This window comes from Lemur catta, chromosome 6 (assembly GCF_020740605.2).
Source record: "Lemur catta isolate mLemCat1 chromosome 6, mLemCat1.pri, whole genome shotgun sequence".
Classification (NCBI taxonomy): Eukaryota; Metazoa; Chordata; class Mammalia; order Primates; family Lemuridae; genus Lemur; species Lemur catta.
Window position 1 is genome coordinate 86,033,539 of NC_059133.1, and position 132,103 is coordinate 86,165,641.

General features: G+C 39.1%; 8 protein-coding genes and 2 pseudogenes across 10 annotated transcripts; 6 read left to right on the forward strand and 4 right to left on the reverse strand.

Annotated features, from left to right (window-relative positions):
- Nucleotides 1–3,698: 3,698 nt before the first annotated feature.
- Nucleotides 3,699–7,076, forward strand: LOC123639966 (matrix Gla protein). The gene is made up of 4 exons (XM_045554271.1): nt 3,699–3,891; nt 5,301–5,333; nt 6,183–6,258; nt 6,694–7,076. The coding sequence occupies exons 1-4, from the start codon at nt 3,831–3,833 to the stop codon at nt 6,833–6,835; spliced, it is 312 nt and encodes a 103-aa protein (XP_045410227.1). The 5' UTR covers nt 3,699–3,830; the 3' UTR covers nt 6,836–7,076.
- Nucleotides 7,077–34,135: 27,059 nt separating this feature from the next.
- On the forward strand, nt 34,136–48,256 carry ART4 (ADP-ribosyltransferase 4 (inactive) (Dombrock blood group)). The gene is made up of 3 exons (XM_045555261.1): nt 34,136–34,400; nt 37,299–38,001; nt 47,533–48,256. The coding sequence occupies exons 1-3, from the start codon at nt 34,218–34,220 to the stop codon at nt 47,622–47,624; spliced, it is 978 nt and encodes a 325-aa protein (XP_045411217.1). The 5' UTR covers nt 34,136–34,217; the 3' UTR covers nt 47,625–48,256.
- Nucleotides 48,257–53,670: 5,414 nt separating this feature from the next.
- On the reverse strand, nt 53,671–97,181 carry C6H12orf60 (chromosome 6 C12orf60 homolog). Its single transcript, XM_045554276.1, has 2 exons — nt 97,104–97,181; nt 53,671–54,610 (listed from the first exon to the last, which is right to left on the reverse strand). The coding sequence occupies exon 2, from the start codon at nt 54,584–54,586 to the stop codon at nt 53,852–53,854; it is 735 nt and encodes a 244-aa protein (XP_045410232.1). The 5' UTR covers nt 54,587–54,610; nt 97,104–97,181; the 3' UTR covers nt 53,671–53,851.
- Nucleotides 58,401–66,208, forward strand: SMCO3 (single-pass membrane protein with coiled-coil domains 3). Its single transcript, XM_045554277.1, has 2 exons — nt 58,401–58,522; nt 65,428–66,208. The coding sequence occupies exon 2, from the start codon at nt 65,444–65,446 to the stop codon at nt 66,119–66,121; it is 678 nt and encodes a 225-aa protein (XP_045410233.1). The 5' UTR covers nt 58,401–58,522; nt 65,428–65,443; the 3' UTR covers nt 66,122–66,208.
- Nucleotides 68,579–82,540, forward strand: WBP11 (WW domain binding protein 11). The gene is made up of 12 exons (XM_045554275.1): nt 68,579–68,726; nt 70,613–70,725; nt 71,226–71,257; nt 72,140–72,233; nt 74,850–75,046; nt 76,559–76,692; nt 76,909–77,108; nt 77,633–77,824; nt 78,252–78,353; nt 78,770–79,060; nt 80,178–80,360; nt 81,527–82,540. Exons 2-12 carry the CDS (start codon nt 70,662–70,664, stop codon nt 81,958–81,960), a joined length of 1,923 nt encoding a protein of 640 aa, XP_045410231.1. The 5' UTR covers nt 68,579–68,726; nt 70,613–70,661; the 3' UTR covers nt 81,961–82,540.
- LOC123639972 (histone H2A.J) lies at nt 91,671–92,392 on the reverse strand. The gene has a single exon (XM_045554278.1). It carries the CDS (start codon nt 92,230–92,232, stop codon nt 91,843–91,845), a length of 390 nt encoding a protein of 129 aa, XP_045410234.1. The 5' UTR covers nt 92,233–92,392; the 3' UTR covers nt 91,671–91,842.
- On the reverse strand, nt 93,848–97,193 carry LOC123639967 (U3 small nucleolar RNA-associated protein 14 homolog A-like). 3 transcript variants are annotated; one of them, XM_045554272.1, is made up of 3 exons: nt 97,104–97,193; nt 96,589–96,621; nt 93,848–96,381 (listed from the first exon to the last, which is right to left on the reverse strand). In XM_045554272.1, exon 3 carries the CDS (start codon nt 96,333–96,335, stop codon nt 94,023–94,025), a length of 2,313 nt encoding a protein of 770 aa, XP_045410228.1. In that variant the 5' UTR covers nt 96,336–96,381; nt 96,589–96,621; nt 97,104–97,193; the 3' UTR covers nt 93,848–94,022. The 3 variants fall into 3 exon arrangements, with proteins under 3 accessions (XP_045410228.1, XP_045410229.1, XP_045410230.1); XM_045554273.1 differs by lacking the exon at nt 96,589–96,621 and having other exon boundaries at nt 97,104–97,176; XM_045554274.1 differs by lacking the exons at nt 96,589–96,621; nt 97,104–97,193 and having other exon boundaries at nt 93,848–96,097; nt 96,163–96,238.
- On the forward strand, nt 97,149–97,672 carry LOC123639973 (histone H4). The gene has a single exon (XM_045554279.1). The coding sequence runs from the start codon at nt 97,279–97,281 to the stop codon at nt 97,588–97,590; it is 312 nt and encodes a 103-aa protein (XP_045410235.1). The 5' UTR covers nt 97,149–97,278; the 3' UTR covers nt 97,591–97,672.
- Nucleotides 97,673–118,427: 20,755 nt separating this feature from the next.
- On the forward strand, nt 118,428–120,029 carry LOC123639974 (annotated as a pseudogene).
- Nucleotides 119,339–119,810, reverse strand: LOC123639975 (annotated as a pseudogene).
- Nucleotides 120,030–132,103: the final 12,074 nt, after the last annotated feature.

Here is a 132,103-nt window from a genome sequence, read left to right on the forward strand (position 1 = left end):
GCCTTCTTCCTTTACTGGCAAGGGTAAGGGTTTTAGTGCTGCCAGTAAAAAAAAAAAAAAAAATGAAATCATAAAACCAACATTCTGTAAATAAAGCTGAATCTCATGGAACAGCAAAAAAAAGAAAGAGGAGAAAAAATCTGACTGGAGCCAGGAAAATTCCTCAAAGAGACAAAATGCCTGGCCATCTGCAAAAGAGTTAGTTAGAGAAAGGATAAACAAGGACAGAAGAGAAGGGGTGGAATTGGTAGGGAAATAGGTTAACCTTATTATTCCTGTGCCATTATTTTAGTCATAGAAATACTATAGAAAGTATATTTCTGTGGAAATACTATACCCTTTTGGTATGTCCTCCAGCAAATATAGTTTTCTGATAAGCTTCTCCCCACGGTAATTCCTGGCAGCTCGGCAATGTTCCTCTCCTCCATTCTTTCCATGAATTCAGAATCACCTGAGCTTGTCATCAGTGTTCTCAATGCCCTGGAAACAGAGATGCTCCTGAATGCCCATAAGAAAAGGTCATCCCAGTGAGAAAGCTTATCACTTGGTCTTCTCTAAGGCCAGTTGGCTGCCTAAACAGATTTTTAAATAAGAGGAGCCACTAATTAAATTTGTGTTCTAAGAGCACACTTGATGCATGAAAGTAGGGCTAATATCAGTATTTTTCTCCACTATATTTTCAGCCTAGAGTTGGCACTTAGTAGATCCTCAATACATTTGTCGGATAGATGGATGGATGGATGGATGGATGATGAAGCCAAGAGGCTCCTTCTGGCCCTAGCAAGCATGGTCATTCTTCTCTTCTTCCCCTGAGAGCAAGTAGAATAGGAGATCTTGTTTTTCTCTGTGGCTTCTGTTGCCTGGGTTACCATATTGTGAGGAGATTCCTATACAATTTGAAAAACTGGCAATCATATCACTGTCTCATATTTTTGTTGTCACTTTTGAGAGTGCTCTCAAATATTCTCTCCACTAAACAAGTCTTCTCTTTTGTTAAGAGAGTTATCTATATAAGTGTTTTTCATGATTATTTAAAATCCACATATTAGTTGGAGCTTCCAGCTTCATGTGGTCTAGTCTTGACAAGATATCCCAATTAAGAAAATGCAAACTAGCAGCCAGAATTAACTTTTAAAACTTCAATATTTTCTTGCAATTCTCAAACAGTGTTTTACAATCTCAATCCTATTCCTAACCAAAGCAACTCTTACTTGTCTTTTACCATGTCACACTTTTAGTATGTCTCACCTGCCACAGCTGCCTCAAAGTTTTTCTCTCTGTAACTCAATCTCTACCTAAAAGTCACCTGGCAAACCAAATCTGCAAGGCTCTCCTCATTTCTCCCCATCCATTTTTTTTTGTTCTACCTCCATTCTTTCCTTCGCTCTTCTCTCAGATGAGCCAGTCTTGGTCCTTTCCAATGCAAAGCCCCTATCCCTGCTTTATGAGTTAGTACAAGTTCTCATCACAAAAACGTATGACTGGCATCTACAAAATTGTCTTTGAGATTGGGAGTGATGTGAGAGAAGAGAAAAAGAAAGGCTCTGGATTCTCATACATGTTAATAATTTTTATGTGTCACATATAAATGGTGTTTAGTGTGGAAGAACCCAAGAATAGATGGAGAGCAGTAGACAGGAAAGACAGACGAGCAGCTGGTGAAAGACAGCTCCCACAATAAAGTGTTAGCCTGGCAAAAACCACGATAAAGAGAAACACTTAAAAATTTAAGGCATCCAGTGAAAGCAATAATAAAAACTACTTGTGATAAAAGGTGAAGCTTAAGCTAGAAGAAGAGTAAGATTTCCAAATTGGGTTGCAGAGAACGTAAAATGAAACAAGCAATCATGATGTCCTAAGGCTTAAAGATCACAGTTGCCATTTGAATTTGGGGGTGGAGGAGACATCTGGAACCTGCCCGGAAAAGACAGTGCTAATATGCACTACAAAGCACATATTTGTAGCAGGAAAAAGCAGGGAATTCTCTTTAATTCGGGAGATGGGGTGGGGATATGAATAGCCTACTCATTTTAAGGGTGAAACATTGGAACTAAACTTGTTTGATGTTATGTTAATTGGAGGTTAATGACTAAGCTGAGTACACATAAAATGTTTATCCATAGCTAGCTTGTTCCCCTAAAACCATGCAATATAGTAAACTGGTTTTTGCTCTTTAAATTATTTATTGCTAATGTAATGATTCGGGTGACTCATCTTGAGAAAAGGACACTGTAGGCAACACTGGGAACAATTTTGTGATTTAAAGGGGGGAGCAACCACCAATCTCATTAGTGGAAACTGTGATGGTTGAATTTATCGGAGATGAAGATATATTGTCTTCTTTTTGAGGTCCTTGCTAAGATTTGGTCACAAAGAATCTATCACTTAACGTGAAAAAATTTGGAGGGTAAACCTGAATTTTATTGATCCCTCAGAACTCTCTAACCTTTCAGATTACAACAGAGCTATTTCCTTTAACAGGGAATCCTTTAATATTTATAAATGTTCTTCCCAGGTGGGAGTGAGAGGGAAACTGTATCCCAATAAGACAGAAAGAATGAAGCACGAGGCTCCACGCAGTTGTTCATTACCGTTCCTTGCAATACGTCAGTATTGAAAAGTACACCCACCCACACCCATCCCAGCCCTGTCGCTGTTCCCAGCCCAAAGGTCAGCAGTCTTGAAGCTGTAGCTCTTCTATAGTCTGCTGCTCTGAGACTCAAGTCCATTGTCTGCAAAGAAGACTCTTAGATACCCAAGCACCCAAGACATACCTGATAAGAAAGGTTTTGTTCTCTAAGAAAAGAACAGGCACTTGTGTGCTTGAGGGTAGAGTCTTGAGGGTAGAGTCAAAGTGCACGCTTGTGAAAACCTGTTTTAGGATACCTTACAGCTAAAGAGCAAAGTGAGTAATTAGTAGCTATTATTCACCTCCTTAGGGACATGTCTTGTTTGTAGATCCTCACAGCACCTAGCGTAGTACGTTGCATCTGTCTCATCTGCCACTCACTAAAAGCTTGTTGAATTAGTTAATTATCAAGACAAAGCCTTCAGAAAATGAGAGAGGAGTGCCCTCTTATCCTTGCTGCACTATTGGTCAATGATATCCTGCCTAAGAGAGCATTAGGGCGCAGGTTGGGACTAACTGGATGGGCAAGTTACAATGGAACCAGTTAAGGAAACAGAACTCATGTCGCCACCGGACATCTCTACCCCACTGAAGCCTTGGAAAAATGCCAAAGGTGCACCAGGCAAATGCCTGATTGGTCTAGGACTGATAGTTCAGCCCTACTGGGCAGATGTCTAAATTATAGCCAGCATAGAAAGTGAACTCCTTTCTCCCCCAAAAACTCTTGTCAATTCATCAGGGCAGTGAGCAGAATACTGCAGCTCTGTCTGTGGACCAAAAGGCCCTCAGTCGAGGCCGGGAGGGTAGGTCAGAGAGGGAATTAGAAAGGCAGACACATGTTCGTGGCAACTCCCTTCTCTGCGGACATTTGCCCAGGTCTGGCCCCAAACATAGGGTGGCCACAATGTCTGTACCAGGGCAGCATCCTGCCGTGGCACTGTCCGGTCCAGGAGTGAGGGAAAAGTGCCCACCCAAAGTAGATAATATCTGGAAGGAATGCCTGTTTGGGAAAAGTCCCAGTGCTAGCTCAGTGCCAACCCTTCCCCACCTTCTCTGGCCCCCTGCCACTGGTTCCTCCCCTCTCAGCTGCTCTGGTTCTTATAAAAACCTCACAGCCTTCCACCAACAGCGTGTAGGAGCCTCTCTCCCGACTGCTGCTACTCGGGACCCTGAGACTGACCCGCAGGACAGCCGAGAGACCATGAAGACCCTGCTCCTCCTCACCACCCTGGCTGCCTTAGCGGTGGCGGCTTTGTGTTATGGTGAGAAACTTTTCCCTGCCATCTCTCTGAGTTTTCTTTTCTGCCCCTAACTTCAGTTTACTTTGATTTTTCCTCTCCCTCCTCCTCTTCTTTCCCCTTTCTCTGCTGTAATCTTAAAATGCCATTAATTTCACATTTCCCAGTCTCCACAGACCCTGATCTGCCCTATCAAGTATTTTTTAGATCCTAAATATACAGATTTTTGCAGCAACTTAACAGGCAAATGCTTTCAGTGGTAAGTCTCTGTAAACCTAGAAACTTAGTTATTTCAGAAAAAAGATGTCAAATCCCCAGCCCCTGCATTCTCATTTTCAAGGATGTTTATTTAGATTTTGGCATCAATGAGTGCAGGGTTGAATCACTTTAAGAAAATCAGTTTTCTTGTGAAGAATAAAGTGTACCTCTTTCTAGGTACAGGACAATATCATGAACTGACTACATTTGTTCAGTGAACTAATTTTAAAATAGTTTTATATTTTAAAAATTTCAGGAAAAAAATCAGTTTCATAACTTCTATTGTCAGAAAATAAATTTTGCCTGGTTTCTACATGTTGTTAAAGACGTGTTTGTTCAAAGCTTATAAAAGGGAATTTGAAGCAAAATTATTTACTCAATTCAGTCTTATGCTTCAATTACCTGGATATTTTAGCTGTTTTGAAGCATAAATTACATTTACAAACCTAAAGATTGTGCTTCTTACTCTAGAAATGATTCACAAATTGTATCAGAGGATACGATTTCTTCACTTCCTTTTTAACTTTTCAAACAAATTCACTTGCTTGCAAATATAAGCCTCTTATTCCCAAATCTACCTGTTGTGCTCAGGAGAGTGGTAGAAACAGGGAAGCTTTTGCCTTGACATCCTTTCAGTTCTCCCTCTGAACTGGCATTGCGCCCAGCGTGAGTTGTCAGCCGGAGCCAGTGGTTTCTGTTGCTGCCAATTTGACAGGGGCTCTTAAGAGGATTTCGGAACCTCCCAGAAGCCTGTCCTGCTAAAGCCCCGCTGAGCAACCTGGCTGTTTCTGGACCTTCCTGCACCTTCTTTGACCCTGTCCTCAAATAGGCCCTGAGTAAGTCAGACAGGAAGGCTCCCTGGAAACTTCTGTGCACTACTTAAAATGTCTTATTTTGCTTGTCTGAAGACTTCATAGCCCTTGGGAAATTTTAGTCAAGCCTGATCACTACCTCCTTCAACAACAGGGAAACAAAAATGCAGAGAGATCGCCACAGCAAGGACAGAGCTAGGGAAACGCCCCGTGCATCCTAAGTTCCTGAAATTTGTAATGACCACATTGCTAAATATATTCTGCACATCCTTTTGACTCTTCCCTCTCCCTCTGTCTCTGTACTTAGACTACAGCAGTGTGTGATAACTGATGATATAATGAATCTTTTCTGTTTAATTCCAGAATCTCATGAAAGCATGGAATCCTATGAAATTAGTAAGTGAATATTTGACTTCCTTATTGAAATCTCTTACATGAAAGAATCTCTCCCTATTTTTAAATAAACAAAATGGTTAAGACATATAACAGAGAGGGAAAAAGAGGGCCTCTTTTGGAAAAACTAAAGTAAATTTAAAAATCCAATGCCTACAAAAATTACTAAATGAGTGATTTTTAAAGCTTGAAGTAGTGTGATATGACATTTAAACTACATTCAACATACTTAGAAGCCATAAAATCTCACTTGGGAACTTTGAGTTGGCACCGCACCAACCACACAGATGGAAAACAAGCAGTTCTGACAAATGGCAAAGCGCGGAATTGGAGGCCGAGTCGGCTGGGAGACCGCAGGCGTCAGCACTGAGTTGAACGCTGCAGAGTGTGTGGACTTAGAAAGACTGAGTATGGGAGGAAACGGTATATCACTCTTGTTTTTAATTTATTCATTATTTTTATAGTGTTCAAACTGCTCATTTACTGGCAATCTAAAATTACGCTCCACAAGTCCTCACTCAGGACAGAGAGAATTTCTTCTCAAAAGGAATTAAGAACACACCGAATAGGGATACTGAGATTAACAAATGCAAAGTGATTGCTCTAAGGCAAAACAAACAAAAATTGCTGTGACCTATGTGACAAGTCTCCAAGACACATAGATGGGTTACCGGGCTTCTCGGGATCAGGCACATTGTGAAATCGATTTTATATTCCCCTTTGATTGCTGCCAATCTCTGGTTACAGGAAATGCATGAATTAAGGAACTTTCGCACATATTTGGGAATATTCATGGAAATATTTTCAGCTACTGTTTCCCTAAAACTGCATTTATTTATCTTCTGTTTTAAGATCCCTTCCTTAACAGGAGAAATGCTCATGCCTTTATATCCCCGCAGCAGAGATGGAGAGCTAAAGCCCAAGAGAGGTGGGTAACACACCTTCATTTTCCCCAGAGTAGACCACAGACCTGCATAGAGTGAGAAACAGGTTTTCATCACATACCTCATTTCTAATTGTATCTTAAAAGCAAAGAATTTAACAATTACAGTAAACTGAATTTTTAGACTATTTTGTGAAAGACCCAGACAGGAGAGGGAAGGAGGAGGGAAAGAGGACAAAAAGAAAACTTCTATTCTCATTAAAAAAGTAAACACCTTCCCTGTTTTGGTTTCTCTCCCTGTTCTTCAAATATCTCTTAATATTGGGAGGAGTGGGGGGGGACCTCTCTCCAATATTTTCTAATGCTTTCTTTTTTGTTTTGTTTTTGTTTGGGCTTTTTTTTTTTTTTTTTTTGTCCTTTTTTCTTATTTCTCCACTTTCTTGATGCTTCTCAATTTTGGCCTCTTTTCCCGCTTTCTAGGGTCCGAGAACGCACCAAGCCTGTCTATGAGATCAATCGGGAAGCCTGCGATGACTACAAACTTTGCGAACGCTACGCCATGGTTTATGGATACAACGCTGCCTACAATCGCTACTTCAGGAAGCGCCGAGGGGCCGAATAAGACTGGAAAAAAATCTCTTTCTTTCTGGAGGCTGGTGCCTGGTTTTGTAGCCCCCCCGCAGTAGCATTACTGAAACATATAGACTCATATACAATGCTTGTTTCCTGTATATTCCCTTGCCTGGCTGCACCCCTCTTTTCTGCCCCAGATTGATAAGTAATGAAAGTGCAGTGCAGTGAAGGTCAAAGGGGAGGTCAGATGTGCGATTATTACATAATAAATTTCTGGTTGGATACTTTCATTTTGTGAATCTGATTTCTTATGGGAAAATGCTGAGATATTTAAATCATGGCCCACCGAACCCAGAATAGGAGATTCTGTTCATCTCGTGTCTAGTGTTGACTAGAAGCATAACTACATAGAAAGAATGAAGCTTAGAAGGCACTCACCCAATCGTAATGTGTCTAGACCCCTTCTACCTTGGTATCAGTGAATGATTGCTTCCTATTATGTGTTTTCACCCAGTTGTAATATGTCTAGACCCATTCTACCTTGGTATCAGTGAATGATTGCTTCCTATTATGTGTTTTCCAGGATTTTCCAATTGTGAGTTGTGGCAATTATAGGGCTCACCTCATTTGTTTCTCATCTCATTCATCAAGGTAAAAACATCTCTGAATCAAGGTAATCCAGAAAAAGGCAAAACAGGAGGAAAGAGAAGAAAAAACAAGGGACAAATGGAAAACAAGTGGCAAGACATTAAACTATCAATAATGGTTTATAGACTTAACCATATTAGTCAATAATCACAGTATATGTAAATAGTCTAAACAATCCAATTATTTTTTACTTCTGCATGTGTTATAGATTCCACAGCACATTTTTTATTATTCTTGCTTTAAACAGTCAATTCTTTTTAAAGTTTGGATAATGAGAAAATATCTCATATATTTACTCATGTAGTTTTCGGTTCCAGTATTCTTCATTCTTCATTCTTTCCATCTGGTGTCATTCCCCTTCTGCCTGAGGACTTCCTTTAACATTTCTTGTAGTGCAGGTCTGCTGGATTCTTTAAGTTTTGTATATCTGTATTCTTTTTTGAGAGATATTGTCACAGTATATTGAATTTTAAGTTGCCAGATTTTTCTTTCAGTTCTTTTAAGATGTTCCATTATCTTCTAGTTTGCAGTGTTTTGATATAAAATCTGTTGTAATTCTTATCTTTACCCCTCTGTTATATACTGTGTCTTCTATCTCCGGCTGCTTCTAAAATTTTTCTTTCTAGCATTGGTTTTGACGAAGTTGATTATAATGTAAGTTGGTTTGGGTTTTCTCATTTTTCTTGTTCTTGAGATTCATTGTCCTTCTTGGATTGCACTAAACTTAGAAAATTTTCAGCCATTATTTCTTCAAATATTTTTCCTCCCTCATTCCTCCTCTCCTTTGGAGGCTCCAATGGCATTTACATTTGGCCACTTAAAGTAATCCCACAACTCCCTGATGTTGTTTTCATTTTTATAAATTGTTTTTCTCTGTGTGTTTCATTTTTGACACCTTCTATTAATGTCATCAGTTTCATTAACTTTTTCTTCAGCAATATTTAATCTACTATTAATCTCATCTAGTATATTTTTTATCTCAGACATTGTGGTTTTAATCACTAGAAGTTTGATTTGGGTGCTTTCATATCTTTCATGTCTCTACTTATCTTTTTTAATGTCTTTGATAGTCATAATAACTATTGTAATGTCCTCATATGCTAATTCTAATATCTGTGTCAGTTATAGGGTGGTTTTGATTGATCAACTGCTTGTATGGGTCATAATTTTCAACTTTTATGCATATTTGATTATCTTTTATTTGTTGTTAGACATTATAAATTTTACCCTTTTGTGTGTTGGATATTCTTGTATTTTGGTATGTATTACTGAGCTTTGCTCTGGGATGCAGTTAAATCAGTCACATAAGCCTGATCCTTTTAAGTCTTGCTTTTAAAATGAGACTAGAGAAGTATTTTACCCAGGGGTAATTATTTCCCCAAACTAGCAAGGCCTTCCTGAGTACTTCACCCAACATCCCATGACTGGGTGGTAGGAATAGGCAATAATCCCAGCCAGCCACCGTTACCTCTGTTCCTCTTGGATGGTTATTTCCCCACATGCATGTGCCAATCAGTCCTCTATGTGTCCATGAAAGTGCCCTCCACTGATATTCGGCTCTCTACTCTACAGTATTTTGCCATGTGAAATATAATCACTATGTTTTTCAAGGACTCTCTTTTCCATCTCAATTCAAAACATCCACTGAACTCCATCTTGGTTTCCTCTCCCTGAGCCATGGCCTGTAAACTCTCTTATGGCAATAGTCTGGGGCAATCATAGGACTCACTTTGCTTGTTTCCCACATCATAAGGATCACCATCTTTAATTGCTTTACATCCAGTGTCTTGAACAATTTTTTCGTATGTATTGTTTGTTTCTTCAGTTGTTTCTGAAGGAAGGATAAATCTCATTCCTGAAATTTTATCTTGGCTTAAATCCCATTAAATCAGGCAGGACTACTTTAAATGGTTATCTCAGCCTCAGAGTTGCCTCATAAAATTGATTGAAACATTTATTGCAATGACATCACAGTTCAAATGCTCACCCTGCCTAGCCCTACTTCCATCACTCTCTCATACGTTGTTCCTCAATAAACCGTCTGCACACAAATCTCTGATTCTTAGAGTCTGCCTCCCGGGGAACCAAATCTATGACAGTCATTCAGTTTGTAAATAGTAAATAGAGGGACCAGGGTCTTCTAGCTCCAGACCTCTTGTTTTATCCAATATACGATTCATAGTTTCTGAGTTGGCAAAGAGTTCAGCAATAATCTAATTCAACACCCTTTATTTTACAGTTGAGGAATTTAGAGCTTAGAGGTGAAGTGACTGTCCTGAGGTCAAGTAACTCTACTCTCTTGAGAAATTTACTTGTATTGGCCTCATAAAATCTAATTTCTGAAGCCAATTTTTTAAAGGGATGTATACAAACAGCCCATATATTTTTACCAACCTCTTATTGTATAGAATCACACTTTCCAATCTAAGGAAGCTATTTTTAATGCAGTTTCCACCTCAATCAGAATTGTATCTATCTGCCTTCTCAGCTCTATGATTTGTATTTATATATATATATATATATTCCCTTGTTTTTCAGAACTAAGATACATGAAGTAATATATCACAGGTCTTATTTTCTTCCCTTTTCCTCATCTTGGTAAGGCTACTCATGGAGTGGTTCATCATGAAAACCAAAGAGTTTTTAAACATAGGCAGAGTGCTCTGCCATCACCCCATAAAAGCAACTTAGCATCTTAGAAGAGTGTTTGGGAATAAGGACTTTGGAGCTAGGCCTCCTAGTTTTTAATCCCAGCTCTAGCACTTAGACCTGTGTCAACCTTGGGCAAGTTCAGGAGCTAAATTTATATTCACTGGGCCTCAGTTTACTTATCTGTATTCTAGTACTTGCCTCAGAGTTGTATGCAAAGTGCAGAAAACATTACCTGGCACACAATAAGTGCTCAATAAACATTAGCTATTTCTATTGTTATTTTCTCTATTGTGATGTATTATTGCTATTACCATACTCTGGATATTGAAAAGGGCAAGATGATGCCTCTTTGGGGATTCCCACTTGTACCCTGAGCATCTGTCATTCCCTATGAAAAGCAGCCAACAGAGCTTACAGCCAAACACTATCAGTAGGTCTCGCCAGCTTGTACCCACTTTCCTCTTCTCTCCCCCACCAGACCATGTCCAAAGACCAGAAAGTTTAGAATCTTAGTTTTGGTGTTCAACTGAGTTTGGAATTTATCCAATTCAAGTAATTCATACTAGAATGGAGCTGAATCTATATTCTTATGTAGTAGGAGTAGCATATTCAAACACTCTTTTCATCCTTACCCTTTCGAGGGAGGGAATCTGTCAGTGTTCTGTTACTCTATGTCTGAGTTCTTCAGTACCTTAATTATCCATCATTAGTAGCCTTTCCTTCAATTCCTCAATCTTAATGCTTCTGGCCCAGTTCCTTGACATAGTACAGAACTCTAATGACAGTAAATTCTATTCTGAACTCATTTTGAGTTGTAACCCTAAAACTTTGCTTATGCCTCTGTTTATCTATTCATGAACTAGAGTTCTGTTTCATCCTAGATGGCCCTTCTCTGGACCCCAGCCATTACTACCTATCTGATTATTCCTAGATACACCTCCTTCCATGCCTCCTTCATCAGTAAAAATCCTTGACCATTGATGTCAGTTTGGAACAAACAGATTAATCCACTCCACTTTCCCTGAAAGAATAGGGTTCCTTTGCCCAGGATGTGTTACATGCCCTAAATTACCAAGTATTGTATAGTGATATGTCTCCAACAGCTAGACTATATGGGTCTGATGAATAAGGCATGGAAGCAAGAGTGGCTCTACTTGTCATCATTTGTAACCCACATAAGGAATTCATATTTTAAATGCCTATAATTCTAATTTCTGGGCCTGGAGTTCCTGGTAATACAGAGACGGTACTTTCACCATGAGACATAAGAAGCTCTAGAAGCTTCCCAGTAACTTCAGGCTCTTCATGCTGGAGACCAGCTAGCAAAAACAAAGGAGCCATCTTTCTAAAAGGGGTAATTGATGTTCATCAGGAGAAGGTAGGGCTTCCATGACACAATCTCAGCAGGGAAAATGCTTTTGATACCCAGGTAATCCACTGGAGCATGGCTTGTTAATTCTCTGCCCAATCATGACAGTAAATGGACAAGTATATCAATCATATTCTGAGAAGGGGATAGTGCAGGAGCTCACAACTCTCTCCCGTGCCAAATTAGACACTAAGACCATCAGGTGTGCTAACTATGAGTGAGGGAAACCTAGAATGAATAGTTTTTAAGACAGAGACAATGAATATTATTAGTGGCCTTGTAACCATCTCCAGAAATAGGCACTGTACTTTGTCCCACCATAAGTGGGACACCCAGCCATAAGTGTCTGGCTTGCCCCTGGGAGTGAACTATAATATATTCTCAAGCAGGAGAATATATTACACCAAAGGAGAAATTATAGAGCTGGGAAAGAGGACACAGTTGTTACACTAACACTGGGAAATACATTTCCATAAAACAAACCATAGCATCCAGGAAAGCATGACCAGAACTTCTCTGTTATAATGTTTTCCTGGAAAAGAGACCAATCTGTAGAAGCTGTTCCTGGCACATTTTGTATGGAGCAAGTGCAAGTATGGACTATAATGGATGATGTGGTGTGTTGCCCAGATCCTTCCTTCAAGACCAGGGCACTCATTTCCTCAGGTGCTGGCAGCTGATGGCTCTCAGTTGCCTGAGTCCCTTTCCTAAAATTTCCCTTAGCTGAAGAGAGTCACCTTGTCCCAACTTGCAATCCTTTCCAGAAGCTGGCCATATCCAAAAACTGGTTAATGCAGAGGTATAAAGACTAGCCCCCTTGCCCTGACACTGGCATTTTTCAGTCTTGTGATTGCCTCTTTCCTATCTCCCCTTCCCCTGCCAGCCCCATGTTAAAAATCTAGAACCTATCATGGCTTAATTGCTCAATTTATAACTTTATATATTCTGAGTAACGGATAAACAGAAGTAGGATATAGGAACCTCTCTTGGTGGTCTCTAAATTCATCCTAGGATTGAAATTAACTCCAATATTTCTGAATTGAAAATGGAACACCCTGCCCATCCTCAAGTAAGTTGACACCAAGTATGTTGACCCCATATTATGAGATTCATCAGTTAATTCCTTTAGAAAATGAACTGAGTGACCTGTTGGGAATTTTTTCCATCTCTAATTTTTCTGAATTCAGGCATTGAAAGCTAACCAATAAATAAGAAAGCCACAAACATAAGTCATCTGAGGTTTTTAAAACATGAGGTTAAGCTTTGAAAAATACTGTTCAAGAAAAGTGCTCATTTAGTCAATACAGGAGATTTTTATGGTGTTTGCCTAGAAACCCTCTGCCTCCTTTACTTTGGGTAGAGCAGGACAAAGTTTATCCCTCTCCATTTCATCTAAGAGTGATGACCTCCTTTTGACCATAAACCTATAATAAATGAAGTAGGAAAATAATCTTCATGCATTTATATACGTGTTTTTAAGCATTCTAAAATAGAATTTTCCTCCTTACAGGGAGTCTTGGAAAAGTTCCTAAAGGATAATGGTTTTATACTATAAAGAAAATCGTTAAGTGCTGTGACTTAAACCTAGGAGTAGACCTTAAACATGATAGCATACCAAAGAAGAAATTATTAGACCTATAAGAGGAGATAATTTTTTCACTATACTAGTAAATACACTTCTATAGAACATCCACAGTATTCAGGGAAATGGAACTAAAACTGTAAAGTTTAGGAGCATATGAGCAATCTGTACCTGTTGCTTTGAAGACATAAAACAGAATTAAGAATTGGAGGAAATATAGAGCAAATTTAGATCAATGTTTCCCAAATGAGTACTCTAAGGAATAATGTTCCAGTCAGTGTGCTGACGAGTTCTATTGTATGTATACATCTCCTCTTGGAGATTACACACACACACACACACACACACACACATTTTAATATATTAACTGTAATGTGTAGGCGGTTGCAAGATAATCTGATAATATAATGTTCTTTTCAAAGAGCATTGATAAACCTCTGTCAGAACATTGAGAACTCCTAAGCAAGCTCAACCTCTCTTTCTTTCTATAGCATTCCTAGCGTGTATATAACATTTAATAAATATTTATCATATGCCTACTCTATGCCACACAGTGTGGCCAGTGTACCAGATGGTCATTCAAGTTGTAGCACAAATTCCAGTGTTCTCTAGGTCAGGTGATGCCCTAGTCTTCTTATACTGAATTAATTTAAATATTTAGCCTAATTCTCTCTCTCAAACAATGTAGAATGAGTCTATTCTACTGACTCATTTTTCTTTTCTTCTTTTCAATCTTCTACATTTCATAGGTTACTCAGTCACCTTCACACTACCATGCATCTTTTTCTGAATATGTTTTAGTTTATCAATGTCGGGACTCTAGGACCCAATGTGAAGAACAACACATTTTCTGATGATCTGAGAGTGCAACTAATTGTGAGTTCATGACCCAAACCTTGTTGCATCCATGGGGAATCTAAGATTGCATTTGCTTCTCTTATGGTTGCTTCTTACTAGTGGCTTTGTTAAAACCTTCAGGTATTTTTAACAGAAACTGCTAACAAGTAACATCTTTCCCCATGCTGTTCTTGTGGGCACATTTTATCATCTAAATGTAAAGTGTATTTTATCCCTTTCTAAATGTCATCTTATTGAATTTAACAGCTGAGACAATTTTGATGTTAATCTTATTAGCTATTTCTGGGAGATATGAATCGCCTGAAAATTTGGTGAGAATGACTTCGTCTATGCCTTTGAATAAAATACGTTGAGATTAAAATATGCTGACCAATAGGGATTAGCAACAGATACATCCGGAGGAAAGGGGTAAAGGGGGCAGAGTGAGGGAAGGCCTGGGCAGGCAGTGCCAGGGAGAGGTGCTTGGCATTAAAATTCACTTCAAAGTTAATTGTATTCGCTGCTGTTGCACATGCATTCTCGTTAATCTAGTCTGCTATATCCGAAATCTCAATGCAGATTCAGGAAGCCAATAAATTCATCACATGATATCTATGATCAGTCAGTTGGCCCTGCTAACTTTGTTGCCTTAGCATTCAAAATGCCTAATTAAGCTGCCAGGTGCTACATAGTGCTTAGCTAATAAGCATTATATAATCCAGAGTAAAGCCAGCAACCTGGACCAAGAGGACAGAAGGCAGAGGAAAGTTCATTAAAAGGTTACAGTGAATCAGATGCAATCTCCTGTATGCAATGCTGTTTAGAGGATTTCCCAAGCCAGGCCTTATTCACTCCTGCCCACCCCAGAGCTTTGAGTCCACTTTAGGCAGGTACTAACATATGCTTTGGCATACAGAGATCTGAGTCCAAGTGAGTCTGATATAGAACTATGACAACTAATGAAAATTTTGTCTTAACCATTCACATTTTTCCTTTCTAATGTTAAAAAAAAAGAAAAAAAAAACTTTAGACAAATTAAATTTAGCTGAGCAAAGAAGCAACTCATGAATTAGGCAGCACCCTGAACCAGTAAAGGTTCAGAGAGCTCTAACCAGCGACCTAACAGGCAGCATTTATAGACAGAAAAAGGAAGTGGTGCACAGAAACAGCCTGATGGGTTAGAGCTCCATATTTGCCTTATTTGGCCATGTCTGGGCAGTTTGCAGCCTGTGATTGGCTGGAAGCTCAGCTGCTATGATTGGCCAAGATGTGGTTACTTGTTACAAGAATATGCTTTTAAGTTAGGTTACAGTTTGCTACATATGGCAGCAGCTTTGGGCCAAATTTAATCTAATTTAACACTAGTTTCTCTTCTTCTATCTGCTCCCTTCCCACCTACTGGCCAAAACAAGTTGCCCTCATGCTCTGGAAGAAAAAAAAAAAAAAAGCCTGCATTTTTAAAGTGGAATCTGGAGAATACCATGTTAACACAAAGCAATTAGTCTAAAATAGTTATGTTAAAGGCAGCAAGACAAGCTCCTGAACGAGGTATTTTGAGGCATGGTTCCCCCAGCACCTCTCCAACCTACTGTAAAGTAGCAGCCTAGTATATCTCCTTGGAAAGAGGCTCTTCTTTGCCAGCTGAACAGCTAGCCGGATTTCTCAAGTTGCAAACCAAGTATAAATGAAAAATAGGCCAGCACCAACCTGGTTTCTAAGGGATTCTCTAGATGAACATAAATCTGAAGTTTATGTTGGACCCCTCAAAATAACTAGTTTCGGGAGCACCTGCATTTTCCCAGTATCTATAAGAAGAGAGAACGGGATTGAAGGGGAAGCATGCTAGGCCTAACCTCTAGAATGTCAGCTGTGGGTGTGAAACTAGAACAAAGATAGTGCGTGTGCGCATGCACACGTGTGTATGTGCAGGTACAATGAGAAAAAGAGAAGACACAATCTCAGTGAAGTACAACCCTCCTCTGACCCAGCTCAGTCAAGCCCAATTCCCCACACAAGCCGTGCCCTTTCTTCTGCCTTAGCATCCCTGGGTGTATGGTATTAATTTTCCATTTTTATAAATGTATTATATTTATTTTAAGTGCTATCACATACATACATTATTCCCACTGGTTCTAATGACATCTACAAGGAGTAGGCAAAGAAGGTATCATTGTCTATAGTCAAGAGGTGAGGAAACTGAAAGTCAGGTAGATTAGAGTCACTAACAGCAACACCAGCACTAGAACTCAATTTTCAATTCCTGAATATCCCGTTGGTCACTACCAGTAGGAAGCTTGAAGAATCTTTTTGCAAAGAGCAGACTAGGGATGGACAGGGCTGTGTGCACACTGACGAGACTTTAATACAGAAAAGACCCAACCCTAATGCCAGGAAAAGTGTTGAGAATGTCAACCCCCTTTGCTGTCATTTTGCACTTTCTGATAAGACTTCCTTGGGAATCACAAAGTCACATGTTTGAAATCAGGCTAAAAAGCATCTTTGAGTGAGAAGGAGTCAGTCTCTTGTCTAGCACAAACTAGATCCCTTGGATAAGATCAAATAGTGCAAATTTAATTTTGCATAAGGGAAAAATAAACCTGTGCTTCAAAAATATTTACAGTTGTTTTTTTTCCCCCTTTGCACTCAGTGACCTGAGATGAAAAGAAGGCCCTAAGCCAAAGGAAAATATGTCCATGGTTTTCCACAAGCTGAACTGGGTTTGTAAATGTTGCAGTTAGAAAGCTTCAAAGTCATAATTCATGTCTGTGCCTGCCTGGTGCACATATACCTTACAATTTTAAACAATGACATGATTTATTTCCTTCATGTTGAAAACAGATATTACTTGTAGAAGCTGAATAAGATCTTGACAAGATAAACTAAGTTTTTAAATATTCGTGCTGTAGAATTGGCCCCACATATTCTACAAAGTTTTTCCAGTGTCCATATTCATAAGACTCTAGGTTTCCAAGATCTTTCATGAGAGGCCACCCCACAGCCTAGTTAGTTTATCTACCAAAGAAGCTTCCCTGGCTCCACTAACACTGCTATACATAAATCTGGGCTTTCCAGGATAATTGACAAAATGCCTTATTTGTGGCCTCAACTGCAAAATGAACTACAAAATAAGTTGGATATGGGTTGATGCTCTAAAATGAAAGCTTCTGCATGTCCCCCATTTGGTGGTGACATTCTTTACTTTGTTTCCACAACCCGTCATTGGCTGATGTTTCACTGGATGTGCACTCTTGGGAAGATGGGTTGGGATAGTTACTCCTTCACCTCCACCTTATTTTCAGTATCCCCTTTCATGTCTTCTCCTTGTGCTCCAGTAACTAGAACCAAAGAGGCCAACATTCAAAGGCTAGACCCCTTCATTTGGTTGCCCTCTCTTCAAGCTTAGAATCCCATGTAATCCACTTAGAAAGCTCAGGTGCTTGTGTCTCTTAAAGCAGAATGGTCATCTGTATCCAGCTCACTTCATGGCTCCATTTTATAGCCCTGAGATGGGCTCCAGAGACCAGAGGCACTACATCCAGAGGAGAATAAACACAAAAAGGAAAGAGATTTAAAATTAAGCTCCATGACCAATGGTGGAAGAAATGGTTACTCTGATTTGGAGCGGAGAAGGCACATATGACCTCTAGGTACAACCCTGCAAAGATCTAACGTGGAAAGGAAAAAGATTTATATTATGCTAAGGGTAGAACTGCAACCAAAGGGTAAAAAGGGTTAAATATTTTTGGTTCAATGAATACAAAATCTAAAACAGAAGTTGAATTTGAAAAGATCTGCTGGAATAAGTGTCTCATCATGGGACACATTTAAACATGGGGACAGAACCACTTGACAGGGAGAAAGAAAAAGGAATTTCTGGCAAGGACTGTCAGACCAGAGGAACCTTCAAACCTTAAAATCCTGTGATTCTTATCTATACTTAAAGAGAAGAAATACATAGAGCCAACACTTCTGACTCAGCCCCTTCCACTGAGAAGAGGCAGAGGGTTATATAGTATGTTAAGACACAGAAACAGGCTGAAGGAAGTTACGCACTCCAGCACAGAGAAAATGAGCATGTGAGGGCAGGCAAATAAGGGAATGATTATAACTGTGTTGGTAAATGGGTGAGTAGTCACAGAAATAAAATTATGTAAGGAGTACTACATATCTAGCACTTTAGGCCTACATATTGGCTCTTCCTTAATATACACAGATGATATATATTTGAGGTAATATTTAGGGCTTGGAATTTATTTTTTGGATGATTCATTTAATTCTTTACATCTTATTGTAACCATAGCTCTGGGTTGTGAAAGAAATGTGGTCAAAACATATAGATAACTAAGAGTTTGGCGAGAAAGGAAAGAATGAAATACCTCTGTCTCATAAGCTTAGGTGTACACTAACACAAGCAGGTATTACACATTTTATTTCGCTATGTTTCATGGGATGTACTAGAAATGAAACTGGGCTTAAAGACACCAGACAGAGTAGATGTGAGTCTCATGTCTAGTTCTAACTCATACTAGTTATGTGTTACTTAACAAAGTCACTTAGCCTACTGACCTCAGTTTCCTTACCTGGAAAACAGGGCTAATAATGTCTTTTCTAACTACTCTGTAGGTTATTATGAGGATTAAATTGGATAATGAGAATTTTTAAACTGTAAGTGCATATTTAGTATATGAGGGAGGAAAACATGTATAAAAAGAGTTCTTGAGCTAGGTTAGGTATTTTTATCTACATCATTACATACTTCTTGATATAGAGCTTATAAAAAATATGCATCAACCACTTGTTAGATCATAAATCATTTCCTTTTTTGTTTGCTTAACTTCAATCACCGATCTTTTTTTTTTTTTTTTTTTTTTGAGACAGAGTCTCGCTCTGTGGCCCAGGCTAGAGTGAGTGCCGTGGCATCAGCCTAGCTCACAGCAACCTCAGACTCCTGGGCTTAAGCGATCCTCCTGCCTCAGCCTCCCGAGTAGCTGGGACTACAGGCATGCGCCACCATGCCCGGCTAATTTTTTCTATATGTATTTTTAGTTGGCCAGATAATTTCTTTCTATTTTTAGTAGAGACGGAATCTCACTCTTGCTCAGGCTGGTCTCGAACTCCTGACCTCGAGCGATCCACCTGCCTCGGCCTCCCAGAGGGCTAGGATTACAGGCATGAGCCACCACGCCCGGCCAATCACCAATCTTTAAAATAGAAGTTTCCTATATGTTATACACAGAAATGTGAAAATATGCTAATTTATGTATCTCTGTGCTTTCTAAAAATCCAGTACTTTTAAACTAAATCTGAGAATTGGAGACTCTTCATCATACAAAGAACTAATTCAAGGTAAAATACTAAAATTGGTTTGTTTTTCTTCAGTGTCACTCATTTCCCTTCCTTTACCCCACCTTTCACCACCACCCTTTTCTTCTAGGTAAAAGGGAACCCTGTGTCAGCCCCTTCAGCTTATGCCCCAGTCAAAAATCTCCCCTTGCAAAAGAATCTGCTGTGAGTTGTGTCTACCCTGATCCATGAAAGTCAATGCATGCTCTTTTCCACAGGTAATTGACTTTTAAGATTCATCCCTAGCTGTGGTCTGGAAGCCCTGCCCCTGATTAGCTCAGGGAAGGCTGGGCACACATGAGCAAGTGGAGAGGATCACATGCTTAGCTGCCCACCTCTTCTGCCCCTGCTGGCTCTGGAAACTCGCAATGCAGATTATTGAGAGAATTATAGCAAGCTGTTCTGCTAGGCCAATAAGCAAACAATGCTAACGGTGAACTTTCAGTGTGAGTAGCTGTTTTCCTGGCCAATAGTCACAAAATTTCAATGTTTATATAACTACAGTCAAGATCCAGAGGTACCAGCTTGACCAAAACTTTCCTCCTCAATATTACGGTACATTTCTGCTTTTGTACACAACTTACATGAATGCAGAACTGTGTGGTTATACTAAGTTGGCTGGAAAATTATGTTTTCCTTGAGAGCAATTAAAGTTTTTCCCAAAGGTCTTCCAGCCTGAAACAACATTTAAAGTCATATTTTTAAAATTAAGGCAAAAAATTATTAATGAAGAAATGAAACCCTTACAAGGTCCAGAAAACCTATGCTACATTTCAGCTAAAATACCATTCTTTCTATTCTCTACATTTGGAAAATAACATGTTGTCTTTCAGTTAACATTGTTAATATATTAAACATACATTGAATTCACAAAGCATCTATTTGCAAAATGTACAAAGTATCTTACATATATTTTCTTCTATAAAAAAGGAAGAGTCCTTACAACATCCATGATTGCTTAAACACAAATGGAAAATGAGCAATAAAAAATGTTAAGCAGTTGCAATCTAAAGGAATTATATGATTTATAATTGCAAAATAAAACTCTAACAGCCTCTCACCTGATATTTAAATCTCTTTTCCCTGTATCCTACTTATCCAAAGGCTAAGCAACCGCTCAACTGATTGAATAGAGCTGAAAACATGGAAATATGCAAAGTGAAGTACATTTGTTAGGAAACTATTGTGCAGATAGATGGTTGTGACTGGTCTGATTTAATAATTAGCCTGTAGGGCTAAGAACACTAAAGATATCAATTTTGGTATATCCAAACTCCTTCTAAACAATAATAATCATAGCAATAAAAACAACAGTAATAATTGCCATTTATGGAGCACTCACTACATAATAGACACTTCCCTAAAGACTTTACCAGCTTTGTTCATTCAGTCCTAGTCATGGCCATTTGAGGTGGATAATGTTAGCTCCATTTTCCAAAGTGTAAGCTGAGACTGAGAAAGGTTAGGCAATATGCTCAAAGTCACTGGACTAGAAAAAGCAGAATTAAGATGGAAGCCCAGATCTTCCTGTCTCTTAAACAACTGTGTTCTTTGGTCATGTAGAGACCAAAGATAATGAAAAAGATAATGCTACTGAGAATTAAGCATCAAGACTATAGGGCTGGCCAAGAGATGCTAAAACTGCATCTAGAATCCATCTAGACTGGAGCAGAGAATCGTAAATTCTGCACATGAGGGTTTGTGAATTTGATAAATCCCACCAAATTCCAAGAAGTAAACTGAGTCAGAAAGGAGCTTCTAGGTCCTACAGTTTTATATGGACAAGGATCAGAGAAAAGTCTGCCAGATAAAAAAAAAAAACAGACCTGTAGCACCACTTCAGGAAAATAAAATTCAGAGCACAAGCAGTTGTCAACGCAAGTCAGGGGAGTGAGGACAAAAGGGCCAAACACCTCCCCACTCGCCCCACCCCAACAAAGGATATGGAGAACAAGAGATGACAGAAACTAGGTAAGAGGGCTGAAAGTTATTGTAGTTACTGCAATCCTCAGTTCACCAGTAACTTGGAGTAATGATTACACTATTTTCAAAAAGGGTTATTGGGGGAATTAAGTGAGATAAAACGTGTACAGTATTCAGCACAATAGCTGACATATCAAAAGTATTCAGTAAAAGTTAGCTGAATTGCTGTTTTGGAGAATCACCTCCAGCTTTCTAATGTAGTGTAGTTTAGTGCAAATAATCATTGACTGGAGTCAGAAAATTCGGTTTGAATCTTTTGTTTGCTTTGTGTCACCTGAGCAACGGTTGGGCAAGATACCTTAACTATCTGAGTCTCAATGTGTTCATAAATGTGTTCATAAAAATGGGACCATAATACCTGCTCAAAAAGTCAGTGGGAGGATCGATTAAGAATACACTAGAAGGCTGGGCGCAGTGGCTCACACCTGTAATCCTAGCTCTCTGGGAGGCCGAGGCGGGTGGATTGCTCAAGGTCAGGAGTTCAAGAACGAGACCCCGTCTCTACTAAAAATGGAAATAAAAATTATCTGGACAACTAAAAATATATATATAGAAAAGATTAGCCTGGCATGGTGGCGCGTGCCTGTGGTCCCAGCTGCTCGGGAGGCTGAGGCGGGAGGATTGCTTGAGCCCAGGAGTTTGAGGTTGCTGTGAGCTAAGCTGATGCCATGGCACTCACTTTAGCCCGAGCAACAAAGTGAGACTCTGTCTCAAAAAAAAAAAAAAAAAAAGAATACAATAGAAAATGATTAGCATATCATCTGGCAGGCATAGATGCATTCACACACATGAAGAAAATGTATTCAACAAAAATATATTGAGGGCCTCGTCTCGTGACAGGCACTCTAACAAACATAGATGATAGAGCAGAAGATGCAAGCTATGGTTTCATCTATAGAAACTCTCGTAGAGTTTACACTGTAAAACTGCTGCTTAAGTTTTTCTTTGATCTGAACTGCATATTCAATGGGGCTCATAATGTAATTTTCTCAGGATCATAACTCACAGGCCTTCACTTATTAGTAAAAACAAATGGGTAGATATGACTAAAAATGGAAGTAAAGGGGGTGAGGTGACAAGATCGTTCATCACTGTATCACTTGTTCAGGACAGAAAACAGCACAGCAATCATTTTCACCAGCCCCCAGAAATGCAAAATACATAGCTTATCCATAGGTGGTGGGTCAGTAGAATTATATTTGCAAGGGGAGAAAAGAAAAACTTTAAGCACAACAATAATAAGCTGAATAGAAGTCCATTCAACTAACAGGACCAAGACAGCAAACCCTTAAAAGACTATTCATTTCCTCCAAAGCTTATGTACTTACAGTTAACTCCCAACACAATTAGCTGCTGAATACACAAGGGACTTAGGGATCTCTTGAGCTCATTTGGGAAGTTCAAACAGCTCATCTAAAACAAAAGGTTCTTCTCTCTACTCGGCCTCATGGAACCTAAATTTTAACAATAAAATGATGTCAAATTCCAGAACAAGTTAAGTATATTAAAATGATGAAACTGTGATTTTTACATTGATGGGATCCATAGTAATAGCTCCAAAATGCATAAGCAAAAGCAACACTGTCTAATAGCTCCCGTGTCTGGATCATCTCTGAGTACGGTCCTGTGGATTGTTTTATCTCTTGACAATGGAATATTTTTCTTGTTCTTATGTGTGCCATAGTTTTTGACTGAATGCTGGATGTGTAGAAAAATAGTAAAGATTAAGTGGTATCTATGGCCTGAAATAGACATACATCTTCTGTCAGGCAATTAGTGTTGAGAATTGAGTCAATCCAGTCAGTAGCTGAGCTGCGTTTGGGTTTTGGTTTGTTCTAGTTGCCGTCCGTGCACCACAACTTCAAACTCCTCCAGCTGTGGGCTGCTGTTACCTTGTGTCTGCTGTAGGGTCTGGGGTACCTGAGGGCTTTTCTTGGCATTTCTGTTCTACTCTCAGCTCTCAGCAGGCCCTGCATGCCGACACTACAGGAGTTGGGGGTGGGGGGCAGGATGTCTCTCCACAAGCTTGCACCTCTGTCTACACCCATAGTCAGGTGTTGCTTGCTTGGTACTTGCTGTGAGGCTTGTTTTGGGCAGAGAAAGGGGTTCTTGGTTCTCCTAGTATGGCCTCAAACCAAAGAGGGACTTTTGTGCCTGGGCTTTGGGATAGGGTTTCCTCAGCACTCGTCCTCCCTTCTCTTCCCCTCTACCAAACTCTGCCTTGTACCTAAGAGGGGTCTTTCGTGGAGAGTTTTCTGCCTCTTCCCCAGGGGTGGCAGACCTCTGCTTTGTAACATCGCAGGCTCCGGAACCAGACTGATGTCCCTGCCTCTCCCCCAGGGCACAAGAGCAAAGTCAGGGACAACGGGGTGGGGTTTGGACCTGCTTTCGTCTCTGAGAGGGAATCTCTCAGGTCTCCTGTCCTTTCTCCAGTCTTTCTTGTGAACACTGAGTGGAGGCTCATGGAAAAGGGTTTGAGAAGGAATATCCTTCTCAAAGGAGTATCCTCCTTGAGTCTGGGTCTCCAGAAGATTTTAAACTGTCTCACAAGTCTACACTTGACCTTTAAGAAGAATTTGTTAAAATTCTTTACTTTTTACCCACTTTTATGGCAGCCGCCTCTTCCCCCTCTACTTCAAAATAGATGAAGCAATTCATGGGCCCCATCTCTCCTCAGAGGGCCTGTCACCTTTTGAAATTCAGTTCCCCTGGTTATCTTGTGGCCTTGGCTCATTCATGGACTCAAGAAAATGTATGATTTTCTAAATTAGATGGCTTTTTCCTCATTTTTAGGATAGATGTGACATGCTCTTAAGGTTTCTACATCCTAAGTGGAATGATTCAGATAGAGCTGGCAAGTTCAAATGCCTACAGAGTCCAGATAGGGAACATACATACATTACTAAACTAATCTAAGAATAAGAGTTATGAATTATGGGTTAATGAAGAATGCATGACCTACTTGAGGACATACAAATATTTTTTTTAAATATTATGCATGCTAGACCAAAAATATCTTCTGAATTCAACTAACAAGTTGAATTCCCTCATTGAGGTGTTAGCAGAATTACACGTGCTCAAACTTGGTTGAGCAACTGGTTGATACATAACTAAAGAGAACTTTAAAATGCATCATTTTCAACCTAAAAGGAAATTCCCAGTGTCATGCGCAGCAATCTCTACTTAGTCTTGTGCTATTTTAAATATTTTGATGTTTAGAATGAAGATATAAAAAAGTAGCATTCCAGTTTTTTGCATGAAACAAAACCAAGAGTTTTTGCTAATATACTTCATATCAGGATTCATGAAGTATTTGACAGGTTAAAATAAAGATGCTTACTATGCATAAATGTAAGGTTCTAAAACTGGGCTTCATAAATCTACTTCAAATTTACAGGTGCATAGAATTGGTGAGATCTGACTTACTAACACAAATTCATAGGGAAATGACCTATGATTTCTAATAGGTGCAAAATCAGTGAGTAAAAGAATGACATAATTGCCCAAAAAAGCTGCTTCAGGTTGCATGAATGGAAGGAGACTGTTGAGAACAAAGGAAGCCTTCAGTCCCACAAATTAGACACACATGTAGGGTCCTGTTGCCACATTTTAAAAGGGTCATTGCCTTACTGGAATTGAGAAGAGGAAGATGGCCAGGCTGATAGAGTTCAGGGGCCAGGCCCTCTGAGGAGCAGTTGAGTCAGATGTTGAGTCTGGAAAGGGAACACTTGAAAGAACAGAACAGCGTCTTCGAATATTAGAGACGAGCAGTGGGGGAGATTTGGCTCCCACAGACCAGTGACTATTCTAAATAATGGTGAATAAGTTGAAATTAGATGAAGCTGATGTAGTAAGTGTTATTTGACATGTTATTACTTTTTGGGTAAAGTTAACCGAACATCTTCCCCTCTGGTCAGTGGGGAAAAAAAGTAGTGATTTAGAGAAATGTGACTTATATTTGTGCCATTCGTTGTTAATCAATGTAAGAAGATTTATAACAGTCTCAGAAAAAAGGGAGAGCAAATCCTCTATTAGCATAAGACTAGGGCTATGTGTTTTATAAGAATATGGCCAGTATTATGTTTCTGAGTATAATATTAATTTCTCAAGTAGATGAGAGTTTTTGAAAGAAAATTAATCTTTAAATTAGTGGAATGGATTTGCCTTCAGATACTCATAGAGCCTAAGAGGGAAACAGCTGTAGCATAAATTTAGAACCCTTAATTATTCTCTGTCCCCACTCCACCAATGAAAAGTTGGCTCACTCTTCCCACCTCCCCGGGAACAGCAACAGTGAAATCAGACTTCACAAGAGGCAATACCTGAGTGGAGAAGAAAGGCGATCAATTTTTAGTGGTGGACGGAAGCTACAAATTGTTCAAGGCACAGTCAGGACTGAGGATGCTAGAACTTAATTCTATTTCTAGGGAGTGGTTTGTGATTCCAGGGAAGTAGGGAATGGGGTAAGAGCTATTATCTTTGGTAGAGTAGTAGCTTAAAAGAAAGCTTCAAGTGGCAGACTTCTGAGCCACACAAAGTATTTACTCACTGTAATCCATCAGGAGGAAAGTAAGATCCACCCTCCCTGAATCGCACCCCTCTGCCCAGTGTAGAGACACGCAGCCGCCTGGAAATAAAAGGAAAGGGTTGACTCCGCAGGGTACAAACCTGGTAAAGAGGCTTCCAGTTCCTTGTATCTTAATGAACAAAATGGAAATGTCCAAAGAAATGACTATTGAATATAGACCATTATAGCATAAGAGAGGTATCTGAATTTCAAATTAAGTGTAGGAGCTGACACAATTGCAGAACTGAATTTACAATACATGGAAGGCAGAGAATCGCTGTTGGTGGGAAATCTCAGTCTATCCAGCAAACTCATCGTACCTGGGAAACAACCAGGGATTCAAGCAAAAATGCCAAAGCGGGGGAAAATTCTGAAAATACAGGAACACAGCACAATAGAAAACTCCAGATTGTGAAGCAATACTTGCCCCCAACATACTATTTTGTCACACACGTGTGCATGCACAAACACACAGTTTTTAAATCCAAAAAACAGAAATGGAAGAAACCTCACTAGAATGAGGCTGCAGAGATGCTCCTGTGATGCTGCTGCTCTTCCTTTGCTTCCTCTCCCGTTTCTGTCATCCTGTTTCCCACGGATGAGCCCACTCATTTCCCCTCTTAAATGCTCAGTCCCACCCTGTGTCCAGACTGCCTCGTGTGCAGCCTCACGTGACCTCAGGCTGGGAGGGACCCAGGCCTGGGGCCCTGGCCTTGGATATGGGGTCTCTCTGTTGCTGCTCTCTCCATCCAGGAACCTAGACTGAGACTTATCTGGGACCCCAGCCCCTCCCTAGCAATGTAAGTCACTTCCAGTTCCCTCAGTCCTTACTGTCTTGAAAACTTCAGAGCTTCTGTTCTCCACTAAAAATTGATAGTCTTGGGATTATGTCTCAGCTCTAGTCCCCATTCTCTAGCTAGCTAATTCAACTAGTATTCTCTTTTCGTATATCCCCTTTGGGAAATGGAGCTTTTGCCGGAATCTCCTCCTAACTGTTAGGGCCCTGTTACCTAGGGGCTGACCTTCAAAACTGCATAGCTCTAAGTTTGTCGAGAGCTGGGACCATATCTGCTGATTCACCAGGGCCCCGCATAGAGCTTATGCTCAGCAAATATGTTATTTTCAAAATGCATGAATAGATGGCTACTCTCTTACCTGGTCTTTTCGATCACCTTGCTCTACCCCAATGTTGAGATGGTCCCAGAGTGATGGTGAATCTTCTGCTGCCCATTGTGTCTCCAGAACTCTGGACAGACCCAGCCACCAGTCCTTGGTCATATACCTTGCCTGCCAGCCTGGGCCTCAAAACCTGTTATGGGCTCCTAGGAATTCTGTCCTAGCTGTCCCAGAGTGAATGGACTTTTTTTTTAAAATTTCAGCTTATTATGGGGGTACAAAAGTTCAGGTTATATATATTGCCCATGTCCCGCTCATCCCCCTGAGTCAGAGCTTCAAGCGTGTCCATTCCCCAGACAGTGTGCCTGGCACTCACCATGCAGTTATACCTCCATCTGCTCCCCCCACCCCCCACCTCCCTGAGTCAGCACCTTCAAGCATGACCATTCCCCAGATGGTGCGCAACTCACTCATCATGTAGGCATACACCCATCCCCTCCCCCCACCGCCCGTCTCAGTCTGATATCCAATTTGTATCATTCCCAAATGCGCATTTAGGTGATGATCAGGGAAACCAATGTTCTGGTGAGTACATATGATGCTTGTTTTTCCATTCTTGGGATACTTCACTTAATATAATGGGTTCCAACTCTCTCCAGGAGAACCAAAGAGATGTATCATCGTTATTTCTTATAGCTGAGTAATACTCCATGGTATACATATACCACAATTTACTAATCCATTCGTGAATTGATGGGCATTTGGGTTGTTTCCACATCTTTGCAATTGTGAATTGTGCTGCTATAAACATTCGGGTACAGGTGTCTTTGTCATAGAATGACTTTTGTTCCTTTGGGTAGATGCCCAGTAATGGGATTGCTGGATCAAATGGTAGGTCTACTTGAATCTGTTTAAGGTATCTCCATATTGCTTTCCACAGGGGTTGCACTAGTTTGCAGTCCCACCAGCAGTGTATGAGTGTTCTTGTCTCTCCGCATCCACGCCAACATGTGTTGTTTTGGGACTTTTTGATAAAGGTCATTCTCATTGGAGTTAAGTGATATCTCATTGTGGTTTTGATTTACATTTCCCTGATGATTAGGGATGTTAAGCATTTTTTCATATGTTTTTTAGCCATTCTTATATCTTCTTTTGAAAAATTTCTATTCATGTCGTTTGTCCACTTTTTGATAGGGTTGTTTGATTTTTTCTTGCTGATTTTCCTGAATTCTAAATAGATTCTTGTTATCAGTCCTTTATCTGATGTGTAGCATGCGAAAATTATTTCCCATTCTGTAGGTTGTCTGTTTATTCTCTTGACTGTTTCTTTGGCTGTGCAGAAGCTTTTTAATTTAATCAGGTCCCATTCATTTATTTTTATTGTTGCTGTGATTGCCTTAGGGGTCTTCTTCATAAATTCTTTGCCTAGGCCAATGTCTGTAAGAGTCTTTCCTACATTTTCTTCTAGAATTCTAATCATTTCCCACCTAAGGTTTAAGTCTGTTATCCACCGTGATTTGATTTTTATGAGAGGTGAAATCTGTGGGTCCTGTTTCAGTCTCCTACATGTGGCTATCCAGTTTTCCCAGCACCATTTATTGAATAGGGATTCTTGTCCCCAGAGTATGTTTTTGTCTGCTTTGTCAAAGATTAGATGGCTATATGAGGATGGTTTTATATTTGGATTTTCTGTTCTATTCCACTGGTCTGTGTCCCTGCACTTGTGCCAATACCAGGCAGTTTTAAGAACCACAGCCTTGTAGCATAGTTTGAAGTCTGGCAAATTAATACCTCCCATTTTGTTTTTATTGCTTAAAATTGCTTTTGCTATATGGGGTCTTCTCTGATTCCATACAAAGTGTATAATTATTTTTTCTATATCTGTGAAAAATGATGTTGGTAATTTAATAGGGATTGCATTGAATCTGTAGATCACTTTGGGTAGTATAGACATTTTAACTATGTTGATTCTTCCAATCCACGAGCATGGTATGGTTTTCCACCTATTTACATGTTCTGCAATTTCCTTCCTCAGTGTTTCATAGTTCTCCTATGGAATATATTCCTAGATATTTTATTTTCTTTGTTGCTATTTTGAAGGGTATTGAGTCTTTAATTTGGTTCTCTGATTGACTGTTATTGGCATATATGAATGCCTCTGATTTGTGTGTATTGATTTTGTAACCTGAGACTTTACTAAATTCATTAATCATTTCCAGGAGTCTCTTGGTTGAATCTTTGGGGTTTTCCAGGTATAACATCATATCATCAGCAAAGAGTGAGAGTTTGATCTCTTCTTTCCCTATTTGGACTCCCTTGATTCTGCTCTCTTGCCTGATAGCTCTCTCAAAGACTTCCAATACTATGTTGAAAAGTAATGGGGACAGTGGGCAGCCTTGTCTGGTTCCAGTTCAAAGTGGGAATGCTTTTAATTTTTCCCCATTCAGTATGATTTTGGCTGTGGGTTTGTCATATATGGCTTGTATCATTTTTAGGTAGGTCCTGTCTATGCCTATGTTGTTAAGCGTTCTTATCATAAAAGGGTGTTGAATTTTGTCAAATACTTTTTCTACATCTATGGAGAGGATCATATGGTCTTTATTTTTGCTTCTATTTATGTGGTGAATTACATTTATACATTTACGTATGTTGAACCACCCCTGCATCTCTGGAATGAAGCCCACTTGGTCATGATGGATTATTTTTTTGATAAGCACTTGGATACCATTTGCTAGGATTTTATTGAGAATTTTTGCATCTATATTCATAAGAGAAATTGGTCTGTAGTTTTCTTTTTTTGTTGCATCCTTTCCTGGTTTTGGTATCATGAATGGACTTTCTGAAGTGGTAGCGATGCCAAGTTACTGAAACTTGGAAACATTCAGTCATTCAACAAACATTTACTGAATGCCAATTGTTGTGTGGACACATGCAGCAGAAATTACTCCATCAACACTGTTGAGAAGATTCACAGCAGGTGGGAGATGAGGAAAACAAAGCTCTTTCCCAACACTAAAACCCTATGCTTTAAAAAAATAATGAGAATGAGAAAGGTTAAATAACATGATATGATGATCAGTGTATAAACAAGCAACTGGATGCCATAACAAACAAATTGATCTCACAGCTGTTGTTACATATGGATACAAATGTCTCCTAAGAATGTTACAATATCTCTTCTGTGATTTCCCTGACAAAACTGCATAATCTGAATTTAATCATCAGAAAATAATAAACAAGCCCCAACTAAAAGACATTCCACAAAATAACTGACTGATAACTTTTCAAACATGTCAAGGTCAAAAGGCAAAATAAACACTGAGGAAACTGAAGTTTAAAGAAACTAAAGAGACTTCATGACTACATGCAAATTGTGACCCTGGAAAAGAGATATGTTAATAAAAGGCCATTATAGGAACAGCTGATGAATTTGAATATGGACCATGGATTAGATAACAGTATTACAATAAGTGATATTAAGAGAGAATGTTTTTTATGAAATAAATGCTGAGGTATTTAAAGGTAAAGAGCCATGATTTTTGCAACTTACTCTCAAGTGGTTTAGAAAAAAGAGAGAGAAAATAATAGAACAATTGGGGCAAAATATAAACAATTGATGAATTTGGGTAGGACATATGGGAACTCCTACTATTCTTGCAACTTTTCTGTAAGTGTAAAATTTCATTTAAATAAAATATAAAAATATGAAATAACGGAGGAAGCTTTGCTTACTTCTATAAGAGTGTTGAGAGTAAAGGAGAATTGACAAGTTTAAATGTAGATAACTCAAACTTGTTCTAACTGCCAAATTATGGGGTCACTATCAAGTGGCTTTCTGTGGATAACAAGGACTTCTGGCAGTAAAATATCCCCATTAAATTGACACAGATCTGAAGTTCAACAAGAGCCAAACAGGAACTACTAGGGTCCATTGCCAAACCTTGAAGCTAGTAGCAAAAGATACATGGTCTCCCTAGGCAAGGCCCTAGTGACTACTTCAACCCATGCTCTGAAAGTAGCTTTAGAAAACTAGTCTAGTATTTATTCTAGAAAATAAGTCCAGAAAATTAGTAAAACCTTCTTAAACAGCTGCTTATAAAAGATTTTCAAAATTTAACTTTCACTGTGCTGGACACCCTATGAGTTGCTGTTCTTCAAATACCTGAGTAGAGTGTAAAGAGAGCAGGCACGCGTTGAGCAACTGCTAAGTGTCAGCGACATTAGGAAACTGAAGAACAGAGAGGTTCAGTGCCTTGCCCAAGGTCAAACATTAAGGAAGTGGCAGCGCCTGGAATTAAACTCAAGAGTTCATGTCTGTTCACTAATCAGTCTGCTTCTGACGCAGCACAGTCCATGGATCCACCCCATGATACTTTAGAGAGTATCTCAATCTCATTGTCAGTACAGCCCTGCAAGATTGGTGGTGTCATCTCCGCTTTTACATACGAAGAAAATGAGACTGAGAACTAATGTGACTTGTTCAAATTCACAAAAGCTAGGGCTGGCTCAGTGGAGGTAAAATTCCAACACAGATCTGTGCTACTTTGAAACTTATGTCTCTTTTACTCATCAAGACAGCACTAATAGATCACATTTTGCAGAATTGGGTATCGCCAAACAAATCATAACTGAATGCACCCCAAACTCTAAACTAACTAATGCTAAATTATTACATGATAACCTTAATAAGATAGCACTCAAGGCAAAATATGATTTGTAATGACTTTAAACGTCAGAATTTTTTTTTTCATTTTAATTCAAAAATGTCCACAAATAGACCAGACCTCAGGCCTTTCCCTACCCCACTTGTTATTGTTAGTGATTCTCTCTCTCTCTCTCTCCCTCCATCTTCCTCCCCCTCTCCTCCTCTACCTCCCCCTCTCCCTCTCCCCTTCCCCCTCCCTCTTCCTTTCTCTCTCTTAGACTGAGCAGTATAGAAAGGTCACAAAGGATCCTGCTGCCCTCTAGTGGTCTTATTCTGGAAGTGGCAGTCACAATAGGAAAATCAGCAAAATCTTCACATAATAATAAAATGTCACTTATACTCCTCCAGTTTTTCAAGACAGTGGGCTGCAGAAGAGAGAAAAGTGCCTGTGATCACTGTCAAGCTACTTAACTCCACAAGGCCTCAACAAACACATCTCTAAAGGGAAGGTTAAAATATCTCCTTCTCACGGTTTTTCTGTGAGTTGAGAAATGTAGTCTTAAAACACGGCACCCTCTCAATAAGAGGAAATTATTGTTCCCTTATTTAATTCTGACAACTCTATAAGGTCAAGGAAACTGAGACGAAGCACAGATTACTCATTTTTTCAAGTTAACTCAGCAATCATTATGGGTAGAACTAGACCCAGAATCCAAATTTTCAGGTTCTAATTTTAGTTTTCTTCATGACACCTCAAATATTTTGAAGTAACAGTTACTAATGAGGACTCTTAAAAATATTTTTAATCTTTTTTTTTTTTTGACAGCATCTCACTCTATTGCCTGGGCTAGAGTGCAGTGGTATGATCATATCCCACTGCAACTTCAAACTCCTGGGACTCCTGGGCTCAAGCAATCCTCCTGCCTCAGCCTCCCAGAGTGCTGAGATTATAGGCATGAGGGACTGCACCTGGCCAATTTTTTTTGTTAATTTTAAAGGGATATTTTTTATGTTGCTGGTGATTGCCATTAAATCTGTGACCATTGATCAGTGGTCACATCTCTAGAACTGTGTCTTAAAAATTGTGAGAAACATACAAAGATTTATAGAGTTGAAAACAAGCTAAATAAGGTATTTATTAAATTAATTTTGGTACAAATAATAACTGTTTTCATTTATTGAACAAATTTAGGTGCCACAAGCTGTTCTAAAGGTTATGAACGTATCAACACTTCAATGAGGTGGGGACAATTATCATCTCCATCCAATACATGAGGAAACAGAGGAACAGAGATGTTAAGTAGCTTGGCCAAGGTCAAATATTAAGTGGCAGAGACAACAATTAAACTGAGGTATCTTTCTCGAGAGTCCATGTTCTACACACTAATCAATCTGCTTCTAGAAAAAACAGTCCAGGGATCCACCCATGTTATTTCATTGCATAGTAACATCTATATAATAGAATATTGTGCAATAATAAAAACTTATGTTTCATAGGTATTAAATTATATGGGGACATGCTTACATTAAAATGTTACCAAAACACAGCATGCAAAACTACATACTATATTATTTCAGTTCTGAAATATGAGTATATATGTGTGTGTCTGTGTGCATAAAACCAAAACCTATATTTAAATTATTTAAATAATGCCTTTCTTCAAGTGATGACTTATGAGTAATTTTGTTTACTCCTTTACACTTTCTAGATATCCTGAACTTTTGTTAATGTGATAGAACAACTGTGATCATCAGAAAATTTGGATTAAAAAAATAGTTAGAGTGCCAAAAAAAATAACAGAATTTTCAAGAACAGGATTTAGTTTCTCTTAACAGTTAAATAATGAATCCGGAAGTATAAATGGGAAATATTTGCAAGAAAAACAATGATACCAAGGGTTGAGACTAGAGGAAGGATGTTCAGACCAGAAAGAGAAGTACCTAAAAGAGTGTTTAATAGAACTCCTGTGCTGGATGCACTGTGCACACTGGCCCCACTTTTGATTTATTGGCAGCTCTCCATAGGCAGTGTCCTGACAGATACCATTAGGATTCACTGTAGACTGGAATAGGGTGGACAGAGGACCTGAAGTCCTCAGAAGAGAAAATAGGGAAGAGCTCTGAACCCAGAGACACATCTCTGGATTGGAGAGTTGCAAACGTTCCGTGGGAAAGCAGCAAAAAGTGTCTTCCCTTTGACAATAACCCTAAAACGCTGCTGCTCCCTGACCTGGGCGGGGCATATCAGCAACACCAGATGAGCCTGCAGAGGACCCACCTTGTGGTGGTGTGTTTCCAGACGCCCTGCTTGTGCCAATCTTGTCACTCCCAATGGAAGCCTGGAGATGAAGATAATGCCACTTGGCCTTATACAGACCATGCTCTTTTTGCTGTCAGGCTGGGAAAGTGAAGGCTGAACTGCTGAGTCTGACACTTAGCAGGACTTTGGCACTCCCCCGAATACCGACTAGATAGGCATTTTGTTTTAATTGGAAAGTAACGGGTTCACTTTAGAAACCCTTATTTGGTGTGCATATCTGGCTATTTCACAGAAGTTTCAGTTTTGCAAAGAAGTTGGAATTGATTTCTTCCCTGAGGAAAGTTGGGAGTTGTTAGGGGTCCACAGAAGTTTCAGCACACACATGGGCGAAGACTCACTCAAACAAAACCCCTGAGAACTCATTCCAGGATGAAGCTGCAAGAGCAAAGAAGTATTCTTAATACAAGCAAATGCTGTCCACTGATCGACAGATACAAGAGGATTCTCCTGCCAACGACTGCAGCTCCTGTGATGAGAATCTGGCTCCTTGGAGGGCCGCTGCCGCTCCTGCTGCTCCTCTCTGCCCTGCAGAGACCCTCGGAGAGCTCTGAGGTAAGGGCAACCGAGGAAATTGCCTCATGATCAATCCTCCACCACAGCATCCACCCGGGGCAGCCTGTAGATGACCCAAACCGCAGGTGCTTGGTATCTAATTTCATTCGGACATTTTAACTTGGCATTAGGGATGCTAGTGGCATAGTCGTTTTCTTGATCTCCATAAAAATTAAGTAAACTACTGCTTCCATGGGGCAAATAATGCAAATGAACCAAGTTTATTTGGCTTTAAACTGTATCATACAGATTTTGACTCAAGTTATAAGTATTCTAATTTAAAGTTCTAGTTCGTGAAAAATAACCTAATGTTAAGAGGTGACAGAGTACGTCTTTGAGATCTAGTACTATATTAACAAGGTTTTGGAGTTCATCATGAGATTTGACAGAACATGATATTTTTGGTTTGGTTTATCTTAACTTAAATAGAGTCTGTAGACTTTTTTAAAAACCTGCTGTAAAGAGTTATTGGTTAGAATTATTTAATTAGTCTTAAAATTTTGTTCTAGTTTATACACAACTAGATGATGTCTCATCATAAATAACAGTAAAAATATCAAATGGCATTTTTAGTAAAATTTTTATTTCAAAATATTAGGAGGTACAAGTGTTCTTGTTACATGGATGAATTGTATTAATATAATGCTGAAGTCAGAGCTTTTAGTGGGCCTGTCACCAGAATAGTGTACATTGTACGTGGTAGGTAAGTTTTTAATCCCTCATCTCCCTCCCAACCTTCCCCCTTCTTGGTTTCCAATGTCCTTTACATCATTTCATGACTGTGTGTACCCATTGTTTAGCACCCACTTATTAGTGAGAACATGTGGTGTTTGTTTTTCCATTCCTAAGATACTGAACTCCAATTCCATCCAAGTTGCTGCAAATGACATTGTTTTATTCCTTTTTATGGCTGAGTAGTACTCCATGGGGTGTGTGTGTGTGTGTGTGTGTGTGTGTGTGTGTGTGTGTGTGTATCACATTTTCTTTATCCACTCATCAATTGATGGGCACTTGGGTTAATTCCACATCTTTGCAATTGTGATGCAATAAACATTCAAGTACAGGTGTCTTTTTGATGTAATGACTTCTTTTCCTTTGGGTAGATACCTAGTAGTGGGATCACTGGATTAAATGGTCGGTGTACTTTTAATTCTATGAGGAATCTCCCTACTGCTTTCCATAGAGGTTGCACTTGTTCACAGTCCTACCAACAATGTATAAGTGTTCTTTTTTTCACTACATGCACACCAACATCTATTGTTTTTTTGATTTTTTAATAATGGCCATTCTGATAGTGGTAAGGTGGCTTCTCGTTGTGTTTTTAATTTGCACTTCCTTGATGATTACTGATATTGAGCAGTTTTTCATATGTCTATTAGTCATTTGTATATCTTCTTTTGAAAACTCTGTCCATGTCTTTTGTCCACTTTTTAATGGGGTTGTTTGATGTTTTCTTGCTGATTTGCTTGAGTCCTTTGTAGATCCTGGTTATTAGCCCTTTTTCAGAGGTATAGCATGCAAATATCTTCTCCCATTCTGTAGGCTGTCTATTCACTCTACTGATTGTTTCCTTGGCTGTGCAGAAGCTTTTTAATTTAATCAGGTTCAATTTATTTATTTCTGTTGCTGCTGTGATTATCTTTGGGGTCTTCTTCCTAAATTCTTTGCCTAGGCTGATGTCTAGAAGAGTTTTTGCTGTAGTTTCTTCTAGAATTCTTATGGTTCCAGGTCTTACATTTAGGTCTTGTTTTTGATTTCCAGTTCCAACATCCTTAACATTGACTGGATGGAATCTTATCCTTTAACATGTTCCTTAATGAGTACTTTTTACCAGAAAAGCATCATTTCTTTGCCAAGAAATGAATGTTTTGGAATTTAGATCATTCTAATATGACTTTAAATGATGGATGGATGATACTTAGTGAACTTTCATTCAAATCTCTAACTTCAGTTTAGCATGCACTAGATGTCAGTAAATAATATTCGGTGGGCTACTCGTTAGAAAAGAATGTCTTTTTCCAAGAGGCAGGAATTTTCTGGGCACATTCCTGACTACTGTCCAGCCCTCACTCCACTCCCTCAGAGGTGGACAAATTTCCTTGATTGGGAATGTCGGAAAGAATAACTGAGTGTGCTGCGTTTGGCTCTGATCTTCTTCCTGGGAGTTAGCCTGATGGCAAAGAGCTTTGGTTCTCTGTTCCTCCACGACAAGAATCTTACCTGGATAGACCCCAGGCCAGTACTGCCTGCAGCTGAGGGGGCAAACCTGCCTCATTCTGGAATTTACTCTTAACAAGCCACTTTCTGTCAGACCTCAAGCTGTGTGCTCCAACATGTCCTCATTCAGTAAGAAAAATAACATTTTTCTCTTTTTCTTCTCAATTTTTTTAGAGCCTGGGTAAACCAGAGGGCTGCTATTTGTTGGAGGCCCCCTTGGGAAACCCAACACTACTCATCACTTAAGCCTTTTCTTAAAAACAGTTCAAAGATTTAATGTAGGTTTTAGGCATTCATCCTTATAACACCTATGAGAAGATACAAAGCGGGAGTAAAGTGGAGGAAACAGAAAGTATAATTAAATTATAAGATTATTAATTTTTTTCTTCAAAGTACTCAATATGCAAAAATGTTGTGATTTTAGTGATACAAAAAGAGTTACTTTCTCACTGGGAAGATGAGTTTTTCGGCTTTCAGTAATATTTATCGAACCAAATTCAATCTCTAACACAGGTCACTGATGTAGGAAGGATCGGAGCAATGTAATGGTTTTGAGTGAAACTTATTTCAGCAAATATTGGTTTTGAGGAGAAGATGTGGCCTTATAGGGCACAGCAAATCTGCAGCCACACTCACCACCTGATGTGAAAAATTAAAATCAAGATTGTTCTTTTCTTATAGGTTGCAATTAAAATCAACTTTGACTTGGCACCAGGTTCCTTTGATGATCAGTACCAAGGTTGTAGCAAACAGGTCATGGAGAAACTAAATCAAGAAGATTATTTCACAAAAGAAGCCCATAAGAACTACTTCGGGGTGTGGCAGAAAGCTTACTTAACCTGGATGAACCAACAACATGCTTTCCCCACGAACTTGACTGCTCCACATGCTGTGGCTCTCTTGGTTTATACATTGAACGGCAATGTTCGCTCTAACTTTTCTAAAGCCATGGCCAGTGACGCCAAGACTCCACAGCAGTATGAACATTCATTCCATTTCAAATATTTACACTACTATCTGACCACAGCAATCCAGCTGCTGAGGAAGGAGATCACCATGGAGAATGACACTCTGTGTTATGAAGTCCACCATGAGATGAAAGATGTCCATTTCGAAGCCTACATAGGTGCCACCATTCGATTTGGCCAATTCTTCTCCACCTCCCTCCTAAAAGAAGAGGGACAGAAGTTTGGGAACCAGACACTATTTACCATATTTACCTGCCTGGGTGCACCTGTACAAGACTTCTCCCTCCAGAAGGAAGTCCTGATCCCTCCCTATGAGTTGTTTAAAGTTGTAAATATGAGCTACCACCCAAGAGGAAATTGGTTGCAATTGCGGTCAACTGGGAACCTGAGCACATATAACTGTCAGCTGCTAAAAGGTACTCTTGGTCTAAATTAAATCTGCTCTTAGGGTCACAGACCACTACTCTTTTATAAAAGTTCTTTTTTCTGAGTGTGCTTATAAGAAAAAGGCCAAAAACATGGAAATTGGCCTTCAGTAATGATAGAACTGACTGATTAGAGAAATCAAGACCACTTGATTTTTTGGGTTTCCCTCTCTCCTTTCTCCTCCGCTACCTCTAGGAAGACGAGTTTCTGCAAGGGCATTATTACGTAGGGAATTCTAGACAGGGAGAGTAAATCTTGACTGGAAAAGAAAGAGCATAAAATATAGCACCTTTTCCTTCTCCCTCAAACTCATTCTTTTTTCACTGTTATTATATAGATAAGGAGTTCTAAAAGTAAAGCAGGAGGCAAGATTTGTTCATTAATTTCCAATTTCTTAACCATCTTCTATTGTGATAGGAGGTCCTGACAATACAGGATGAACAAAGCAAAATCATTGACCTGGGAGGATTTTTAGACTAACAAGAAAGGAAAACATGAACAAATGTATACAGTCAAGGGTAATAAGTGATACACCAGAGGTTTTTCTTTTTTTTTTTTTTTCTTTGAGATAGAGTCTCGCTCCATTGCCTGGGCTAGAGTGCCATGGCATCAGCCTAGCTCACAGCAACCTCAAACTCCTGGGCTTAAGCAATCCCTCTGCCTCAGCCTCCTGAGTAGCTGGGACTATAGGCATGCACCACCATGCCCGGCTAATTTTTCTATATATATATTTTTAGCTGTTCATATAATTTATTTCTATTTTTAGTAGAGACGGGGTCTCACTCTTGCTCAGGCTGGTCTCGAACTCCTGACCTTGAGTGATCCTCCCGCCTCGGCCTCCCAGAGTGCTAGGATTACAGGCATGAGCCACCGTGCCCGGCCACACCAGAGGTTTAAGCAATGTGTGTCTGGCTGCTCAATGCAGGGAGATGCTCATTCTCTCTGGGGAAAGCAAGGAAAGCTTCCAAATAGGGCCACATGGGACTTCAAGTGGGAGTAGGAGTTTTCAGTGAAAGAAGAGAGGAAAAGTCATTTTAAGTGCAGAATAGTGTGCTACAGTTTCAGTGTATCCCCCATAAGTTCATGTGTTGGAAACTTAATCCTCAGTGCAACAGTGTTGAGAGGTGGGGCCTAATTAGAGATGATCGGGTCCCTCCTAATAAGAGATGATTGAATGAATAGATTAATGATGTATCACAGGAGGAGGTTATTTTTATCATGAGGGTGGGTTATTATAAAGCAAGTCTGGCCTCTGGTGCCTCTCTCAGTCTTCGCACTTGCTTGCCTTTCACCATGTTATGGTACAGCATGAAGGCCCTTGCCAGGTGCTGGAGCCATGCTTTTGGACTTTCCAGCCTCCAGAATTGTGAGAAATAAATTTATTTTCTTTGGAAATTGCCCAGTCTGTGATATTCTGTTATTGTAACAGAAAATGGACTAAGACACAGCATGTGCTAAATCATAAGGATTTCAAACAGCCTGGTGTCTTCAAGGAATCTCTGGAATTCTGGGTGGCTGGAGAGCAGAAAATGTAGGATGAAGGAAGAATACAGGTGTAGAAAGGGACGCGGCAAGTTATCCAGGCGGGAGAGTTCTGACAGGGCCTGATTGTAAAAGGTCTTGTATTCCATGCTAAGGACTTTGGAACTTCATGCTGTTTGTAATAAGAAGTCATTAGAAGTTTTTAAGGAATGGAATATCAATTCAATCAGTATTTTACAAAGAGCTCTGATGATATTGTGAGCAGGAGAAATTAGAATTATCACAATACCAAACAAAATTGTTGTTACGCTCTTTTTTTAAACAAAACACCACTGATTCCATTTTACGCCTTTATGTTGCCACCTGGTCATTTCACAGAGGGGTAGTTCCATAGCAAATACTGCGCCCTGTTTGATTTAGCAGGGAGAAGACTGTCCTTACCCACGTATGAATTCTTTCACACTCACAGCTAGCTGGAACTCAGCTGCAGGATCTACCTTTGAAATATCCCCAAATCTGTCTCCACTCCATCATTATTGCCACTGTTTACAATTCAGGCTCTCAGCATTTCCCAACATTTCAGGGATGTAGTGTTGCAGCGGTCTTCAAACTGGCATCCACACTAAGGTCTAGAGCCTGCTCACTCTGTTCTATCTGTAAATACAGACCAGGAAAAGGTGACTATAAATACTATTATCTCCTCCCACCTCTCCTTGGCATCATGGTGGCAATACAAGAGAAATGAGTATCTGCCCCCTAGACCCAAGAGTCTAGTGTTTGCAGAGGATAAAATACTATAGTAGAATGTGGAGAAAACAGTGAGATTTTGATAATAAATGAGAATATTCATGGCCAGTTTCCAGAATAGTTTGGAACAATACCTAACTAGGACATTATTACTATTTCATTCTCCTTAGGAATTTGGGACATATAATTCTTCTACCAGGATAACGAACACAGTAAAATATATTCAATAAAAAAAAAATCATAGGACATTTACATCAAGAAGTGAGTGGGAAATGGAGGGAAAGGAGTATATAATAGAAACTATGATTATGCTCTGACACTATAAACCTCAAAAAAATATTTCAGAACACCCCGCCCAACACACACACACACACACACACACACACACACACACACACACACACAAATTAATGATCTTTTCTTTCCTGGGTGAAACCACCCAAACATAACTTTAACTCAGTTTTGAGTTAAGGCTTAGCTAGGTTAGCCATGTGTATTATCAGATTCTAGAAGTTTGGTTGGTCTTGATTAGATATTTGAAATCACAAATCACACTTAAGGGAATCAATAATCTTGTATTGCTCTGTAAGTTCTTTGTGGACAGGAAATTTACTACATAGAATTTAAGAGCTAAGTATGGAATTCAGGCTGTTTGACCCTAGATCCACCCTGTCTGAATTTGTGTCCAACCTGTACTACTTAATAAGCTATGTGTTCTCAGTCAAGGTGTTTAAACTCTTTTAAGTTTCTTTATCTACATAACGGGGATCATAATAAAACTCTGTAGGACCTTTGTGAAGGTAAAATAAAATACTAATTATTTATACATTCCCAGGTATTTAATAAGTGGTAAACTTGTGCCAGATATTATTAACTTTAATCCCCTGGCACAGAGAGGTACTCAACCTATTTTTATTGAATGAGTGAATGAAAAATGGTGAATGGATCAAGCATCCTCTTTCACACCTCTGAGTGACCCTGGGCCTTCAATCAGATGAACATATAACTCAACTGACTAAAAACAGTTCCATTATTTGAAGACCTAGAGAAGGAAAACATTCTAGAAGGTTCAATTCCTACTCAAAAGTAAGTAGCTGCAGTTACAATGTAAATGATCTGGAATGTGATCACTAGCAAAGTGAGTTACAGTAACTAAATTTTTCCTAGACATTCATAAATTAGAAGCTTGTGTAGCTTTGGGAAAAGAGTTTGTAAATGGCAGAACAAAAATACCACTGGTCATAGAGGGTGATATTTTCCTTACAAGTTGAAGTAAAAAGGGAAGAAACAGGTCAGAGGTCATATGATCAGCCAAGAGCTGGAACTGGAGCGTCTTGTCAGCCACCACAGCTATGAAACTACCTGGGAGAGCGAAGGAGGGAGAGGAACGAGGTCAAACAGCAGGGTTGCCTTTCTTCCCCAGCCCAGGGGATTCACGGGTAGTGCCCTGGAGCACTGATACCACATTTCCCATGAAACTACGGTCTTCTCAGTAGACTGTTTCTCATTCTTTCAGTTTTGTTTTGTTTTGTTTTGATCATGAGCAGAAACCACAAGCTATTCTATGTCCTTAAAAGTCGCTATAAACCAGGTGAATTATGTTGCCTCTTCTGTTCCCTCTTTATCTGGTAGATATCATATTTCAAAGGCAACATAAGACCTTTAAAATGACCCAGCCGGGATACTGTAAGTCCCCCAATGAAGAGAGGTTATATTAAAAAGCATAGCTTCCCCAGTCCTTCAATTTATGCTAAAATTGATCCTGTTGACTTGTAACCCCCGTTCAAAGAGTTTCCAGGTAATCTGTTGCCTTCAGAGAGATAAAAGGTCAAATTGGTAGAATAATAAATTTAAGGGAGTAAAATTTGCAAAAGAAAAATTAATTTACTCTAAACTAACATCTTCCGCCTCTAATTCTTGTATCATCTCTCACATGTCCTGTACTGGTTACCATAGAAACAGATGTTTTCATGCCCATTGAAAGACTCAAATTATGTTAACAGAATGTTAATTAGTTATTTGCCCTTCAATTCTGCTTCTTTCAGCAAAATAATCTAGGCCAGAATCTGCAGACACACAAATACATGCTCTGTTCTATATCATTAAATTCACAAAGAAGAGGGATTTATTTGTTAGAATGTTTTACATAATCAAAATTCTTGACATGTTTCTAGGAAAATATAGCCAATTGTTTGTAGTAAGCCCATTTGATGTGTAAACTTTGCCAGTTACTAGCAGTGATAACATGGGCAATGGCTTAGTCTTTCTGTGCTTCAGTTTCTTTACATGTAAAAGAGGAAATTTTTTAAAACCTACCTTATAAGATTCTGGTGAGGAGAAAATGAATTAATACGTGTAAAAGCTCTTAGAACAGTATCTGACTCATGTAGCCACTCAAAACTTTTTAGAGACTATTATTATTACCATTGTTATTATTTATTTTATTAACTTCCTATATCTTTCCTATTTTCTTTTACTCTGGGCTTCAATTATCTAAAATTGGTTTGCCCTATTTGTGGAATCACAATGAATGAGTAATTGAATGAATCTGGGAGACCATGGTGGAAAGTGAATAGACTTTGGAACCAGAAAGATGTGACCATATGTTAGTAGCTAGGTGACCTTGTGCAAATGACTTAACCTGTGACCCTGTTTCTTCGTGTATAAAACAGGAGTGATAATTGCCTTGTGGGAATGTTGTGATAGCACTTGCCGTCCATCCACCCTCTTCCAACACTGCTGAGAAACTCTGGGACAGTACTTTGTACGTGGAAGCAAGATAATGATTTAAAGCCACAAATGTGTGCTTCAGTGAGAGTGACAGTAAGAATAGAAACCAAAGAAGAGACACAGGGAATAATGCTTTCTATTTTTCAAGTCCTAACTTTTTGCCAAGTAATATTCTCAAATATTAACACAGAGATTACTCTCTGCATTTTGACAGAAACAGGCTATAGACAACATTGACCATAAATACTAAATTAGCTGATATACTGCATGTCAGTTTTACCTTTTTCTGCTTTTTTCAAGAGATTTAATATTTACTTCTAAGCAGTCTGATAAAATTCGGATTCAGACTTTATGAAATAAAAGTTAGAATAAGTATATATTTCTTCCAGACTTTATAGCCTAAGGCAGAGATGACCAAAATTAGGTTACAATAATACACCAATAAAATGATGTTTGTGTAGCAATTTAGTTTACAAAGTGCTTCCACGCCCATCGTCTGTTTAATTCTTACCACCACCCGGTAAATTGACCCCATTGTACTGATGTTAATACTGAGGTTCAGAGAAGTTAAGTGATTTGTGTAAAATTATTCACACAGTATACAAATGGCAAAAGTAGGACCCTTTCTATGTTTTCTGACAAGAATTCCAGGACAATTATCTGTACAGAGTGGTTTCAGGGGATTCATTTGTCCTTTAGCAAATCTTACTGAGAAACTACCATAAGTTTCAAGCTTCTTGACTTGTGACTGTTTACATTATAACTCAGTTCACGCACACATAAATACACAAATACACACACAGATTCATATATATGACAATAGTTATCATAGAGAAAACACTAGTGTTTTCTCTTCTAACCTTTTTATTACATTTTAAACCAGTGATAGTTTTGATCTACTAACCTGATGTCATAGCCCATTAATGGATCACAACTTCCAGGTTGAAAAATACTGTAATAGGTAAAGAGGGAATAAAAACTTTTGAAGAGATAGTCCAGTGGAAAACTAAAGAAAAAACAAAAGTAAAAATAATATGAGGTATCCTCGAATAAAAGATTTTTTTTAGATTATAATTCATTTAATTCACAGATGTTTTCCTTTTATTCTCCTAAATATATTGTCAGGTAAAAATAATAATAATGGAAGGTAAAATGAGAATGGCCATGAGTAGAGAAAAAGTATCAAGAGAGTTAGGAAGGAAACATTACTCTAACCTGAGAGAATAAAATAAAAAATAAGCTATTTTTTAACATCCTAATTATTGTGAAGAAGGCTTAAGTGCTGGTTTTTGAAGGACAAGTATGATTACAACATAGTGATCTCTGTGTGTTTGTCTCTTATTTAAGGATCATTATTATAGCAACCATAATTCAGTCATTCAATAAAGAATTATTTATTGAGCACTTACTGCATGCTAGGTACTATCTTAGGTGTAGGAAACATGGAATTTACATTCCAGTGATAAGAGGCAGAAATGAACAAAATAAATGCATAAATTATGTAGTTTGTTGGTAGGTAGTAGGTACTAAGGAGAAAAGGAAAGCAGAGCAAGGGGATGGAGAATACCATAGGAGGGAGTTGCAAGATTAAATTGGGTGATCAGGGAAAACTTCACTGAGAGGATGACATTTGAGCAAAGGCTGAACAGAGATGAGTGAAAGAGCTAATACTATGGCTATCTGAGGAGAGAGCATTCCGAGAAGAGGGCACAGCAAGTGCAAAGGCCCTGAGACAGGAGCAACAGCAAGAAGACCAGCATGTGGGAATGAACGAAAGGGAAAGTAATAGAAAGTGAAGACAGAGGATAACGTAGATTGGCTCAAATCTACATTGTGGCCTTGAAGGCAGTTGTGAGGACTTTGGCTTTTCCTCTTAGGTGGAAAACCACTGAGAGGTTTTGGGCAGAGAACATAGAACATAGTTTACTTATGTTTTATTAGAATTGGCTGAATAGATCAGTTGAGAATAAACTGTAATGAGGTAAGGCTAAAGCAGAGAAACCAGCTAGAAGGCTATTTCAGTCCCTCAGATGAGAGATGAAGGTGGTAGCAGTGGAGGCAGTAAGACGTGACCGGATTCAGGACACATTGTGAAGACGAGAGCTAAAGAGGTTTCCTGACGTACTAAATGTGACGAGTGAGGGGGAAAGAGGAGTGAAAGACGACTCCAAGTTTTGGCTTGAGTACCTGAAAGGATGGAGTTGGCATTGACTGAGATGAAGAAGCCTGTGGATGGAGTAGATTTGGGCACAAACAGCAGGAGTTTGGTGTTAATCTGAGATGTGACATAGTCACCCAAGGAGAGATGCTGAGTGGACAGTTGGATGTATGAGTCTGGAATTCAGAGGAGTGACCCAGGCTAGAGATAAAAATTTGTAGTCAGTGGGATGTGGGTGATATTTAAAGCCATAAGACTGGGTAAACCCTGAGCAGGAGTGTGTAAATAACAGAGAAATGATGTCCTAGGACCAAACCTCAGGACAATCCAATTTTAAAAGGTTAGGAGCAAAGAAGACTGAGAAGGAAGGGCCAGTGAGAGAGGAGAAAACCAAGAGAGTTAGTGACCCAGGAGCAAAGAGTACATATCGAGGAGGAAGCAGTGATTCACTATGATAAAATCATGGTTGATAGGTCAAGTACAATGAGGACTGACGATTGACATTACATTCTAGGAAGTTCAACATATATGGTTTCTTGAGTTAGACTCTCTAAGTTATATACTAGCTCTGCCACTTCCTGTGTGACCTAACAGAGAACCTTAAGCTCTCCTTGCCTCATTTGTCTTCATCTGCAAAATAGAGATAAGAGCATCAATCTCATAATGTTGTTATGAGGATTACATTGGTTAGTGTGTATATTACTGTATGTGATACATAGTAAACTCTGTGTAACAGTTAGAGGTCGTGGTGGTGGTAGTAATAGTAACTGTAATAGTGGTAGTGATAATAGTATTTTTGAAAATCTTGAGATGCTCTCATTTTACAGATGAGAAAACTGAGGCTCAATGAAAGGAATTAACATTGTCAAGGTCAGACAGCCAGGATTAGAGCTTCAACATCAAAGCTAATCACCTCTGAAAACCATCCTTCTGTTATATTGCCGCACTGTCAATCAATATTTTCTGATAACACTCTTTAGTGGAATCTTAGCTCATTATATTGGGAAAAGGATGGGGCTGGAGGTCCTTATGATCTCTAGCCTCAATGAAGGAAAAACCAAAACGAAAAATGTTTGAGAACCATTCTAATGATTGACCTTCTAAAGACCTAGACTAAAATGACCTAGGTTCTTGTGGGGATTCAGATAATATAATCTTAGCACAAACTTTGACAAAAGTTTAGAAATATGTATGTTCTATTAATTTTCTTTGCCTACTCTTATTGGTAAAAATTGGAGTTTTGAAAATTTCTGTTGATATATATGTAGATATAGATCTATACATACACATACACACACACATATATATATAAATATATATATATGTAAAATTCCACATAGAAATTCCAGGAAACTCAAAGGATTTTATATGTGAAAATCATGGAGATATATTTCTCTCTCAGCTGTTCATTCTATCAAATATGGGTAAATATCGAGGTTTAGTTAATTCTCTTCCTACCCTAAACCAACAGCCAGTGCAGACTGGTTGAAAAAGAGATTCCAATCTTTATGTAGGCAATTTTTAGAAGGTTTCCATCTCCCATCTCACCTTATCCCCCATGTCATTGTATTCCCTATTAACAGTTATATCTGACAAGAATATTTGTTTTCCAGTTTTGGTTCCGTCAGCCACACCTCACCGGCTGCTAACATTTTCCAAACTTCCTGAGAAAAATCTGTATATGCAGGCAGTACACACACACACACACACACACACACATACACACGTGCGTGCCCATACACACACACCCCAAGCAGGACTATGTGAATACTTTTTGCCTACCTTTTAATAAAAAAAATTCTATGAACAGACATGCCAATATGGACAGACTCAACCAAAGGGTTGAGTCGAACTGCCTGAGTTTGAAAGCTGCCTACACCACTTACTAGATGTGTGACATTTGACCAGTTTCTTCACATCTCTGTGTCACAGTTTAATCAACCAAAAAACAAGTATAATGAGAATAAATACTTCATAGATTTGTTATGAGGATTAAATAAGGTAATATATAGCAAGGACATAAAACAGATCCTAGCACAGAGTAAGTACTTCATGATGTTAGCTTTCATCAAGGTGATGAAGATGATGATAGTTAAGATGGGGTCATGGTGATGGTGATGCTGAAGGTGGAGAATCAGGAGATGTCTGCCACCAACCGGGTGGGTCACCTGCGGTAAATCTCTTAACCTCCTGGTGCCTGTTTCATCGCTGCAAAATGAGCAAGTTGAGCTCTGTTAGAAAGATCTAAGACAATATTTTTTAAAAAGTAGCTAACTTGCAGTGTTTTTATTAGGAATTTTCTAAGTTAAATAAGTTAATCAAAGGAGAAATGAAGTAGTTTTTAAAAATCTCTGCTACCTAAAACGTTTCTAACTTTCGTTTCATTTTGTTTTGTGTTTTACAGCTTCCAACAAGAAGTGCACGCCTGCTGCCATGGCCATTGCTGCTCTCTCCCTTTTGACCAGTATCATTGTCTCTTTCATAAGTGGAGTTTAAAGGACTCTTGTGGCTCTTTTTTCTAATATTCAAATGAAAACTTTTTATTGGCCTTTTGACAAGAAATGAGAATTTATTTGCCAGGAAGGATGATCCCATCATACTTCTGCTGAAACCAGTGCATGGTCTCCTCTTTGTTAATTCTGTTTGGCCTTCCCTATGCCCCTTAGCCATATTCCAATCAAGGCACCCTGAACACCTTTGCAGAAATCACTCTGCCCAGCTATCAGTGAACGCAGAGCTGGCTCAGCCCACTGCCTATGACTTGGCCTGTAACTCAGGCCTTAGCCAATCAATATATTTCTTCTCCATGGACACGGAGATTTGTGCTGGAATAGAAAACAACCAGTCAGAGCCCGTGAGATATGATCAGGATACTTTTTTAAAACTGGGATTGGAAGTAAAATGAGAGCCTCTCTTTTGAGTGGATATTAATGAAAACAGGGTATGAGCTTAGAGCTGCTGGCAGCTATCCTGCCACCAGGAGGGGCGATCTCACCTCCCTGAGAAAAGTGCTAATGCAATGAAGAAACAGCTGAGAAATGAAAAGGAACTGAGTCCCAGTGAGAGTGTATGAGCTTCTAGATCCAACTGTGCCTGAGCTGAATACTCCAAGCTTTTCCATTACATAAATCGATAAATTATGGCTTTGCTTACATAATTTGAATTGGATTTTCTATCTTAAGCAATTAAAGGAGTTCTGATGAATACAAGGACTCTCCCTTACTTTTTTATTTAGTCATTCTAAATAGGAACAAATCAAAGAAGATCAAGTTACAAAGCAAAGGACAAATTCTTCACAGAATGGAATAGCTTTGAGCCCCAGAGATTTAACCAAAGTGTGAATTTTCTTCTGACATCTTTATCAGCATTTAAGATCAAACGAGTTGGTCTCAGATGGGAAGAAACATGGAAATCTGAGAAATAAAAGGGAAAGTTAATGAAAAGATGTTAGTGAAATCTCATTTATTGCCAATAATGGGTGTTGCACATATGTTCCTAAGATATTACAAAAGTTAACATTTAAAATCATGTGTTAATTTTTAAAGGACTTGTTGGCAAACTTCATAGCAAATTTAAGTATATGTATTAGGAAAACACGTGGAGGTGTGTGGAGATAAAGGAGAATATATGGGAGAAAAAAATAACCAATTACCAAGCAAATATCAAAGATATTTGGGGCGGGGGGCAAGGGCAATATACGTAACCTAAACTTTTATACCCTCATAATATGCTGAAATAAAAAAAAATTGTTAAAAAAATATATATTGAGTTCCTATCATGTGAAAAGTATGAGATGCAAAAAAGTAAAAAGTATTGAATTTCACAGCTGGAAATGTTCTCCAAGTCTTCCCTTAGATAGTATATAATTTAGGAGGGGACATGGAGAATTATTTAACCCGATTGCCAAACACCCTAGAATTGGGCTAAATAGGGTGAAGGTGAGGTCTTAGCTCCATATCTTTGGATTCTGAAAGTCAATGCTTCTTAGCCCTTTTGATACTTGGAATAAGCAGAAAAAGTGGAAATCCGTTCATCTACTCCTCATAGGACTTCCCCATAGGAAATATCTGCGTCATAATTAAAAAAAACTAAATGGGGAATTCACTACATAAAATCACCGGGCAGAAAGTTCAGGCATCTATATATGATATCATTCTTTAAATTGGGATTTTAAAACTAACAGGGCCAAGTGCACCTCTGTCACCTAGCTGCACTGGCCTCTACATCCAATAAAGCAAACGAAGAATTTTGACAGACATACAATTTCAATGACTTGCACAATGTCTTTGGCAGGCTGATTGCTGCCTAGTAGAGTCCTGGGGGCACGGCTCCGGTAGCAAGCTTTGCAGTGAGCCTTGGTAAAGCAGTAGTGACATGCCCTGTTAGGAAAAGCCACCCAACATCTTGCACGTGTGTATTTTCTGTGTCATGTATTATAAATGCATTTACTGGACCATACTATGTACAAAGCACTTTTGGAAATTAAAAGTTGAATACACTAGGCCAGATCTCTCATGAGTTTACAATCTATTAGAAGAAATTAAGAACACAAGTCACAAAAGAAATACCAAAAGAAAGGGGAAAATCTGTTTTCTGTTTATGAGAGTTCAAAAGAGACATTTCTTCTGAGGCAAGAGGAGAATCTAGGAATACTTAGGAGGCAGTATTTGAGCCAGGCCTTGGGGCAATGGGGCGGAAGCAAGGGATGACAGGAAGGATAAAAAACAGTAAGAAAGGGTATGTGCCAAAGGCTTAGTCCCCAAAAGAAGTACAAATAATAAATACATGGAGTTGAAAGAAAAATGAGATTCCTCTGGCGTGTAGTTAGGTAAAACTTTCTATCAGACATGAGGCTTTTTTTAGGTGAGGGTAGAAATGAGAGGCAGGAGACAGGAATTATGCATATACCGCATAGGCTCAGGAAGTAAACATGCCTGGCAGAGAGTGAAGGAGTAATGAGGGCTGGAGAGGAAAGTTGAAGCCACTTAGTGAAGCTAAAAAAGCCGCCTAAATCATTTGATCTCCAGGAGAAATCATAGCTTTCTGAGTACACAATTCTTCTAAATTGGTGACTCTGAAAGTCTGCCCCAGGCACAGGCAGCATGGGCATCTCTTAAGAACTTGTTAGAAATGTGAATTCCAGGGCCTGATCCCAAATCTACCGAATCAGAAACCTGGCGATCTGTTTTAATAAGCTCTTTAGATGATTCGGCTGCACACCAGCATTTGAGAATATTGTAACTTACGTGATTATGGTCCTTAAGGGAATAACCAAGTTTTTTAAAAGATAACTTAGTTTTTCCTCCTCTCGCTGCTGTTTTACAGAACAAATCTCTGGAGACACAAACTATTGAAATATTATATATAGATAGGTGACTTTGGTTGAAGATAAATGCACACAGTTTACATTCCCTCAATCTCTCCCTATAGTACAAAGTTTTTGAGCAAGAAATCCGTAAAGTGGGCCATTGACTTAAGGTGATTCAAAATCTAAGTTACATGTTCATGAAACTATAGGAAACCAGTTTTAGAAATTTTACTGCAATTACTGCTCCTTTGTTAGAGCAGGATATCTTCTGAAGATGTAATGGATGCTTGATTATGTGTAAATTCACACAATTGTTAAAAGAGACTATACTGTTTATGAGGTTGTATAGTATTTATCTCCTACAGTAATTTTATCAAAGAAATACATGCATCTTTCCTTTTTGTGTGTACAAAAATACTCTGGAGCCATTTACTATTTTATTTTTACCTTATAATACAGTGTTCTCTCTAATATGCCTATCTGATTGCCCTGAAGTTCTCTATTTACTCTTACTTTAAAAAAAAAAAATCCGGACCGGGCACAGTGGCTCACGCCTATAATCTTAGCACTCTGGGAGGCCGAGGTGGGGGGATCGTTTAAACTCAGGAGTTCTAGACCAGCCTGAGCAAGAGCGAGACCCCGTCTCTACTAAAAATAGAAAGAAATTATCTGGACAACTAAAATATATATAGAAAAAATTAGCCGGGCATGGTGGCACATGCCTGTAGTCCCAGCTACTTGGGAGGCTGAGGCAGGAGGATCACTTGAGCCCAGGAGTCTGAGGTTGCTGTGAGCTAGGCTGACGCCAGGGCACTCTAGCCCAGGCAACAGAACCAGACTCTGTCTCAAAAAAAATAAAAAATAAAAAAATAAAAATCCAGCCAGGTACGGTGGCTGAGGCCTGTAATCCCAGCACTTTGGGAGGATTGCTTGAGCCCACGAGTTCGAGACCAGCCTGGGCAACATAGACCTCTTCTCTAAAACAAACAAACAACAAAAATCCAGTGAAAGAAAATTTCACTAGAATTTTGTTTGGGAAATCAGGTTGTCTAATGATCTGAATCAAACTGATTTACACTAAATAAACTAGTTCTTTCCTGATTTGGTAAAATTCAACAAAACATTTATTGAACTAGGTGCTTTCAGAGATACCAAGATGCGGCAAACATTGGTAACTGATAAAAAGTAGGAAAAAAGATATACAAATATTATAGGACTTTATTCTTTCTTTCTTTTTTTTTTTTTTTGATAGTAAACAATCATGTGTTGTGTTTTGTTGTTTTCTTTTGTGGTAGTTCACTTTTTCCTCCCCACCCGTGCATCATTCAAACATCTCGGGCATCCTGTGTTCATGGCCTCAGGGGAGAAATGAGACAAAGCATAACATAAAAACATGTGAGTCTATTGCACTTTGTTTTTCAACACCTGAAGGACTTTAGAGAAATGAGAGAACCCCAAACCAAAGCATTTGAAAGAAAGATTCAATGAGAGTAATAGGGTTAAGAAGAATGGAGCTTTCCCACGATACATCCACAAGCTAAGCAGCAGCAGCAGGCAAGACGTCATCAGAGCGAGCAGACTGGTGGTGTTCAGTGGTGGGAAAATGTGGGAGAGACTGTGAGTGATGGCCAACCTCACCAGAGCCACCAGAACCTGAAGACCACCCATCTGTATTGAAGTGGGCACCACCTGCCTCTAACATCAAAGGACTACCCCACCTGCCATTCCCACTGGCATCGGGTGAGGACTTCCTTGAACAACTACCAGTCATTCTTCCAGTCATTTCGCAGAAAGACTCTGCCCCAAGACTCTTCTAGGTCCTCATCTCATTCATTTCCATGTATATCTTCCTAGCTGTTGCAACACCCTGGGGCACAACCCTAAGACTAAGGAGAGTGAAATCCTGGACACATATAGGTTTAGAAAAAGCAGCAAAGTTAGAGTGTGTATATAAGGGGAGAGTAGCAAACGAATCAGTTCAAGATCCTCCTCAAAATAAGACGGTTATTAACAGAAACCTACTACAAATGAGCAAGCTTTCAGCTTTGGTGCTGAGAGAAAATGCAGAGTTAACATATTGAAATTCATTTTTTTCCAGGACTTCCAAGCTCTGGAAATGGTCAAAATCCACTTGACCATCCCCACAGGACATTCTGAAAGTCTTACTATTTGTCTGGAGGTGGAAGGGGGATTCTTTATTTAAAAGAACAATGGTAATTACAATCAACGATAGCCTTGGCTTGGAGTTATCATCGCTTTTCTTATTCTCAACAAAGTTCCTATCACGTGAAATAGTAACTTCAAGGGCCATATTGAGAGTACACACTCATTTACGATGCATGAGAGCCAAAGACTTATAGTAGGCAAATGGACTTTCCTAATTCTTCTTCCCAAAGGCAAGCACATCTCCATAATCCTACTTCTGCAAGTATTATGGTCTTTTCTCTATGAAAGGTTAGAATACCTCCATTTTTCAACCTCTAATATCTTCTAATCATAAGACCCCAATAGGAGACAAATGAGAATAAACTATCTACTCTGGTCTTATTCACATAAGGAAGAAAATTTTATTATTGCTCATTCATTGTTCTTATTTACTTCTGGATAAATCATATCAAAAATATTTAGCAATGGCTTATGATAGTCAAGGCAGTGAAGTATATAAAAATTGGTATATGAGCAATAAAAATGGAGTTTATGTTCCCAGGCCTAAACAGATATCTAACTGATTGTCTAATGATAACATTTATATTTACCTAGTATCACAAGACTGGAAGAACAAGCACCACATGTACTCACTATCAAATTGGTACTAACTGATCAACACTTATGTGTACATATAGTAATAACATTCATCGGGTGTTGAGCAGGTGGCGGGGGGGAAAGGGATGGGTATATTCACACTTAATGAGTGCAGTGCGCACTGTCTAGGGGATGGACACACTCGAAACTCTGACTCAGGTGGAGCAAAGGCAATATATGTAACCTAAACATTTGTACCCCCATAATATGCTGAAATAAAAATAAATAAATAAATAAAATATACATTTCCATTTACCTGGACTCCTTCACACTATAGTAACTGAAAATAGAATGGCTAAGAGTGGAAATTAGTTTAGGGTTTAATTATGCTTTAAGATGGAATATAATATTTAGAAACATCCTCAAATATAATAACACCTTGATTTTTTTAACCATATATTCTTAGTAATTGCCATTTCAAGCAGACTTTCTTTGATCATTCCTTTTTTATTTTAATAAAGCAAAACTATAGGTAAATGGTTTGCCAGATGACTATTATGCACTTATGTTCTAACATACCACATATCTGACATCAAAAGATCTTAGAAAGCACTACGAAAAATCATGAGATTTGAATTTATTTTCGGACAAAAATGAACACTCTATTCCACCTCTACTTGTCATTGACCTTCTTAAACATGGAAATATCAGTTTCTATACTCTTGATGGCTTTTTGGAGGATCTCTACGATTGGTCCCATATCCTTCACAATTTGTTCCAATAAATCTGCTGCTGACTCTGTGGGATTGTTGGCATTCTTGGTTTTTAGTGCATCCTGCAACTTTTTCAAGATGTCTATCACAGTGGTTTTGGAAGGACCTGGACTTGTGGTTTTCTCGGATGTGGTAGCATCTGATTGTTCTTTGGTGTCTTCCCTATAGAAGTCACTTAACTGAAGATTCATGATGGGGAATTTCATCAAGAGTGAAAGAGAAGATTCCAAACTCCCAAGGATGTTACCATTATGCAGCACAGAGACAATGACTGGTGTATGGACGTTTTTGAATAATTCTTTAGCTGAGTCTTGCAACTCCTTTACATTGGTACTCTTCTCAACCATAGAGCACATAGCCGTTGCAAACTTGGAACATAAAGACTCCGTTTGCATTTGGTTGAACTTTTCATTCACTACGGATTGCATCTCCTTAAAAATTCTGAGCATTTGTTCAAAGAAATCCTTAATGTTACTATTTTCTTTCACAGCCATCGAGAGGATCTGAGTATTCATGTTGTGGTTAAACAATGTGGTCAGTGTGTTTGTGAAAGAAGTAAGATCTTTTATGTGAAAGAAGAACATTTTGGCAGCTTGAACCAGCCTCTCTTTATCCTTTTCTGACTCTGAAGACATTTCTCCAGCAAAGCAATTTCAGCACTGCAAAGCAAAACAGTAGTCCAAATGAGCTATAAGTAAATTTATCAGATACAAGATCAATATACAAATATCCATTATATTTTCATTCACTAGGAATGGACAATAGGAAACCAATAATTTTTATAAGTATCATTTATAACATCCTCTCAATGAAATACTTAGGTACAAGTCTAAAAAATATGTGCATAATCGGTACACTAAGATTCAAAAACATATGAAATTCTGAACTAAGAAAAAAAAATCAAAGAAAACCTAAATAAATGGAGAAAAAACCCTGCCCATGGATTGAGACTTTATATAGTAAAGATGTCAATTCAAACCCTGTCTATAAATTGGAAGACTCTATGTAATTAAGATGTCAATTGTTCCCAAATCAATCCATAGAGTTAATGCAATCACAATCAAAATGCCATCAAGTTTCTTTATAGATACAGAAAAGTGAATTCTAAAATATACATGAAAATGTAAAGGAACAAGAATAGACAAAAGTTTTAAAACGAACAAAGTTGAAGGACTCACACTAATATTAAGATATACTATAAAAGTATAGTAGTCAAGACAGTGTATGTATTGGTGATGTGTAGACCAACATAACAGAATGGAAAGTCTAGAAATAGACCCACAAATGTGGTCAATTCATTTTTAACAAAGATATAAAGGCAATTTAATAGAGAAAGTTTAGGTTTTTTTCTACAAATGGTGCTGGAACACCATATGCAAAAATATGAATCTTGATTTATGTTATATTATATATAAAAATTAACTCAAAATGGAACATAGACATAAATATAAAAATATAAAACCATAGAACTCTTAGAAGAAAATGCGAGAGAAAAGTTTATAACTTTTGTTAGCCAATTATTTATTTGATATGACACCAAATGCACATCCATTTAAAAAAATGATAAGTTGGACTCCACCAAAATTAAAAATATTTTCTCTGCAAAGATGCCCTACACAGAACAATAAGCCAACCCATAACCTGGGAGAAAACACTGCAAAACACACTTCTGACAAAAGACTTGTGTCCAGGGATCCTTGAATGTTATAATGTTCAGTAACTTGACTATGGGGGTGGAAACATAAACTTACACAAGTGACAAAATTGTGTAGAATTTAATATAAACATAAATGAGTATAAGGAAATTTGAAGAAATCTGAATAGATTAGTGGATTGTGTCAAAGTCAATATTCTGGGTGTGGTATTTGCAAGATATTACCATCAGGAGAATCTGGGAAAAGTATACAGGAAATCTTAGTCATATTGAAGAAATGTTTGAAAAGACAGGGACCCAATAGAATCATACATCTCTAAGAAAAGATAGTTTAAAGTAAGAACTGGCCAAAAATTGCAAATGCTGCAAGTAAGATGAACGCTGTTCATTAGTCATTAAGTGTAGTCATTCATTACAATGCCATTGGTGATGCTACGGAGCAATTTTGCAAGAGGTGGGAATATGTACAGAAGCTAGGTAACAAATACTGAAAAATTAATGGAGAAACTGAAGTCAAGACGGTGCATGCACACTACCCAATTGGGAAGTGTGACTGTGAAGAGGAGAGAGAAGAGAGCCTATAGGGTCAAAAAGTTGATTGTTTTTAGGTTTGTTTGATTTTTTTTTAAATGCAATATGCATAAGTGCTCGTGAGTTGTTGAAACAATTATAACTGAAACAGGCAAATTATTCTTGGAAAGAGTCATGCACTATATGGTTTTTAAGTAGAGCTTCACAGGAAAAGAAGCAGTGAGCTTTAGATTAAAGAGGGAAGGAAAGCATTCTACACGAAAGAAACCATCAAGAGAAGTCAAACACAGATAAATTTGGAGACATCATTGACCTTTCACTCATTCACCACCACCCTCAACCCAGCAAACTTGTCAAATCAGCTTTCCTGATGCCCTGTCACCACCCCGACTCCAAGACCTATGCTAGGAAAATTTGCCTCCTATTTAAGGTTCACTCCCAACTATTGATTTGACGCCAATACTGATTTTAGTCAAGGAGAATTTAAGAAGTTCAAGTTGGTTATTTTTATAATGAAGAGGCTTATTATAAAGTCTATACTATTTCTAGTTTTTCTCCGATAATTCTGAAAAGGAGACTAGCACAATGTGCCCAGCTTGTTTGCATTGTTTCTGTTCATATCTCAATTAAGGCAAGCCCAGCTAGGCTGCTATGTGGTGGGAGAGAAAGGAGTGGCTGAGTAGGCAGTAAATGTTAAGAAGGGTAGTAACACAAGAGAAACAAACACCACCTTAGGAACAGGTGGGTTAAATAGTAGTCTTTATCAGTATTCTCTTCAGAAATAAAATACAACTGTTTTAAGATAGGGTGACTGACATCTCTTACCCAGCTACTGTGGACATTGCATTGGTGATCCATGCTTTATTCTCCATACCCACTAATCTAGTTTATATAAAGTGACCTTCATGAAATCCAAACCTATGAATATTACTGGATGATAAAAAAAACTGTCAATGGTTCAATATTACCTACAGAAAAAGATACAATTACTTATCATGGCATTTAAGGCCATCTACAAACTGCTCTCAATTTTCCGCTACTTACCTTCCCTTAACTGCTGTCGTATATACCCTGTATCAGCAGCACAGTGGATTAACTTGTTCCCTGAAAGTGCTCTACAACTTCCTGTTCAGCTGCTTCGCTCTCAGTGTTCCTTCCATCTGTGTTATCTCCTCCAATACCCCACCCCCACACACATCTGTTGAAATCCTATGTTTCATCCATACCTAGTGCAGATACACTGGCACAAAAGTGAAAAATTACTCCACTTAGCACTTCTTTGAAACCATAGGGCAGCACCTTTAGATTTTACAAGTCACCTGTCTGGCATCTTGGTCCTGTACCCTCTACCCACCCACGGCCTCTCACCCCCACTAGGAGATACTGCTGTTAGTGTAAGAAGAATAGCTACCATTTCGTAAGATGTTGCCACACATCAGCCAGAAAGCCAAGTGTTTTATGTGCATTATCTCATTTAACCCTGACGACAACCCACAAGTTATGAAGTGACACTCACATTACACTCCTGGAAAAACTTAGGTTAAGCGACTTTCCCAGGGTTATATGACTAGTCAGTGGCACTCTGAGTACACAAAACTAAGACTGTCTTATTCTAAAGCCTGTGGTCTTTCCAAGTCGTACTGAGGCTGAGTGATTCCCCTGCTTCTGAGGTGTCTTTGCTGTCGAGGAATCGATGGCGATTAGGACAGAATCCAGAGGAGGAAGCATGGAAGACTCTGATCTAAGCTTTAAGGGAAAGGAGTCAAGTTGGTCTTTAAGGTTTTTATGTTGTCAAGACAATTCACTAACATAAAAGAGGTAATGATAAACAGTAGAGCTCCCAGCTGAAAAGAAGAACAAAAAATAAAATAAAACATTTGGCTGAAAATATCCAGATTTATATCTCTTGAGAAACTAAACAAAGCAATTAGCAATAGTTAGAGGTACAAATGCAACAGAAGCTACAGGAAACTTAATATCTGGAATAGTTGACAAGATGAAATCCCAAAATATGACAGCTGCAATCAAAGAGCCATCTTCTCCACTGAATTGAATTAGTTCAGTTGTATAGCACTTTTTAACAATAAAAAGTTCATTAGAGAACAGGAAATTAAAAATATGTTTTGCCACTTTATTAGTCTTTCAAATTATATTACTCAAACCTGTACACTAAGTTTATATTAATATAGGAAATAGAAGAATTCTGAGGACTAAGCCATGCAGAAATAACCTATGAAACAGACAGGCAGAGGGACCCAGCAGAGACCAGCAAAGCCTGTAAGTCATCACATTCCATCAGAAATATCCAGATAAAACCCGATGAAAAAGCACTTCAGCAATACTCCCAAACAACTGCTGGGACTACAGAACTCACAAACACAGCAAGGTAAGCAATATGGATATTTCCATTAGTATTAATATCATGCTCTGTTTCTCAATAGCAAAGGGAATTTGAAATAGCATGTGTCTTGAATCCTAGCCATAAATAAAGTAACATAACAGTTTTGTTGTAAGAGGATCCCATGGCATGTTCCTTGTGATTGTTTCTCTGAAGTCAACAAGGAAGAAGGAAAATTAACAACTTGTAGGTCTGATTAAATCAGAGGGGAAGGGAAGCAGTAAAGACATCAATTTTAGAAATAATTAAGGATAACATGACACCCGTATGAATGTGTTGTTTATATGGATGGTAACATTTCCTTCTATGTCATTAACATTGATTTAGGCAGTCAATATCTGTGAGAGAATGAATATGCAATCTAACACTAGTTAGTATATATTGCTTATTCTCCTTCTAAATTATATCATATTAAAAAACCACTGAACATTTGCTGCACGTCTGCAAATAAACTATTATTTTCTTGAGAGCAAGGAACATTGTCTATTTGTTTTTTCAAATGCCTCAAGATGTATAATACAGGCTTCACAAGTGCACATTGATAAATGCTGATGAATGACCTTGATATTCTGCATTCTGGTCAGAAATATTCTTTAAAAGAATTGACATCAGGAAATGTATCATCACATCATGATCGACTTTTTTCTAAATTAAAGGTCATGGTTTTGATTTGAATTAAAGAAGGCTCAGAACTAGTTAGTAGCTGTTATTTTTCTCCTGAGAGGCTCCTGCCTTTATCTATACCCTATTTTCCATACTCCCAAATAAGCTGCATGACAGCAGGACCCAATTTGGACAGTGAGGAGAAGTGACAGCAGGAAGAAATGTAAAGCCTCAGACAGAACCATGACTAAACACCAGAGATTCAGACAGGGTCATGTTTTTATTTTGTTTTTCTTTCTTCTTTTGTGATTATGAGAAAAGTTCAAACATACACAGAAGTGGAGACAGTAATATAATAAATTCCTACATACCCATATTCCAGCTTTAAAAATTATCAAAACAAGGCCAATTTTATTTCCTCCATAACCCTACTCTACTATTTCTTTCAGATTTGGAAGCAAATCTGAGAGACCGTTATCATTTCATCTTTAACATTTTCAGTATGTATTTCTAAAAAGGCAAGAACTAAGAGCTCCTTTGTTTGAAAATTTAACCTTATGCTCCCCGTATCAACAATATTTAAACAGGACCATGTTTGACTTTCAAAGATACCCAGTATTGTGCTATGAAAATGTATTTTTGGTGGCAATGTTATAACTTTTAGAATGCAGTTTGCAATATATATCAAAAGTAATAAAAAACTTAATTACCTTTAGTTATATAATTCTTCTAGCTATTTATCCAGATGATGGAGGGGGGAAAATATCTGTTTATATCAAAATGCTCATTAGAACATTGTGATAATGAAACAATTAGGGACTTAATAAATCATGGTAAAGATGTGTAATAGTTTATGTAACCAATAAAATACTTATACAACTACAAATATGGGAAAATGTTTAGTGAATTGATGTAAGATGAATTTTATTGACACTATTATTATAACTTTATAAAGATACTTATGCATATAAAAAACTTTGGAAAGAATAAAAATAATTAAGATAGTAGGCTTATGGATGTTTTCCTCCTCTATTTTAATAACTTTATATATTAGTGATAATGACTTTATATTTAAAATATTTTGTTTTATCAACCCTTTCACTTTTAATTTCTCCATGTTATAATTCTACCATCTATCATAGCATAAATCATGTTGCTTTCTCCATAAAGCTTTTTCTAACCACCTCGATTAGTTTCTCTTTAAATTTCTATAGCACTTGACAGTCAATGCACCACTGTTATTCATTAAAGTATCCTGAAAAGTTTTGTTTGAATATATGACAATCCATTTTCATTTTGTAAGGTGGTTCGTTTCCTGGAAAAACTAAAACAACTGTACAATATCTCTAAATAAACATTAACTTTTAAATACAGTCATCAATATATTTCTACCATATCTTATATGCATTTTAATCTCGAATGTTTACTTCTTAGTTCAAGAAAATTGACGAGGTTAGGTTCAATAAACATCCATCTCAAGCTCATCTTTGTTTCCATTTGAATTTCCTAAGATGGGCTGATTACTGGTAATGGCACGTCCAGATTTATTTTTCTTGTCATTTTTATTAAAGAAAAGTCAGATGTTTCCAAACTTTGTTGTAGCAACAGAACTCTCTCACCAAACAAAATTATACCCACCCAGAGCCCATATGTGTAGAACCAGAGAAAGTGCAACTGCTCCAGCAAAGGCTTGAGTGGAATAGGACTCCCAGGGCTCAGGAGCTCCACCTGCTGGCTAGAAATTCCCCATCGGGTTGCTCCAGTACTCTAGAACCTGCTTAACGATCACTACAATAAAATATGCAAGTAAATAGCACAAACTGTACAGAAGCGGATTATAACTCTTTAAACAGAACTTTTCACTGACCGGGAGTATCATTATGCGATAAGTCAAATTACGTAAAAGTTCAAATTTGTCATACAAGAAGGTGTAGTTAATCAGAGCTAGATTAAATCTACCACTTAGCTCCTTGCTGGTGCCACAATCTATAAACATCACCAGGTCATCAATGAAAATGTTATAATATGGGAAAATGTATATGACCCAGAACTCCTCTCAGAGATGGTATAGATATGTACATATTGTTTGTAAGATATCACTTGAAGCATGCCTGAGTAACAACTATGATCTTTAAGAACGGTGACTCTGATGAACTGCAGGGCTTTTGTTCTGCTGAGTGGAGTAATCACTCTGGGAGTCAGAACTAAATTGTTAAGGTCAATAGTGGAAATACCGCACATTGCCAACTATGGTTCATGTGGTGTTTAACCTCTCTTTAATTATCAAGCACATATTTAAGAGTATCAATTTGAAAGGGAACAAAAATTATTAACCTTCTCTGGATGATCAAATGCCTCCATATGGCCACAATGTCAATATATATTAAAGTGTGGATTGTTTAAAAATTGAGTTTGTATGAGTCAAATACCAACTGTACCTATAATTTTGTATGACATACTATTTACAACTCAATATTGTAGTCATAAATCTGTTTTAACTCCCTTGCTAAATTAGAAATTCCAAAAAAGCAGGGACTATGTCTTTTTCATCTCTGTATGCTTTATACAGTGGTGCTAGCTTACAACCTTACACAAAGTGAAGTATTACCCTATTAGATAAATTGTTACTGGATTAATACTTGCTTTCTTCACCAGGCTTTTCAAACTTCACCTGCCCAAAATACAATTCAGTGGTACCTTCAGTCCTCACCTCTCCTCTTCCAAATTCTCCAGTACTTCTTATCTCCTTTTGGGGGTGGAAATAACCTTGAACTGTATTCAGTACTGGAGCTCAGACATACCTGGGTAGGTATGATGGCAGGGCTGTTTAAGATCTGTTTGCATACGGAGCCTTCCCCATCTCCCACCCCAAGGGATTAAAAACTAGGAAAGTAAGCCTGACTCAGAAAAAGAAAAATCCATTTCCTTAAAAGGGAAAAATAATTTGAGCATATTATGATGTCTCTTGCTCAAACTTGCTATTGGAACAAAATCATAGACTAATGTCTACTCCTACAAAGAAGACTATAAGAGTACAAGTGCAGGGGCATGAGTATTTAAAGGGCGGGGTGGGGAGGGGAACGTCACTTTTGTAGTTGAAAACATTCTAGATCTTTCTTTGATTTCTGGCAAGACTGAAATTTCCCCATCATTTTACTAGCTACTGTTTCTTTTCTTACTGTCTGTTCGGGGTTGTTTGCTTATTTAGGTATTAGATTATTACTGTTTTTCTTATTAATAATAATAATACTAGAAACTAATATTTTTTTTCTTGCATTTTTCCCAGCTTGTTTTCAGTTCTTTCTACATTGCCATCTTTATTAATTAAATTTTTGCATGTAACTTTTTGTCTATTGGTTTTAGGCTTATAAAATCCTCCTTCATACAGACATTTGGAAATTGTTTTCTTCTAATGTACTATTTGATTTTTTACATATATTACACTAATACATTTTTTACTAACTTTTAGTTCCAAAGACTAGCCCATTATGCCAGGACTGTTTATGGAGTAATAATTTCAATTATTATTGATGTGAGATTCTACATTGATTATTATTATTAAACAGATAAATGTGACTGCTTTAGGGACTAATTTTTTCCATGAATCCATCTACTCTTGCACTGTGCAATACTGTTAAATTTTTTTTTTTTTTTTTTGAGACAAAGTCTCGCTCTGTTGCCTGGGCTAGAGTGAGTGCCGTGGCATCATCCTAGCTCACAGCAACCTCAAACTCCTGGGCTCAAGCGATCCTACTGTCTCAGTCTCCCGAGTAGCTGGGACTACAGGCATGCGCCACCATGCCTGGCTAATTTTTTCTATATATATTTAGTTGTCCATATAATTTCTTTCTATTTTTAGTAGAGACAGGGTCTCTCTCTTGCTCAGGCTGGTCTCGAACTCCTGAGCTCAAACGATCCACCCACCTCAGCCTCCCAAGTGCTAGGATTACAAGCGTGAGCCACCGCGCCCGGCCAATATTGTGTGTTTTTTTTATGGTGTTTTAATATGTGGGGGAGTCCCATCACTCCTTTTCCTGAAAAAAGGAAGGTTCATTTCTCCATTTGTTTATCTTAAGGTAGATACAACCTCACACCTTTTCTGGAAACTATGCCCTCATATAATGGTGTATGATAACTGCTAGACATATTTTCCACTTTTTCAGGATAAGAAAGAGGCCTCTTGCTTAAATACCTGAATAGGGATATAGTTGATTATCTTCTGAATTTGAAGTCAGAAACTGGAGTTTTCATAAGATCTGAAAACCAAGAGCCAAAAAAAATAGACAAATGTTTAATGAAAAATTCCTAGAAGAAAAAAGAAAATCCAAAGTCCAAATTTGTGCTTTTCAAATTGCAGTTTGCAACCCATTAGTGAGTTTGTGGAATATTTAATAGATCCTCAACGAGCAATTTCCTTAAATGGAATTGGATTAGAAAATTTTCTAAGTATCATTTTGTGGAAATTTGTGTCTGTCACACATGTCTGTGTGTGTGTGTGTGTGTGTGTGTGTGTGCACGTGTGCGTGTGAGCTCTGGATCTGAATCAAACATAAAAAGAAATTTCTGACCATGGTAGTTTATTCTACCAGGAGTTTCCAGTGCATTTTTCTAAATCTAACAACATAAATGGTTGTTTATATTATTAATCCATTTTACAAAAATTTTCCATTTCCAAATTATATCTGTATGACTTGGGGGATAGGTTATTTTCATGTTTACTTTCTTGAGAGAAAAACGTCTTCATTCTCTCATCCCACACTTCTGAGATTCCCCGCATCCAGACTAAGAACCATGGTGCTAGAAGACATGGGACTCAAATTAATCAAGATGTTGATGACTCAAAAAAATAATGCTCCAGATCCATCATGGGTATAGATAGAGGAGTCCATTTTTTTCTTTCTTTTCTCTCAAGACTTTAATATAAAAATAAAACTGCCAGGCACACGGGAAGTCATCTCAAGGTAGGCATATTGAGTAACATAGAGTTCTTATTGGGCTCAAATTTAGATTTTTCACCCAAATAAACCCTGAAGAGCAAGATTTTCTTTTTTCTCTAAATGGTACAAACACAGGAAGTCTCCTATCAGGTTTATTTTATTCAATTTATGGTGTATTCTCACTACTTATTAATATTTTCAAATAATAAAATGGTGTTATTTTCTTCCTGACACTAACTCTAGCACAACATAGACCATTCTAGATAACTTAAATTATAAGCTGTGCAAATGGAGAATCACAGAGATAGTCCTAACTGCACTGTCCCCTGTACAGTGCCCATCTTGTTCCCAAATGAAATTTTATCCGAAGACTCTTGAATATATTCCCGTATCAGGAGAAATTGTTTTAAAAGATTCTAATATTATATGCGTGTTGCTTTGGATGTCCCTTAGGTTTAGAAACTAAATAATTCGTCTGTAAAGAGATATAGTGATTTGAATATTTTAATTAAGATAACCAAGTATATAAACACAAAAAATAGCCCTGCAAATTCAGAGATTTTAGTACTCTTCTAGCTCTGACTACCAATTTAACTCCAAATGTTACATGAGTCAGTCCGGCATTCAATGTGGTGGCCAGGAGTTGGGGAGATTAAGGAACATTGGTAATCAAGAGCTAATCATTTCAAATTAGGGTCTATTTCAAATAAAAGTTATTAAATATCACTTAGAAATAATCACGTTTATTTATTAATAACCAGATACTTGATAAACATGAATATTTCCTAAGATTTCCCACCACCAAAAAATCTAATAACTCATGCATCAATGGATTATATTGTTATCCACATTCTCCATACACTGACTCCAAGTTTCATAAAAATAATTGTTTTAAAGAACCTGGAGAAGTGTGCAATGGCTCACACATGTAATCCCAGCTACTCAGAAGGCTGATGTGGGAGGTTCGCTTGAGCCCAGGTGGTTGAGGCTGCAGTGAGCTATGAACACGCCACTGCATTCCAGCCTGGGTGACCCTGTCTCAAAAAAAAAAAAAGGAAAAAACAATGGAAATTTATTTTGAGCAGGTGTGATGGCTCACGCCTGTAATCCCAGCACTTTGGGAGGCTGAGGTAGGAGGACTGCTTGAGCCCAGGAGTTCAAGAGCAGCCTGGGTACCATGGCAAAATCTTATCTCTACAAAAAATAAATAACCTGGTGAGTTTTCTGAGGAATTCCCTCAATAGCATATTGCTACTTTGCTATGCATGAAACAAAAGATTTTCTAGTCAGATCTACACAATTAGCGGATATTTTTCAAGACTTTAAGTGAAGATTTACTATTTTATTTTTCAGAGATCATATTTGAAATATGGCTCAGAGTGATTTCCTCTACCCAGATAACCCAAAGAGGCGGCAGGAAGTAAACCGTCTTCACCAGCAGCTCCTTGACTGCTTATCTGACAGCTTCCATGCCACCAATAAATTGACTGGGGTTCTAAATATGCACTTGGGGTGCAGGCTGGCCTCCATTGAGATGAAAAGAGATGGGACCATCAAAGAAAACTGCGATATCATCATCCAAGCCATTACGGAAATCCAAAAGGAACTTCAAAAGGTTGATGAAGCACTAAAAGACAAACTAGAGCCAACACTTTATAGAAAACTTCAGGATATTAAGGAAAGGGAAACAGAGAAAATTGCAATAGTACAAAAGGTGATCTCAGTCATCCTAGGAGAAGCTACATCTGCAGCCAGTGCAGTGGCTGTTAAACTTGTAGGCTCAAATGTCACAACTGGCATAATTAACAAGTTGGTCAGTGTGTTAGCTCAAATTGGTGCTTCTCTCCTTGGTAGTATTGGAGTTGCTGTTCTCGGCCTTGGCATAGATATGATCTTCCGTGCCATCCTGGGAGCAGTAGAGAAAACACAGCTTCAAGAAGCCATCAAAAGCTATGAGAAGCATCTGGTGGAGTTCCAGTCAGCCTCAGAAAAATATCATCATGCCATTACTGAGGTCTCCAATACAGTGAAACACCAAATGAAATGAACATTTTATCTGCCCCTGGAATATTTTTCTGTTTCCCTCTCTTTGCTTCTTTGATTAGGCTTATTTTCCATACACTTCTAATGGGACTTAAATAGGGTAAACAATTTTGAAAGGGGAATTGAAGATGCCTTTTGTGTTTAATACCAACAATAAATGCCTGGATCAGTTGGTGCTACCCCTGAGAGGTAAAAAATTACATCCCAGGATGTTTTCTGACCCTGATCTACCAGATCAACATTGGCATAAATGCCATTGTAGATAGGCAAGTATAGGTGTTTAGGTGTTACCTTTTCCTTTTCTAATTTCCAGCTAAAATCCTTAAAATTTACACTGACTGCAGAGACTTTCATTTCTACCACTAGCTTCAAACATCGTTTAGTTCTCAGGGACATACTTAGCAAATTCTGCCTAGACACAATCCCTGGGCCTGAAAATGGAAATAAATACTGCCATGTTTTTGACCATCAGATTAAATCCAATTTTCTGTAAACTGGAGAAGACTGAAAAATGGTTTGTAACAATTTGCTTTAATGATGAAAGGAAGCAACGGATTTGTAAACTTCTACTAATTACACAATGTAATCTGGATGGATTTTAAAAAGACAAAAGTTAAAACTAAAACGATAAAGGTTCTGTTTCTAAAATTGCAATCAACTCTGACCAACTGTGATGGTTAAATATTACCCAAGTGATGTTTCTACACTCTGGAACATGTAAAAAACAAGCAAGGAAACCACAGATATACATGCCTAAAATGTATAGGATCTAGAATAGAAAGTCACTACTCTTTAAGAATTTGTCATTTAAAAGAAAGTCATAATTTATTACATTATCAATTTTCAGAAAAAAGAGAATATAATTTCATTTTCAGTACTAGCAAAAATGAGGCAGCTGTTCTTACATGAAGCATTAGGGAGTCCATTTCACTAATTACCTAATTTCAGAAAAATCCAGAGGGTGTGGAGGCCTAATGGTTCAGCTGAATCTCTGGAGAGGCAAGTGTTTTGTTTCCTAAGTCCATCACCAGTGAATAATTCCCAGCGGGGCTCTTTTAGTGCACACTTACAAAATTGTTAGTATGCTGTTGATGGGAGAATGTGTTTGTTATAGTTGATTCTTACATCCAAGTACAAGAAATAAAAACTGCTCAGCGTATCTCAAAAATTTTAATTACGTAGGTGAAAAATTTTAGCTAGATGAAAGACCTTAATTTTTCCAATGTACTCTTCACTTTTTTCTCTTCTAGCATTGCTTTTTTAAGTTAGTTGCAAAACATCAAAATTTAGTTCACCTTCAAAATTAAATCTTATTTTCTTTATTACTGGTTTATAAGGTTTAACCTACAAGATCTTGTTATTGCTTTCTAAGACTCAAATTCAGTCTAAAATCAAATTAAGAATTTACTAAGATAAAGGTTAGTTTAGGTATGGGACCAATTTTATACCGTTAAGGGCGCACAAATATTCTGCTCAAAATTAATATCTATCCCAACCAATATATGTAAATATTTATATTTGATATTAAGAATGGGCCTATTTCAAGCTGATTTTCCTATAAGGGATATATTCAGATTAAGATAAGAAATAATCAGGAGTGTCCTTCAGCGCAGAATGTTTAAAATATTTAAATTTACCTTTAAGGGGAAAAGATGGGGGAAGAGTCTTGGGGAAGGAGATAGAAGGTAAGGAAAATAAGAAGACTACAGATAAGTGAATAATTCCGTTAGTATAGTGACATCACAGAGGAGTTTTGTGTGTTGAAGACGAGTAGGGAATTGAGCCAATATTTATCGCCCTCACCACCCATAAATTTAAAACTGATTGCATATCCCAACATTTCCTCTTCAAAAAAATCACTCCTGTAAATTAGCAATTTGAGATTCTAATACGGGCCCTGACCTATTTCTTCGGTCTACAAATATTCTGTGTGTCTACGAACGAGTATTAAATTTCCACAGGCACCAGGCGCCCACGTGGGGTAACTTGATGCTTGCAAAGCGCATTAAACTCTATGGCAAGTGCTATACGGACACTTGTTTTCCAACGGAAACGCTCCCAAAGCATCGCACGCGCCTACGTCATAAGAAACGTGAAAATCCAAAAACTAACACAATTCCAGGGCAGAGAAACGATGCAAAACAGCTCTGCTATCTTCCGAACATACCGGTCCGGGACATCTAAATGTTCTGGGTTCCCGGAAACCAGGTCAGAACGCCCCCAGCCGGAGAAGCAGGGCAGTCAGCCAATCAGAGAGCCGCTTTCTTCTTATTATTTCTATTGGACTAGATAAGTGTCAATCGACGTGGCGTCTTTACGCGTAATGAGGCGGGCTCTCAATACCCAACCAATCAGATACTGTATCAGAGCGGAAAAGACTCTGGTCCTGGAGTTCTTGGGTGCTCTCTATGGTTCCAGGGCCTAGCAACGCTGAGACCGCCGGCGGAGGGATAGGAAGTGACGTTGGGCTTGCGGAGGGGCGCGAGGTTTCAAGATGGCGGTGGCTGGTTGGTTGACCGAGAGGCTGACTTGAAGGCCCTACAGAGTAAAAAAGGCTGGGAGTCGTCTCCTCCTTGCTTCTCACAGCTCTGGGAGCCCAGCAGAAGTGTGAGTGTACGGAATTGCTTTACTCCGCTTCTTCATCTCTCTCGTCCCTTCCCGGGGCCTGCGCGGTTGCCTTGGGGACGACACCAGGCCTCTTTGCCGCGCTCTTCCTCTCCCCGGTTGAGGTCTCCGGGATCGCGGGCGGGGGTATCTCTGAGCCTGGGGCGGCGCGGCTTCCAGTGGGTACGCGACTGACTTCGCCCGGTCGGTTGGGACCGCCTCCTGTGCACGCTGGGTGGCAGCCTGGGGTTTGGGGTCTGGCACCTCGAGTCAGGGTCAACCGCCGTTATGGTTTCGGCAGTTGCTGCCGTTGCCTCTTTTCGTGTACCTGGACCCTGTCCCATTGAAGCTGCTTTGGCTATTTAGAGTTTCCCAACGGTTTTTTGGCTTCATTTTCCGCCCGCCTCTGCTTTTAGACAAAGAAGTAGTTTGTGTAGACTTAGGGCTCCAGTGTCTTCTGTAAAATTCTCTGTAATTCGTGTCTGTTCTGTGTTTCCGTTGTGAGAGAAGGGTCAAAATACGAGCCTGAGGAAAATTGGGACAGGAAAGCACAAAAGACACAGGCAATCACAGATACGAGAGCTTGTATTTGTACTGATTTGGCTTGTTCCCACCCTTCTTTACCCCCTACTCCCTTCTCCCCAAGCCCCCGTTTTTCTGAGAAGGAAGCACTTGACAGGGTAAAATACAGTAACAGCCCGTGGAACAACCCTGGAACATATAGTACAAATCCGGCCAGCTGAACACTTGGTGAAAGACACATTAATAAACTTGTCTGACAAAATCTTCTTAAAAGGGAGAAGAAAATTGTATGGTCTACCAATAGATTTGCTTTATAATCTTCCCTTCCCACCTTTTAAAAAGTGTCTATTTTCAAAACAAAACAAATTTGTCAACCTTTATTATTGGAAAAATTCAAAAAGTTAAATCTCCTACCTTTGGAGTAACAGGAAGACGTCATGTAATAATGTATTATGTTAATAAAAGTTTTAGGTTGCAAAATATTTTCCCTCAAACACAATTATTCCTTTTAGTTACCTCGAAAAGTACACATCAGGAGTTAAGTACTAGTAAGAAAAATATATATCTTAATCTTAAAAGTTTGGGGGACTTCTCAGTATGTTTCTAATTTTGCATGTTGGCATTTTTAGTTATGTTTTGAGCCCTTGAGATTCAGGAATTACGTCTGAATTGGAATAAAATATGGTTAAATTAATGAGTTTTTACTGTCTCAGAGGTGTTGGGAATGTACAGCATACATGCCAAGTAAAACCACGGAGAGAGGCAAAGGTGGGCTACTTGTCTCTGAGCCCATATGGGTTACCTCCATTCCCTTTTTATTCATCTTTTACTCTGCATGTAAAGAAAGTGAGGATGTAGAAAAAGGACTAATGGCTTGTCCTGTTTATGGTTTGTGCCCTACTGTTAAAAAGCATTTTTTAGTTGATTTTTTCAGTTAACAGAGTCAGTGCTGTGATCCTATAAGAAAAAAATTAAATTGATGATTCGGTGATATTTAAAGTGTTCTTCATACCTGTTATGTTTCTAAAGAATAATAGAGATCTAATTGTTTATGGTCAAGAAAGTTCAGGCCCTCTTTCTTGAATACTAACATCAAAACTAAGGAAAGAAGCCAGGCACAGTGGTGCACACCTGTAATCTCAGCTACTTGGGAGGCCAAGGTGGGAGGATGGCTTGAGACCAACCTGAGCAACATAGTGAGACCCTATCTCAGAAAAAAAAGAAAAAAAAAAACACGTAAGGAAAGAACAAAGGTCTCACAAAATCAAGAATTAATGGAATGTTTCTTTTCAGAAGATTGGTAGAGACTCTAAAAAGGAAGAAGTGTTGTAAATATAAGAGATTTAAGCTATTTCTTCATCTTCCCAGGTTTTTTTTTTTCTCTCTTAATGAACAAGTAAACCACACAGATTGTCAACATGGGACGGAGATCTACATCATCCACCAAGAGTGGAAAATTCATGAACCCTACAGACCAAGCTCGTAAGTGTCCATTAGTGTGGAATGATGAAGTAGAGGAATATTAAAAATTGCAAATAGTAGGGAATCTGTTTCATTGTGCTTAATTATAAGATCAGCAATGATAGGAAGAGTAAATTATATAAAGTTATCCAGTGTTCTTGTGGGCACATGATTAAACTTTAAACATGGAAAGAAATTAGTACTCTTATTTTTTAAGTTTGATTGACTTGAAAAGTGGAATTGGCTTAAAGCTTTCTTTTGTGTCTGGAATTTTGAACAAATTAGTTTTGTAAGCTCTTGTTTAGTATTTTATGTTATCTTTTTCCTTCCGATTCATAGTTATTTTTGAAGAAACATAAAAATGTTTTGACATTTTTGGTTGTCTTGATTAGAGGATGCAATTAACATCTAGTGGGTAGAGAGGCCAAGGATGCTGCTAAATATTATCTATATTAAGTTGGAGAAAATGCTAATATTCAAGATTTGGAAGTTTTATTGTCTCTCCTTCTCTCCCTTTTAAGGAAAGGAAGCCCGGAAAAGAGAATTAAAGAAGGTATGATTTCAGAAGCATCCTTTGTAACTTTGAGTGGTCTTGGGCACGTCTCGTGATTTGGGATTCATGGGTTTCAAAATAACATTTCCAGTTATTTTCCAGAAAAGATGCTTTATGCTTCTTATAAAAACTGTAAAATTTTCTAAGCCAAAAATTACCATACTTAGAAACTAAGCCAAAGTAACTTTGTAAGTAGGTTTATAACAGGTTATAATGGCATTGTTTATTTGACTGCCTTTCCCAGTGAATGAAAATATACTTTTAAACTTTTTTTTTTTTTTTTTTTTTTGCTGTTTGTTAAAACATAACTGCTTTAAAAGCTAATGAATTAAAGACTGGAAATAAGTATGACACTAGTTATTAATAGCTTTGTATATTCATTTTCCTGTTTAGTTAGCTATTAAGTTTGTGGCAAAATACTTCAGAATAAGAAAGGATTTACTTTATAGGATGGATGATGCTTTAACACATTGAGAACTTAGATATTTAATAATTTTCAATTGTTTTGTTTGTTTAGCATTAAATCCTGCAATACTTTATTCTAATATATAATTTTAGAATTTAGCTGCAACCCTTGTGGTTTTTTTTTTTTTTTTAAGAAACTTACAGTGTTTTTTGTTTAACTGCTAAAGATCTCACAGGGTTAAAAGAAATACTTCCCTAAGAAAGCACATCTAATAATTAACATGTCTTTATTTTATTTACTAAAGTCTAAACATTTTTGAGAATAAGAAATTACATATCTTTGTTTCTGGTGGTTGATACAAGTTATCAGAAACCAGAGAGAAGTTCAAAATTCAGCTTAAATAGATTCTTAAAGCAGATTAAAATAAAAACTCATGAGTGGCCAGCTTCTTGACATTCTGCTCTTATTTTTCCAAGAACAAAAAACAGCGCATGATGGTACGAGCTGCAGTTTTGAAGATGAAGGATCCCAAACAGATTATCCGGGACATGGAGAAATTGGATGAAATGGGTAAGAATTTATGTAAAGGTAGATAAAACAGTCTGATATACACAGAGGCAGGCAGGTAATGAGTGAAGTGACATAGGCCTAAGAAAAACAGAACGGCATGATGGCATTTGACATTTGGATTTAGTTTTAGTGTCAGGGAGACAAAAATCGAGTGGTGGCAGGTTATTGCAAATTAGAGATCCCATATACTGGAATAAGAGGGAAGTCATTATTTGGCTTCAGCTAGTTATGATATACCAAAAGCCCAGTTTGGCCAGCTTGATTTTCTAGGTAAGACTGAAAAGTGGTTTATGAAGTCATATTGGGTTTTTTGTTTGTCTTGATTTGTTTTTTAATGTTGGCAGCTACCATGTAAATCTATATGTTAGGCACCATGACTATAAGGCAATTTTCTATTTTTCCAGTCAGGAGATCCAAAAAGTTATTTGACCATTTAGTAAGGATATAGAAGAAAACATCAAATACTTAAAATCAAATTATATAAAATATCATACTAGGATTTGCCTACCTTTTTCACATTTCATGGAATAATTTTCTTCAGTTTCTTCATATGCATTTTCAGTGTTGCTCCATTATAAGTGCAATCAGTGAAATAGTTGCATGTTATCTTTCTTTGCATCCAAATGTTTGAGAATTATCGATGCTGCCAATGGAATTTTTATCCTAACCCACAAATACCCTTTCTCTTAATATTAGAACATATAGAGTATTTTGTCTTTTTTTATAGAAGTTTTCAAATATGCAAAAAAAAAATAGTCTAGTTAAATCCCATATTCTTTTCTCCTGTCAAGTTTTTGCCAGTTCTGTTATCTACCCTTTGCTACGTTTTTTTTTTTTTTTTGTATTTTAAAGTGATCTTTGCAAATTCAGTAGTTTTCCCCAAACAGAGTAGTAAGTACAGTGATATTCCTCAATGGTGCATTAAATGGGATTCAAAAACACCGAGTCATGTGGCATTATGGTATTACAAGATTTCTGAAATAATGTGGAAGAGCTTGTGCAGCTAACCTGGACAAGAGTTCTGGGTCAGGCTACAGGATCCCAAATCTTTCCTACTTCAGCTGTAACTGATTCCATTTATTGCCTCCCATCTAAATATCAGCAGGGACAATTACTTTCCTTAGGGTATCAGAGAATCCTTTTTAAATGACCCAAAATTGTTATTTTTTTTAAAGGAGATTAATAGTAATAACTGAGGTTTATTAAACATTTAACTTGCTATGCACCAGTTTTTTTCCACATATTATCATTTAATCCTCACAACAACTTTGTAGGGTAGGTGCACTCTCCCTGTTTTACAGGTGAGTAAACTCAGGCACAGAGAGATTCTGTACTTTTCTTAAGGTTGCTGCTATGTGATGGCAAAACTGGGATTAAAACTCAAGCATTCAACGCTTTTATTAATCACACTAGGAATTAGTGTGGTGTAGCAGTATACCTTCAGATTTGAATAAATTACCAAGGTTTGATAGTTAATAGGATTTAAAGAAAAAGATAAAGTTGTTACTCTTGAAGGAAAGGGGAGAAAGCAACACTTCATCAGGATTCTGGTTACAGTTTATGAAATTCAGTACAAGCTAGTTAAACCAGAAAGAAGCATTGGTTCCCAATTGAGAAATCCCCAAGGGAAGCCAGCCTTGAAAACCCAGATATCATCATCAATATTGTCCATCTGTCTAGTCTCCTCTCTTTTGGCCACATTTAGCATACTGCTGACAAACTTCTTCTTGGAATAGAATGTGGAACATGCATGTGGAATTAGTGGTAATTGGGAGACAAGGCCACGGGCAGCTCTAGATTTGTTTTATCCCTGCTTAACATCTGTAAGAAAAAAAAATCTGAGAGCTTCTCTCTCCCACATCTATGTTTAAGATCTCAGAGAAGGATCTGGTCCCAATTAAGATGAGCCAGTTGATCTCTGAGTCAGTCACTCAAAAGGAAGATGGGGGGATTAGATTGACCAAGCAGGCCTGGTGGTCTTATGCTAATTCCTCATGGAACAGAAGACCTCAAATTAAGCTCCATCTGATCAATTGGGGAGAAGAAGGGTTATGTGGTAGCCAGACAAGGAACATGGATCTGTCATAAAAATAATAGTTAAGTGGTAAGCCAAACACCACTAGATATTTTATATGTAATCCCATTTTATCACCAGAGCTTTGTTATAAAATAGTTGATGTCCCCATTTTCCAGATGAGGAAGCTAAAGACCAGGGAATTCAAGTAAAATGCCCAAGATTTCAGAATTAAATGACAGAACTAGTATTGTATATAAATGCAGGTCTCTCTGAGGGAAACTTCCATATGCTAGGTTTTCACCGTAGAGAAGTGAAAATTGATTTTTATTATAATGAAGATAAAAGTCAAGTAGGTGATATTTTTGAGAAAAGAAAGTAAAATGAATGGCCATCTGAAAAAGGTAGAATTTTAATAAACTTAATAAATCTTTAATAAATAAATAAGTTCTTTGAACAAAATTAAAAAGAGTATGCTGGTGTCTGGATCCCTTTAAAAAAGTTTTAGTATATAAGGAGGTTTTTGTTGAATTTTGTAGCCTATTGATACCTAAATCAAGTGACCTTTTGTATTTAATTCTATAATCTGCTTTTTCTCTCAGAATTTAACCCAGTGCAACAGCCACAGTTAAATGAGAAAGTACTGAAAGACAAGCGTAAAAAGCTGCGTGAAACCTTTGAACGTATTCTACGACTGTATGAAAAAGAGAATCCTGATATTTACAAAGAACTGAGAAAGCTAGAAGTAGAATATGAACAGAAGAGGGCTCAACTTAGCCAGTATTTTGATGCTGTCAAGGTAATCAAGTTTCTTTGGAGAAACTAAAGTGTTGTACAGATTGAGTATCCCTTATATGAAATGCTTAGCACCAGAAGTGTTTTGGATTTGTGATTTTTTTCACATTTTGGAATATTTGCTTACACCTAATGAGATATCTTGGGGATGGAACCCAAGTCTAAACATGAAATTTATTTATGTTTCATATACGAATAGCCTGATGGTAATTTTATACAATAAATAATTTTTTGCATGAAACAAAATTTTGACTGCAATCTATGACGTGGAGTTTTTCCATTTGTGGCATCATTTTGGTGCTCAAAGTTTCGGATTTTGGAGCATTTCAGATTTGCAAATTAGGGCTATCCAACCCTGTACTTATATTTGCTCTTAAAAGTTCATGGGAGAATTGATCACATTGAACCTCTTACTCATGGCAATTTCTTGTAAAACTAAACATATACTTACCCCACGAGCCAGCTAGCCTCTGTGATTACACAGGGGAAATTAATCATCTACCAACCCAGTAGTAATAGCCAAAAACTGGAAACAGCCCAGGCGCCCATTAATAGGATAATGGGTAATCAGAGTGTAGTGTATTTCTACACTAGATACCACTCAGTGATACTACTACTCAGCAATAAAAACGAATTATCTACTAATCCTCAAAACAACATGGAATAAAAAAAAGAAAGAAAAAAACATGGATAAATCTTGAAAACACGCTAAGCTTTCATAGTTATAATTCCATTTTTATAAAGCTCTATAACCGGCAAAACTAATGTGCGCAGGGAAGAAAATTGTAGCAGTGGTTACCTTGGGATGGTATTAGGGATTGATTGGGAAGGAGTGTGAGGCATATGCATTTGTCAGAACTCATTGAATTTGTACATTTCATTGTAAATATTACCTCAAAATAAAAGTAGAAAAAAATCAAATGGTGTAATTTTTATAAAGTAGGTAGTATGGGTTCCATTTTATAGGTAAGGACACTTAAAGTAACTCACTTAGTATCCTATTAGCTAATACAATAAAATTCAACACAGGCAGGCTAATTGTAGAGCCCAAGCTCTACCACTGGATATATACTATTTGTTAATTGGTATGTATTATTCTTCTGTCACCCAGAATATTAAATAGGGTAGCTTTGGTGCCAGATACTTATATACTATTTTTTAATTGATATGTAGCATTCTTCTATCACCCAGAATATTAAATAGGGTAATTTTGGTGCTAGATACTTTTAACAGTAGGATTTCTGTAAACAGCAGCTATTTCAAATTATATCCAAAAAGAATCAGCTGATAATAATGGAGGGAAATGGTTGCATTTTGGTTTTTATAAAGACAGATTTCTTTCAGTTCTTTAATAGTCTTTGGAAGTATTGAGGCATTCTAGCCTAGTTTTTTTTTTGTGATATTTATGTTAGTTGGAAAGGAAATCCAAGTTATGAAACAGCTGGCATGTCAATTTTAGTTTTGAGTAGGTAGATTACTTTTTTATCGTACTACTGAAAGGTTCTCTCTGTTTCAGAACGCTCAGCATGTGGAAGTGGAGAGTATTCCTTTGCCAGATATGCCACATGCTCCTTCCAACATTTTGATCCAGGACATTCCACTTCCTGGTGCCCAGCCACCCTCCATCCTTAAGAAAACCTCAGCCTATGGGTAAGGAAGCAGTGTCATCATCAGAGAGCATTTATTAAAAGCACATTCTGACTATTCAGTGCCAAAATGAATACAGTGGGAAATAAAAGACAATGTGGATGTAAGCAGTGTGACATTTAATTAAATATGAAATAACAAATCCCTTGAAAGTTGTTTAGAAGAGGAATTAAATATCTCATTATTGTTAAGTGATCACCATGAAATATTTTTTTACAGACCTCCAACTCGGGCAGTTTCTATCCTTCCTCTTCTTGGACATGGTGTTCCACGTTTGCCCCCAGGCAGAAAACCTCCTGGCCCTCCCCCTGGTCCACCACCTCCTCAAGTTTTACAGATGTATGGCCGTAAAGTGGGCTTTGCCCTAGATCTTCCTTCTCGTAGGCGAGATGAAGACATGTTATATAGTCCTGAACTTGGTAAGGAGTGACTATTCCTTTTGCTCTTACAACCTTTTCACTATCATTTTTTATGTTTGCCCTATTTAACATATTGTTTACCATCCTCAGAACTTAGGAAATAAATGAGGGTACTATATACATACTAATGTACATACAGATAGATAAATCATAGGATCTACTCAAGTAAAATCATCATGAATAAGGGAAGTGTAGAAATGTTTATTGTGTTTTAAATTAGGTTTTTCTTAGAGATGTCACTGTCTTACTACCAATCCCTTAAGACTTGCATACCGGTTTCTCTTTCAACTTTTTGGTCATCAGACTGGAGTGTCATTGAATACGTTCACCGTGAGTATGCGTATATATACACATTATTGCCATATGAAAGTATTGTCAGACTATAAAAAGCTGTATATGGGATTTTTTTAACCAATTAAGTTGTTATATTTTGAGTTAAATAGCAAAATTTTCTGTGTTTCTGGGTACTATGTAGTGGAGGATCCGATCATATCACTTGTTCCATGATCCCTTTCCATTTCCAGCTCAGCGGGGTCATGATGATGATATTTCCAGCACCAGTGAAGATGACGGCTATCCTGAGGACATGGATCAAGATAAACATGATGACAGTACTGATGACAGTGACACTGACAGATCAGAAGGAGAAAGTGAGGGGGATGAATTTGTACACCGTGATGATAATGAAAGAGACAACAATGAAGAAAAAAAGTCAGGTATGTGCAGATGAAAGTTGCTTGGTATTGATCAATAAAGAGCACACAAGCTAAAGGTCCTAATTTATTAGTGAATCTATGAAAGCAATTGTGAGCTTTTGAAAGGGGGAATAATAGCTATATTCATCTTTATATCTTAAAGTTTTGAAAGTTTTTGGCAGCTCTTTCTAGGCAATTGTTTTTATCTGTGTTCAATTTTATTGGCATAAAAACACTGATAGTATTCTAGCTAATAGTATTAAATGTTTTAAATTTATAAATCTTAAATTGCATAGCATATGCTTACCGCTAGTTGGCACTCCATTTGCTATCATTAACATGGCTATCTCTTCCTGCACTTCTGGGTACTTTATAGTGTGTGTTATGTAAGAAACATTTACTGAATTTTGTTGATCCCAATCTGCCCCACTCCCTTCCTCTCACTTAGGTCTAAGTGTACGATTTGCAGATATGCCTGCAAAATCAAGGAAGAAAAAGAAGAACATGAAGGAGCTGACTCCTCTTCAAGCAATGATGCTTCGTATGGCAGGTAAGGCAGGGAAAAATACTGAATCACCTCTTGGTATTCTCTTATGCCAGTTGCTTTACGTACCTTTTTCCATTTAGTATCTCAGCAACCCTGAAGTAAGTAATAAGCCTTTGTTTTACAAAACTTAAGGTTTGGAGCCATTATGTAGGCTGCCCAAAGTTACATAGCTAGTAAATGGTTGAGCTGTCATTTAGATCCTGGTCTTTCTTATTCTAAAGCCTGGTCCATTCCACTGTGCTGCACTAGCATAGATGAGGAGAATACTGTTTTATTCTCCCACATCTAAGTATTTTGTTGAAGAAGACTACTTGGTTGTTAAGATACATATATTGAGCATGTGTCTTAAGTCGTTTCTGTTCTTCAAGCTGTAAAAAAACTGAATCAACTCCATTCACCTGGTTTAAAATTCATTGCAGGTCAAGAAATCCCTGAGGAGGGACGGGAAGTAGAGGAATTTTCAGAGGATGATGATGAAGATGATTCTGATGACTCTGAAGCAGAAAAGCAATCACAAAAACAGCATAAAGAGGAAGCTCATTCTGATGGCACATCTGCTTCTTCACAGCAGCAGGCTCCCCCACAGTCTGTTCCTCCTTCTCAGATACAAGCACCTCCCATGCCAGGACCACCTCCTCTTGGACCACCACCTGCTCCACCTTTACGGCCTCCTGGACCACCTACAGGCCTTCCTCCTGGACCACCTCCAGGTAAGCATTTACATGACGTGAATAAATAAAGTTTAAATGAGGTTAGAGTGAAGTCATTCCAAAAAATGTCATTAGTATTGATTTTTCTTGTGTCTTCATAGTGGAATTCTCTAAGATATCAAGGATTCTCAAAGAATAAGTGAAACTTGTTGATTCCTTAAGGCATTGTTTGCAACTTACAGTTCTTCTAACAGCTACCTGTTTTTCTCCAGGTTTTTTTTCCCTTTTTTAGGGTTCTTATTTCTGGTTATAGCAGGCAGAAACTTGCACATATACCTGATACTTTCTTTAGTGTTAGTTTTTAATGTGACAGGTTGGCCCAGTTCTAAATTGGTAGCTGATGGGACTAGGGCACAATTAATACTATCTTGTGTTCTTAGGTTAGGGATTATTGACTGTCAGCATAATCTTCATAGTTTTTTTAATTAAAATTATCCTGTTGACCTGAAAAAATTTATATTTTATGTGTGTATATATATATATATATATATATATATATAGTTTTTTTAGTTACAGTTCTTTTATAGAGAGAAAGCTGATCAGTCTATTTATCAAGTATTCAGCTTGAAAGTATAAAAGGTTTATTTATAATTTGAAACATCATAAAGAACTTTTCAGCTATTTATCATTTTAATCCTTCATCCTACAGTCAGCCAATTAAGTTTTCTTCAGTTGAGCTAATACTTTTCTGATTAGTGCAAAGTGAAATTAACTATCTTACATCATTCTCAGGGGTCCTTATCTATATCTTAATGAGTTTCAGGGGGTCCTTAAAGCATTAGGCTTTATATTCCATTTTCAGCTTATACTGGAACCATTTATGAATTCTTAATTACCTTTGTATATTTCTAGCCTCTCAGAGCTGTGATTAAGCATGCTTTCTGTTGGTGCTGGGAATAAAAATAAATGATCCATAACAAATCCAATACCGTTTTTCTGGTGCTCAAGTATTTGTTGAGTGACTTCTATTTCTATGCATGTTTCATTAAGCTTTTGAAGTTAATTCTGATTACAGGTCAAAGTAGTAAGTCAAACCATATTTGAGTTCCCTTTATACCATAATTATTGCTTAATGTTTTATTTGTTTGACATTAATCTATCATTTTTCTCTTTTCAGGAGCTCCTCCATTCCTGAGACCACCTGGAATGCCAGGACTCCGAGGGCCTTTACCCCGACTTTTACCTCCGGGACCACCACCAGGCCGACCCCCTGGCCCTCCACCAGGTCCACCTCCAGGTCTGCCTCCTGGCCCTCCTCCTCGGGGACCTCCACCAAGGCTACCTCCCCCTGCACCTCCAGGTGAAGCTTTCAATTTCTGTAACAAAAACTTAAGCCTACTGCGTGTTTCATTTGATGTAAGACATTGTCAGATTTTAATATTCTGAAATCCAGAGGTATCTTACAATTGGTGGTGGTTTTTAATTTCTGTTGGCTTGGATTAAAGTAGTTTTTCCAGGTGGTATTTGCATTTGATTCTGCCTGTCACTTGAAGTACTTCTCTTAGCCAGAGAACCCATTTGATTAAATTCTCTATTTGAGATTTTTTGTTTCAGTTGTAATTATGAAAATGTTCCATGCATCTGTGTGAGTACCAACCTAAAGTTTAAAATCGCAGGGGAGATTTTTTTTCCTCCTCCCTCTACCCAGCATCAAGGTTAGACATGCAGATTTTCTGTGGGCTTGTTTAGTGTGGCAGATATATTTCTGGTTTACTATATTGAATGTCCCAGTTTGATACGAAGGTCTGCTTGGGCTTTTTCTTTCCTGTCTTAGTGGTAAATGGAATAATTATGCGTCTATATAATCATTAGCCTCTTGGATTTGATGACGTGTAGCGCTTTAAATTTAATTTAAAAGTGGCATTTGAAGAATTTCAAATCTGCAGTTCTTGGCATATGAAGATTGTATGTCTCAACTATCAATAGGACGTGAATTCTTTTCTAGCAATGATGACAGATTGTGATTAATTACATTCTTTCATTCCGTGTGCATTTAATGACCAAGGTTAAACTCTTATTTCCTACCCACTGAGTTACTTTTTCTTGCAGAGGAGCTGGTATGGAAATAAGTAGATAATACATGGAGATCAACCTCCTGACCTTGACCTTAATAATATCTGCACCATACAGCTGGACTAGAATCTTAGACTATCAAAGTTGAAATAGTATTTGAAACTGGTGGGTGTTGTCAATTTTACTTTATAAAGTAGGACATTATTTAGAGAAGAAAATCCCATATTCCTGTAAGTACAGGAATACAGGCTGAAAGCGAATAGTGTTTTATATTCCTTACTACCAGAATATATTTCCAAGTTTCAAATAGCCAACAGCATGAGTTCAACTTATTTTCTGTATATTGTTATCCATTTTTTAAAAATTGTCAACCTGTATTTAAACAACTTTAATACTAGTTAAATTTTATTAGTTCTTGTGGTGTTCATTCTGCCTGTTTTCATCATCATTTAGGTATCCCTCCACCCCGTCCTGGCATGATGCGCCCACCTTTGGTGCCTCCACTTGGACCTGCCCCCCCTGGGCTTTTCCCACCAGCTCCCTTGCCAAACCCTGGGGTTTTAAGTGCCCCGCCCAACTTGATTCAGCGACCCAAGGCGGATGATACAAGTGCAGCCACCATTGAGAAGAAAGCCACAGCAACCATCAGTGCCAAGCCACAGATCACTAATCCCAAGGCAGAGATTACTCGATTTGTGCCCACTGCACTGAGAGTACGTCGGGAGAATAAAGGGGCTACCGCTGCTCCCCAAAGAAAGTCAGAGGATGATTCTGCTGTGCCTCTTGCCAAAGCAGCCCCCAAATCTGGTCCTTCTGTTCCTGTCTCAGTACAAACTAAGGATGATGTGTATGAAGCTTTCATGAAAGAGATGGAAGGGCTACTGTGACAGCTTTTGATGCCAGAACAGGCTTCTGTTACAACAGTAGCCCATGAAGAAAGATGCTTTTATTAAACTTAGATGAAAGAGCTGCTTCCACTGTCAGGGTATTTTCTAATTTCAGTTGAAGGAATATCCGAAAGTTTAGCCTTGTTCAGAATTTACTGCATTAAGAGAGTATTTCATTCAGAATAGATTGGTTATTAAAGCAGTGCTGCTAACATCCATTCCCTTTCACACCACCATTTCATCCCAATTCTTCTCCTTCTCCAGTTCTTTCGAAATTTGTAATCAGGGGGATCTGAGTTCCTTACTTGTTTTGACTCTCTTGTGTGCTGTGGGCACTGGAGTAGAGATTTCTGAAAAAACCAGTTTATTTCATCTTGCCTTTTGTGTTTATTTTTAATATTTTCCTGTAAATATTTTGTAATATTTTACTTGTAGTGAAATGGATCACAATGTCATTTCCTATTAATACAAAGCAGGATATGTGGGAAGAAAATGTACAATTCTTTGATTAAAGTTATTTCCCACTGACCTGAACTTTGAGTGTTTCATGGAAAAAATAAATAAATGTTCTACACCAAGATACTCTGTGTTACTGATAATGTGTAAACATGATACCTGTTTTATGAGCAGAAAAAAAGCAAGTATTTAAAACTTAGGTTTTAAGGAATTATTTCTGGTACAGAATGAGAATCTTACTGAAAACTTGGCAAAAACTAAGTTTTAATTTTAAGGGATAAAAAAGGAATAATCTTTTCCTTTAAGATTATTATATTGGCTTTAGAGAAATTGAGAGATGTTACAAATAGTATGACTCAGCTTTTTTTCCTTAGAAGGTAGTCTTATCCTCAGTGATTACTTATTTCTTACAGAGCTTAGTGAACTGATACTAGTTGAATGACAAGGCCATTTTAAGCCATTTCCAAACTATTAATCAGAAAAGGTTAACTTTTTTTTTAATAGGTGGGTTTTATATGCTTTTATATTAAAATACTAATGCCTAACACTATTTGCATTGATTTTTTTTTTAATCTAGCTCCTACAGAAGATATCATTTTCTTTACAAAGTACTTTAATAACTAACTCATCCACCCAGTAACCTGGGGCGATGACTTTTCACAGAAATTTTCCCAATTTTACATTTGAGAGTATTAAAACTTAAAAAGGACTCATGATTTATCTAGTAGCCCAAAATGTGTATTTTATACACACACACACACAATGTATGCATTGTGTTTAGGCTAAGCACAGCTTTTCACTGTATATTAAATGCCTTTCATGAGAATCTCATACCATCAAAAATTGGTGATATCCTAAAATGTGGTGCAGTAATACAAGGCTTTTATTTTCTCACAGTTTATTTCTTTGGTGAATTTTTAAGGTTTTTATTCTGAGATCTTTTGTGTATCTGGCTTTGCTTGTAAGTTATTTATTTGCTCTAAGATTAAAACAAATCCTGCTAAGACACTAAATAGATCATTTTGAGTTTGGTTTTTAGTGTATAGTTCAGCAGGTGAATTGAATCTTTGATCATCTAGATGCAAGGATTGAACACAATTACCTCATCCTTGGATCAATATTGTAATTAACAGTCTCAGCATAAACAGTTACTTTTCAGTATTTGGACTGCAATATTTTTAATGCTTTTTCTTGAAATTTATATTCTTTCTGGGAGAGATTTCTGGTTCGTGTTAATGAAAGGAAGCTATTGACAATTTATCATAAAGTCATTTCCTAAAATTGCTAGTTTTATTTTCTGAAAATTAATGGTAAAGTCGGACACATTTAATACATCAGCCGCAGCTTCAGAAAAGGGGAATCAACAGTTATGATTCTGGGTAGACATTTGTTGTCATGATTTATGTCATGGTATCAAAAATGGTTAGATCACAGCTGTGAAATGTAAGTCGGATGCAAATCTTCAATCAGATATATAGATAGGCATGGTACTGCTTCTTTATGAAAGTGTCATTTTATTACACAGCAGTTGCCCCTTAAAATCATTTTGAAATTCCTTTTACTCTTTCCTGAGCTTTAAGGTACTATAAAATGTGAATTAAGGATGACCACAATAATATGTTGCCATGGCATAGAATCAGCATAGAGTTCCAGATGTTATCCAAGGTTCTGTTTAGTTTCAATTCTCATTTTGTATATTCTAGTTTGTGCTCTCTATTAAAATATCTCCTTACATATAGCTGGGGAAGGTTATTTTTTAAATTATTTTTATTGCATTCAAGTAATTCTTCAAGACCACAGAAGATGCCACAATCACCACCTCTTGTAGAACTGCACAGCTTGTGTTTTATTCCTAACTCAAACTGGAGCAGGTCTAATGTCTGAAATTGTTCTTCAGCCAGAAATAGCTTGGAGGACAGACCTTATTGCAGGACTCCTGGGGCTCAAAGCTGTCGCCCCGCAGAGCTACACATAATTTCTACACATCCATGTCCTCGGTTCAAGAAGGTATGAATGAATTACTGGATAAAAGTTTTACATCTGTAAAAATAAGAGCTTTTGGCAAAGGCTTGAACTGGAATTTCAGTGAGGCTGAAATAACTGCCTCCCTGCTTCAGTTTTCTAAGAGGGCCTTGTGTTAATAGTTTGGCTACGAAGGAGAGAGAGGACAGGGCAGGTGACTATGGACTGGGTGAATGAAGAAGTTTTGTTTAATTGGCAAGTTCATTTTGCACAGGGCAAAACAGCCAGTAGGGAGAGGTGAGAATGAGGGGGTAATTGGTGGAATGTGGTACCTGAGTATTCTGGGGGGCATCAGAGTCAGAGCATAAAGTTTGCTTATTCCACAGAGTTACTGGAATATAGTGATGAGCAAAATCAGATAAGGTCCCTAACCTCATGGACCCTAGGGAAATTCAAGGAATAAACTTCAATGTCTCCCTCTTGCATGGTGTTTGGACACTGCCCCCATTTGTCTTGAGGTGTCTGTCTATGTCCATTACTCAACCCCTCTTCTGGGCGTCATATTATTTCATTAGCTACCGAACAAGAGAAAAGCAGCCCATGACAGCAACAGGCCTGGACTATGAGCTAGGTCCTGGTGTTGCTAGGAGTTGGCCTGACACAGCGACACCACGGTGATCTCTTGAACATAATTTCACAGAACACTGACACCAGACAAGGCCACTGACTGACTGAAAAATCAAAACAAAAGCAAGGCTACTCTGTAATCGTGTGTGAACACAAACATAAACGTGAGCGTTGTCCAAACCACAAAAATAACTGAAGAGCCCCCATCCCTGCTAATAAGCACTAGCATATGTACCAATTACAGCTTTAGCTTTACTTCCTCCCACACATTACAGCATTCCTTACACCCTACTTCCTGACACCATGCAGTCCTGAGCAAAGGCCTGAAACCAACCAACATAACCCCAATTTCATAATAAATCCTAACACCCTCTTACTGAGACACCCCATACTTTTCCAGGGTGTGTATTTTTCCTTTCTGCAAAGAGCAATAAAGCTAACTTGTTCAACTACACGTGTGTTCCTGGTGGTCTTTGGCTGAGGGGCATAGACAAAAATATAGGTTCAGCTAAAGCACTCATTGCTTGGACCATGACTCTAAACTCAGTAGTAGTGTGCACATCTCAGAACTCTTGTGATTTTTTGTTGTTGTCGTTATTGTTAACTTTAGTTTTCTTCTTCTTTTTTTTTTTTTGTGTGTGTGCCCAGGCCTAAGGATGGAGTCCAATCCAGGGGATGTTTCTTTGTACTTGTTTGTTGTTTGTTTTTTTATCTACACTTCTTGAAGAGTTCTTCTTAACCCCTTGTGATTTTATCTGTCTGAGGTACCACCTGCTCAAGGCTAAGGGCTAAGTACATAATGAATTGAGTTCCTGTATTTTGTTGAAGCACTCAGTGTTGACTTTTTTCTGTCTCCCTAGGAAGATCTCTTGGAACTTTTTTGATTATCTCATCAGATTTATATGCTTTCATGAAATCATTTTTAGTCTTCTATACTCTGCTTCTACTGCTTTTTAACTTGCTTAATATTTAATGTTGTCTGTAGGGTAAGGGATGGACATAGGTCTGATAAATCTGTTTGCAAGTGACCTCTATGGGATGAGGAGTTCAGAAGGTCTCCAGACAGTGACTTTAGAACAATTTTTTCTTCAGGTCACCATTTCCAAACCTGATAAAGACTTATTCCTCAGTCTTGTCCAAGTGCTCCTGAGAACTGGTCTATTTAGTGTTGTCTTTCTGGACCCATAACTGGCCCTTGGTCAAACTCGGGGGGTTAGAAGTTACACATCTTCACAGACCATTGCATTTCTCCTAGTCTTCACAATCTAAAACTTCACCTCTTTCAGGCCAAATGCATGCTTCTTTCATGTTGTCTCAGTACAAAGCTAATCTGTACCCTTGCACTCTAATAGGCACAATTGCATAAGGGGTATTTTGGAATTGTAGTGACCACTTGAGGTTTTGACATGAAAAAGATAATTCATTTGAGAAGTACTTTAAAACAGAAATCAAATAAACCCTCATGAGTAGATTGCTTGTCTTGTTTGTTGAAAAGAAAGATAATTTTGTTGAATGTAGGGCTCATCCCTCCTTCAATTCCACACTGTGGGGTTAAGCGGGGCTGGCTTTTCAATTGCGTGGCTGGATACAATTGTCAAGGATCCAATTACTGTCCAAACAAGCTGCCATTCCCCCTCATGTATGTATATGATTAAATCTGATTTTCAACATGTAAATTTTCTTCCCTTTCCTTGTAAACAAAAACAAAGCCTTACATTTTCGAGATATCCTTGTTTAGTTCCACTGCTGGGCAACCCCTCTCCTGCGTGTCACATTATTTCTTTAGCTACTGAGCAAGGGAAAAGCAGCCCATGACAGATGGCTGTCTGTGTGTGTCTCTCTCTCTTCTTGTAGGGAAAACGAAATAAAGCTTTGCAGTGATAATTTTATATCTGCCCGAAGCCAGCTTCATTTCTTCTTCCTCACCACCTTCTTCTTTTTTTCTTTCTTGTTGTTGTTGTTCCTCTTACTCTCCATTTCCCTCTCTTGGGAAACTAAACATTTATTGATTAAAAAAAATTCACTAGTCAGGGTCAAATTTCTCATGTTTTAAACATTCTAATATGCCTACCTTGGCTTCATGAATTAATAAGCTACCACTGTTTCTAAAACTTCTTTAAAATTAAAACTTATATGTAAAAAATTATATTTAACTAAATAGAATGATAATAAAGAACATATTTTTAAATGGTTCTTTACCAATATTCTTCTTTTAAAAAAAAAAAAGTTTTCTCTGTCACTATATATACCTCGAATTTTCGTATGTGCAATGTAAAAATGTAAAGGGTACCATTCCAGCCAGCAATCCCACTACTGGGTATCTAGCCATAGGAAAAGAAGTCATTTTATCAAAAAGTTACCTGCACTCGAATGTTATTGCAGCACACTTCAGAATTGCAAAGATATGGAATCAACCTAAGTGCTCATCAATTCATGAGTGAATTAAGAAAATGTGGTATATATATGTACCATGGAATACCACTCAGCCATAAAAAGGAATGAAATAATGTCTTTTGCAGCAACTTGGATGGAACTGGAGACCATTATCCTAAGTGGAATATCTCAGGAATGGAAAAACAAACACCACATGAACTCTCTAATAATTGGGAGCTAATTGATGGGCACACAGGGGTACAAAGAGATGCAAAGATCATTGGAAATCAAGAAGGGGGCATGGGGGAAGGGAGGAGCAAAAACCAACCTATCGGGTACAATGAACATTGTTTGAGTGATAGGCACACTAAAAGCCCCAACTTAAGCATTAGAAAAACTATCCATGTAACAAAAACATTTGTATCCCCCTAATATCTTGAAATTAAAAAACGTAGACGGTAAAAATGAATGTCTATTCCAACTCCATTAGTAACGTGAGCCAACTTGTCAGCATTTCTATGTGTGGAAAAAAGTGATAATTTTTAAAGACTATTTTCTAGCTGTATGGCAAAGTATAAACAAACTAGGGGGTCTCGAGAAGCAGCATGATCCAAACTGTGGAAAAATCTCTGTGCATTGACACTTTCTCTCCTGGTGTCCTTCCAGGCACATCTTCTCATCTCCTTACTGACGCCTCTTCGTCTGCCAATCGATTAAATCTCATAAGATCCCCAAACCCCATTGGCTGTGGTTATTTTCTATATATTTGTCTGTAAACCTGTACATTCTCCCTGGATGACTTGGTCCACTCTGGCCATTTTTAGTCATGACTTCAAATTCCTATCTCCAGGCCAGACTTTTTTCCTAGATTCAGACTCAAATCCAGCTGCAGGATTGTCTTTCGACCCTCATGCCTTTGTGGAGGCTGCTTCTCAGGCTAACTCACTCCCCTATGTCAGGTGTTACCCTTCCCACCAGCCAGCGTTGTGACCAGGCTGAGTGACCCAGGTACCGTATCCCCTGTTCCCATAACATCTCCCTATCTTTATGTGTTACATTACTATCTTCCTTTCAAGTGAGTGTTCCACAATAGACAGTAAGTTTCTTGACGGCTGGTTACCAATCTTAAGTGTAGCACAAAATATCGCTCAGTAAATCATAGAACAAACAGGTTCCATTTCTAATCCTCATGGGTGCACTTAACAAGCCATGAATTCTAAACTAGGTTGTCTTCAGGGACAAAAAAAAATGCAAACTCAGGTTCACAAACTTTAATCATTTATTAGGTTCTTTTTTGTTACACATTGAATTGTAGATGTCCTATAATTAGTAAAACAGCCACCAAAATTGTTTTTATGGTTTGCTATCACAAAAGTCACAGGATTTCTAGAATGCTATATGTTTACTTATTTTGATAGGTCCCATAACTACTGCTACTCACTCTAAATCCAGTTTCACACAGAAATAAGAAAAGCTACTATTCATTGAGCACATTTCTATATGGGAAACTTAGTGCCTTCATTCACATTATCTCATTGAATCCTCCCCAAAACCCTCTGGGGTAAACTATTATTATGCCCATTTTAGAGATAAAACTGAGGTTTAAAAAGATTGAGTAACCTCTTCAAAATCAGATAACTAGTAAGGAGCAGGGTAGATGGGAACCTAAGTCTCATTTCAGAGAGCTTGAGTTCTTAAACACTATGATACTTGAACTTTCAACCATTGGAAGGGGCTTCGTGAAGAGTCTGCACACAGTATGCCAGTCATCACCAATTATGGGGCCCAACTAAACCTTCTGATTCCAGGCAGACAAAACTAAACAGACCAGTCCTCAGGGACACAAAGGCAAGACTGGTCCTGCAGGAAAAACAAAGATCAAACAAATCCTGGCCAAGTCACAGCCTGCCACACTGAATGGCTCATCTCTGCAGGAAAGAGTATATGTGTGTGTAAAGAAAACTATGGATTATAAATCTATTAAAAACCAGAATTCAGTTCCCACCAGTTCTTGTCCTAAGTCTTCTTCCTTATAGTCTAGTGCTTGAAGAAATACTGGCATTTTAGATTAATAATCATAGGTCAGCAAGAACTATTATTTGTTCACCGAGGATCACAGGCTGAGCTGATTTTGTAGGTGGTATACATTTGTAGTGCCAATAAATTATTAAGGTTAAAAAAGAAACTCTCAGAAATAAAAATGGTGAGGGGCTGCTTGAACTTTGAGGCAGCAGAAGTATTTGGGAGGATCCTACGAATCCCTGGGGCAGTGGTGGGAGGGGATGGGCAATTATTATACTTTGTACCTATGTTGCTCTTAGGTAACAGGGTTAGACATACTCCTGTAAATCTTCAAGGAGAAAGGCAAAAGTGATTTTTTCTTATAATTGATTTGATGGCCCTTGTCCTTGTTTCTTCATCACTTTGGTAGTAATCTCTCAGATGCCTCATATCTTTAGAAATTAGACTCAAACGTCAAAATCAACACAATATATACATGTATATTTTGTTCCACTGCCCCCAAGTGGTAACATTGAGAACTAATTCTAATAATTGGGCATTTAAAAAAAATTGTATCAGCCAGTGTTACCTATAATGTAATCTATAAGGGGAAACCCACATCCCTGTAGGAAATCGTACTTTTTTCAATTTATTGAGTGTCTAATATGTGGCACATAGTAAGTGAACAATCTCAATCCTCACAACAGGCATGATGCCTGTTTTACCTCTGAGGAAACTGTAGGGAGCAGAGTCAATAGCTGAGCATTCTGGAACTTGCCCACGGTATCTTTGCAGTCTATTCTCCTCAGGAATTAGGAGGCAATAATCTGCCTCCCAGAAGAGATGTGTGTTCTCATTTTTTACACTTCAAAGGTGACCACATAGGAGAAGTAATTCCAATATTCATTCTACAAACAGCAGAGAGACACGAGTATTAACAGAAGCTGATCCCCGATATTAACATATGTACCTGTCCTTTGTCCTGCCATCAGGAACCAATAAAAAAAAAGATGTGGGCATTCCAAGAACCTGGAAATCTGGTTGGCCTCATTCACAGCTGCACTCCCATCACTTAGTACAGAGCACAGCACAGAGGTGTTCAGTAAACACTGGGATGAAATAAAGTCCATGTGGGAAGATGGGCCAGCCACTACTAAGCATGAAGACTTACTGATTTTTTCGTTTTTTTTTTTCCTTCAGGAAGACTTCAACTCTGACTAACAGGAAAGATGAATCCAAAGATGTGAAACTAAACTGGGATCTTTTTTGTGGGGCCTGTGGGCCAGGATGAAGCTTGCTGAGAAGGATGAAATGGAACTAGTGTTGAACTTTTAAATGTGGATTCCTGATCTGAAATGTGTTTCTCCCTGCACTTAAATCACCCAGCCCTATCTTTCCTTACATATTTATTAAGGCAATACTGTGCCATTAAGCAACGCAACTCCTATAGGCATTACCGGAATGAGGGTATCACTTCAGACTAGTGGGAGAACATAAGGGATTTCAAGTAGGTTATTTGTTGAGTAAAAATAACTTCTAAAAGCAAGAGGTGGGTTTTTTTTTCTTATAAAGCAAAGTCAAACCGATTCCCAAAGGAGTATAATGTGATGGAGACAACACCATTATGAAGCTAGAAACTTGAGAAAACCGTTTTAAAAGTTCATGAGCATGTGTAACTCATGACTAAAGGCACTATACTGTTACGCAACGTGCCAGGGGAACGAATTTCCAACCTTATGACTCATGCTTCTGTATTACACATATTACTGCATGTTTTCTCATTTAAAAAAATTGTGAATATAAGGGTGCTATATAAAGATATCTGATATTCAAATCATGAAAGCATAACAGCTATTAGACTAAGAATGTCTAAGTTGATACCGTGTCATCAGGGCCACCAAGCGAGGACAGAAAGTTAATTCCACCTTTTGAAAAGTATGGCAAGAGAGACAACTTCCTGCCACAGATCAGCTCAACTTGATAGTTCTCTTCCCAGAACTTAGTCCTGACCGCCCACAAACTGGGCAGGAGAGCTAAGGCCCTGAGAAAGGGAAGTAAAAATAATTCCAGAGTAGGCCACGCCACCTACTCTGCCTCCCCTTTGCCTCACTATGAGCAAAGGCAGCCCCCGCCCTGTCTCCCTGATCCTCCCATAAAGCCTCAAGGGCGATCTGCAAACCAAAGCATTCCAAGGGGTTCAAGCCAACCCACCAGCACCTGCTCCAGAGCTTTCCTGGTCGCCCCGGGGTCGGCCGGCAGGTCCCCGCAACTACACAGCCTTCTCGACCATACGCTTTTCACCGACTTTATTAGCTGTCGACCCCGAGGGGCCCCTCGCCGCCCACCTCCCCGCTAGATCGTACCGGCCCCCCCAAGACATCCAGCACATCCAAAAATCACTGCGGGACGGCTAGGAAAAGAGCCTTTGCTGGGGAAGCCGGCTCCCCGGTGGCGGCGTCAGGGTCACTTGCTCTTCGCCTTCTGACTCTCCGTCTTCTTGGGCAGCAGCACGGCCTGGATGTTGGGCAGGACGCCGCCCTGAGCGATGGTCACTTTCCCCAGCAGCTTGTTTAGCTCCTCGTCGTTGCGGATGGCGAGCTGCAGGTGGCGAGGAATTATCCTGGTCTTCTTGTTGTCCCGCGCGGCGTTGCCAGCCAGCTCCAGGATCTCGGCCGTCAGGTACTCCAGCACCGCGGCCAGGTACACCGGCGCCCCCGCGCCCACCCGCTCGGCGTAGTTACCCTTGCGCAGCAGTCTGTGCACGCGGCCCACCGGGAACTGCAGGCCCGCGCGGGAGGAGCGGGACTTGGCCTTGGCCCGCACTTTGCCGCCCTGCTTTCCGCGACCTGACATGTCCTCCCGCCTACAACAGCACTGAGGGAGAAAAACAGCGGCCCGGGACCGGTCCCGGCACGCAGCGCGCCACACCGGAACTGTCTCCACAAACTCTTCGCTGCCACTAGGAAGCGCCTTCCCTCTGGGGGCCGCAACGCCCTCGGCTCCGGCCACCAATGACTAGCAGGCTCCGCTCCCAACTAGCGCCGTGGCCGAGGGACTGCCTCCGCCCTCGCTCGCCAATCAAAAGAGCAAGCCCTTATTCCACATTTACATAATCTCCTCTATAAATACCCGGGGACAGCTTCCTCCGCGCTTGGGGACCCCGAGGGATTGAGTGGGTGAGGAGTTTAGGGGGCGCTGGGGTTTCCCCGCTTACACTCGCTCCCAGGGAACGAAACTCTTAAGAAGGAGACGTGGTCGGAAACAGAAAAAATCTGGAATTAGAACTACAAGGTTTGCCCCTAGCAAGTGAGGTCACACCGTGTGCCAGAAGTTGCCATGCTTTCTAGGCGGCGTTTCCCGTACATAATACAGCGTCCCAGCCAGATGGGTACCTGACCCCGGAGCCCGCTGCCGCTTAAGCGCAATGACAGGGTCTCTGCCGAGTTCTGCCTGCCCAGTACAGGTATGTCGCCTGTTCCTGTGTACAAGCGCCTTGCCTCCTGCTGCCGAACAGTGCGGGGGAGCTGGCTCCAAAAAAGCTTCGTCGGTAGTTGGCCTTCTGAACCGTCTTTACTACACCAGATTACCCGGACCCGCCTGCCAAGTTCTGCTGCTTGTTCACTTCTAAGGGCTGTGACATGAATGCTTCCTGAACTGACCAGGGCGACAAGATGGCCTGGCCAGAGCTTAACATTTCTTGCCTTTGGGGTTATGGGCCTGAAAAGAGCCACCAGGTTTTACTGGAGAGGCTGCAGGCGCAGCTCAGTTGCTGAGGCTGAAAGTCTTGGCCTTAGCTTGCTCCCTGCAAGTCCGGGCGCGGCCAATCAGGGGATCACCTCTGGGATGACTTGGAGGACCCCCGGCGTCTTTTTATAGATTACCCCAGAGACTAAAGGAAGAATGGCAGCAACTTCTTATGTACTCGAATTGTGGACCCACAGTATTTGAAACAAATTTTTTTTTAATTAGAAATTACTTTCTACTAATTCTTTGAGGCCGTTTTAATTATCTTAACATTTTTCACAATTATACAGTTACACCCCTATGTGATGTAATCTTAAACACTTGCTTACTAAACAATATGTAATGTGGATTATAGCATCCATTTAAAAGTAAAACAAATTTACCGTCTCAATATCCTAATAAAGATTTGATTTTATTGAAATAACATTATCAGGTATTTATGTGTGTCCTGTGTGCCTAGCACAATAATTAACCTCAATGTCTTTGGAGCTGGGAAGCAGCATATTGTCATGGTTAAGGTGGTCATTCTGGAGCCAGACTGACTCTGCCCAAATTCTGAAGTTAAATAAATTTGTCGAAGGTCACTTAGTAGCTGACTTTCGATAAGTTATTTAACTTCTGCACCTATCTCAAAGTGTCTTGAAAACTAAATATGTTAATTAAGTTAAATATGTTAATAAGCACCCCATAACAGATATACTGAATAAATGGACATACAAATCTCTGATGGAATTTTTTTAATAGATAAAAATGCCTTTATTTCTAAAATGTTGTTTAACCACACCCACAGTGTGCTAAGCCAGTTTTGGAATCCACCCTGCAGCAGAATAAAACTGGGCCAAAGCAGGAGCCGTCAGGGCTCCTGGTCCCAGTTATCAAGATGTCACTCTTCCAGCAACTCAATCTATAGAGTTTTTCTTCAGCTGTTTTTTGTGACGTGCGGAGAGTCGTTCTGGATTCCTCCGTAGGACAGAGAGGTCTGACCTTGAGGAAGACCGGCAGCCCACGTCCTCTGCTTTTATGGGCTTAATGATATGGCCTGCCTTGGTGACAATCTTAGGAGTAGTCAGTTTTTGGAAGGCCCTCTGGGTGTTCCATGTAGATCCTACAGGGGTCTGGATGGTCCTTTCAAATTGCCGATGGTGGGTGAATGGATGTGGGAGCACTCGCACCTGATGAGCTGCTGCGTGGATGTTGCGCTTCTCATTGATAATCGCATTTGGCAAATTCTTGTCTTTTCTTGGAGGACTCTCATGGGCTTTTATGAGAAACCGGCGTCTTTTCTTGGCACTGGGCTTCAGGCCCACACCACCCCACTCGCCCCAGCCAGGCAGCGTCAGGTCCATGTCCTGTGGCTTACTTGCCTCCACAGCTTCCCTCTTCTCTTTCAAAAAGTCTCTGATGACATCATCCCCAGCAAAAGCTTCCTTTATCATCTGTTTTTGGTCTCTCTCCGCTTCATCTTCCAACTCCTCTATTGTTGTGGGAACTGCCAAAGACTTCACAGAAGGAGATTTTGTGGTTAGGAGGTTCTGTAGGTCAATCATCTGCTCCTTCTTTTTCTTCTTAGGGGCATCAGTCTGATTATTTGGGTTTTTCTTCAACTGATGCCCTTCTAACATAGGTCTGGGAAGCTCCTTATTTTGAAAACATTCTTCTTTCTCCAGCTCTTCTAGCTCTTCCAGAGTCTGTACTCTCTCTGGCCTCTGCAGCAACAGGGGTTCATCTTCTTCTTCCAAGGCAAGTTCCTCTCTCTGGATGTGGGGAACAGTCCCCACTGAACTTGCTTTTTGCTTCTTGGACTGATGGTTTTCCTTGAGTTTCTGAGACAGTGTTCTCAATTCAAATAGCACCTCCTGGCTGATAGAATCTTTTGTTTCTTGATTGCCCACTGACTCAGCATCTTGGTTGAGCTGGGACCTTTCTCTAAGGGATCGCCTTTCCTCAAATTCTTTCAACAAAATTTCTTCCTCTGCCACCAGTCTTTCATTTCCCTCACTTTCAGGAACATCGTGGGCCAAAGGCTCTGGCAGTTGTTCAGGGTCCTCCTGGATTTCAGCCTCTTTTGCATCACTGGTGCAACTCCTGAGCATCCAGGGATTTGGTCCATCTGCATTCATCTGTGCTTCATTCACTGCATCAGGGACAAGTTCCTCCACTTCTGTGCCTCCCTCTTCCTCCTCACTCTCTGAGGCTACCTGGAGTTTCTGCGTCAGTTCTTTGTTCTTGGCCAGTTGTTCCTGCATAGCTTGTCGAGCCTCCAGGTCATATTTGGCCATAATTGCCTTTGACTTGGCCCATTTCCCACTGTTCTGGTGTTTAAGGCTCATTCGCTCCATCATTCTGGCCTTTTCAGTTTTTTCCAGTTCTTCCAAAGCTGTAGTTGGATTGACCTTCCACAGCTGCTCAAACTCTTTTAGGGCTTGCTTGGCCTTTGCTTTCTTCATGACTCTGTGATACTTTTTGCTTTTGATTTTCTTCTCTCTTCGAGCCCTGGCTTCATAGTAGGACTGTAGAGCCCGGGCCCTCTGAAGCTCTGCTCGGCGCATCTTTGCCTCTTCCAGGCTCATGGCTTTGAGAGAGGCCTTTTCCACAGGAGTCAGTAAAGGGTCTGTCACTGGCTTCTTGTTCTTATGGAGGAGGCTAAAAATTTTCTGCTCCAGTGGAGTTCTTGCCTTCCAGCCACTGAGCACATGTTCAATGGGAGCAAAGGCTGGCTGCTCCTTCTCCAGGGGAAAAACCAGATGCTCTGCTTGCCGGTTCTTCAGGACGATAGGATCCCATTTGGAGAGGACTTGTGAGGTTTTATTGAATGCAACTTCTCTGTGGATCCGTTCAACCTCTTCTTTGTTAAGGGGTAACTCCACAGTCTTCTTTGATTTGACTCTATTCAGTTGCTTTTTCACAGTGGCCAATGAGGATGAAGTTTTAACAGGCTCAAGCAGATCTGCAAGGACCAGCTTTTCTCCTGATCCTTCAGAACTGACATTGAACTCTGACACTTTCAGACTAGCCTCAGATCTCTCAGCCAATTTCCGCCTGTTCTTTCCACCAAGGGAACTGATTGCTTCCAGAAGCTTTTGATGCTTTCTCTCTCCATCACTGTCCCCCTCATCTTCACTGGCACTCAAGGGGTAGTCTTTTGGCAAATCCACTAGTTCTTCCTGTTGGCTCAAAGGCAGAAGGCTCTCCATAGCTCGGTTGGCACTCATCTCAGCAGCTGCTTGTCTCTCTGATGCAATTTTTAACAAGATGTTCCTGGAATGAGTTACGTAAACCAGCTTAAATTTTTGCGTACATCATGGGTAATTTTAAAAAGAGCTTTTAAAATTATTATTTTGGACACGATTTTTCTTTTTATTCTTGAAAGCAAGAGATTTCTAACTTGAAAATGTTCTAACCTTGACTTCTTAGAAGAGTAACTATAAACAAGGCAACCTATTTTACCATTACAACAATCCTTACCTCTTCAAGACTGGTAGACGTTTCTTCTTCTCTCTGAGTCAAGGATTAAAATCATGTAGTGAAGTTTGACCATTCAGGATTTTTTCCAAACATACAGCGTTCTGAGGGCTCTTTTAATCAAAACAAAACAAAAAAACTCTCCCCCTACTGGTGACTTAAAAAGATCCACATGTGAAAAACAGTAATTGCTTTGAAATCTAGTAAGACTTAAAGCGTTTCTGGTTCTTATTGATTTTCACGGTAGGTCAGGAATGGTATTATAAGAATGAGCATTTCGTTTGAAGAAACGCAGAATTAGAAGTAAGGAAGGAGAAAGAGACAGGGACAGACAGCGTTGCGTGGGATCTGCCCTACTTTTAAGTGCTGAGAAAAGGCAGTATAAATTCTATTAGTTCATATTGTTTAAACTTTCAAACATAGCAGGATAAATCTTTCTTCAAATTTTTGGCAAGAATGTGCAAAGGCGTTTCTGAAAAAGTAAACAAAAAAATCTGGCTTGTTCAGCTTCTGCTTACTTAATTTACAACTGCCGGAAGGAAGCCTCCAGGGGAGGGGCCCAGAGCTCCGTCCACTTTCGTGAGGTTTTCAACCAGGTCCGCATTGAGGGAATATAATAGGGCCTACAAATCCTGTGAAGTTCAGATCGCAGCTACCCGCCCGTTTTCTTGGTTGGGAGACTGTAACGCGAAAATGTCTGGGCGAGGTAAGGGCGGCAAAGGGCTGGGCAAGGGGGGCGCCAAGCGCCACCGCAAAGTCCTACGGGACAACATTCAGGGCATCACCAAACCCGCCATTCGCCGTCTAGCCCGCCGTGGGGGCGTAAAGCGCATCTCTGGGCTCATCTACGAGGAGACCCGGGGAGTGCTCAAAGTCTTCCTGGAGAACGTGATCCGGGACGCGGTGACTTACACGGAGCACGCCAAGCGCAAGACGGTCACGGCCATGGACGTGGTGTACGCCCTGAAGCGGCAAGGGCGCACCCTGTACGGCTTCGGCGGCTGAGCGCGCCCTCCGTCTTCTCTCCGGACCCCGAAAGGCCCTTTTCAGGGCCCCCAAAGTGTCACGAGGAGAGCTGTTAACACTTTGCAAGGGTAGTTACGTGTCAGGCCTTCAGTGTGGCCAGAACGGCGCCGGAGGTGGAGCGGTTCGCTTGCCACGAGGACTCAGGAGGAAGCACCGGCTCCGAGCGAGGCTTTGGCGGGGGCAGCGCCCCCTGCTGGGGAGGGGTTTGGGGAGCGCGGCGCGGGCGGTACCGACTGCCTCGGCGTCTCTGCCCCGGGAAGCCCCAGCTTAGAAGGGGTCCGCGGCTGCTTAATCCTGAGCCCCCACAACGTGCGGGGTGGCGTCTACGTAAATCGGGGTTCAGCGCACTTCCCGCGGCCACGGGAGGCGGGGGCCTGGCGGCACGGGGCGGTCGTCCGCGGGGAGGCGACGCCCGGCGGGAAGGCGCCACTTCCGGCCAGTCCGGCAGCGCCAAGTGCAGCGCTGGCGCGGCCGCTGGAGTCTCCCTGGGGGTGACTTATTTCCTCGCTGACGTTTTGAGCGAGAGGTGACCAAACTCTGCTGAAATCCAGCCGGCAGAGTAGCGGCGAAGCCCAAAGTCGGGCCAAAGCTTTCGGGCCCCTGCCATTTCTGCGAGCCCGCGGCGAAGCCAGCCACGCGGAGCGCAGCGTGCGGGCGGAGGACCTGGCGGCTCCCGTGGGCAGGAAAAGCCGATCGCCACCCGGTCACAAGTGACGCGGTCGCAGCCGGGAGATAAGCCCTAGCTTTGGAGTGAAGGCTCTGTTGAGAGCCCCCGTGGGGCTCTAGAGCGGAGGTGCGCGGCGGGTTGGGTTCTCGGAAGCGCAAATGTGTGCGACGGAGCCGTGCGGCCCTGCGCGGCGACCCGTGGGGCGGCCGGACGCCTAACGCCAGGCGGGCGGGGTCAGCCGTTCGCGCGCCTTCCGGAGCGGGGGACGGGCCGAAGTCCCCGGGACCCGGCTGCGTGCGGCCGCCAGGGGCCGCCAGGGAGGCGAGGCGGGAACCGGAGTCTGTGGCGGCCTCTCTGCGCCTGGCCCTGTCCCTCCCAGTCTTTACCCGAGGGACTTGGGAAGGACGCTCAGGCACCCCTAAATGGGGCGTGATGCGTACATACAAATTAACTAATCTCCCCCAACTCTAGCTTTTCTAAACATGGAGAAATCACTTAGCTTCCTGGGGGTGCTGGGCTGGGGTCGTTCTGGGGAAGTTCCTGGCACTAGGGGTTAAGGAACTGGAACCAGAGTTTGAACCTAGCCCTGCTGGATTCTGCATCTCTTGATCTTAATATTAGGGGCCACCTCCTCTGCCATGGAAGTTGTCCTGTCCCTTTTTGCTGACATTTCACTTTGAGGTGCTTTATCCTCTACTCCATAAAGACTCAATGTGTACATGATGCTGATGTTGATTTAATTTCTAGGAAGGTGGGATAGTCCCAGAAGCTCAGTTTTTTTCAATACAAGTGAAAGATAGAGTAACTTAAAAGAAAAAGCAGTATCTGGCACACTGCTGTGCCCTTAATGTTGTGTGAACAAATGAGTGCATTGGATTTAGCATAAATGAAATTATTGAGGATTGTATGACAGTTCAAAATATCTATTAAGTATTTCACTTATCTGAATTTGTTTAAATTTTTTTTTTTAGTAATGATCTCTATATTCTTTTTACCTACCTAGTAAAATGGCTTACTACAAATGTTTGTTAAACAAAGAACTTGATTTCAAATTTTTAATGCCTCCCTTACAATGTGAATGGAATGTTGTTGAAATTATTACTAGATCCTGTAATAATGTCATCCCTTTTGAATTTTGAACATTTATTTAATGCTTCTGTGTCAATCAGTGTGTTATCTTTTGAATATTCAGAGACAAATAACAGTTCCTGCCACCAAGAAGCTCCTATCTTCCAAATAAAGAGAAAAGAAGAAGAAAGACGTGTAGTTGCACACATATGGTTTGCTCTAATAGAGTGGTATGAATTCAATGCTATTGGTGTACAGAACAATTTTTTTATGCCAGGCCTATGAGTATCTTCAAAGAGCAGGTGACATCTGTCCTGAGCTAACAGGAGGTTGAAGAATGGGAGGGCTACACCAAGTTTGGGGAACAGATACCATAAACAATTGCCAGAGTAGTTTCCAGGAATGATGTGTTTGGGGATTCTCCTAATGTTGGATATTTAATTTGTCCTTTGCCCAAGAATAATGCAATGGACTAGGGAAACAGTTGGCTAAAAATTGAAACCGAGTCCAAACAAGCCAATAGAAAAATGGGCAAAAGACAGTGGAAAAACATGGCAAATAAGCATGGGAAGAGATATTCAGCTTGATTAGTCATCATGGAAATGCAAAGCAAGGCCACGATGAAATAAAATTTTACACTCAAGCAATTTCAAAAATTAACAAATGACAATAGCAAGTATAACACAGGACCTCTTATATTGCTGGTAGGGGTATAAATTGCTTCAACTGTTTCTGAAACAATGGGTTGGCATTATCTTGTGAACTTTAAGATAGATTAAACATATATGCTGAAGCAGCAGTTTCACCCCAGGGTATTTGCCTAAGGGAAATGAATGCCCCAGGAGACATGGTCACTAAAGTTCTTTTCACAGTAGCAACAGGAAACCAAATGCACATTGATAACTGTATGAATGAATGAATTGTGGTGAAATGTTATATTTGTTATGTATTAATATACATGTTATATATAGCAGTCAGAATGAACTGTTAAATCCAATATGAGTTTATGGTGGTATGTGTCTAATGTTTCACTCTATTTTTTTCTCTTGATACACATGAAGACTTATGAAGACTTGTGTTAATATATTTGGCAAAATTTTATTCTGGAGATCATCTGTGGGAGTCCTGAGAAACTAAACTGAGAATGCTGCCCTCCAGAGAGAATTAGCATTTGCTTATCCTTTGGACCAGATGCTGCTGTGTACTGGGACCACCTTAGCTGGTTTGAGTGTGCCAGCTTGGTGGAAGAGTCTCAAGTTTGACTTCCTACAGAAGGCCCAATGCTTACTCTCCATTGCAACCCTACACTTTATGCTTGCTGAACTCTCATCAGTTTTGTTTCACTGTCATTTTATTTTTTACTTTTTGCCCTTTGGTAGAGTTTCCTTATTTTCTTGTGACCACAATAATGCAGCATTTGTGGAAGAAGGTTTATTCAGATTGTGTTTGCCACACTGCTGGAAATAGATTTTACTAACTATAACATTTGATTTTATATGTCTTTCCTGACTAGTCTATGAACGCCTTAAAAGTAGGAATCTGATTCATATGTGTACCCCTAGAACCTCTGGCCTAGAATTTTGAATACACATAGGCACTTATTAAAATTTTAGGGAAATTATTTCTTTATTTGGACATTATGCTACCATTTTAATAAACTGAGTTACTTTCCATATATTTCTATTTTCTGAAAAATTATGTACCATGACAATTACCTGATTCTGCACTGGATGTAATGTTTTGGTTATATTTTCAGATTCTTTCACTATTTTTATTTTTCTCTATTTACGCGTCCTACTTTTTTCCTGAGTTAGATTTAGTAATTTTACATTTTCCTGTAAATGCATATATTTTATCAAAAAATTGCTAGAACAAACTTATACTCACATGGCATTTTCTTTTCTTTTCTTTCTTTTTTTTTTTGTTGTCGCCCTGAGTAGAGTGCAGTGGTGTCATCATAGCTCACTGCAGCCTTAAACTCCTGGGCTCAAGCAATCCTCCTGTCTCAGCTTCCTGAAGCTTCAAAATGTGACATTTAACTTATAGCTATATTCAATGTTGTTAATTATATTTTGATAGTAAAAATTATATCACTGTTTTTTGCGTACTGATGTATATTGTGCCTGATAGTATTGTGTTATCTCCTATAGTTTCATTTCTGTCAATTTATTGTATTTTAAATCATATTTACTTTAATTTGATTGCATGTGAGTTAGTATTTAAACTTCATGACTGCCATACATTCTTTATAAGTTGTAACTTTTATCAATGTGAATAACTTTTTGTCCCTTGAGTATCAGTTAAATTGAATTCTGATTACTTATTTTTGTTTTTACCTTACCTCAGGTGCTATTTGGCACATGCCATCAAATATAGTGATTGACTAATTAAAATGTTTATTTCTCCAAATTTTAACAAGTTTATTTTGACTATTTGGAAAAATTTATAAAATATCTATATCTATTATTATAATTCAGGGAAAATCAAATTGTAAAAACAATTTAACATTATACAAATAACATCAGAAAACAATCTTAAATTATTTGACATATTCTATGCATTTACCCACAAATTTATTGAGTCCCTATCATCTTTCATTATAGTAATGCTAAGGGTACAGTCAAGAACAAACATGATCCTGTTTCAAGGAACTTATAGTATAGTCCAGTGGTTCTTAGCATTTTTCAAAGGAACCAATTTCTTTGAAAATCTGGTACAAGAATACCACACCACTATTCCCCATTGCATACACCACAGATGTTTGCACATATTTTCAAGGGATTCATGGACCTCCAGTTAAGAAAAACTGGTTAGTGTGCAGTGTAGTGTATGATAAACAATATTGGACCCAGAATTAGAAAATCTTCATGTGAAGTTTAGTTCTCACGCTGTCTGGTGTAAGCTCAGGCAGACCACTTACACCTCTCTTCAGTTTTGTCTGTAAAGTGAAGATAATACTTAGCAGGATTGTTGTTTTATTCAATGAGACAGCCTATGTAAAGAACTTAGTAAAATAAAAAGCAAGGTGTTATTAATGGACTAAATTGTCCTTATTAATAATTAGTGAAAAAAATTCTGATTTCTTTTATGTGTCATTACTTTCATGAAACTAATATAGATAAATAGCTTTTCCAGTTCCTTGTGTCAAGATTTGCTAGTGAAACTGACATTTTTCATTTGGTATAATCAGATTGAGTATTACATTTCATGGCTGTCATTATTCTAAATCATCTGCACATTGATTACTATATTCTCTGCTTTCCAAGCTCTGTGAACAGTTAGAGCTATATTATAAAGTTAGCACATGATGTAATTTCCCCGTGTAACCAAAAGTCAAACCTGGCCCATCAAGGGCATCCTTGGAGTTACAGTGACTTGATAACAGTTGTGGCAGTTGGAAAACTAAGAGTTTGCAATCTGGTTTGGAGTTCGTTGGTAAAATTTCGCAGTATGATAGTATGTCCTTGATATTTCTCTCTTTCTGTGCCTATTCCATCTTTCAAGCACCCAACATCTTCACACTTCCTTCTGGCACTTCAAAGCCGTCCATTACACACTTTATTTTAAATGTAGATTTTGTCTTTCCTATCATTACTTTGCAAAATTTACAAGCTGATGTTTTAATTACCCTAACATAATTTTTTAACAACTGGCATTGATTCATATGATAATGATCATATTCTGATAAGAAATAAATTTGTCCAATATCAAATCTAAAATCATATGTGCATATTTTTGTAGTTATAGGATAATCTGCCACCAAATTCTTCCTCCCAATCTCACTCAAATCATAATATCCCAAAATACACACAGCAGCTTTACAATCTTAAAGGTTATAATAGTGTGCTATGGTTTGAATATGGCCCCTGCAAAGCGCATGTTGAAATTTAATCCCCAATGTGGCAGTATTTAGAGGTGTGCCTTTAAGAGGTGATTAGGTCATGAGGGCTCTTCCCTCATGAATGGATTAATCCATTCATGAACTGTAATGGGTTAATGGGTTATCCTGGGAGTGGGATTGGTGGCTTTATAAGAAGAGGAGGCCTAAACTAGCACAGTCAGCTCCCTCACCATGAGATACCCTGTGCCAACTCACAACTTGGCATAGAGTCCCCACTGAGAAAGCTCTCACCAGATGTGATCTCTTGACCTTGGAGTTCTCACCCTCCATTACTGTAAGAAATAAATTACTTTTCTTTCTAAATTACCTAATTTCAGGTATTCTGTGATATTCATCAGAAAATGGACTAAGACATGATACATATCAATGTCCACAAGTACTTGCTGTCTTACACTTTTTTATGGGATATATACAATCTGAATAAAAACAAGTTATCTTAGAGATAAATTTATGTTAATCCTGTAATTTGCTAAATTTTTGAATTAACCACACTAGATATACAAAAGGAAGTACTTTGCATATTTTTAATTAAATATCAACATTTCTGCATCATCTTTACTGGTCATCATCATCATCGGCTCTGAACTCTTGTTTACTCATTGAATGATAAGTTGAAGGAACTGGGGGAAGGTGCTGCCTGAGTTCAGCCTTTTTATAAAATAATTTTGTTACAATTTTGTTTCTAAGCAATTTATGGAAATTTTGTATTTTAATCTGGCAGACTTCATCTTTTAGTAGGAGAATTCAGCCCATTCACATTTAGTTTAACAACTATAAACGTGATCTTTTTATTTCCATCGTTATATTTTTCTACTATTGTTTCTTTTCCTTATTTTTACTGGTTTTATCAAGACACCATTTGTGACAAACACTCCTGGTGACCCACCCGTTACCTATTCTCTCCTTTGTTCTCAATATCAACCTAAATTGTTTTGGGAGTGGTAAAACGCTCAATAGGAAAATTGTATTTCTCAGGCCTTTGTGCTGAGCTCTGTGTATGTGGGTGGAAGTTGTTGGACGGGACCTCTGCAAAACCTCCCCACAAAGGGGGATAATTCAGATGAAAGAAAGTTTGTGGTACCTACCATCTTCCTCCTTTTTTCTGCCTGGAATGTGGAAGTATTAATAGTAATGGCCATATAGCACTCGTAGGGTAACATTGAAGATTGAAATTGAATATTAATGATACTGGAACAAAAAGATAGAAGGAACCTGGACATTCATGACATCCTGAGGCCACTGCGTCAGTAGTCTACCTTCAGATATATTGCAGATGAGGGAATAATAAGCTCTTACATTTAAGTCCCTGTTATTTTAGCTCTCTGTTACTAATCTCCCAAAAGTGATACCAAATGGGTAGAATATGTATTTCCCTTTTCTTCCTTATTAATTTATAAGTAATACTGTATTTTTCTACTTCATTGGTTGTTACATTCTCTTTTGTGACATGCATAGTCAAACCACATTTCTCTACTCTTTTATAAAATACCAAACTTGTTCATGTTTTTAGAGAATTGACTTAACTTTGAAGTAAAAACATATCAAATTCAAAACTATGTCCATCCAAGTTAGGTAAATTCATTAAATCTTGTGTTAATTCAGTATTATTAACATTGAACCCAAAGGAGTACCGCATAATTTGAAAATCAACTCTAAATTTACCAATATCAGCAAAGTGTACTTCAAATTTTTCTTTTAATTTATATAGCCAATTTACCTAATGCTGTGAATCACAATTAAAAGCTTCATGTTGATTCATGTTAAATAATACATAAAACCATTATTGATTTGTATTATGCAAAGATTTAATTTCAGCATAAGTTTTATATGTTTGTACCTGTATGGCTTGGTCACAAATAAGCTTTTTCTTTGTTGTAGCTTCAACTTTAGCTCATTCATATGCAGTGTGATGTAACAGTAAGAGAACATAAGTCAGATGCCAATCCTTATCTTCGAATTTGTAATATTTGCCAAGGATTCCTTTACTTTCAAGAAAATATTGAATTAAAATTAACAGTATAGTAATTCTTAGTACAACTCTTCCACAACTCAACTAACAAACATTGGCAAAGAACGCATGATAATTAATTGTCTTCTATGTCTTTTGGCAGTTCTAAAAAATTTTGATGACCCATAGCATTTGCACATATTCCCTGAATGATGTTAACTGCACTTATGAACAGTTTTGACAGTTTTATGCAGAAAACTGGGCATACATATTTCCAATACGTATCATCATTAGGACCAAAGCAGTAAGAGAATCATGTTTCTTGTTTTAAAATTCCAATGAATCTGGACTTTAGACTTAATATAGATGGAGCACCTTCTGTAGTAATAGAAACTGATTTTTTTCAGACATAAAAAAATAAAAATTATCTATATCATGAGTTCGATTTGTTAAGCCATGAATTGACTATATTTGTTTATAAATTTGGATATCCTTTGAGATAATACATATGCAATTAAAAATTTGGCAGTGATTTTTATTTCACATGATTCCTCTAAAAATAAGCTAAGGAAAAGTGCTTGCAGGCTTTCAAAGTCGAAATTAATTGATCTTTGATGTAATAGAAAGGTCTTGCATTCTATGGGCAATTGTTTGGTGACTTAATTGAAGATCTTTTGCTTTTTGTGTAATACCTTTTTAAAATCTTTTTCTCATAATTTTCTAACAAAATTTTCATAAATGGAAATAATTTATTTCCCCATATCTCCATCCAAAAATTATCTTTTTGTGCAAGACACAAGCTGTTTTAGAGTTGACTAAACGTAAAAACTCAGGTTCTTTAAAAATTGTTTTTAAAATTTTGGCATATTTAATTCCGATTTTAGCTGACAGATTTTATAAATTATTTTTTTCTAATGAGACAAAACCTCTTGCCAAATTTCAGCACTATATATTTGCTGAAAATGGCTCTCTATATTGTTCATTTTATTATCTTTAATTTTTTTTTTTTTTGAGACATTTGAGCTCTGTCACTCTGGATAAGTGCAGTGGCATCTTCATAGCTTACTACAAGCTCAAACTCTTGGGCTAATGCAATCCTCTTCCTGCCTCAGCCTCCTGAGTAGCTGGCACTACAGGTGCACGCCACTACACCAGGCTAATTTTTCTATTTTCTGTAGAGATTGTGTCTCACTCTTGCTCGGGCTGGTCTCAAACTCCTGGCCTCAAGTGATCCTCCCGCCTCAGCCTCCCAGAGTGCTAGGATTACAGGTGTGAGCCACCACATCCGGCCTTTATTTTATTTTATTTTATTATTATTTTTTTAATATAACTGATTTGGCTGGGTGCGGTGGCTTCTTCAGCATTTGATTTTATCAGTGTTCTAGATTTTGGCCATTCTAATAGGTATGTAGTTGTATCTTGTTTTCATTTGCATTTTCTCGATGACATATAATGTGGAGCATCTGTTCATATGCTTATTTGCCATCTATATATCTTCTTTGGTAAAGTGTCTGTTCATATCTTTTGCCCATTTTTAATTAGGTTATTATCTTATTGTGGAGTTTTAAGAGTTCATTGCATATTTTCGATAACAGTACTTTATCAGATTTGTCTTGGCAAATATTTTCTCCTGGTCTGTGGTTGTCTTCTCATTCTCTTGACAGTGTTTTTCTCAGAGCAGAACTTTTTAATTTTAATAAAGCTCATCAATTATTTCCTTTATTAATTGTGCCTTTAGTATCATATCTAAAAAGTCATCACTATACCCAAGATCATCTAGGTTTTTTTCTAAGTTATCTTTTAGATGTTTTATGGTTTTGTGTTTTACATTTAGGTCCATGATCCAATTTGAGTTATTATAAGGTTTGTGTCCAGATTCATTTTTTTTTACATGTGAATATCCAGTTGTTACAGTACCAGTTCTTGAAAAGACTATGTCAAAGATTAGTTGACTGTATTTATGTGGGTCTATTGCTGGGCTCTGTATTCTGTTCCACTGATCTATTTGTCTATTCTTTCACCAATACCATACTGTCTTCATTATTGTACCTTTATAGTAAGTCTTGAAGTCCAGTAGTGTCAGTCCTCCAACTTTGGTCTTCTCCTTCAATAGCATATATTCTATTCTGGGTCTTTTGTCTCTCCATATAAACTTTAGAATCAGTTTACCAATATCTAAAAAATAACTTGCTAGAATTTTAATTAGGATTGCATTGAATGTATATATCAAGTTGGGAAGAACAGACATCTTGACAATATTGAGTCCTCCTATCCTAACATAAAAATATCTCTGCTTATTTAGTTCTTTGATTTCATTCATCAGAGTTTTGCAGTTTTCCTCATATGGATCTTGTAAGTATTTTGTTAGATTTATACCTACGTATTTTATCTTTAGGGGGTGCTAATGTAAATGGTATTATGTTTTTAATGTCAAATTCCACTTGTTCATTGCTAGTGTATAGGAAAGCAATTGACTTTTGTATATTGACCTTGTATCCTGCAACTTTGCTATAATGAACTACTGCTTTCATGATGTTCTTTTTTTGTCAATTCTTTTGGATTTTCTACATAGATAATCATGTCATCTGAGAACAAAGACAGTTTTATTTCTTCTTTCCCAAACTGTATACCTTTTTTGTTCTTATCTTACTGTATTAGCTAGGATTTTTAGTATGATGTTGAACAGCAGTGAGGAGTGGGAACATCCTTATCTTGTTCCTGATCTTAGTGGGAAAGCTGCTAGTTTCTCACCATTAATTACGATCTTAGCTGTAGGGTGTTGGTAGCTATTCTTTATCAAACTGAGGCAGTTCCCCTCCATTCCTAGTTAACTGAGAGTTTCTATTTAAAGAACATTTAATATAGTACTTAACTGTATACACTATTTTAAATACTTTACAAATATAACTCATTTAGTCCACATTACAACCTTATGAGGTATGTAATATTAACCTATTTACATCTAGGACATTTAGACACAGAGATTAAGTGATTTAGTCAAGGTCACATAGTTGATAAATGTGAGAGCCAAGAACAGAATCAAGCAGTCTGGTTTCAAGAATAAAACACATTGCCTTGCACATAGAATATATAACTACCTCGGTATCTAACCAATTCACAGACTTGCTGATGACTTCTCAACTCTGACCAGTCTATACTAATTATGCTTATACTTTGTTAAGTGAAAGAGAAGCAGATCTTGTGTACACACCAGATTTTTACAATGAATCATATATGCTCCATAGGTATCAAGATTTGAAAAAATAATCTCACTAAAGGATTTTTCTTTTGTATAAACAATTTGAAGAGTTATTAGTCTACCTTTAAATAGTAAGATAGTGTGTATGAACTCATGATTTTCAAAACTACATCTAAGAATAATTTTTTTATATTTTTAACATATTGAAGAACAGTCAATTCACATTAAAATGAACACAATGATTTAACAGTCATTATGACTGATTTTACAAGACATTGAAAACAACTTAAAATTTAAACATCAAAATAAGAAATAAAATTAAATTGAAAAATATGTAATCTTAAAATTTTAGAGTTATGTTGGCCCTTATAGTTCCTTTCGTTCAACAGATTTTCTAATGTGGTGGTATTTTCTATCCTATCCCTAAGAAATAGCCAACAGTCTTTATTTGAATATTTCCAGAGGCAAATATGCAATGTTTTGAGGCATAATGTATCACTATGGGATAGCTCTCATTATTTTTGAAAATTTATTATTATTTTTTTTAGAGATACAATCTTGCCTTGCCACCCAGGCTGAAGAGCAGTGGCTCAGTCATAGCTCACTGCAACCTCACTCCTAGGCTCAAGCAATCTGCCCACCTTAGCCTCCTGAGTAGCTGGGACTACAGGCATGCATCACCATGCCCAGCTAATTTTTTTATTTTTTGTAGAGATGGGGTCTTGCTATGTTGCCCAGGCTAATCTTCAACTCCTGGCCTCAAGCAATCCTTCCACCTTGGCCTCCCAAAGTGCTGAGATTACAGGAATAAGCCACAATGTCTGGAGCTCTCATCATTTTTTTTAAGTGTTGTGTGTGTGTGTGTGTGTGTGTGTGTGTGTCAACCTAAATTTTCAAATCTGTATATTCAACAATTTCTTCTAATTCTGCTAATTTTGCCACACTGACTTCCTGTACTTCCACTGAAAAAACACTCTAAATCTATTTGGATAAAGGTATGCATTCAAGTCTAAATCTTTTCTTTTGCAAATTAATCTTCCTAAACATCTCTTACTATTTAACTCTTGACACAATTTTCAGAGTTTCAAAATTTGTTAGCATAAGTATACTTAGTGACCAGTCATTTGTTAGTTATGTTGCTGTGTATAGGCATGATTTCTGTACTTTTACTATAATTTGTTTATGTTATATTTTATATGCTCAGGTCCACTTCTATCAAAATCAAAACCAATTACTCAGTCAAAAGACAGAGAGTGCCTTGAGGTCCCATGAGAGGGCAAAGGATGGGTCTCCAGAAACTGACCTTGACAAGGGTTCTTATATTCATGCATGATTACACATTGGCCCTTTGTAGAGGGTAGATCTGGGTCTACAGAGACTAGGCAAATGGTGATGATTACCAACTGAAGGAACTGCAATCATGAGAGCTCAATGAAGCTGTGATCCTGATTGAAGAGCACATGGTACCAAAGGAAAGAAAAATGTCAGGTATGGCCAGGCATGGTGGCTCCGGCCTGTAATCCTAATACTCTGGGAGGCTAAGGTGGGAGGATCGCTTGGGCTCAGGAATTCGAGATCAGCCTGAGCAAGAGTGAGACCATCTCTACTAAAAACAGAAAATTTGGCCAGCTGTAGTTGTGCGGGCCTGTAGTCCCAGCTACTCTGGAGGCTGAGGCAGGACAATCGCTTGAGCTCAGGAGTTTGAGTTTCCTATGAGCTGATGCCACGACTACTCTAGCCCAGGTAACAGAGCCAGACACTGTCTGAAAAAAAAAAAAAAAATCTCAGGTAGAGATGCTGATCTTCATTGTGTTCTTGAAAGCCAAAGAAATTAAAAACACAAGAAACAATGAGATAATTTAATAGCGTGGCTTGCTAAAAATTAAAATACAAAAAATTTATATGTTTTTGTATATAAAATTTAATCAGAACATATAATGGATATATAATAGAAGAAAAAATTCCATTTTCATCAGCAACAAAAAGCTTAAATGCCAGGGAGAAAATTAATGCAAAATAAATTGAATCTATGTTTTTAAAAATTAACTTTACTAACAGACATTAACTAAAAACTATACAAACCCAGGACTTCTCAAACTTGAGTGAAGGGGAAAAAATAGTTGAAATAGATGAAGTGACATACCCTCATTTTTTTAAAAAGAACAACTCATATTGTAAACATGTAAATTCTCCTAAATTATTCTATACCTTTAAAACAGTTCCCTCAAGCTCCAAAAGAAAAATGTACTGGGAGAAAATGTGGAATAGAAAACATATTTATTGATTGGGGAAGATGGCTGACCAGAGACACCAGCTGCCAGAACATCCCAGAAAGAAGGAAAAGTTTTAGAGGAAAAAGAAAGAAACAACTGGTGCCGTGGCTTAGCTGGTTAAAGTGCCTGTCTAATAAACAGAAAAAGAAAGAAACAAACAAATAAATAGGCCAGGTGCAGTGGCTCACACGTGTAATCATAGCACTCTGGGAGGCCGAGGTGGGAGGGTTGTTTGAGCTCAGGAGTTCGAGAACAGCCTGAGCAAGAGCGAGACCCTGTCTCTACTAAAAATAGAAAAAAATTATATGGACAGCTAAAATATATATATAGAAAAATTAGCCGGGCATGGTGGCGCATGCCTGTAGTCCCAGCTACTTGGGAGGCTGAGGCAGGAGGATTGCTTGAGCCCCGGAGTTTGAGGTTGCTGTGAGCTAGGCTGATGCCACGGCACTCACTCTAGTCCGGGCAACAGAGTGAGACTCTGCCTCAAAAAAAAAAAAAAGAAGAAGAAGAAGAAGAAGAAACAAATAAATAAAAATGGATCAGGTGTAATTCCAAGGGAAAAGTGCCAGAACCTAGAAGAGATTCCATGGGAAGAAGTTGCAGAGCAGAACAAGAAGGAGCAAGATACTGGCAGAGGTCAACCCTGAGAGGCCTGGAACCCAGCAAAAAGAGTAGGTGAAGTGTATTGCTTCTCCCTCCCTCACATCTCTGACAGTCAGCAGGCCCCCGAGCTGCTGGAGAGCCTTCCTACCCTCACAAGCCCAAAAGATGCTGCTGCCAGTGAACTGGGAGTTTCTTGTGGACAAAGGACCAGGCTGCCAGCCCCCCTGGGGAACTTTCCATCACCACAGACCTGAGCCAGGACGCTAGGTGCCATATTGCTTCTCCACCCACTGTGTAACTTTCTTGGCCCCATGCGGCTTCAGCCCCTCAGTTTTCACCTTGCTCATTCCCACACAAACATTTCCCAACTCTGGCCCAGACTGTGGGAGCCACCACGGGCTGGTGGGTCCTAGGGGATCTTCATGACTCCAGAGCCTGGACATGTCAGGTGGGCTGGCTTCCAGAGAGAGGGACAAAGACAAACACTGCCAGTTCTCCTCCATTCAGACGCTTTTCCTTCCCTGCCTCTCCACCACCTTGGCTGCCAAGAGAGATGCTTGAACCAAGGCTCTCAGGAGCTGCTGCTTCCCCTTTGTTGGGACTTCCCCAGAGAGTGGGGCTCAAACCGTCAGGTTTCAGTCTGAAATATCAGTTCTTGGCGTACTCATGGCTGAAGAATGAGCAGACACATCAAAGTAAGGCAAGCATGAAAATGAGGTTTATTGATGAGAGAAAGATAGGATTATAGGGCAAGAGCAAGATACAGGTTTACAGATCATGATACATATGCCGCAGATGATGATCAGACTCATTGTCACAGCAAAGGGAAAGCCAAAGGAAGGGGCCCAAAGGGGTTGGTTATGGTCTGCATATTGTTTTACAGTGCCCAGATTGGGACCTCCCTAGTGGCTCAGAAGTCACCCTGGAACCACATTTATTAGACAGTTGAGAATTGCATTACTATGCATGTGGGTTGTTGTAGGTCAATTTCCAGACTCTATGGTACCTATGCTGCTTGGCTAGTGGGCTAGAGAGTCCTCTGCATTCTTTTGCAGCTGGTGCACTAAGTTGACTGGCAGATCTGTAGGGTATTCCTCGTCCCCCAGGTATGACAGTATCTCAGGGCAAGATCAAAGTGGGACAGGACCAAGATGGGTCCCCAGGCCCACCCTTGTCCTTCTTCCCAGGTGGGGCAATTGCACCAAGGCAAAGCAGCCACTTTCATCCCTAGGAGACCCAGAATCCCTTGCTAACTACCTAATAAAACCTTTCTTCTTAAAGACCCGAAGAGGACTAAGAGGTGCTTGGATGGTGACCTCCTTGATCACCAGCCCTCCCCAGTGCTGTCTGCCCAGCTGCTCCATTAGAACAGGGCACACCCTGAAGCACAGGGACATCAAATTTGTTTAATAACACATAGGCAACTCAGGATCCTCACGCTTCTTCCTGGCATGGTCAGGCATTGATCTTCAGGGACCTGGGAACAGGCCCACAGGCCAGATCCCATACCCTCAGGAATCAATTGTGTTGCTCAAGGGCATGGAAGAGAGATGTGTGAACTAATCTTGAGAGGAGAGGGAGCCCACATGGGCAGAACTGAAAAAAAATCTCAGTGTGGCTCCCAGCCTCAGCACACTTGTGGAGCCCCCGTACCCCCACAGGAAAGCCATGCTCTCAGCCCAGGGTGGGCTGGACAGGGAAGCTCCCAGCCCACAGCACCATCATTGGGGAGCTCAGCTAGTTTGAGCTCCTGCCTGCTGGCAGACACTGGAAGGAAACCACAGAGCAGGGGAGGGGGTGGGGAGCAAAACCTGCTCCCAACAGCCAGGCAGTTGCATACAAGATCCTTGGGGTAAGCGGATAGGTCAAAGCTAGATATATGTATTTCAGTGTCACCAGTATATATTTAGACAGTATTTAAGGCCTCGAGCTATATGAGATCACTAAGAAAGTGACCATAGCTAAAAAAATAGAATAGGACAAATGACAGATCCCTAAGCCACACCAAGATATGGAGACCATAAATGTAAAGAAAACATCAAGAAAAAAAGCATTTCAACAGTGAGTAATTTTCAAGAGGTGGAGGGAATGAGAGACTGATTGGTGGGGGTTTAAAGAGAGTGTCAAGAAAGAAAAGGAAGGGAATGAATATAGGTAATGCTTTTGAAGGGTTCATAAAGCATAGAAAGATAATTGAAAGGTATTTTGTTTTCTGTTCAATAGGAAGCCATGGCAACATGTTTGTATGCTGGTAGAATGATCAAGTGGAGAGATAACAATAGATGCTGCAGCAGAGGAGGGGAGTAACTGCAGGGGTGCTGTTGCTGAGTGGGAGCGAAGGAATGTCACCCAGCCTGCAGGAGGAACTGACCTTCAGTATTGCAGCAGGATTTTTGTGTGACTTTTTTTTTTAATTTCAGGATATTATGGGGGTACAAACATTTTGGTTACATGTTATGACTTTGCCACACCCAAACCATGATTTGAGGTGTGCCCTTTCCTCCCTACAACACTCACCGCATCTATTAGTTGTGAGTTTACCCACCCCCAACCCCCCAATCCCTAAGGAATATTACTATCATGTGAGTACCTTAGTGTTGATCAGTTAGTGCCAATTTGATGGCGAGTACATGTGGTGCCTATTCTTCCATTCTTGTGATACCTCACTTCAGAGGATGGGCTCGAGCTCTATCTAGGAAAATAAATATAAGAGGTGCTAGATCACCATCATTTTTTATAGTCTAGTAGTATTCCATTGTATACACATACGATATTTTATGAATCTACTCATGGATTGGCAAGCACTTGGGTTGTTTCCACATCCTTGCAATAGTGAATTGTGCTGCCATAAACATTTGGGTGCAGATGTCTTTATTATAGAATGTCTTTTGTTCCTTTGGGTAGATGCCTAATAGTGCTATTGCTGGATCAGATGGTATTTCTGTTTTTAGCTCTTTGAGGTATCTCTTAGCACATGGTACTTATATGACTTGTTTTTTATAAAATGGAAATTATTTCTGGGCTGCAGGAAACTTTCTGAAGCCTCAGGATTCTGTTTGTATTAACCATTAGGAGGGTCTCCAACTAGGAACACTGGTTTCTGCTTGCTCCTTTTCCCTGTCATTGTTCAGCATTCTTGTCAAGCTGCCTAGCTTGGAGTTGTCTGTCACACATGAGTGTCCTGTGGTTAGAGCTAGAAGGGCAGGAGTCTCCTGCTCTCATGTGTGATAGCTTGGGGAGAAGGTCTCCTTTCCCACTGCCTGGCTAAATAATCTAGGGAGAGCATGGCAATCATTTCTGTGCTTGTGGGTAACTTGGTTGGGGTAAGATTGAGATTTAGTTAAGATTCCCCGTGGAACCTCCATAATGTTTATTAGCTTCTAACTAGTTCTGTAAGTCCAGTGCCAGAATTTGGAGATTTCTGAGTTCTTCTTTTCATGGCTGCTATTCACTCTGACTAATAAGCTCCCTAACATATCCCTGCCAGACTTAAAAATTATAGTAACTATAATAATTATAGTAACTATAATAATTAAAGTAAAACTAATAAAAGTTATTACCTACAGAAGGGGATGGAATAAGATAGAGGACAATGATTCAAATTATACGGATCATTTTTATATTCAATTGTTTTCTTATGAATCTGTAGAAGTTTTAACATACTCTGAACATATTAATCCTTTGACAATTATACATACTGCAATTATTTGTCTTGGTCATATTTTCACCCTCTTCATAGTGTATTTGATGAATAAAAGTCCTTAATTCTAACGTAGTTAGAAAAAACTAGCTTTTCCTTTATGATTTGTACCATTTTGTGTTTGTTTAAAAAATTACACCTTCCCTAAACATTCAAGAACAAATGATTCCCATCTTCCAAAGACTAGTAAAAGAAATAAAACTCCCTAACTCATTTTATGAGGTTAGAACAACCTTCACACTGACACCAGACCAAGGCAAATTGAAGACCAATGTCACTCAAGACATAGACACAAAACCCAAATAAAATATTAGGAAAACGTCAATGATGTGTAATGGTCCTTAACTGTAATAAAAAAATTAACAAATCAAATCTAGCAATGTATAAATAGGAAAATTATCTTTAAAATAAGAAACATAACAAGATAGAGACTGTTAGGTTGAAACAGTAGATGATGAAAGAGGGGAAATAAGAATGTAAAAACTGTCTTACCTCCCCACCTAGGCAAGCTGAGATATACAATCTCCCCACTCCTATTCAAAACAGTATAACAAAGAGAGAAAAAAAGGAAGAAAATCATTTAGCCTATAACATATTTGCATGCATAGAAAACTTCTTTTATTTATAAATTATTATAATGTAATAAAAGAATTTAGCAAATTTACCAGGTCCAAGGTCAATATAAAAAATTATTTCTATCCATGAAAAACAGAGATTTAAAAATACACAAAATATGATTTACTTATCAACATATATTTATCAGTAAACAAACATATATATACTAGTTGTGAATAATTTTAATAATATACAGACTATGTAGATCATTGTAAAACTTCATTTAGATACAATAATCAAGATGTAAATAAAGGAACAGGCTTACCATGTTCCTGAATAAGATGATTCAATATACTAAAGATGTCAGTTATCCTCAAATTGATCATGTCCTTAGTTTTTAAACTTTACCACCCAAAGACAGTAATGGAAAAAAGCACTTCTTTTCTTTTAGCAAGTAAGGAGAAGAATTATTGTTATACCTTAATTATGTTGCACTCCACCTAAGTGTAATGATGGAAGGGGGAAATAGAATAATACAAGTTTCCTACTGATGTGGGAAGAATTTACGTCTGATTATAATAAAAAATGAGAAATAATCATCAGATCATTGTCATCAGGAGCTTAACATTGAAAACTACAGTAAACCCCTTTGTAAGACTTTGTATTTTTCAAATCACTGTCATATCCACCTTTTCTTTTAATTCCTCAATGTCTTTTGAAAAATCCATTTATTCAATAAATATTTACTGAATTTTGACTACACTGTTCTAGGAGATAGGGATGCTGAAATGAACAAGACAGTTCAAGTCCAAATTCATAAAGTTGAAATTACAGTGGGAGAGGCAAACACATTAATTAGTAAACAAAATAATATCAAATGATGATAACTTTTATGGTTTTTTGTTGTTGTTGCTTAAAGAGAGGGTCTCACTATTGCCCAGGCTGGTCTCAAACCCCTGGCCTCAGGGGATCCTCCCACCTTGGCCTCCCAAAGTGCTAGGACTACAGGTGTGAGCCACTGAACCAGCCAAATTTTATGAAGAAAGTAAAGCAGGGTAATGTAATAGAAAATGACCAGAAGGAAGGGGTATTCCTAAATGGGGTGATCACAAGAATGGTCTCTGCAAATAGCCGTTTGAACTGAGCTCTGATGCCAATAAGGACAGCAGAGGGCAGAGCGCGCCAGGCAGAGGGAACAGCTGACACAACTGGCCTTTAGTGGGTGGAACTTAGTCACGCCGTGATAGGAGAGACCTGCAACGTGGGCAAGATAATTACCAAACAGGTAGTGGTTCTCAAAGTGTGGTCCATAGACTCATTGGATGAGGATCCCCAAGGCACTTAAAGGGATTAACAGTGTCAAAACTGTATCATAAGAATACTAAAATGTTATTTGCCTTTTTCTTTGTGTTAATATTCATATTAACAGTACAAAAACAATGATGGGTAAAACCACTGTAAACTCAGCACAAATCGAGGAAGTAGTTCTAAACTATACTAGTGGTCATTATATTCCTCACTCTCTGCATATCATTTGTATGATTGAAGTGCAAGCTGAACTAGACACTTTTTTATGAAAATTATTTTTACTTAAAAGACAAATTATGGTTTTTCAGACTTGGGTGCTTGGCAGACATTTTCTTAAAAATAAATGAAGTGAGCTTGTCACTTCAAGGAATGCAACTGACAGTATTTGTCACCAATGATAATATTCGAGCTTATAAGTGAAATTAGAATTTTGGAAAACTTGGATCTGCCACCATGAGCTTGCCATCTTTCTGATGCTTAAAGACTTTTCTAATGCGATCAATAGTGATATTACAAACATGACATTTTGACATTGTATAATGAAATGTATCAACATTTTAAATATCTGCATAACTTAGTGAAATAACATTTTCCAAATTAACCAATGCATGATATTAGCAATCATGCATGTGTATAAAATCCATTCAAAGTGTTAGAGGAGGAGACTAGAAGGCAGGGCTGAGAGCAGATGCAGGGGCTTGCAAATTGGGCGCAGGTGTTAAACAACCCTCTGGCAGAAAATAACTGGAGGAGCTGATAACCACAGGCAAGAACCGGCTTCAACCAGCTTGTCAGCTATCTCTGCCACCTTACATGAACTTTGGCTAATTATAATACCATTTACATTGTGGCTTTAAAATTTTTCCGCCCTTGAAATCACCATGATAGTTTGAGACAACCATAGAAAGTATGAAAATGGGAGGGAATCCAATTCTAGAACTTCAAAAGACCAAAATCCATTTCCTTCTGGGGCAGCTGTTCTTTTCAAGCCTGCCCGCTCTCTTTCTTGTCTTTGGAGAGTGCATTTTCACTTTCCGTCATTCAAAACAAAACAAAAACTGTGGCTTTGGCTTACTAGTGGACCCTGAAATTCTTTTCCCCTTAATCACCAAGAACCTGGAAAAACCTCCTCCATTTGGAGGCTGCTAATAAAAGTGCAAGTTAGCCCAACAGATTTCAATATATCAGAGTGTGAAAGTTCCTCGATAGGGTTCCAGATTTCAAATTGCAAGAAATCTTTAAGAAAATACCATTTGTCAAGTTTCGATAGAGTATTATAGAATATCTATAATTTCTGAAAACACTATTAAAATATTCCTCCATTTTTACAGCTCCATATCTATGTAAGGCCAGGTTTTCTTCATACATTTCAACCCAAACAACAAATTACAATGGATGGAATGCAGAAGTAGATGTAAAAATGTGTCTTCTGATAAAGAGACAACAAACAGATCTGAAAAATGTAAAGCAAGGCAACAGCTGCATTTGAATGTCCCTGAGTGGTAGCTGAGGGACGCTCTAGGCATGGTTCATCAGTGCCAGGCTGGGTTGAGGTGCCTTGGTACCACAAGGCACCAGTATTTAAGAGATTATGGCATCTGAAACCCACAATGTTATGAAAAAAAATAACTTTTGCAATAACATTGAGGATCATTCCAAAAAAAAATAAGGATCTCTAGTTTCATTAATAAGAACATGAAGACCATGTTCTTATAAGCACCAAAACAGTTGGCTGCTTTCATAAATAGAACAGTTGGACAAACTGTGAAAAGCCCAGATAAACTGCATAAGGTGATCTATTGCAGAAAGAAAGTTCTGTCATCCCTTGTGACAGAAAAAAATAGTCCTTTAAAAGTGGGGGCTGTGACATGGCAAATAAAGAAAATGAACTGGCTTGTGCAAGCCACCTGGCTTGAAAAATCACACCATGGTAGCTGATCACATTTGGTTAACTCCAGTGATTCTGGTTCTTCACAGAGAGAAACCCCATAATCAAAATATGGTATGTTTTCTCCTAAGGTTCCTCGGGACCGTGAAACAATGGCCCAAGTTTTGTTCAGCAGGAATTTGGGAGTGAATGTAGCTTTAACTTTCTTGAGAAAGAGAAGCACTAATGTAAGTGAACTTGTAGCTTTCTTGGTGAGGATAGAGGATCTTGCGAACTACTGGTGAATAATAAATTGAGTAAATTGGTGGAAAACAATGTATCTCACTTGGCTGCTGTATAGACTTGTTGCCTCTAGTAAAGTCATTACTTAAAAGCAAATTTCAAAAATATGTAGGAGTTGGCTTAAACAGGCTTCAAACAGTCATAGAACAGTGGTGGTCAGAATTATCAAGTGATCCTCCTGATGCGGCCTCTCAAGTTCCTAGGATTATTATGAGCATGAACCACCATACCTGCCACATTATGAGGCTTTTTATTTTTTTATTTTTATTTTAAGGTGAAAAGATAATATATTTAGAATTGGTGAATTGGCCAGTTGGACTGTTGGACTCGGTTTAGATGATCCCAATTTTGTTGGCAACGTCCAAAGCATTGTAATCGGGAGCCAGTCGAACATATGCCTTCTTCTCTCCATCAGGCCTGATCATGGTGTTGACATTGGCCACATCAATGTCATAGAGCTTCTTCACAGCCTGTTTGATCTGGTGCCTATTGGCTTTGACATCCACAATGAACACAAGTGTGTTGTTGTCTTCTATCTTCTTCATGGCAGACTCAGTTGTCAAGGGGAACTTGATGATGGCATAGTGATCAAGCTTGTTTCTCCTGGGGGCGCTCTTCGGAGGATATTTGGGCTGCCTCTGGAGCCTCAGTGTCTTTGGCCACCGGAAGGTGGGTGATGTATGGATCTTCTTTTTTTTTGTGGCTGTGGACGCCTTTTAGCACTGCCTTCTTGGCCTTCAAAGCCTTTGCTTTGGCTTCCGCTTTGGAAGGGGCAGGAGCTTCCTTCTTTGCTTTCGGCACCATCTTGTCAATGTGGCTTTTTAAAAGACAAAAAACGGTTGTGATTTCTTCCACAATTTACATATCTTGAAATACAAATTATAAATGATGGAAATACTCAGATTTTAAACCAACAATTATGTGGATTGTGGGAACAAGAAAACTGTCTTCTTCGGTTCTGGGATATACTGGTAATATATTATAGCTAAGGATGTAGGTGCTTATTTATCACAATTGCATTGAGAGATTTAATCTACTAAAGAGCATTTGGTTATTCAAAACATCCCTGGACTATAAGATTTATAAAAAAATCTTATCTGAGACCTGTAAATTAACTTAACAAGTAATCTTAACTTTTTAAAGATTGTATTTTATATAAAAAATACTTAAATGTGTGCAGGTATTATGTTGAAAAGACTGAAAGTTTAAAACATCATAGAAAAATCAATATTAAACATTTTTTGTTGACCAGATATTGTGTATGCAAAATGCCTTAATTATTAATAAGCCAATGTGTTCCAATATCAATATCTGTTTAAAAAATCAAAACCAACCGTGTTTCTGGCCTGATAAAATCACGGAATTAAATCAGAAGTTTACATTCATGTAGAATACTGTTGAAATGTATTTTACATCATTTTTTAAATGGGACTATTTTATTATCTCTGATTTTTTTTTTTGCTGGAATTATTATGTCATCTACATATGTGTTATCCCTGTTTAAACAAAAAGGCATAACAGAGAGAATGGCCTGAAAAGGGGTAAAATGTTTTATGAGCTGTCTCTTTAAACTCCACCTCACAATCTTTTTGGGAATTAAAACCTGCAGCCTGGCCTGAGGCCAATAATCAGAAGGGCAGGGGACTGTTCTTTGTGTTTTTGTTCCACAGGAGAGGGCTCAATGAGGCCATGAGATTGTCTTTGCCAGAGATGAGGTTGATCAGGACCATCAATGATAGTTAAACAGCAATAGCCCCAAGCTGAAAACTCCCTTTAAAAGCTCTGTATTTCTGCTTATAGATAGGACAATGGTACTTGAAGAGGCAAGTCTACCATTCTCCTCATTTGCTGGCAAATTAATAAACTTCTCTTCCCTTTTCCTCAAACCACTTGTCCTTGTTCTTCTGATGTGGCCTCAGGGACAAGTGCCAAACTTTTGGTAACAGAATTTGGCATCCCTGGGTAAGCCCATCAGTGCCCCAGTGGAACAGCACCCTGTGACTGCTGCCATGGCTGGAAGAGGTGAGGAGCAGCCCCCAGTCAAGCTGTGGGTCTTCACTGGTGGGAGCAACATCATTTTGGGATGAGAGAGTAAAGGACTGTCCCTAGCACCTGCCAGAACCTGTTTAGCTCTGGGGAACTCCTGTCTCTTTCTCCTTGAATTAGACGTAGCTCCAACCAGACTGAACTCTTTTTGAGGAAAATGAAATGGATTTGGGAAGTGTCCAGATGCCTTGGCCATTTTTTTGAGTAAGTTCCCCAGCTTGCATGATGAGACCCTTGATTCCACCCATTTGGGGGAGGTTTTCAAATCTCCAACCGTATGGCAAGGCATTTGTTTGTAGGTGCCATTTGGGGGTGGAAGTCACAGTTGAGTGAAAGTCTTGGTTGAGGGAACCCAGAGAATTTATTCCCTTTGGGATTGGGAGATGTTGGTGCTTGTTTGAGAATTTGGTTCTCTTTTGTCTGACTCCCATTTGTTTGGCATTTGAGGCATTGGGGATTCTCTGTATTGTCTACTTGTCATGTTGTGTTCATTGTGGTTGTTTGCAAACATGGGAGGCTCCATTTCTATTCCATCTGAAAGCCCCTTGGGGAGAATCTTGGCTAAATGGCCAACTTATTGCTATAAGTCTATGTCTAAAAGAGAATGGTGTTATTGTAATCCAACATACGTGCTGCTATAAGGAGAAGTGGCTGTTGAATGAAGTCTTAAATTATTATACTATCTTACAACTGGAATATTTTGTCAAAGGTCAGGTAAATGGGACAAGACCTCATATGTATAATCTTTCATGCAATTGCATAGTAAGGGGGCTGAAAGGCTGGGTGATAAAATTGGACAGGGATTAACTAAGGTTGGATTTCATGAACCTGCTCCCCAGCTGCCAGTTCCCCACTTGCTGATCAAGGTGCTATGGGCTGGACTGCACTAAATCTCACACTGCTGGGGCCCTGCTGCCCTGGCTGTCGTGAGCCTTTGAGATGCTTGGACAGTCATATTCCCTGGTCCACACCAGTTCTGGGTTGGCTGCTTGGCATCACCTGAGGCAAGGCACTGGGTGGCACCACAGCCCCAGGGGTGGACCCAGCAGGAGGGGGGACCAGGGTGCACGGCCAGCTGCCCAGTGGCACACAGCAAGGGGAAAATGGGGGGCAGGCGAGAGCACTCATCACCCAACTGCCTCCCCACAACAGGGAAACATTGGCACCTGCCAGGCTCTCAGGGGTGGTCACAACACCCTCCACACTCCACAGCTGGGGTGATCCATGGGGGGGCCAGCTCACTTCCAGAGTCACCATCTTGGAGGGCTGGGAAGGGTGTGACTGGAACTAATTCTTCAGTCCCACACCCACTAGGTTGTGACTTGGGGGTGGGAATGTTCCCTCCTTCTAAGACCTGGCAGGGAACTCAGTAGATGGCACCCATAGCCAGGGCAGGGAAATTTCCATTAGGGCAATATCAGATAGGGGGCTTGAATGTGCAAGGACAGCCAACAGGATCCTTAGAGACAGTCCAAAGGAAAGGGTGGAAAAAGTCACCCTTGATTGATACACAATCAGCATGCTTTTTGTAAAAAGGAAGGACATTGAAAAGAACATTGCCTCAAAATTGCAAAGGGCTCCAAGTAACAAAAATACCCCAGGAGAGCAAATGGTTTTTTTCAAGCCCATAACTCAGATGACAAAGAAGGGAGCCCAGGGTCCCCTGCTTCACTAGTAGCTCCAATCCAAATTTCCCTATAGATACCCCAAGTGCAATTGACAATGGGGACTCGATTGGTGGCAAGCCGCATGGGCAGAGGCAGTCAGGCCCCACCCAACTGCCACCCTGGCCCCTGGCACCAGCTGTACATGGGTGGGACAGGGGAGAAGAGGCAGTGGTGAGGCAGCTGTCAGCAGGTGCTGGCTGAGGAACTTGCTGCCACGGGCCCAGGAGAGCCACAGCCAAAGCTGGAGCTGCTCCTGCCACCATTTCCACCACCAAAACTGGCAGACATGGGCAAACAGCAGGAGCAACAGGAGCCATTCCAGAAATGGCAGAAGCTCATCTCTGGGGGTGCTACCAAGCTCCTGCTGGATGAATACTGGGACCTGGTGAAGCATCCAAGAGGCTGCCACAGTGGAGCAGTTCATTTTAATCAGCAGACTTGCACATCATTATAGCATTTGCAAAAAGAAGCTACTAAAAGTAAGTATTTATAGGCCGACAGGACCCTGGAACATACAGAAAGAATTTAAATTCCTTATACTAGTGAATATAGATTCATGCAGGATCTTCGTGCCATTGATGATGTTGTAGAAGTGACTATGAATGGTACTCAGTCACATTTGAACGGCAGGATCATGGGACTAGTGTGGCCTCATGGTGCTGCTGGATGGTGTTGCTTGAGGGAGTTAAAAAGACTCTCTTGCCCTGTTTGGTGAGGGCTTGGTGGGATCTTACAGAAACTGCAATTAGAAAGATTTGCAAACAGCAGGTTACTTATCTGGGATTCTAAATTAGCAAGGGAACTCGTGACAACTACGCAGGTTCCTGAGAATGGCAGAGGTCTATCTCATTTGGGTCCCAAACTTTGGAGTAATAGCAAAGTCCTTGTATAAAGCCCTTAAAGGGACAGATGTGGAGCCCTTGATCTGGACCACAGGCTGTCAAAATGCCTTTGAAAAACTAATGCAGAGTCTTATGACTGCCCGCGCTTTGGGGTTGCCTGACTTACAGAAAGAATTTAAATCATATGTTGATCAAAAACGAAGAATGAGCCTTGGAGTCTTAGTACAGATGCTGGGGGACATCCCACAGCCAGTGGCATACTTGTCAAAGCCACTGGGCAGTACTGTGAGAGGATGGCCTCCTTGCCCCCAGGCCGTAGCAGCTACTTGTGAGTTGTTATCAAAGACTGTGTCTACTCTCAATCCTGCCACCCTGTTACCAGCCAAAGAGAATGAGCCTTTGCCGCATGACTGTTTACAGGTTCTGGAGGCTGTCTATTCTAGCAGGATGGAGCTGTCAGATCAGCTGATGCCAGAGTCAGATTGGGATGTTTTCACCAGTGGGAGTAGCTTTATGGACAATGAGCAAAGAGGGGCTGGATATGCAGAGGGCACAGAACAATGAGTATTGGAAGCAGCGGCATTGCCACCTGGGACTTCAGCCCAGAAAGCTGAGCTGGTTGTTTTGGCCAGAGCTCTTCAGTTATCCAGAAGGAAAAAGGTAAACATTTATATGGACTCTAAATATTCTTCCATGGTTGTGCATGTTCATGGTGCCATTTGGAAGAAAAGCAGGCTCCTGACCATAAGCTTGGTTCAGCCCCTTATGAGGCAACTACATGAATGCACCCATTATGGGCACAAGGCCTTAATGGATTTGGCGGAACCTTGTTTAAGAGAACCCCATTTGCAACAAACTATTTATGTGCTCAAAAGAATCCAAAGACAAAAAAGCAACCTGCTGCAAAGGGAACCCAACATGTGAGGACTCATCCTTTAAATTTGTATTAGTAGATACCTTTTCAGGGTGGGTAGAGGCTTATCCTACCTGAAAGGAGAGAGCATCTGAAGTTACCAGAATCCTTCTGAAGGAACTCACTCTGAGATGGGCTCCTACCAGGAGCTGCTGGCCTGGGACAGGGCCTTTGTTGAGTTCCTGCAGGCATATGCCAGTGCAGAGCAGGAACAGGTCTCAGAGGATGGCAGGATGACAGGCATCAGCAGCCCAGGGAAAAGGCCAGCAGATGGAGAATGGCATGCTGCTGATGGATGCCATGGGCAGGCAGCTGCAGATATAGCTACAGTGGGGACATCAGCAGGCACCACAGTAGCGTGGCTGAATGCTGAAAGCTAGGGCCAAGAAGGAAGAGACCTGAAAGCTGATGGAGGCAGACAAGGCTCAGACAGGAAGGTCAAGCTGTCCATGTCTTGGGACTACATGAAAGCCACTGGACTGTTCACTCCTTCCTGAGCATCTTCCTCTTCTTGTGTAACCACATTGCTGTCCTGCCTTCTAACTATTGGCTCAGTCTCTGGATTGATGACCCCATTGTCAACAGGACCCAAAAGCATACTAGAGTCTATCTAAGCATCTACAGAGCCCTGGGCATTTTGCAAGGTATCACCATGTTTGGCTACTTCATGGTGGTGTCCATTAGGGAAAGCAGGAGATCTTTGTTTCCTGCCGTTTGTGCCTGGATCTGCTGCACTATAGCTTGTGGTCACCCATGAGCTTCTTCGAGTGGATCCCCCAGTAGGAACCTGGTGAACCACTTCTCCAAGGAGCTGGACATGGTGGACTCAGTGATCTCACAGGTCATCAAGATGTTCATGGGCTCCCTTCCTCCATACAGAGTGATTATGGACCCTCCTTTGTACTGGAGGTAACCCAGCAAGTAAGCAAAGCTCTATATTGAGAATGGAAATTGCATGCATCCTGGAATTGATGCAGAAAACCCATCTAAAGTGGGATAAGGTGTCGCTGCTTGCCTTTCTCCAGCCTCTAGAAGCAAGTTAACCCCCTAAGAAACAGTTTATGAGAGACCCTTCCTAGTGACCTAAGGTAAGTACTAACCACTATATATGAGTTTGCCTCTTTCATGTCCTCCCCCCAGTTGGAGGCACCCTTCCACCCTTTTTAAACCAGGAGACCAGGTGACCCAAAGAACAACTGGCAGAAAAGTAGAAGGGACCCTGAGAAGTGCCTCTAACAACTCACACCTCATTAAAATTGTCAGGAGTAAAAACCTTGGGTCCACCATACCAGAGTAAAGAAGTGTCCCATGAAAGAAAAGGACCCACACCCCCAGTGGATTGGCCAAGCTTTAGGCGATCTAAAGTATCTGTTTTAGAAGAAGGAAAAATGAAAATGTTGATATTTTTGCTAACCTTTCTTTGGTTATTTGTTCTGTCTATAGGATGGAGAGACAACTCCTTAGTAAGGATTTCCTGGGTTATCACCTCTTCTGCTAATGAGTCTCACTGCTAGGTTTGCTATCCAAAACCTCATTCTGTATTCCTGTACATGATTTCCGAATTTACAAAAACTGGTCTCTGGGATCATCTATAGGGTGTGACTAATAGCCTCATACTCAGAGGTCCCATGCTTCTTTCTTGCCCAATCCTATATCAGACATTATGTACAAGATGACAGTAAGGACCCACAGTCCTACTGGTGTCTTATTTATTTATTTATGAGACAGGGGCTTACTCTGTTGCCCAGGCTAGTGGGCATCAGCCTAGCTCACAGCAGCCTCAAACTCCTGGGCTCAAGCAATCCTTTTGCCTCAGCCTCCTGAGGAGCTGGAACTACAGGCATGTGCCACCATGCCTGGCTAACTGTTTCTATATTTTTAGTTTTCCAGCTAATTTCTTTCTATGTTTTAGTAGAGACGGGGTCTCGCTCTTGCTCAGGCTGGTCTCGAACTCCTGACCTCGAAGGGATCCTCCAGCCTCAGCCTCCCAGAGTGCTAGGATTACAGGTGTGAGCCACCATACCCGGCCTCCTACTGGTGTCTTAGATACCAAGCAGGGTAAAGTCTCCCTTATCAGGTATTCTCCTCCATTTCGCCTTGTCAATCCTCATGGTTTTAGTTGTTGTTTATGCCTTTTTTCACCTGGAAATCTGTTGCATTCCCAAGTTCTGTTGTAGACATGCTGTGTTTGAGACTCCTATTCCACATCCCAGGAGAGATATCAAGAGACAGTTGGATTTTTGAATATGGAGTTCAGGAAAAGATCAGTATTCAAGGTGTAAACTTAAACTCATTCATCATATAGAGATTATGTAAAGCCATGGATTAGACCTCCCAGGAAGGAAATGTAGACAGCTACTGGGGGAATCCATATTTATGTTTATACACACACACATACACACACACACACACACACACACACTAACTAAACAAGATGCTTTATGTAGCACATAATCATACCCTTATAAATTTAGCACTCTCAATTTTTTAAAATTTTAAAATATTTTTTATTTTTACTTTTTTATTGTTAAATTACATATTTTATTATTTTTAATTTTTTTATTTCAGCATACTATGGGGGTACAAAAGTTTAGGTTACATATATTGCCCTTGCCCCACCCCCACCCCCACCTCTCCAGTCAGAGCTTCAAGCGTGTCCATCCCCCAGACAGTACGCATTGCACTCATTATGTATGTATACAACCATCCTCTCTCCTCCTCCCATTTGCCCAACACCTCTGATTAATGTTATTCCTATATGTGCTCTTAGGTGTTGATCAGTGAAACCAATTTGATGGTGAGTACATGTGGTGCTTATTTTTCCATTCTTGGGGTACTTCACTTAGTAGAATGGGTTCCAGCTCTATCCAGGAAAATACAAGTGATGCTATATCACCATTGTTTTTTATAGCTGAGTAATACTCCATGGTATACCTATACCACATTTTATTAATGCACTCATGTATTGATGGGCACTTGGGTTGTTTCCTCCTCTTTGTGATTGTGAATTCTGCTGCTATAAGCATTCGAGTGCAGATGTCTTTTTTATAGAATGTCTTTTGTTCTTTTCGGTAGATGCCCAATAATGGGATTGTTGGATCAAATGGTAGGTCTACTTGTATCTGTTTAAAGTATCTCCATATTGTTTTCCACAGAGGTTGCACTAGTTTGCAGTCCCACCAGCAGTGTATGAGTAGTGTTCCTATCTCTCCACATCCACACCAACATTTATTGTTTTGAGACTTTTTGATGAAGGCCATTCTTACTGGAGATAAGTGATATCTCATTGTGGTTTTGATTTGCATTTCCCTGATGATTAGAGATGTTGAGCATTTTTTCATGTTTGTTGGCCATTTTTGTGTCTTCTTTTGAAAAGTTTCTGTTCATGTCCTTTGTTCACTGTTTGATAGTGTTGTTTGATTTTTTTCTTGCTGATTTTCCCGAGGTCTAAATAGATTCTAGTTATCAGCCCTTTATCGGATGTGTAGCATGCAAAAATTTTTGCCCATTCTGTTTGCTCTTGTGACAGTTTCTTTGGCTGCAGCATTCTCAATTTTTGCCATTTTCTCTTTATCTATTTTGCTCTCTTATGTCTTTTATCCTTGACAAGTCTGTTATACATTTATGTGTCACACTGTCTTATTTCTGCCCAAACTTCCTCATCCTCCTCCTATAAACTCTTTCTTTGTTATTTAAATTGGTCTAATTCCTTGCCCTCCAGAGAGTTCCACAACCTCCTAGCCAGCCTCAGCCCCCAGTCTCAGTAAGCTCTGAGTAGAGAGAACTTTGCTCCTGGAATGTGGCAGAACCGATGCAAATTTTGGCTCTACCACTTACCAACATGTGATCTGGGATCCGAAGAGCTTCTTCCTCCATAAAATAGAGATAATAAAACCCTCCAAAAGAGAGCTGGGAAGATTAAACAAAGTAATGTATACATATAAAGAGGGCAGTGGAGTGGCAAATTCCCAGTAGGTGTTCAATAATGGCAGGTTAATTCTTTGGCATTTGAGCCTTCTCCCACTCTCATTTCAGTGGCTTTTCCATGATTGCCTAAGCTCTTATTTTCAAGCCCAATAATTTCTATCTTAAGTATATACGTCTTGTTTGTTTGTTGTTTGCCTCCCACACAGACATTTATTAAACACTTACCAGCAGAGGATGCATAGTCTGATGAAGTCAAACTCTCTGTCCTCTAATCATGCCTCCATATTTTCATACTTTCCTGGATTGAACTTTCCCGACCTTCCATGTTAGGTCCTCAGCCCTCTCCATCCTCTCAGCAATCTTCCTCATCATGCTCTTTACATGTTCTGATTTGGACTTTTTTTCTCTTCTTCTGAGCATACCACTTCCAGGAACCCTTCAACTGGAACAGAAGGAATTTGAAACTTGTATTTCAACTGCTGTCATCTCTTCTTCCCTTTTTAAAGTTAAACTCAAAAGCATTAAACTGTAAAACTATTATATTATCCCTAATCATCCTTCTTTCAAGAGCAAATACATGATCTTTTTATTTTTTTTAAGCTTCCAGGACACCAGAACACTTGGTGATCCAACACTCTCCATTTTCTCATGATAAAAACCAAACCTCCCGCATCAATTATCATTCCTGCTAATTTCATGTTCATGTTGCTACCTGCCCTTGCAGCTTTCTTTCTAAATTTTTTCTAAGAATTCTCAAGAGCCTTCACGTTCACATCTTCAATAGAGTAATATTGTCTTTTCCGACAAATTTACAGCTCTGTACTTTTTTGACTCTTAGCTTCCGCTTCTCTGGCAAACACATTAATTTAAATTGCTTCTCCTTTTATTTCATGGAGAGGTTGTGGGTGCCAGATGTAAATGAGCTTGGCTTTCTTCTCACTGTTTATTTTCCATCCTTACTCCTCAGGGTCATTGCATCACTGTCTAGCTCCCTAAGAGTTTAAAAGCCTATAAAGACGTTTCAGACCTTGGGGGAAAATATTGGCTCCCTAACATGAAAATATAACTGCAAAATCAAAACAGCTATATTATTCTAATAGCAAAACTGTGCAACTCCTTTCAATTTTTAACAGAAAAATAATGTGTGTGGAATGTGGATGCACGTCTACCTCATCAGATCTTCTGTCCCCTCAGATCTGTTTCTTATCCCCTTTCCTCACTCCTTTCCTGCATTCACTTCCTTCTCTAGATTTCATATCCCATCCCCTCAATCAGTCTTTTGACTATGTTCATTTTTTTTTTATCCATTTGTCTTTTCATTGCATCTGCCTGGAAAAACTTCACACCTGAATATGCCCAACCATTCACTTTCCTGCTCTTCAGCAGCTGAACCTGCTGGAGAAGATCACAAAACTGTGCTACATGGGGCCACGATAAATTTGCAGTCGCTAACCACGCTACTCACTACTGCAGAACCACCTACGACATGTCTCTTATTGATCACTTCTCTCCCTCATCACAGTAACTTTTTAAGTTCCTCCTCTCTCCTCAAACATCTGACTAGCCCAACTCTCCTTTCATTCTCAACAGATGACTCACCTCCTTCTTCAGAAAGTAAATTTAAACCATCATACACAAACTACCTCATCGTCTAGCCCACATGTCTGGAAATACACATGGATATCAACCATCCTACAGCACTTTCTTTAATAAAGAATTGTGCCCTCCAGCCATGTTTGAAATTCCATTGCTTCCCACTTTCTTGGGCCTTTCTCACTTAATTATTTTTTGTCTCCAGTGTCTTCCACCTCTTCCTCTCTACCAGCTCCTTCTTAGTCAACTGCTTTCATTCTTAAAAATACCTCCCATAACTCTACCTCCCCTTCACAAAGTGATTATCACTCTATTTCTCTCCTCCACTGGTAAGAGAAGCATAACTTTTTTTTTTTTCAATAACTGAGTAGATTTTTAGAGCCAGCCTATTCATCAGGTTCACATAAAATGATAAAAACCATGATTACTATACTGTTCAATTTTACTAATTCTATCCATTGATGCTTGATTTATTGAGTGGCCCAAAATACATTTTTTTCTTTTACCTGGGATGAACAATAGAACCAGCAAGGCTGAGCCAAGGGAGCCGGTGTTATAGAAAGCAAACCCTGTCCTGTCCCAGGAGGCAAAATCTCCATGATCACTTGTAGGGTCTGTTCCAAGTTGTGTCCTGAGTAAGTCCATGCTCCTTGTTGGCCCTGTAATGGGGGATACCACTCCCCGTGCATCAGCTGAGAAACAAAAGGTCCCTGAAAGGCCACTGAAGCGACCTGATGTGTGGCCATCCAGGTTTTACAGATTTTTATTTTAGTTGGTCACCTCCATTTGGATTGGTTGAACTCATCAGCAATTCACATGTTTTGTTTAATGAGGTTTAAATTATAAATAGAGCTGCTTCTGGGGAAGAATTGTAGTGCTAGTCAACACACTTACTTTTCACAATTTGAGGTTTAAAACACAAATTTTGCCATAACGGGTCCTCAAGTCAAAGTTGTAAACAACATTATTTGATCAATCTCACTATGCCTCTGACTTTATCTTACAGCCCCCATTTAAATCCAGGTTCTCTTCTCAAGGCTCCACGGGGGCTGTTCTCGTACCTGCACAGACACCTTAAAGTCAACATGTCCAAAGACAGAAGTCATGATCTTCTCCCTCAAACCTGCTCCCCTTCCAGAATTCTAGAGCCCAGTAAACAGCTTTACCCTCTACCTAGACGAGAATACCAGGGGTCTCCCTAGATTCCTTCCTCTTCCTAATGCCCCAAATCCAATCGAATATCAAGTCCCATCCATTGTACCTTTCAGATATTCCCTGAACCCATCTCCACTGTTACGGTCCTCACCCAGGTCTCCTTTACCTTCACTCGTACCACAGAAACAGCCTCCTGATGAGATCCCTGCTCCCTCACGTGCCTCTCTCCAGGGCATTCCTTCTACTGCAGCCTAAATATAGTCTTTTTCAAAATTCATGTCATCATGTCCCTTTCTTGACTCTTAGGATAAAGTCCCAAACCCTTAATGGCTTGTGGGAAACTTCGTGGTCTGCCTTGGCCTGCTCTTCTGGCCACACCGTTGCTACATGACTCCTAGCTCTCCCCACTGCAGCCGTGCTTGTGTCTCTTCACTTCCTCAAATGTGCTATGCCCTTTCCCACCCCTGGGTCTTGGCACAAGCTGTCCACCTGCCTGACATGCCCTCCTTTCTTTCCATTCAGCTAATGCCTGTTCATCCTTCTGAGCTCGGCTTAGGGGACACCGTCGCAAGAAAGCTTCCATGACTTTCTAGAATAGGTTATGTTAATCTGCCTTGTGGTCCCATAGCACTCTACACTTTTTTTCATTGTTGAACTTAGTTATTCATAGTTATTTAACATTCATTTTCTCCCGTTAGAATACATGTTCCATGAGGACATTAATGTGTCTATATCATTCGTGGCTGCCTCTGCAGGGCCTTGCCAACGCCCAACACATAGTCAAGTCTCAATAAAGAGTTGCTAACTAGGTGACTGAAACACAGCTCTTCCATAGTGGAAGAGCTTCCATTTGGAATCCAGCTAAAACCTAAGCACCATAGTCCATCATATTTGTGTTTTCCTAAAGCCCTTCGACCTTGATTTTCCATTTCACAAAGCTGGGTATGTGTATAA

Excerpts from the sequence above, each read along its gene's own strand:
- LOC123639966 (XM_045554271.1), top strand. The coding sequence starts at position 3,831 with ATGAAGACCCTGCTCCTCCTCACCACCCTGGCTGCCTTAGCGGTGGCG. Across the intron at positions 5,334-6,182 it reads CATGGAATCCTATGAAATTA|ATCCCTTCCTTAACAGGAGA; the intron begins GTAAGTGAATAT and ends TTCTGTTTTAAG. Across the intron at positions 6,259-6,693 it reads AGAGCTAAAGCCCAAGAGAG|GGTCCGAGAACGCACCAAGC; the intron begins GTGGGTAACACA and ends CCCGCTTTCTAG.
- ART4 (XM_045555261.1), top strand. The coding sequence starts at position 34,218 with ATGAAGCTGCAAGAGCAAAGAAGTATTCTTAATACAAGCAAATGCTGT. Across the intron at positions 34,401-37,298 it reads GACCCTCGGAGAGCTCTGAG|GTTGCAATTAAAATCAACTT; the intron begins GTAAGGGCAACC and ends CTTTTCTTATAG. Across the intron at positions 38,002-47,532 it reads TAACTGTCAGCTGCTAAAAG|CTTCCAACAAGAAGTGCACG; the intron begins GTACTCTTGGTC and ends TGTGTTTTACAG.
- C6H12orf60 (XM_045554276.1), bottom strand. The coding sequence starts at position 54,586 with ATGTCTTCAGAGTCAGAAAAGGATAAAGAGAGGCTGGTTCAAGCTGCC.
- SMCO3 (XM_045554277.1), top strand. The coding sequence starts at position 65,444 with ATGGCTCAGAGTGATTTCCTCTACCCAGATAACCCAAAGAGGCGGCAG.
- WBP11 (XM_045554275.1), top strand. The coding sequence starts at position 70,662 with ATGGGACGGAGATCTACATCATCCACCAAGAGTGGAAAATTCATGAAC. Across the intron at positions 76,693-76,908 it reads AAGAAAACCTCAGCCTATGG|ACCTCCAACTCGGGCAGTTT; the intron begins GTAAGGAAGCAG and ends ATTTTTTTACAG. Across the intron at positions 77,825-78,251 it reads CAATGAAGAAAAAAAGTCAG|GTCTAAGTGTACGATTTGCA; the intron begins GTATGTGCAGAT and ends CCTCTCACTTAG.
- LOC123639972 (XM_045554278.1), bottom strand. The coding sequence starts at position 92,232 with ATGTCAGGTCGCGGAAAGCAGGGCGGCAAAGTGCGGGCCAAGGCCAAG.
- LOC123639967 (XM_045554272.1), bottom strand. The coding sequence starts at position 96,335 with ATGAGTGCCAACCGAGCTATGGAGAGCCTTCTGCCTTTGAGCCAACAG.
- LOC123639973 (XM_045554279.1), top strand. The coding sequence starts at position 97,279 with ATGTCTGGGCGAGGTAAGGGCGGCAAAGGGCTGGGCAAGGGGGGCGCC.